Source organism: Erythranthe guttata, chromosome 10, assembly GCF_056151865.1.
Source record: "Erythranthe guttata isolate IM_541 chromosome 10, IM_541, whole genome shotgun sequence".
In the NCBI taxonomy this organism is placed as follows: domain Eukaryota; kingdom Viridiplantae; phylum Streptophyta; class Magnoliopsida; order Lamiales; family Phrymaceae; genus Erythranthe; species Erythranthe guttata.
The window spans coordinates 14,680,859-14,825,037 of NC_142542.1; the positions used below are offsets into that span (position 1 = coordinate 14,680,859).

General features: G+C 34.8%; 16 protein-coding genes and 1 pseudogene across 21 annotated transcripts; 13 read left to right on the top strand and 4 right to left on the bottom strand.

Annotated features, from left to right (window-relative positions):
• Positions 1 to 2,098: 2,098 nt before the first annotated feature.
• LOC148767649 (putative disease resistance protein At3g14460) lies at positions 2,099 to 4,355 on the top strand. The gene is made up of 2 exons (XM_088824731.1): positions 2,099 to 2,470; positions 2,552 to 4,355. Exons 1-2 carry the CDS (start codon positions 2,099 to 2,101, stop codon positions 4,268 to 4,270), a joined length of 2,091 nt encoding a protein of 696 aa, XP_088680857.1. The 3' UTR covers positions 4,271 to 4,355.
• A 5,182-nt stretch (positions 4,356 to 9,537) lies between these two features.
• LOC148767650 (putative disease resistance RPP13-like protein 1) lies at positions 9,538 to 13,018 on the top strand. The gene is made up of 2 exons (XM_088824732.1): positions 9,538 to 12,406; positions 12,951 to 13,018. Exons 1-2 carry the CDS (start codon positions 9,538 to 9,540, stop codon positions 13,016 to 13,018), a joined length of 2,937 nt encoding a protein of 978 aa, XP_088680858.1.
• An 11,443-nt stretch (positions 13,019 to 24,461) lies between these two features.
• Positions 24,462 to 26,718, top strand: LOC148767651 (putative disease resistance protein At3g14460). The gene is made up of 2 exons (XM_088824733.1): positions 24,462 to 24,833; positions 24,915 to 26,718. The coding sequence occupies exons 1-2, from the start codon at positions 24,462 to 24,464 to the stop codon at positions 26,631 to 26,633; spliced, it is 2,091 nt and encodes a 696-aa protein (XP_088680859.1). The 3' UTR covers positions 26,634 to 26,718.
• Positions 26,719 to 34,993: 8,275 nt separating this feature from the next.
• On the top strand, positions 34,994 to 38,535 carry LOC148767652 (uncharacterized). Its single transcript, XM_088824734.1, has 5 exons — positions 34,994 to 35,408; positions 35,561 to 36,107; positions 36,222 to 36,648; positions 36,712 to 36,778; positions 36,893 to 38,535. The coding sequence occupies exons 1-5, from the start codon at positions 34,994 to 34,996 to the stop codon at positions 38,533 to 38,535; spliced, it is 3,099 nt and encodes a 1,032-aa protein (XP_088680860.1).
• Positions 38,536 to 44,433: 5,898 nt separating this feature from the next.
• LOC148767653 (putative disease resistance RPP13-like protein 1) lies at positions 44,434 to 47,914 on the top strand. Its single transcript, XM_088824735.1, has 2 exons — positions 44,434 to 47,302; positions 47,847 to 47,914. The coding sequence occupies exons 1-2, from the start codon at positions 44,434 to 44,436 to the stop codon at positions 47,912 to 47,914; spliced, it is 2,937 nt and encodes a 978-aa protein (XP_088680861.1).
• Positions 47,915 to 48,895: 981 nt separating this feature from the next.
• On the bottom strand, positions 48,896 to 49,680 carry LOC148767654 (putative WRKY transcription factor 46). The gene is made up of 3 exons (XM_088824736.1): positions 49,454 to 49,680; positions 49,231 to 49,335; positions 48,896 to 49,046 (listed from the first exon to the last, which is right to left on the bottom strand). Exons 1-3 carry the CDS (start codon positions 49,678 to 49,680, stop codon positions 48,896 to 48,898), a joined length of 483 nt encoding a protein of 160 aa, XP_088680862.1.
• A 7,562-nt stretch (positions 49,681 to 57,242) lies between these two features.
• LOC148767655 (putative disease resistance RPP13-like protein 1) lies at positions 57,243 to 60,723 on the top strand. The gene is made up of 2 exons (XM_088824737.1): positions 57,243 to 60,111; positions 60,656 to 60,723. Exons 1-2 carry the CDS (start codon positions 57,243 to 57,245, stop codon positions 60,721 to 60,723), a joined length of 2,937 nt encoding a protein of 978 aa, XP_088680863.1.
• Positions 60,724 to 71,707: 10,984 nt separating this feature from the next.
• On the top strand, positions 71,708 to 72,470 carry LOC148767656 (putative disease resistance protein RGA1). Its single transcript, XM_088824738.1, has 2 exons — positions 71,708 to 72,301; positions 72,417 to 72,470. The coding sequence occupies exons 1-2, from the start codon at positions 71,708 to 71,710 to the stop codon at positions 72,468 to 72,470; spliced, it is 648 nt and encodes a 215-aa protein (XP_088680864.1).
• An 8,508-nt stretch (positions 72,471 to 80,978) lies between these two features.
• LOC148767657 (uncharacterized) lies at positions 80,979 to 84,520 on the top strand. The gene is made up of 4 exons (XM_088824739.1): positions 80,979 to 81,393; positions 81,546 to 82,633; positions 82,697 to 82,763; positions 82,878 to 84,520. Exons 1-4 carry the CDS (start codon positions 80,979 to 80,981, stop codon positions 84,518 to 84,520), a joined length of 3,213 nt encoding a protein of 1,070 aa, XP_088680865.1.
• A 5,651-nt stretch (positions 84,521 to 90,171) lies between these two features.
• Positions 90,172 to 93,652, top strand: LOC148767658 (putative disease resistance RPP13-like protein 1). Its single transcript, XM_088824740.1, has 2 exons — positions 90,172 to 93,040; positions 93,585 to 93,652. Exons 1-2 carry the CDS (start codon positions 90,172 to 90,174, stop codon positions 93,650 to 93,652), a joined length of 2,937 nt encoding a protein of 978 aa, XP_088680866.1.
• Positions 93,653 to 94,232: 580 nt separating this feature from the next.
• On the bottom strand, positions 94,233 to 95,521 carry LOC105971495 (putative WRKY transcription factor 46). The gene is made up of 3 exons (XM_012996348.2): positions 95,288 to 95,521; positions 95,065 to 95,169; positions 94,233 to 94,909 (listed from the first exon to the last, which is right to left on the bottom strand). The coding sequence occupies exons 1-3, from the start codon at positions 95,512 to 95,514 to the stop codon at positions 94,747 to 94,749; spliced, it is 495 nt and encodes a 164-aa protein (XP_012851802.2). The 5' UTR covers positions 95,515 to 95,521; the 3' UTR covers positions 94,233 to 94,746.
• A 5,166-nt stretch (positions 95,522 to 100,687) lies between these two features.
• Positions 100,688 to 103,522, bottom strand: LOC105975491 (uncharacterized). The gene has a single exon (XM_013000689.2). It carries the CDS (start codon positions 103,520 to 103,522, stop codon positions 100,688 to 100,690), a length of 2,835 nt encoding a protein of 944 aa, XP_012856143.2.
• Positions 103,523 to 104,499: 977 nt separating this feature from the next.
• On the top strand, positions 104,500 to 106,191 carry LOC148767659 (uncharacterized; annotated as a pseudogene).
• Positions 106,192 to 124,554: 18,363 nt separating this feature from the next.
• On the bottom strand, positions 124,555 to 128,483 carry LOC148767660 (uncharacterized). Of its 6 annotated transcripts, none has more exons than XM_088824098.1 (7): positions 128,139 to 128,483; positions 126,221 to 126,867; positions 125,923 to 126,053; positions 125,630 to 125,810; positions 125,465 to 125,517; positions 124,903 to 125,363; positions 124,555 to 124,793 (listed from the first exon to the last, which is right to left on the bottom strand). In XM_088824098.1, the coding sequence occupies exons 6-7, from the start codon at positions 125,323 to 125,325 to the stop codon at positions 124,716 to 124,718; spliced, it is 501 nt and encodes a 166-aa protein (XP_088680224.1). In that variant the 5' UTR covers positions 125,326 to 125,363; positions 125,465 to 125,517; positions 125,630 to 125,810; positions 125,923 to 126,053; positions 126,221 to 126,867; positions 128,139 to 128,483; the 3' UTR covers positions 124,555 to 124,715. The 6 variants fall into 6 exon arrangements, 5 of the variants coding, with proteins under 5 accessions (XP_088680224.1, XP_088680223.1, XP_088680225.1 ...); XM_088824097.1 differs by lacking the exon at positions 128,139 to 128,483 and adding an exon at positions 127,160 to 127,351; XM_088824099.1 differs by lacking the exon at positions 128,139 to 128,483 and adding an exon at positions 127,160 to 127,351 and having other exon boundaries at positions 125,603 to 125,810.
• Positions 127,439 to 128,145, top strand: LOC105958327 (CBL-interacting serine/threonine-protein kinase 11). The gene has a single exon (XM_012982336.2). It carries the CDS (start codon positions 127,439 to 127,441, stop codon positions 127,973 to 127,975), a length of 537 nt encoding a protein of 178 aa, XP_012837790.2. The 3' UTR covers positions 127,976 to 128,145.
• A 4,624-nt stretch (positions 128,484 to 133,107) lies between the features above and the next one.
• Positions 133,108 to 135,051, top strand: LOC148767661 (uncharacterized). Its single transcript, XM_088824741.1, has 2 exons — positions 133,108 to 133,527; positions 133,843 to 135,051. The coding sequence occupies exons 1-2, from the start codon at positions 133,108 to 133,110 to the stop codon at positions 135,049 to 135,051; spliced, it is 1,629 nt and encodes a 542-aa protein (XP_088680867.1).
• An 8,283-nt stretch (positions 135,052 to 143,334) lies between these two features.
• LOC148767662 (uncharacterized) lies at positions 143,335 to 143,901 on the top strand. Its single transcript, XM_088824742.1, has one exon. The coding sequence runs from the start codon at positions 143,335 to 143,337 to the stop codon at positions 143,899 to 143,901; it is 567 nt and encodes a 188-aa protein (XP_088680868.1).
• Positions 143,902 to 144,179: the final 278 nt, after the last annotated feature.

Genomic DNA, 144,179 nt, shown 5'->3' on the forward strand with positions numbered 1-144,179 from the left:
GGTAAGCGTTGAGTACCTAAATCTTGTATCTGATTTGGATCGGATCGGCGAGTATGCTTGGGGCACTGCATGTCTTTGCCGGTTGTACGATGAGCTTTCCTCAGCCTCACAAAAATCAACGAACTCGATGGCTGGCTGGCTGACGCTCTTTCAGTCATGGATTTACGAGCACTTTCCTTATTTGGCGGGTGGCACATTGAAGACGGAATTTGAGGGGCCATTAGCGAGCCGATGGGAGCCTCAGTCAAAGACTACTTCAACGCCTGAACGAGCGTCGTACCTGCGATCTCGATTAGATGATTTGATCCCCGATCAGGTAACATACCAGTTTAATAATTTGTTATTACTACTTAAGTAGGTTTTTAAATCTAATTTTTTATTTATTTTACTAGGTTTTATGGTCACCGTATACGGCTATTCGTGATCGTTTCCCGATGCCAGATTCTGCTTGGTTTAGTGGGATGATATGTTGCATGGACCACTTCGAGGCATATCATCCGGACAGAGTGTTGAGGCAGTTCAACCGGGTGCAAATCATTCCAGGTCGTGCATACATGTCAAAAGATATGTACAAAGCTCTAGTTAGCAAAGGTCGACCGGTCCAGAACTCAATTTTCGTTGCGTACGGCGAACGATTCTCTGATCGGTGGGAGGAGTATTGTCTGGACGAGGAGTCGGGGTCCGTTGAAATTGAACTCGGGGAGGCGGACACTTCGCCGGACTACATGAATTGGTTCCGACCCAGATGCATGTTACAACTGAGTAGGCATGGAGCCCATCCACCTCGACCCCAGGCGGATCGACCTCGACCCCATGAAGCTCGTCCAGAGGGTGGTACCGATAAGGAGGTCCAACTTTCACAAATTTTGGAGTTGGTGAAGGGTACACTTAGCGAGGTGCGGGGACTTGCGCCATCCGACGCTCATACGGTCATGTGGGGGACCCTAAATGATATTGTCAGATTGATCGAGCCGGATGCCCCACTTCCACCTCCTTCGAGCTCGTCGGATGCCCCACCACCACCTCCAGGTAGCTCGATAGGGCCAATTCCACCGCCATCGAGCTCGTCCGATGCCCCACAGGCGGGTGTGAAACGCGTGTTTAGTAGGAAGAAAAAAACACAGGATTAGTCTTGTATTTTTTTAGATGGATGTTGTTTGATGGATTTTATTTGATTTACTTGTTTTTTAATTTAGTTTTATATGGATTTTGGTTGTTTTAAATGAAAATATTTTTGATAATTTGAAATTTTTTTTTTGTCCAAAAACACTTAGAATATGTTTTTTATCTTTCATTGCAATATATTTGGGGTTAATTTCACAAAAAAAAAAAAATTGCAATTTTTTCAAAAAAAAAAAAAAATTTGATACAGATCAAATTCGACAGCTAGCTGTCGAATTTCTAATTGCCATAATATGTAAATTTTGAACTAAAACTCAAGAATGGTCGTAATACATAGACAAGAGTTCGATACCACACCTTCAGAAGATCAAGTTTTATTCCATTGTAACGCTATTTTCTAATCATTTTTCAGATCCATACTATTCAATGGGAGCACAAAATTCCTCCCATCATGAAACTAATAAGCACCACCTCCTTGCCAACAAATAAACCTCCCAATAGCCTTATTGTGTCATTTGACTGATTTATCACTGAAAGAAATGTCTAAAAAGATATTAGGAGTTTTTGATTAAAGGGATCATGAAAGATAAAAATGGTGGAAGGGTGATTAACAATTGGGAGAAGAGGATAGATAACAAGAAAATTATGAATTTGCCAATTTTCCATGTTTTCGAGCAAGTTGCAGGTAAGTTTTCTAAGCCAAAAGTGATTTGGGGTGCAAAGTGGCAAACAAGCTATGTTTAAATGGTGCATTATGCTAATTTTGTAATTTAAGGGTGCAAAGTGCTAAAATGGTGTAATCCAAGGGTGCAAAGTGCAAAAAACCCGGTAAAACAGGTACAAATTGGAGAATAATGTAGAATTATTGTTGTGATTACCTAAATATGACCCATTATTATAATGATTGTTGTTAAAAACAGAGTATTTTGTTTGTTGAAAAAAAGAGATGGGTAGAGTATAATATTGTCCAAGAATGATGGGAGCTAACCGATTGGCTAACATGTCATATCTGAAACACCAACTGACCGGAGAAGAAGGAACGGGCAATGAGATCTACGAAGTGGTCGATCGGGTGACGGGCGTGAAATACTTTTTGAAGGAATTCCGCCGCGGCGGCGGCGGAATTGAGATTCTGATGAAATTGGAACATCCGAACCTCTTGAAATGTGTCGAGGTTATCGAAATCAAGGGGAAGATCTATCTTCTGTTCGAGCTGTTGTATAGGTTTCTCTCTTCTTGTATGAAGACACACAAAGATGATGAATCAAAAAATAGATGGGCAGTCGAGAAACTTCTTTGCCATCCATTTTTGAATCAGCTTTCTGCCACCACTTCATTCAACCAAAAGGTCCCTACATAATTTTTTATTAATTTTTTTTTTTTTTTAAATCTGTTGTATATATGTATAGTTTTTGGTTAACCTTTGCAGATGAAGTTACCTGCTGCTATAAAACATGAAGCATCTCCCTCTGAAGAAACTACAGAACAAATTAATCTTAGAGCAAAACGACGAAAAGCTTATGAAGAACATGGCATAGAAGAAGAAGACATTGAAAATTCGCAAGTTCCCCTAATAGATTACTGGAACTGTATTCGGCATCTTGCCCTATTTCTTCCGGATTACGGATTTTCAAAAGATAAATTGGTACAAATGTGGATTGCCGAAGAATGCATCAAACTCGAAGTGACGAAACGAATGGAGGACGTGGGTAATTTGTGCTTCGACTTTTTGCTTAATCAAAATATCATCGTACCTGCAAAGCCAACTGCTGCTTATCTTTCCCATTACCAAGTCAACGGCAAATCCAAAATTGCTAGGTTCATTATCCAACGAGGCGATTACGTAAGAATCCGAGATGGTAATGAGTTGGATACGACCAACCAAGAAATCCTACACTTAACATGGGACTGTCGTAAACATGGCGACGCTTTAGTTGATGATGCTCTTACAAAATTCAAGAAACTTCGCACACTCTTAGTTGTCAATCTCTGTATTCCGAGGAATAAAATGTGCAATTTAAGGTTTCCCCACTTGAAGCTCTTAAAAACATTGGATCTGAGCTCGAGCAACATAACACACGTACCGTGTTCCATCAAGTATTTGGATTCTTTGAGATTCCTAGACATCTCCAACACTCCCATCGATCAATTGCCTCAGTCGATCGATCTTCTTCTTTCTCTTCAGACATTAAGATTGAGGGACTGCCCTGGAATCGACGAACTGCCACGGGGATTCGGGTCTTTGATTAATCTTCGCCACCTGGACCTCCAGATTTTTGGCCAGCTGAGGGTCATGCCTAGTGGGATGGGAAACTTAACCAAACTCCAAACATTAGATGCGTTCATCGTGGGGGAAACCGACGATGGGTGCGGAATAACGGAGCTGAAAAACATGAACGAGATCGCCGGGTCGTTCTCTATCCTAAATCTTCATAATGTATCTAACGCGGAAGAAGCAAAGGCAGCTGCATTGTGCGATAAGAAACGCATAGATAATCTGTACTTGTATTGGGGTAGTGTCGAAAACCCCGATGCAACCGACATCTTAGAATGTCTGCAGCCTCATTTTAACCTTAAAGTTTTAGACATTTCAGATTATTGTGGTTCGAAGCTTCCGAGCTGGATAACCAATCCATCTTTTGTCGATCTTTCCACAATATTCCTCATAAGATGCATAAATTGCGACACGTTGCCCTCGTTTGGCGAACTGCCGTCTCTTAAGAGCCTCGATCTTGTGGAGATGACAAGTGTGAGGGATATTAATTCCCTATTCTGCAGAAAGTCCGAAACTCGTGTTAAAGTTGCATTTCCGAAGCTAGAGAAATTGAGTATCGACGACATGCCGAACCTTGTGGAATGGTCTGGAATGGAGGATGGTGATTTCCCATGCCTCAAAGATGTTACGATTGGATCATGTCCGGAACTTACGGTTCTTCCGTCTCTGTTGCATCTCCGCTCACTCGAATCATTGGAAATAAACGACTGCGAAAAGATGATTTCTTTGCCTGAATTGCCGGCTTCGGTTCAAGATCTCAGGGTACGTTGCTGCCCTAAAATGAGTAAGCGGTTGTACTACAAGGATGGAAGACGAGAGATTGCACATGTAAACAACATTTGGATTGATCTTGAAAAATTATCTTTACATTAAAAAGTTTGTGTCTGAATTATATTTTTACATTGCTTTCTACTTCTCTGGTTCTGGTTAACTAGCAAGTTTCACGTGTCTTATTATTTTATTTATTTATTTATTTTTCCATGGATTACTTAGATTTTGCATTTGTTTAGTTATATTTTTTTTCAAATAATATATAATTTAAGGTAAATTTCAAACCCCCTGAATGTAGGCCAAATTACAATAAATACCCCCACCTATCCGTAATTACTAAAATACCCCCAATGTTTGTTTCCGTCTTGCACCAACCTCCTTACGGTGTCTGATTCCTCATAAAATATTTTTGAGTCTAGGCAATATTTTCCGAAAAATGTCAATTGTACTCCTGCAGACGTGGAATTTCTTTTTAAGGGTCAAAATTACTCTCTAGTAAAAAAGCTTTCGTGAAAAATCACATCATAAGGGGGTTGGTGTACTATATATTGGAACAAATGTCGAGGGAATTTTGGTAATTACGGATATTTGGGGTACTTTTTGTAATTTAGCCTAAGTCCAGGTGATTTTCATAATTTACCCTATAATTTATATGCCTGAGAGTCACGACTATATTTAGGGTAAATTACACCTACACCCTTAAGGTATACTAAAATAACTTTAAGGTCCCTCTAGTATTGATAATTACAGCCGCACCCCTAAATTAATTACCGGAGCCAAAATTTCATGTCCTGGGGACCGATATGCACTATATTTGTTTTCCGCGGGGGCATTAATGCTACCATGATGAAAAATTATAAATCTTTCTTATATAAAGTAATAAGGATTTAAGAAATGTTTGGGAAGTCATGTCACATCTTACCTTTCTATGTTGTCTCCACCACCGCCTGAAAATAATAGTCCGGTAGAACCTTAACGGAATAACTTATCCAATGTATTATTCCGTTAGTGTTTCGGACAATGTTTCAGGGGGGGTGATTGTAATTACCAATACCACAGAGACCTTAAAGTTATTTTAACATACTTCAAGGGTGTAGGTGTAATTTATCCTTATATTTATTTAATTTCTTTGGGTAAATTACACCAACAACCCCTGAGTTATGCTTAAATAACTTTAAGGTTCATGTGGTATCGATAATTACACTCACCCCCTGAAACATAGTTAGAAACTCTAATGGGATAATGCATTGGATACATTATTCCGATACAGTTCTAAGGGACTACGACTTTTAGCTAGTGGTGGAGACAACATAGAGTTAGGGGGTGACATGGCTCCCCAACATTTCTTCAATCACTTATAGCTCTTTGTTGTCTCCAAACTTCCTGAAACTAATATACCATTAGAATTCTATCGGAATAAAATATCAAATGCATTATCCAATTATTGCTTCTAACTATGTTTTAGGGGAGTGAGTGTAATTATCGTTACCACAAGGACCTTAAAGTTATTTAAGCATACCTCAGAGGTGTGGATGTAATTTACCCAATTTTTTTCTTAGCAACTTTTGTTTTCTTCTTAGCAACTGTTTCTTTTTGTTTCTTAATGCTGAGAACTGAGAACTTCTTTTGTGGTTACGGCAATATCTTAAGCAATTTATGTTACATGCTACTTGAAACTATGTTTATTTTATTGTACTGTCTCTTTGCATAAATTAATTGTATGATATTGTATATAATAGACCGTCAAAATATATAACAAATTTTGAAATTTCATATCTACGGGGCATTACGTATGCGCGGTGCGACTCCCCTAGTATATATATATATATATATATATATATATATATATATATATATATATATATATATATATATATACACACTATTCTTACTACTTTAGTTGATAATTTACACTATTTAAGACTTAATTGCTTAAAATATCACATTATTAATTGTTTTATAAATAAATAAAATTATATATGATTAATTTAATATAAAATAAGTTTCTAGTTATTGTGTAATATGAATGATCAAATAAAATATTTCAATCATATTGAATATAAAAATGTAAATGTTTGCTCACTAATACAATATTTGTATGGGTTCTTCTACACGTTAATGGTTAAAATGACCTTGTTTCTCTTAAACGCTTATATATGTTGATAATAGAATATTCCAAGATATGAATAAATTATTAAGTTTAAATTAAATTATTCGTAGTTAACTCAAAAAATATATTATTTTATACATTATGTATAAAATTCTACCAAAATGTACATTAATATACAATGTTAATATATATATTTCAAATTTCAAATAATAAATAAGTTTTATTATAAAATAAAAGAATGGACAAATGGATAATATTAAGTTTAACGAATTAATTGCATGATCCATGTTAATTGTTTTAATATTTAATGCACTAAAGATTCATCAGTTGATTAACTTGATTCGATGATAAGCTAGTATGGGCATTTTTAATACATTTAAAATTAACATCATTATACATCATTTCAATAATATATTTTAATAATTTTAAAATCATGAGACATACCAAAAAAAACATCATCATACATATATTTCATAAAATAAAATAAAATAAAAAGAAAAAGAAAAAATGCAATGTAGTTAGGGGTGTCGGAATGCAACTTTGGAATTCCACAGATTCCGATTAAAAAATATCCGAATTTAGAACCGTGCATTTTTGGCACGGAATTGGAATTTTATATAAAACTACCAAAAATTTCGATTCCCGACGACTTTAGTTACAATTATTTTGATTATTTTTCGAAATATATAATATAATTTTCTGATTTATTTTTGTAATTCCATAATATAATGTATGTTATATTTTATATGAAAATTTTGACTAAGGGTCAAATAAACTAAAAACCTTGAAAAAAAATAATTAGTTTCAGAACTATCTGTTGCATTTTTTCTTATATAAAAAACCATGTGTTGTATATTGTTTTTTTTAGGGTAAATTACCCCCATATCCCTGAGGTATGCTTAAATAACTTTATGGTCCCTGTGGTATCGATAATTACACTCACCCCCTTGAAACATAGTTATAAACTCTAATGCATTGGATACGTTATTACGATATAGTTCTAACGGACTATTGGTTTCAGGAAGTGGTGGAGACAACAAATAGTTATGAGTGACTTAATAAATGTTGTGGGAGCTATGTCACCCCATAATTCTATTGTTATCTCCACCACTAGCTAAAAGTAATAGTCCGTTATAACCCTATCGGAATAATGTATCCAATGCCTTATCCCATTAGAGTTTCTAACTACGTTTCAGGGGGTGAATGTAATTATCGATACTATAAGGACCTTAAAATTATTTAAGCATACCTGAGGGGTGTGGTTGTAATTTACCCTTTTTTTAGTGTTTTTATGCATAGTCCCTGACCAACCATTTTTATTATTCTAGGTTCAAGGGTTATATCTCTTTCGCCAATTTTATCCCTTAAATATGTACTATAAATAAATGCGAAATAATGTATATGGCTGTAAAATTAACACAATAATATTACTCTCAACCACATAAATATAATCTTTTGGATTTTTTGTTTTGTTTGAGTTGTTGACCGATTAACTTAATAATATTATTGTCTACTATTGTATTATAACTAAAAACACAATAATATTACTATGGTTGACGGTAATATGGATGACAATAATATTACTCTCAACCACATCAATATTAATTATTTTGGCTTTTTATTATGTTTACTTATGTTGAACGAACAACATATTAATATTACTCTATTACACAATATTAGTGATTTTTGTTGTGTAAATATTACTGTGCAACAGAGTAACAGTAATATAGTTAATATGACTATAAACGACAACAATATTACTATTTATTTAAACAAGCAAAAATATATTGAAGAAAAAAAATCAAATAAAAAAAAAAAAAAAAAAAAAAAAAAAGTCAACACCGCCGGAGACCGGCGTTAACCGCAGGCAGAAAGAAGAAAAATAACAATAAAACGAAAAAGAAAAACAATCGAAAGAGTCAACGCCGAAAACCGGCAAAAAAAGGAGGAGAAAAAAAAAATAGTCAACGGCGGCGACGAACGAAATTGTACTCAAAATTGAATAATTTGAGAAATTTGGGGTCAAATTGAGGTTAAATTAAATAAAAATGATGAAATTAGAGCATATTAAAATGTGGGGGGGTATTTTAGTCTTTTACAGACCTCTTGACAATATCATGATTTTTTGGCAAAATTTTTTTTTGTGTGGACCCCTTAGTGAATAAGTATTCCTTGATGGACTTATTTGTAATGAACTTTTATTTTTTCTACATATGGTTCTATTTATTGCAATTTTGGTAAATTAGTTTTTGGATTTTCATGCATTTCGCTATAGAATTCCGAAAAAGAGTGAAGACATTGTGTAAATTCTCTTTATGTCCAAATTTGTTTCAAGAGATTATAAAGTAATACAATTTTTGAAATTTCCGAAATTCCGCCAATTTCGAGGCATTTAAAAATTATAATGGATTTTTTCGGAAAAAGCCATTTCCAATCTATTCCGCCCGATTTCCACCCCTAAATATGGTCAACACTTCACATTTCAAGAATTTGGATAACAATTTAATCACTATATTGATGTTCCATGTAATTTAACTATATTGCTTTCCATATACGTTAATTATTTTGATTTTTTTTTTAAAATTAGTTTAAAGTAATTTAGAAACAATGTAAAAAAATAACTTCAAATTATATATGGGACTTGTTTTTCTGGAAGGTCCGTGACCAAGATAACTTCAAATTAACTAAAATGGAATTTTTATTTTTAATGTTTTTGGTATATATTATATTATATATCAACTGTTAAAAGTTTTTGTTAATTTTATTTTATTCAAAAAAGAATTAAAAAAAGAAAAGAAAAAGAAAATTGATCCCTTGCATCGCACTAGTGAATGGGGATACAAATGCTTTTGTAAATAAGAAACTAAAAATACACTAAACCACACACACATATACATATGACATATATATAAGAGAAAAAGAATTACCGGATGAGAAAAAGAAATTCAATTTATGTAATCCGACAGAAAAACACGACTTTCAGTAATGTTCCACGAGGGTGCAAGAGAAGCGCACCTGGGTGGTTGAATGAAGCTTTCTCTGTAGACAGGCACCTCGGTGCCGGGATTAGCGCATCTGAGAAACCTGAATCTCTGTACTGTGGCACCATTGTGGTGTTTGCTTAAAAAAAAAAAAAAAAGTTTGTACAAAACAGAGACAGAGCCGTTTCCTTCTTGTTTTATGTTTTCTTGTCTTTGCTTTCTTTTCACTAAAAATAAAGCAAAGCTAGTGTTTGTTCATATTCGCAACCAGCAGAAAAATGAATCCTCTTCTACAAACTCCACTCCGAATACTAGGGCAGAAATTCGCAAGTCAAGCTGCGAAGCAGTTCTCTGCAGTTTGGAATATTGATAAATCGACAATGGAGCTGCAAAGAAAGATTGAGAAGATAAGAGCTATGTTGGATAGCATGGAAGAAATTAGATGGACTTCCTCTAACGAAAAGGCATGGAAGGTTTTACTGGAATTTGCGGTTTCAGTCGTGTACTCTACCGACGATTTGCTCGATGGAATTTATTTGGATGTTCTAAAATACAGAGCCAAGCTCTCTGAAAATTCCTCCAATGAAGGAGAAACGGAGGTAAGAAACATGCTTCTTTCGACTTTCGATTCAAAGTTGGCCACTAAAGTAGCAAATCGAGTGAAGAAGTTGGAAAAAATTGAAAGAAATATTGAGTCGCTTTACAATAATGAGAGGTCCAAGAAGGTTTTAGAATCTAGGCCTTACAGTTCTGTGGTGGACAAGATGCGTGTGGTTGGACGAGACATAGAAATTAAACATATTGTTGATACATTGTTGGCCGACGAGGGAGATGATGTTTCTGTCATACCTATTGTGGGTATGGCCGGAATTGGAAAGACAACTGTAGCACAAATTGCTTACGGTGATGATGTTAGACTTGGTGATAAATTTGATTTGAAGATGTGGACCTCTGTGGGTATAAATTTTGATATCATCAGCATCACAAGGTCTATAATAGAGTCTGCCTTAGGAGAAAGATGTGAGTTATCGAACATTGATTCCATTCAAATGAAACTTCAGAAATTGATTCATGGGAACAAGTTTTTATTGGTTTTGGATGATTATTGGAGTGAAAACTATGAGGACTGGGCCCAATTGTTTTCTCCGTTCATGTTCGGGTTAAAAGGAAGCAAGGTCTTGGTTACCACTCCTAGTACGGCCGTGTCCCAAATTGTCGGCACCGCCCCTTCAATCGTTTTGAAGGACTTAACCGATGAATATTGCTCACTAATTATCAAGAACCGAGTGCATATAGACGACTTACACTTGGAGCCTATTCGGATGGAAATAGCAAAAAAGTGCAAAGGGCTTCCTCTCATAGCGACGACTATTGGTACAATGCTCCGCTACAAGCGTGGTCGTACCGAGTGGGAGTACGTTTTGAGCTGCGATTTATGGCACTTGGCAGAGATTAAAAATCAAATCTTCCCGGTGTTAGCACTTGGCTATTTTCAACTTCCATTAGAGCTAAAAGCATGCTTGGTTTATAGTTCATTTTTTCCGAGTTCTCACGAATTCACAATGAATGAATTGGTTTTACTCTGGATGGCAGAAGGTTTAGTAATTCCCACGGGAAAGATGCGCCCGGAAGATGTTGCTTGCGGTTACTTCAAGAAGTTGCTATCGGCCGCTTTCTTCCGTCTCTCCATAAACCAAAATTCGAAGGGGCAAGAATCTTACAAAATCCATGATGTGATTCACAGCATGATCCGGTTTATATCCGGTGATATCTGCCTTTCCCGGGAAGTTGAACAAACAAGCAAAGAAGAATTCGTCTTCGAAGTTGAACAAACAAGCAAAGAAGAATTCGTCTTCCCAAAAGGAACCCGTCATATGTTTGTGGACCGCAAGATTGTGCATAATGTGGTGCCAAAAAACTCACACAAGAAGAACTTGCGGACTCTGATAGTGTCATCCAAAAGTAGTGACACAACCAAGGTCTCGTTTGATTTTCTTTTAGATATGAAGCACGCAAGAGTGATAGATTTGAGCAATATGGGTATTGATAATGTGCCCCATTCGATTTTTGAAATGAAGCGTCTTCGCCTTCTCAATCTTTCTGGGAATCCTTTCTATGCGTTGCCCGATTTGTTTGGGCAGCTCACCGCTTTAGAGACACTAAAGCTTGAGAAATGTGATGGACTTAAGCAGTGGCCAAAGAACATGAAGAACGTCGTTACTCTACGGCATCTTATTTTTAGTGCACGTATGCTACAAAACATGCCATTGGAGTTTCGTAAATTGGTGAATCTTGAAACGTTGTCTGCGTTTATAGTGGGAAAGAGTAAAATTCATCATGGTATTCAACATCTTAAAGACATGGATATGCTAAGAGGATCCATTTGCATTGTAAATCTTGAGTATGTACTTAGTCATGATGATGCAAAGGAAGCTAGCCTACACACGAAGCCATTCCTTGACAAGATCGAATTTGTATGGAAGGCCGCAGTAAAAAATGGTGAAGAAGTTCTTGACGGTCTTTGTCCCCATAAAAATGTGAAGGAGTTGGTGATCGCAAATTATAATGGTGAAAAGTTTCCTAATTGGTTGAGCACTCTGCCCCAGCTTTCAGTTATTCACTTGATGCGTTGTACGAAGAACTCCGTCCTGAACGAATTGAGGATACTGGAAAATCTTAAATCGCTTGTCATTGAAGAGATGCCTATGTTGGACACTGTTAGTAGTCGGTTTTCCGGATTACTATGTCTGGAGTCTCTCAAGATAGTAAAGATGAAGAAAATGACTGCTTGGGGAATGTCTGTAGTTTCCGGTGAAAGTCGTTTCCCTAATCTTCGTATTCTTGAAATCAATGAGTGCCAAATGCTAAAGGAGTTGCCGGTGCTTACCGATACAAAACTTGAATGTCTAACAATCGTTAATTGTCCCAAACTTCTTTCATTGCCAATTGATGGTTTGCCCAAATCTCTTAAAGAATTGGTGATCTCAGGATGTGATAAGCTCAAACATACGTGCAGCGTAGGCGAAAGGGATTATAAAAAGATTGAATGGGTTGAGAAGATAACTATTGACGGTCAGACTCTGCATATTATCAAGTCTCCTAGCATGAAAAGCATTGTTAATCCAGATTCAGAGGACCGTACTAGAGGTATTTGTACGCGAAAGACATTTGTGCTCCATTTGAATTTTTATTTGCTTTGCAATTTATGATTAGTCCAACTGGATTTGTTTATTTGTGTTTCAGATAGCCGAGAATAGCGTGTACGTGAAGGGGGCATCAGTCTTAGGCTGTCATCTTTGGGACAGGTAGTTCCTAACTTAACTCATGCTATTTACATTGTTGTCCAGTAATGTGATTCGACGAATGAATATTTGAGAATCATAACCCCTAAGCTTTAGATTCAAATGTGTAAAGACCAAATTTGGAATGTAGGTAAGAGGTATATTCAGTAATAGACTTGCAATTTAAGTTCTATGATCGACCACTAGTTTTGGTTCCGAATTTGGTGTCGGCAATTAATGATATGATTTTGTTGCTGACAAAAAGCAAGGAGGTAATTATCATATCTTTCTATTGATTTATTTTTTAGTTTAAAATGTGAATATAGCTCATTTACCAGCATTCTTAGTTCAACCATATATGAAAAATGACACCTTTTGCTGATTAGTTTTCTTTGATAACTTGGACACAGGTTTTGAAAGCTCATTATCAGATGTTGTGGAAGTTGAGGATTTCTCTCCTACTGAACCCGGATTTTGATTTTTATGTTGTGGAAACATGAGATTTTTCATTTTTATTCACTCATATTCGGAATCTTAGCAGCTCTAGCTAGGCTCTCATATTTTTGTTGTTCTCCCGTGTTTATCGATGTGCTCGTGTGACTGTGTCAGATGTAGTTGTTAAATTACACACCCAGTTTTCAGGTGAGAAGAAAAAAAAAAAAGATGATCTACACCTCACTTTCTGTAATTTTCCACCGCGGTGCCAGATAAGAAAGATAACGAGCCCTTGAAAGCCCTCTCTCTCTCTGTAGACAGGCACCTCGGTGCCGTTTAAGCGCACCCGGATGCTTAGGTTGCAACCTAATTCTCTGTAGTGTGGCACCGCAGTGCCGTGTTATTGCACCTAGGTGCCTTAATAAATATCTTAAATTCTTTGGTTAATTATTTCTCATACTCTTATTTTGTGTAATGCGTTCCGAATAGTCTAAAAAAGCAAATAATGTTAGTTTGAAACATCATTTCAGATATTCATTTCCCGTAACTTGATTATTACATAGGGGTGGAGATCAGACGAATACGGTCGTAATTAGTACTTTTGGAAAAAAATCAATCCTTAACATTTGAACTGGAAAACCAAACCAATTCAAATTTCATCCTTGAAAAAAAAAAACAAAGAACACCGAAAATCAAAATTTTGCAAGAAGATTAACCACACAAGCATAATGCTCGATCTCTGGCCGATTTTTGTGGACCCCACTCAATTCATGCTTTCGAACAATGAAAGTCCATTCTGTTAAACAACTCGAGCGATTTCATCGCATTGCAAGCCCGGATATAATAGCGTTCCTAACTCTACTATCAAAAAACAACTCCCCGAGTACATTAGTCAAAACGCAAGCTCGATCGTTCTCTAAAACTTTGATCACCCAATGAATGGAGTAGATTTTTTCTTCAATCCTATGTTGTAATAAAAGCATAAACGAAGTACTTGTCCGGTGAGGGTCCATTTTTGAGAGTCAAATCCCGAGGACTTGTTCGAGTGGTACATGTGCCGACCTCAGGCATGTATGCTTCCCTCTGTATGTGATATCAACTGCATTCGGCTCATATGCTGACATACGCACTTCTTTCATAGCCATACAACCTTCCCTCACATGATCTATACATCTGTAATAGGTTCTGCACATTCAGAAAAAAATATTTAACGATCATTTCTTAACATGTGTGTGTAAAAACCTTAAAAGACACGTGTATTATTTTGAAAGGGAGAGACCGTAGTATATTGAGCACAAAGAAGTAGATTAGATCAAGTAGCATGCATACATATTCGTCACCTTGTGAGAAGGGGAGCAAATATATATTCTCGGCCGTACTTCCTCCAACTGTATCCATCGTCGAATTCTTCGGATGGTACCTTAGGTCTCACTGTCACCCGTGCGCTGCAAAGAGACCCGAACAAAATATATGCTAATCGATGAAAATTTCGAAGAGTGAAGAACAACCACCTTGGATTTTATACATTTATGATAAATTTTTTTTAGTAAAAATATTAATCACCTTTCGTCTGATGAGGATGACACAACGTTGTACTGACATTGTCCTTGTGGAGCAAATAGTTTAAGAAGGGATAGAGCCTCCTCGTACGAGACCAACTTACTCTCTAAAACACTATCTCCGATTTTGGAAGAAGATTCTTTTAGATGTTTCACTTTTTCTTTCCCTTTGGTAATCTCGTTTACGAGTTTCTTGTATTCCTCTGAAGAAGAAGAAGATACGCTCGCCATTCTTATACCTGTCACGACATTGAAAGATTCAAACATATTTTTATATGTTCAAAGAAATAGAGAAGACCACAAGTTTGTAACTGAATTAGCTATTTTTGACAATTTAGAAAGAGTTTTGTAGATCTGACACCACATATGTAAACTTTAAACCAATTCTTTATAAAAAATAGATTATTATTATTAGACTAAATTAGGGCCACCTCTTAAGTAAGGTCAAATTACGACACTCTCTTCTCATATTTGGATAATTACAACCAACCCCCTCGACTATAAATCTTCGTACACGTTCATCTTTTATGGTGTCAAATTAAGCAAAATCTTCTTGATTCCGAGAAATGTTCTCTAGTTTGTACCCATTTTGTGCAAAAATGTACTATTGAAACAAATGTCGACGAAATTTTGGTAATTACGGATATTTGGGGTATTTTTCGTAATTTAGCCCAAATCCAGGGGATTTTCGTAATTTACCCTATAATTTATATGCGTGATTATATTTAGGGTAAATTACACCTACACCCCTAAGGTATGTTAAAATAACTCTAAGGTCCCTCTAGTATTGATAATTACATCCACACCCCTCAAACAATTACTGGAGTCAAGATTTCATGTCCTGGGGACCGATGTGCACTATATTTTTTTTCCGCGGGGCGTTAATGCTACCATGATAAAAATTTATAAATCTTATATAAAGTAATAAGCATTTAAAAAATGTTCGGGGAGTCATATCACCTCTTACCTCTATATATATACTAGTGATGAAGCACCGCGCAAGGCTTGGTGCCCGGTTGATTCGTACGAACAAAACATAAAATAGAAAATAATGGCAGCAGGCAACAGTGGAGGAGAAAGAGATTTCTTTGATTTCACTTCTACCTGTGTGGCGGTTAGGGGTGGTAAACGAGCCGAGCCGACTCGACAAAGGCTCGAACTCGAGCTTGGGTTTTTTGACCTCGAGCTCGAGCTCATGAGTTCGAGCTTCGGACAAGCACAAGCTCGAGCCCAATTTTAGTTGTTCAACAACTCGCGAGCTGGGTTTTTTTTTTTTTTTTTTTTAATTTACATATATATATATTAATTATTAGTTAAATAGTAAATAGTTTTTAATAATAAGTATTTATAGTATTCAAACATAAACAAATCTATATTACTTAGATAATTCATAATAAGATAAAATATTATAATATATAAAAATTAAAAACAATATAACTACAGTTTATTATTTTTTTATAATTTTTTTCATTTTACTATAAATATTTTTTTTAATAAAAAAATAAATAATTAAAAAAAACCTAAATGAGCTCGAGCTCGAGCTTGAGCCAAAAAAAAAATAACTCGATGAGCTCGAGCTCGAGCTTGATCTGGCCAAAACAGGAAGATGGACTCGAGCTCGGCAAAATGGACTCGAGCTTGAGCCAAAAAAATAATAACTCGATGAGCTCGAGGTTTAGGGCTATATCTTTTTCGCCAATAAGCCCATCCCTTTAATATTTTTTATAAATAAATGAAAAATTAATGTATATAACAAAATTACCCCCAAGCCTTTACACCCAATTTTTAATTGTAACTCCAATTTAATCAATTTGGACCACAAAAATCCAATTTTGACCTTTTTTTTTTTAAAAAAAAATTCAGAAATTATTTTTTGCCGCTGGTTTCCGGCGTTGACTTTACGATTTTCTTTTCTTTTTATGGTCTGTTTTTCTGCTGCCGGTTTCCGGCATTGACTTTTTCGATATTTTTTTTCTCTGGTCTATTTTTTTCGCCGCTGGTTTCTGGCATTGACTTTTTTTAGTGGTTTTTTTTTTCCGCCGGCCGCTAAACGTTGACGGTAATTGTGCAGTCATTAACAGACTGTAATTATACTGTCACTGGCTGTAAATTAACGTAATTATATTGTCACTGACAGTACATTAACGTAATTGTACTGACGTTGACAATACATATATGTAATTGTACTGCCGTTGACAGTACAATTAGAGTCAAACACAATATTATTATTATTATTATTTTTTTAATTTTTTTTGATTTGTTGACAAGTCGACGTAATTATATTACTGTCGGACAGTAAAATAACTGTAAACACAATAATATTATTGTCAACCACATCAATATTATTATTTTTTTGGGTTTTTTATTTTGTTTGAGTTATTGATGGAGTAACATAATAATATTAATGTCTGTTATTGAAATATTACTGTAAGCACAATAATATTACTGTGATTTATGGCAATATTACTATTGTTACAGTAATATTACTGTCAACCCAGAAATCTAGATCTGACTCACCAGCCTAAAACTTAAAAAAATTCTCTCAGACACACTCAAAACTCTCCGTTTTACCCATCACTAAGACTGTATCGCTCACTCATAGAAGAGTGAAGACAAAAAATGAAGGAAAAACATGAACCATCTCTCTCCATCTCTACAACAAACATTTATACTCTGAGATACAACGGTCATCGGCGAATGAGCCGTCTTACTGTCAAAGTATGCCATTTGGTGGCGTTTGACTCTCAAATCGTCTGAAGAAGCCAAGAACAGAGAAAGTAGAACGACATATGGTACATGGAGAGGAAATAATATATGTTGATAATAGAATATTTCAAGATATGAATAAATTATTAAGTTTAAATTAAATTATCCGTAGTTAACTCAAAAAATATATTATTTTATACATTATGTATAAAATTCTACCAAAATGTACATTAATATACAATGTTAATATATATATTTCAAATTTCAAATAATAAATAAGTTTTATTATAAAATAAAAGAATGGACAAATGGATAATATTAAATTTAGCGAATTAATTGCATGATCCATATTAATTGTTTTAATATTTAATGCACTAAAGATTCAGCAGTTGATTAACTTGATTCGATGATAAGCTAGTATGGGGATTTTTAATACATTTAAAATTAACATCATTATACATCATTTCAATAATATATTTTAATAATTTTAAAATCACGAGACATACCAAAAAAAACATCATCATACATATATCTCATAAAATAAAATAAAAGAAAAAGAAAAAGAAAAAATGCAATGTAGTTAGGGGTGTCGGAATGCAATTTTGGAATTCCACAGATTCCGATTAAAAAATATCCAAATTTAAAACCGTACATTTTTGGCACGGATTCGGAATTTTATATAAAACTACCAAAAATTTCGATTCCCGACGACTTTAGTTACAATTATTTTTATTGTTTTTCGAAATATATAATATAATTTTCTGATTTATTTTTGTAATTCCATAATATAATGTATGTTATATTTTATATGAAAATTTTGAATAAGGGTCAAATAAACTAAAAACCTTGAAAAAAAAAAAAATTAGCTTCAGAACTATCTGTTGCATTTTTTCTTATATCAAAAACCATGTGTTGTATATTGTTTTTTTTAGGGTAAATTACCCCCATATCCCTGAGGTATGTTTAAATAACTTTATGGTCCTTGTGGTATCGATAATTACACTCCCCCCCTTGAAACATAGTTATAAACTCTAATGGGATAATGCATTGGATACGTTATTACGATATAGTTCTAACGGACTATTTGGTTTTAGGAAGTGGTGGAGACAACAAATAGTTATGAGTGACTTAATAAATGTTGGGGGAGCTATGTCACCCCATAACTCTATTGTTATCTCCACCACTAGCTAAAAGTAATAGTCCGTTATAACCCTATCGGAATAATGTATCCAATGCCTTATCCTATTAGAGTTTCTAACTACGTTTCAGGGGTGAATGTAATTATCGATACCATAAGGACCTTAAAATTATTTAAGCATACCTGAGGGGTGTGGTTGTAATTTACCCTTTTTTTTTTAGTGTTTTTATGCAAAGTCCCTGACCAACCATTTTTATTATTCTAGGTTCAAGGGTTATATCTCTTTCGCCAATTTTATCCCTTAAATATGTATTATAAATAAATGCGAAATAATGTATTAAAACCAATTACTAATTGTAACCCCAAATTAACTTCAACTTAATCAATTTTGACCACAAAAATCCAATTTCGACCTTTTCTTTTTTTGAACTTATTTTTTCTCAATTTTTTATTCTGGTGCCGGTTTCCGGCGTTAACTTTTTTAATATTTTTTTCCCTAAATTGTTTCCCTTTTTTTTACGCTTGCCGCTGAACATGGACCGTAGTTGTACTATCAATAACAGTAATTATACTGTCGGTGACAGTAGTTGTTCTGTCGTTGATAGTACAATTACTGTCAACCACAACAATATTATTATTTTATCGGGTTTTTTTGTTTGATTTTTCGACAAGTCAACGTAATTATATTACTGTCGTTGGCTGTAAAATTAACACAATAATATTACTGACAACCACATAAATATAATTTTTTTGGTTTTTTGTTTTGTTTGAGTTGTAGACAGATTAACTTAATAATATTATTGTCTACTATTGTAATATAACTGTAAACACAATAATATTACTATGGTTGACGGTAATATTACTGTTGTTACAGTAATATTACTGTGGATGACAATAATATTACTCTCAACCACATCAATATTAATTATTTTGGCTTTTTATTATGTTTACTTATGTTGAACGAACAACATATTAATATTACTCTATTACACAATATTAGTGATTTTTGTTGTGTAAATATTACTGTGCAACAGAGTAACAGTAATATAGTTAATATGACTATCAACGACAACAATATTACTATTTAAACAAGCAAAAATATATTGAAGAACTTACTCTCTAAAACACTATCTCCGATTTTGGAAGAAGATTCTTTTAGATGTTTCACTTTTTCTTTCCCTTTGGTAATCTCGTTTACGAGTTTCTTGTATTCCTCTGAAGAAGAAGAAGATACGCTCGCCATTCTTATACCTGTCACGACATTGAAAGATTCAAACATATTTTTATATGTTCAAAGAAATAGAGAAGATCACAATGTTTGTAACTGAATTAGCTATTTTCGACAATTTAGAAAGAGTCATGTAGATCCGACACCACATATGTAAACTTTAGACCAATTCTTCATTAAAAATAGATTATTACTATTAGGGTCAAATTACGAAACCCCCTCCTCATGTTTGGATAATTACAACCAACTCCCAACTATGAATCTTCTTACACGTTTATCATTTATGGTGTCATATTCAAATTCAACAGAATCTTTTAGATTCCGAGAAATGTTCTCTAGTTTGTACTCGTTTTGTGCAAAAATATAGTTTCTAATAATGCACCACAATCTGATATTTATAAGCCAAGAGACACATCTTATGATCATCTTGTTTCAAAATGTGGAGCTTGAATGGGGTAAAACAGGGTGGGTTTTTCGCACTTTGCACGCTTGAATTACACCCTTTTGGCACTTTGCACCCTTAAATTGCAAAATTGGCAGATTGCACCCTTTAAACATAAATTGTTTGGCACTTTGCACCCCAAATCACTTTTGGCTTAGAAAAATTACTTGCAACTTGCTGAAAATCTGGAAAATGGACAAATTTGTAATTCTCTAATTATCTATCTTCTTCCACCAATTCTTAATCATCGTTCTACCATTTTTATCTTTCGTCATTTTAATAAGAGAAAAAAAAAAAGCTAAATTCTTCTTAGCCATTTCTAATTGCCATAATATGTAAATTTTGAACTAAAACTCAAGAATGGTCGTAATACATAGACAAGAGTTCGATACCACACCTTCAGAAGATCAAGTTTTATTCCATGGTAACGCTATTTTCTAATCATTTTTCAGATCCAAACTATTCAATGGGAGCACAAAATTCCTCCCATCATGAAACTAATAGGCACCAGCTCCTTGCCAACAAATAAACCTCCCAATAGCCTTATTGTGTCATTTGACTGATTTATCACTGAAAGAAATGTCTAAAAAGATATTAGGAGTTTTTGATTAAAGGGATCATGAAAGATAAAAATGGTGGAAGGGTGATTAACAAGGGGGCAACTATTTTGAATACTAATTTTTGCTTAGTTGAATACTACCAAATTGAAAACCACAATTGAGTACATATTTATAAGTTTTTTCTTACTTTAATACCAAAATAAAAATAAAAGTACAAAAATACCCTTTCATACAAAATACTAATTACATCATTTTTTCTTTGAAATTACCTATTTGAAAACAAAATAAAAAAAAAAGAAAAAAAAATTCAAACACAAAAAAACCTCCCTCCGTCCACCCCTCCCTCCGTCCACCCCTCCCACGCCGCCCGACGCCGCCGCCGCCGCTCCAACCATCGCCGCCGCCGGACGCCGACGCCAAACACCGCCGAACGCCGCCCAACGTCGCCCAAAGCCGCCGCCGTCGTCGTCTTCGAATAGTAAGTTATAGTTGTTTCGATTTTTTTTCTTTAATATTTATTTAAGATTTGATTGTTTGATATGGGTAATTAGGATTTGGTTGTTTTAGGTTAGAATGATCGTTAATTAGTAATGGGTGCATCTGATTTCAGTCGATTTGAGCATTGATTTGAGATTCGTGGGTCGGTTCTTCGTTCACCATTTTCGACCTGTATATGTCGATTTTCGATGAATTTTCGACAGGTTGATGTCGAAAATTCATCCAAAATCGACATGTAGATGTCGAAAATGGTGAAATTGTTGAATTTGGAATTTTGGTAATTCGACAGCTACCTGTCGAAAATTGGTTGAATTTTCGACAGCGACTTGTCGAAAATTCAACCAATTTTCGACAGGTAGCTGTCGAATTTGAACTGTGAATTTTTTTTTTTTTTTCCTATTTTTATTTGCTTGTGTTTATATTATGTATATTAATTTTTATTTGTGTGTTATTTTGCAGTGGAAGAACCACGTGAACCTCGTATACCTCCGACTGTCTCGAACCGTAAGAAGAGGAAGGAATTATCCGATAGAGGCAAGGGCATACCAGTCACGACCAAGAAAAAGACCACGACCAAGAAGAAGTCTGGAGAGGGTTCTTCGTCAACGAATCCGGTGCCGGCTCTACCTTCGACTGTAGAAGTTGGTGATTCGAGCAACGAACCGGTCCGAGGTCCCGAGATACCGGAATTGTACACAAAATTTGATAAGCACATTGCTTATCATATTGTGAACGGAGGGCCAGATCGTTCGGAGCGCGGCTCAGAATTTCGAATACGAAATCACACAGGAACTTTGAAAGGTTGGGAGCCGGCGCCGTTTATTACAGAGGTAGTACAAAGATGTGGTTTAATGTCAGTTGTACAGGCATCGTACAATACTGTGGACGGCCATCTACTTAGAGCCTTCATAGAGAGATGGCAGCCAGCTACCAACACATTTCACTTACCTGTTGGAGAGATGACCATCACACTTGACGATGTGAGTACGTTGGTCGGTTTGCCAGTTGTTGGGCGTACCGTAGCTTGCGAGCGTTTGGTCCGTGATTCCAAAACGATCCCCAGTACTTTGATGTTCGAGTTGCTAGGTGAGTACCCGGACGATGTAAACAAGAAGAAAGCGGTCAAGTTGGAATGGTTGAAGGCTAAATTTAGCAAAGTGACCATGAGAGATAGTGCGGAGAAGAGGACATACGCCATTCGGGCGTATTTGTTATTTTTGCTCGGGTGTACTATACTGTGCGACAAGACAGGCAACATGGTAAGCGTTGAGTACCTAAATCTTGTATCTGATTTGGATCGGATCGGCGAGTATGCTTGGGGCACTGCATGTCTTTGCCGGTTGTACGATGAGCTTTCCTCAGCCTCACAAAAATCAACGAACTCGATGGCTGGCTGGCTGACGCTCTTTCAGTCATGGATTTACGAGCACTTTCCTTATTTGGCGGGTGGCACATTGAAGACGGAATTTGAGGGGCCATTAGCGAGCCGATGGGAGCCTCAGTCAAAGACTACTTCAACGCCTGAACGAGCGTCGTACCTGCGATCTCGATTAGATGATTTGATCCCCGATCAGGTAACATACCAGTTTAATAATTTGTTATTACTACTTAAGTAGGTTTTTAAATCTAATTTTTTATTTATTTTACTAGGTTTTATGGTCACCGTATACGGCTATTCGTGATCGTTTCCCGATGCCAGATTCTGCTTGGTTTAGTGGGATGATATGTTGCATGGACCACTTCGAGGCATATCATCCGGACAGAGTGTTGAGGCAGTTCAACCGGGTGCAAATCATTCCAGGTCGTGCATACATGTCAAAAGATATGTACAAAGCTCTAGTTAGCAAAGGTCGACCGGTCCAGAACTCAATTTTCGTTGCGTACGGCGAACGATTCTCTGATCGGTGGGAGGAGTATTGTCTGGACGAGGAGTCGGGGTCCGTTGAAATTGAACTCGGGGAGGCGGACACTTCGCCGGACTACATGAATTGGTTCCGACCCAGATGCATGTTACAACTGAGTAGGCATGGAGCCCATCCACCTCGACCCCAGGCGGATCGACCTCGACCCCATGAAGCTCGTCCAGAGGGTGGTACCGATAAGGAGGTCCAACTTTCACAAATTTTGGAGTTGGTGAAGGGTACACTTAGCGAGGTGCGGGGATTTGCGCCATCCGACGCTCATACGGTCATGTGGGGGACCCTAAATGATATTGTCAGATTGATCGAGCCGGATGCCCCACTTCCACCTCCTTCGAGCTCGTCGGATGCCCCACCACCACCTCCAGGTAGCTCGATAGGGCCAATTCCACCGCCATCGAGCTCGTCCGATGCCCCACAGGCGGGTGTGAAACGCGTGTTTAGTAGGAAGAAAAAAACACAGGATTAGTCTTGTATTTTTTTAGATGGATGTTGTTTGATGGATTTTATTTGATTTACTTGTTTTTTAATTTAGTTTTATATGGATTTTGGTTGTTTTAAATGAAAATATTTTTGATAATTTGAAATTTTTTTTTTGTCCAAAAACACTTAGAATATGTTTTTTATCTTTCATTGCAATATATTTGGGGTTAATTTCACAAAAAAAAAAAAATTGCAATTTTTTCAAAAAAAAAAAAAATTTGATACAGATCAAATTCGACAGCTAGCTGTCGAATTTCTAATTGCCATAATATGTAAATTTTGAACTAAAACTCAAGAATGGTCGTAATACATAGACAAGAGTTCGATACCACACCTTCAGAAGATCAAGTTTTATTCCATTGTAACGCTATTTTCTAATCATTTTTCAGATCCATACTATTCAATGGGAGCACAAAATTCCTCCCATCATGAAACTAATAAGCACCACCTCCTTGCCAACAAATAAACCTCCCAATAGCCTTATTGTGTCATTTGACTGATTTATCACTGAAAGAAATGTCTAAAAAGATATTAGGAGTTTTTGATTAAAGGGATCATGAAAGATAAAAATGGTGGAAGGGTGATTAACAATTGGGAGAAGAGGATAGATAACAAGAAAATTATGAATTTGCCAATTTTCCATGTTTTCGAGCAAGTTGCAGGTAAGTTTTCTAAGCCAAAAGTGATTTGGGGTGCAAAGTGGCAAACAAGCTATGTTTAAATGGTGCATTATGCTAATTTTGTAATTTAAGGGTGCAAAGTGCTAAAATGGTGTAATCCAAGGGTGCAAAGTGCAAAAAACCCGGTAAAACAGGTACAAATTGGAGAATAATGTAGAATTATTGTTGTGATTACCTAAATATGACCCATTATTATAATGATTGTTGTTAAAAACAGAGTATTTTGTTTGTTGAAAAAAAGAGATGGGTAGAGTATAATATTGTCCAAGAATGATGGGAGCTAACCGATTGGCTAACATGTCATATCTGAAACACCAACTGACCGGAGAAGAAGGAACGGGCAATGAGATCTACGAAGTGGTCGATCGGGTGACGGGCGTGAAATACTTTTTGAAGGAATTCCGCCGCGGCGGCGGCGGAATTGAGATTCTGATGAAATTGGAACATCCGAACCTCTTGAAATGTGTCGAGGTTATCGAAATCAAGGGGAAGATCTATCTTCTGTTCGAGCTGTTGTATAGGTTTCTCTCTTCTTGTATGAAGACACACAAAGATGATGAATCAAAAAATAGATGGGCAGTCGAGAAACTTCTTTGCCATCCATTTTTCAATCAGCTTTCTGCCACCACTTCATTCAACCAAAAGGTCCCTACATAATTTTTTATTAATTTTTTTTTTTTTTTAAATCTGTTGTATATATGTATAGTTTTTGGTTAACCTTTGCAGATGAAGTTACCTGCTGCTATAAAACATGAAGCATCTCCCTCTGAAGAAACTACAGAACAAATTAATCTTAGAGCAAAACGACGAAAAGCTTATGAAGAACATGGCATAGAAGAAGAAGACATTGAAAATTCGCAAGTTCCCCTAATAGATTACTGGAACTGTATTCGGCATCTTGCCCTATTTCTTCCGGATTACGGATTTTCAAAAGATAAATTGGTACAAATGTGGATTGCCGAAGAATGCATCAAACTCGAAGTGACGAAACGAATGGAGGACGTGGGTAATTTGTGCTTCGACTTTTTGCTTAATCAAAATATCATCGTACCTGCAAAGCCAACTGCTGCTTATCTTTCCCATTACCAAGTCAACGGCAAATCCAAAATTGCTAGGTTCATTATCCAACGAGGCGATTACGTAAGAATCCGAGATGGTAATGAGTTGGATACGACCAACCAAGAAATCCTACACTTAACATGGGACTGTCGTAAACATGGCGACGCTTTAGTTGATGATGCTCTTACAAAATTCAAGAAACTTCGCACACTCTTAGTTGTCAATCTCTGTATTCCGAGGAATAAAATGTGCAATTTAAGGTTTCCCCACTTGAAGCTCTTAAAAACATTGGATCTGAGCTCGAGCAACATAACACACGTACCGTGTTCCATCAAGTATTTGGATTCTTTGAGATTCCTAGACATCTCCAACACTCCCATCGATCAATTGCCTCAGTCGATCGATCTTCTTCTTTCTCTTCAGACATTAAGATTGAGGGACTGCCCTGGAATCGACGAACTGCCACGGGGATTCGGGTCTTTGATTAATCTTCGCCACCTGGACCTCCAGATTTTTGGCCAGCTGAGGGTCATGCCTAGTGGGATGGGAAACTTAACCAAACTCCAAACATTAGATGCGTTCATCGTGGGGGAAACCGACGATGGGTGCGGAATAACGGAGCTGAAAAACATGAACGAGATCGCCGGGTCGTTCTCTATCCTAAATCTTCATAATGTATCTAACGCGGAAGAAGCAAAGGCAGCTGCATTGTGCGATAAGAAACGCATAGATAATCTGTACTTGTATTGGGGTAGTGTCGAAAACCCCGATGCAACCGACATCTTAGAATGTCTGCAGCCTCATTTTAACCTTAAAGTTTTAGACATTTCAGATTATTGTGGTTCGAAGCTTCCGAGCTGGATAACCAATCCATCTTTTGTCGATCTTTCCACAATATTCCTCATAAGATGCATAAATTGCGACACGTTGCCCTCGTTTGGCGAACTGCCGTCTCTTAAGAGCCTCGATCTTGTGGAGATGACAAGTGTGAGGGATATTAATTCCCTATTCTGCAGAAAGTCCGAAACTCGTGTTAAAGTTGCATTTCCGAAGCTAGAGAAATTGAGTATCGACGACATGCCGAACCTTGTGGAATGGTCTGGAATGGAGGATGGTGATTTCCCATGCCTCAAAGATGTTACGATTGGATCATGTCCGGAACTTACGGTTCTTCCGTCTCTGTTGCATCTCCGCTCACTCGAATCATTGGAAATAAACGACTGCGAAAAGATGATTTCTTTGCCTGAATTGCCGGCTTCGGTTCAAGATCTCAGGGTACGTTGCTGCCCTAAAATGAGTAAGCGGTTGTACTACAAGGATGGAAGACGAGAGATTGCACATGTAAACAACATTTGGATTGATCTTGAAAAATTATCTTTACATTAAAAAGTTTGTGTCTGAATTATATTTTTACATTGCTTTCTACTTCTCTGGTTCTGGTTAACTAGCAAGTTTCACGTGTCTTATTATTTTATTTATTTATTTATTTTTCCATGGATTACTTAGATTTTGCATTTGTTTAGTTATATTTTTTTTCAAATAATATATAATTTAAGGTAAATTTCAAACCCCCTGAATGTAGGCCAAATTACAATAAATACCCCCACCTATCCGTAATTACTAAAATACCCCCAATGTTTGTTTCCGTCTTGCACCAACCTCCTTACGGTGTCTGATTCCTCATAAAATATTTTTGAGTCTAGGCAATATTTTCCGAAAAATGTCAATTGTACTCCTGCAGACGTGGAATTTCTTTTTAAGTGTCAAAACTACTCTCTAGTCATCATAAGGGGGTTGGTGTACTATATATTGGAACAAATGTCGAGGGAATTTTGGTAATTACGGATATCTGGGGTACTTTTCGTAATTTAGCCTAAGTACAGGTGATTTTCATAATTTACCCTATAATTTATATGCATGAGAGTCATGACTATATTTAGGGTAAATTACACCTACACCCTTAAGGTATACTAAAATAACTTTAAGGTCCCTCTAGTATTGATAATTACATCCGCACCCCTAAATTAATTACCGGAGCCAAAATTTCATGTCCTGGGGACCGATATGCACTCTATATTTGTTTTCCGCAGGGGCATTAATGCTACCATGATGAAAAATTATAAATCTTTCTTATATAAAGTAATAAGGATTTAAGAAACGTTCGGGAAGTCATGTCATATCTTAGCTCTCTATGTTGTCTCCACCACCGCCTGAAAATAATAGTCCGGTAGAACCTTAACGGAATAACTTATCCAATGTATTATTCCGTTAGTGTTTCGAACAATGTTTCAGGGGGGTGATTGTAATTACCAATACCACAGAGACCTTAAAGTTATTTTAACATACTTCAAGGGTGTAGGTGTAATTTATCCTTATATTTATTTAATTTCTTTGGGTAAATTACACCAACAACCCCTGAGTTATGCTTAAATAACTTTAAGGTCCATGTGGTATCGATAATTACACTCACCCCCTGAAACATAGTTAGAAACTCTAATGGGATAATGCATTGGATACGTTATTCCGATACAGTTCAAAGGGACTACGACTTTTAGCTAGTGGTGGAGACAACATAGAGTTAGGGGGTGACATGGCTCCCCAACATTTCTTAAATCACTTATAGCTCTTTGTTGTCTCCAAACTTCCTGAAACTAATAGACCATTAGAATTTTATCGGAATAAAATATCAAATGCATTATCCAATTATTGCTTCTAACTATGTTTTAGGGGGGTGAGTGTAATTATCGTTACCACAGGGACCTTAAAGTTATTTAAGCATGCCATAGAGGTGTGGATGTAATTTACCCAATTTTTTTCTTAGCAACTTTTGTTTTCTTCTTAGCAACTGTTTCTTTTTGTTTCTTAATGCTGAGAACTGAGAACTTCTTTTGTGCTTACGGCAATATCTTAAGCAATTTATGTTATATGCTACTTGAAACTATGTTTATTTTATTGTACTGTCCTTTGCATAAATTAATTGTATGATATTGTATATAATAGACCGTCAAAATATATAACAAATTTTGAAATTTCATATCTACGGGGCATTACGTATGCGCGGTGCAACTCCCCTAGTATATCTATATATATATATATATATATATATATATATATATATATATATATATATACACACTATTCTTACTACTTTAGTTGATAATTTACACTATTTAAGATTTAATTGCTTAAAATATCACATTATTAATTGTTTTATAAATAAATAAAATTATATATGATTAATTTTATATAAAATAAGTTTCTAATTATTGTGTAATATGAATGATCAAATAAAATATTTTAATCATATTGAATATAAAAATGTAAATGTTTGCTCACTAATACAATATTTGTATGGGTTCTTCTACACGTTAATGGTTAAAATGATCTTGTTTCTCTTAAATTCTTATATATGTTGATAATAGAATATTTCAAGATATGAATAAATTATTAAGTTTAAATTAAATTATCCGTAGTTAACTCAAAAAATATATTATTTTATACATTATGTATAAAATTCTACCAAAATGTACATTAATATACAATGTTAATATATATATTTCAAATTTCAAATAATAAATAAGTTTTATCTATATAATATATAAATTGAAACCCTCATAGCCTCGAATTTCGACATTTGTCATCCACGTAGGTGTCCATGTAGCCATCCCAGTCATTGCCCATGTGTCATTACATATACCATAAATAACTTCACTTTCAAAATCGGATTTGATTGCAAGAATCGGAATAAATCAAACATTATTTAGTAAATCTGAATCAATTCATATTATTTACGGTAGTGATATTAAATTGTGGATATTTATTCGAAATTATGGAAGTTAATTATGGAATTAATAGTTTTAAATTAATACAGATTTAATTATATCGTAATTAATTGTATATTATTATAAATTTAATACCTAAATTACGGCATACATTACGTTAAGAAATTAATTTCAATAAGTGTATACTAAGAAATTAAGGAATTCTTATTATAATATAGGACAATTATTAGTTATTACCACTCTATTAATAGAGATATATTCATAGTACGTCAATTGCGTAATAAAAATATTTTTATATTTAATAAAGAAATATTATTAATATTTTTTTTATTCCAATTAGAAAATCTTATTTTTTATTAAAAGAAAAATTATATAGGTTATTATGGTAATGATTAATTTTGTCATTTTTTATTAGAAAATGACATTTTTTATGACAATTATATATTTCCTTAATATTATATAGGTTATTATGGTAATGATTAATTTTGTCATCTAATATCAATTAAAATCCGTAATATATATGTAATTATATATTATAATTTGTAAACATCACACTATTTTAGTAACAATATTTTCCTCAATCCATAATATATTCAATTATTATTCTTATATTCTAAAATAAAATAATTTTAATTGTTCAAAATGCATATAACTGATTTCCTTAAATATGTGTACTATTTACCTTTTATTACATAAAACCTAAGTATAAATACCTCACCCCACATCCATTATTTCTCATTCATATAACAAAGCACACGGCAAGAAAAAATGTTGTATACCCTAATTACATTCTTTCATTATTTAGTTAATATTCGATTAGTTTATACCGTAGTTTTTGATTTTTTATACTATATATATATTTTGTATGGTTTTCCGTTTAATAATTACCAATTTCCTTTATCTTGCATACTTAATTGTTAATTTTATTTTTTATTAGATGTTCGAATTAGGTCATTTGCAGAAAGATTTATCTTCCGAAATTTATGGATGGAATGCAAGATGTGGTACTACAAGGAGGCATGAAAAAGTCTCATATCGAAAAACGCATCAAATTGCCTTCTTCGTTTTTGGGGAACAATGTGTATGTTTTACATTTTTTTTCATTTTTTTTGTATTTCAATTTATGGGAAAATAAAATAACACCGATATTAAATATATTTGTTTACTCGGTACTTTTATAGATCCACGGATAGCAAGGTATGTGTCATATGCGGCGACATCGGCTTCAAAGTAGGATTGCGTAGTTGTATACATTGGAAGGATATGATGCACATATATTGTATGGACTGGAAGGATATGATGCACATATATTGTATGGACGGAATGTGGAAAAAATTTAGTTCTAATAATCAATCTGAAGATTATACATGTGATGATTGTAACCACATTGGTGAAGTACAAGAGATTGATGTTAATGAATTTGAGCATGTCCCATTTAAGCAAGGTTTTGTTATATTTTTTAATTTTATATTTTTCGCGTTTATAACAACCTTGGTTTTAAACATTACTTATTGTTTCCTTTGACATACTTTTTTTTCGGTGGAACTTAGTTCGTGGTTTTATTCGCTAAGACCTTTTACTTTTTTGTTTTTTTGGTATTTTGCACTATTTATTTATTTGAATTAATATTTAATATTATAATCTATAATTCTATTTTTAAGATTTCTTTTATATAATTCGTATGTGTTTTTATCTCAAATCACTAATGTGTCTTTTACTTCATTTAATCCGTTAAAATACAAGTGCTATCTCTCCTCTCTAATTTTCCCCCTTTTTTTCGTAAAAGAATGTTTTTTTACCTACTGTTATATGTTGTTTATATAAAAAGTTATATTAAAATAATAAATACTATTATATTCTAAATAGTATAAAATAATATTTTTTTAATTGGATAATTATGTTAAACAATTAATCAAAAGAATTGCTCGAAACAAATAATTTAAGAGAAAACAACCAAACAAAATAGCCTACATTTAGTTAAATAATTTACTAAAAAAAACTAAAACAAATTTTTGTTTTAATTATTTAACCCAATTCAGTTTTATTTACTGCTACTAAAAATTTAATCGCAAATATATGTATTACCATTAATTTAATAACAAAATTAGATTAAATCAAAAATAATAAAAATAAATTAAAACGAAAATAATAAAAAAAAAATAGCAAAATTAAACCGGAAAAGGAGTCCGAATTGAAATTTAATAACAAAAATAAATTAATTATATCTTAATACTTAAATCCTACATTTATTACCGTAAATAAAAATCAGCAATAAAAAATAGTTAACATATTATAATGTACGATTAAGAATTCTAATGTGGTCTGACTACATTAGATTAATAATAGTAAATTAATCATGGTTTAGTATTAATGGAACAAACGTAAATAATGGATATAAAAACAATGTGAAATCTATTTTAAATTTACGATGAATACTCCTAATTTAGGAGTATTAAATCTTTTAAAAATAGGTTCCACCAAAAATCTAATTTAGGAATATATTTACTTCTAATATATTCTTATAAATAAGATATATTATTAACTAATTGATTTCTTGTCTTACATATCTTGCAAATTATATATTTAGTTATTATTACAATCCACTAATACGGGAACATACCAATTAATTAGATCTTAATAAATCATTTTATATTAATCGTAATATTTGAAGATTTTATGGTCTTAAATAGATTTAATAACAATATTGCAATTATATAAATACGCTACATCATTTTGTTGTATCACATTCTAATCTTATTTTTTACGAATATACAATCAAATTATGAAAGAAAACGTTCCCCCGCGAGATGTTTTTGACCAGAACAACAGTCATGACACAAAAGCTGCAAGGACAAATCGCTTAAATTATATTCGAAATAAGAGAACATTAACACCGGTGAAAGGTAACAAATATTTTGTTGTTTGCAAATAAATTCGTGAAAATTGTTTCTTTATGGTGTATATTCACAAGTATTCATTTTACTAAACATGGTATTAATATTTCACTCTAATATGGGTCTTACTTGATAGATAAATCAAATAATGAGACCATGAAGGAGTTTCAATCGATCCATGGTTGCGTAAATGGAAATAAAACTGTGGGATTGTGCTCATTTAATTTTATGAAAACACCAACCACAATAAACAGTTCAATTCTATCTGCTATGACAAATGGTTAGTATCATTTTTTTTATTTTCTATTTTTGTTAATTTGTATTTATATATTGTCACAATGTGTTTCCCTACGTTTGTTATACAATAATATATTTACCATTGGATGTAATAATACTTTTAATTTATTCATACAGATGATGGATACACGTATAACATGCAAACAAATAGAAATGACAAGGGAAAGAAGCCAATAGACCCCTCATGTCAATTAAATTATGCATTTATATGTTCGGTTAATACAAATATCTGCTTCAAATATCATTTAACAATGTCCAATCAATAAAAGTTAGTATTGGGCATCCTTATTATATATATATTCTGATAATATACATAAGAATTTTCGGAAAAAAATGCAGGTTCTTGCGGAATTTCAATCGATAAATCAAATTTTTATAACACAGAGGAGTTTCGATCTAGGCAGAGAGCTGGAATTCGATTCAAAGATCTTGAATTATATACACCAAATAAACCGACATCACCAACTACACCCACAAATTTAATTCTATCTGATATTACAAATGGTAATGATTAACTATTATATTTGTAGTTTACATACATTTCATGTTACTTAATCCCACTTTTCATTTTTTAATATGAATTTATCTGTATTAAATGAATTTAAATTATTACTGTGATGTGTTTCAGTAAGTAGAACTAAAAGAAACAATGGAAGAGCTGTGAAGGATGTCGCAACAACAGGTACAAACAACATTACCATTTGTAATGACGAAACTCAAACTATAGTTATATATATATATATATATATATATATATATATATATATATATATATATATATATATATATATATATAAATAAATCAATAGTATTTCACCTATAATGAAATAAGATTTATCTTTTGCTTACACATATGTGGCATAATTTAATATATAAATTATAATGGAGAATTACATTTTTATATTATGTAAACAGATTTGGAATACACTGTCAGCAAAAAGAGAGTTGCCCAGTATAAAGGAAAAACTCGAACTCTAAACATTAAAAGTATGTTAAGTACAGATACAAACGACAAAAAAAGCTATAAGAGAAATCGTGAGGTGACATATAACAATGTTGCAGCAAATTGTGAAGGTTTGCACTCTATTGATTAATTATCATCATTAGACGAATTATTCAACATTTTCTTACGGATGTCTTTAATAATTTTTCCAGCGGATACTAATTCGTACCAGATAGATGGGTTACATAACATTGGCAGTGTGCAAAATATTTCTGTTAATACATACTATGAAACCAACAAAAGGTACATTTCGTAATATGTATGAAACACAACATTAATACAATTATATAACACATTTGTATTTAATATGTTACCATATCCAACATTGTAAAAGTATAATATTTTTTTATTCATTGAATAATTTATAGTTATTCGGTTCGTACCGGAAAGATGATATCGAAGAATCAAAAAACCATACATTTTGTTGCACGTGGCTTAGATATGAATTCAAAACCTGTAACTATGGTCGATGAAGATTTACAGACTATACGGAAAATTACTTCGGATAGTGGAGGTATGTGTTATAATTTCGAACACATTTATCACGTAAAGTTCGTTTTGAATAAATTGTTCATAATAATCAATTGATATCATTATTTTTTTATTTAAATAGAATCAGAATATGTATCAAATGACGAAACATTCACCGATTCCGACGACGATGATGGTAAGTACTCCAATATTAATTAAGTAAACATGTTGTTTTCATCGTAATAACAGATGTCTTTTTCCTACGCAGAATACGATGATCTTGGTGATCAGTCATACGAATGCCAATCATGTGGCGCAATGATGTGGTACGGGGAAATGATCGATAAGCAAAAGGGTACATCAAATCCTAAGTTTTCAATGTGTTGTAATGGAGGAAAAGTCGAATTGCCCAATTTAATAGAAGCACCAGATCCCCTAAAGATTCTCCTATTTGGTACCGATCGAAGAAGCAAGCATTTCCAAGAACACATACGGTCGTATAATATGATGTTCTCATTCACATCTATTGGAGGAAAGATACAGACTACGATAAACAGAGGATCCGGTCCGTACACGTTCCTACTCCATGGACAAAACTACCATTTAATGGGTAGTTTGTTGCCAGATGAAGGATCGCGTCCCAAGTTTGCTCAACTTTATATATTTGACACGGAGAATGAAGTCAAGAATCGAATGGATGCAGTCAGGTATAAAGCACTTTCAGTTATATGTTCTTATTTTTTTTATATTACAAGAAATTTACTTTATGTTTCATTTTATCGTTGCAGATCCGGAGACAGTTCCAGCGAATTGGATCCTGAGATTGTTTCTACATTGAAGGATATGGTCGATAGCTCAAATATGCTTGCTCAGTCTTACAGAGCTGCCCGGGACAGGCTCGCACAAACAGGAATGGAAGATGTCAAATTGAGACTCATAAAGAAACGGAGTACGGATGGCCGTACTTACAATCTCCCGAACTCCAGTGAAATCGTGGGACTCATTGTTGGTGATTTTGATACCCAGAAGGGTGTTAGAGATATAGTGGTTGAGACACGGTCGAAAAAACTCCAGCGAATCAGTGAGTTGCGCCATTTATATCTTCCATTGCAGTATCCGCTAATATTTCCTTACAGCGAGGATGGTTAGAGTGATGATATACCACTGAGGGAAACATCAGTGAGCGGTACACGTATACGCAAGAAGTTAACAATGCGGCAGTACTTTGCGTATAGGATCCAGAAAAGATTTGGTGACAGCGCGGTTCTGTTGCACTCAAAAAAATTGTGCTAGCAGTTCATGGTCGACGCATTTTCAATGGTTGAATCGGAAAGACTGAAATTCATAAGATTTAACCAGGATAAGTTAAGAGTTGACATGTACAAGGGTATCGAGGAAAGTATTTTGAAGGGAGATACGGATGCTAGATCCATTGGCACGAGGGTTATTCTACCAGGCAGTTTTACCCAAGGTCCAAGATACATGTTTAACAACTTCGTCGATGCTCTTCAAATATGCAACTGGATTGGATTTCCATCGTTGTTCATCACTATAACCTGCAATCCACAGTGGCCGGAAATTCAAAGGGCGTTGAGAGGTACTAATTTGAGACCTGAAGACCGTCCCGATATTCTTGCTCGAGTTTTTAAGATGAAACTCGACAGTCTGATGTCAGATTTGAATAAGGGCAAAATATTTGGTCGCATTAGAGCATGTAAGTATCAATTTATAAGATAAAAGTATAACATAATATATATTTTAGACATTGTCTACTCTTATAATATTATAAATATTTTATTACGTCAAACATTGAATATTTTTGTATATTAATGCTAACCAAATACGTTTAAAATGTAAAATGTTCAGATGTTTGCACAATTGAGTTTCAGAAGCGCGGTCTCCCGCATGCACACATATTGATTTGGCTTCACAATGAAGACAAACCGAAGACATCAAAAGACATAGATAAAATCATATGTGCCGAAATCCCAGATAAGATAACAGACCGAAAGATGTACGATTTGGTTGAGAAGTATATGATTCACGGCCCGTGCGGTCTGGCCAATCAAAACTCTCCATGCATGAAGGACGGGATTTGCACGAAGCGATTTCCAAAGAGTTTTGTAAACCGTACTGAGGCCGATGCAAATGGTTATCCGGTGTACAGAAGAAGAGAAAATGGGAGGACCGTGGTTAAGAAGAAAACATATCTCGACAATGGTTTCGTCGTGCCTTATAACCGTACTCTACTGAAAAAGTACAGAGCACACATTAATGTTGAGTTGTGCAACCAGAATAAATCGATAAAGTATTTATTCAAGTATGTCAACAAAGGACACGATCGGGTCACGGCGGCATTTTATCAATCAAATAATCCAGGTGCAACTCCTGAATGTCGCGATGAGATAAAGATGTACTACGACTGCTGATATCTTTCGGCATGCGAGGCTGCTTGGAGGTTATTTAGCTTTGACATTCACTTTAGAGACCCACCGGTGATTAGGTTAAGCTTTCATCTTCTGGACAGTCAGTCTGTTGTGTTCACAGATAATGACTCATTAGTTGATGTGCTGAACAGACCGACTGCAAAGCAAACGATGTTCCTTGCTTGGTTCCAAGCCAATAAGCTGTACCCTGAAGCTAGAAATTTGAGGTATGGAGAGTTTCCACAGAAATTTGTCTATAAGGAAAAAGCTCGCTGTTGGATGCCGAGAAAGATAGGATTCTCGATCGGAAATGTTACCAATGTACCGCCGGGCAGGGGTGAGGACTATTACTTGAGACTGTTGTTGAACTTTCAAAGAGGTTGGACGTGTTACGATGATCTTAGGAAAGTCGAGGATCACGTCTACCCAACTTTCAAAGATGCGTGCTTTGCGCTTGGACTACTAGATGACGACAAGGAGTACATAGCTGGCATAAAGGATGCAAACGAGTGGGCCAGTGGTGACTATGTGAGACGATTATTCGTCGTACTTTTGGTCGCAAATAATATGAGCAGACTGGAACATGTGTAGGAGTGTTGCTGGAAAGAATTCACCGAGGATATTGCGTACATGCTGCAACAATGTCGTACTAATTCAGGTATGAGAATACATCTTATGTTTTTACACCGTTTACTACACACGTTTGAATTAAAACTATATATTTTTATAATCGCCACATTATGTTATTTTTTCATATTATATTATATTGAAGGTCCACCTGTGTCAGACAATACTCTGAGAAACTACGCTTTGATCGAAATAGAAAATATATTGCAAAGCAACAACAAAAGCCTGAGTAACTTTCCCCCAATGCCGATTCCAATTGGGTCGATGTCGGACGACACGGTAAATAGATTAGTTCTCGACGAGTTGGACTATGACGTTGATGCTACGCGTGAAGAACTTAAAAAATACCTTTCATCCATTACTGATGAGCAGAAAAAAGTGTTCGATGATATCATGGATGTTGTTACAAATGACATAGGTGGACTGTTTTTTCTTTATGGGCATGGAGGAACGGGAAAGACTTTCATATGGAAAACGTTATCGGCTGCTATCCGTTCAAAAGGAGAAATAGTTATAAATGTTGCTTCCAGTGGTATTGCTTCGCTTCTACTTCCAGGTGGCAGAACTGCTCATTCTAGATTTGGACTGCCAATAATTGTACATGAGAGCTCCACATGCAGCATCAAACAACAGAGCCCACAGGCAGAATTGTTGTCTATAGCAAAGCTAATCATATGGGACGAGGCACCGATGATGCACAGGTACTGTTTCGAAGCACTCGACAAAACAATGAAATCTATACTTGATTCAGATATGCCATTCGGAGGCAAGGTTGTAGTGCTTGGAGGGGACTTTCGGCAAATTCTGCCAGTTGAGTTGAAAGCATCGAGACAAGACATTGTGCATGCTACAATCAATTCATCACCGTTGTGGAGACAATGCAAGGTTATGAAGTTAAACAAGAACATGAGACTTGAGTCGTCCTCCTCTTCCGCCAATGCAGATGAAATAAGAGAATTTGCGGACTGGATATTGAGAATCGGCAATGGCGATGCTGGCGAAATAAATGACGGTGATGCCACAATTGAAATTCCCGATGACATGATGATTCGGAATTCTGCAGATCCCTTTTTGGATCTTATAGAGTTTGTCTATCCCGATCTGGTGACCAACCTTTTCACTCCCGAGTATTTCGAAGGCAGAGCAATCCTTGCACCCACTAATGAAAGTGTCGGTTTTGTGAACGATCATTTTTTGTCGATCATAACTGGAGAGGAGAAAGTCTATTTCAGCTCAGATAGTATGTGCAAGGAGGAGTTGTTATCGGATGTCAACGCAGAAATATACTCACCGGAGTTTCTCAACACCATATCATGTTCCGGAATTCCACCGCATAAGTTGACATTGAAAAGAGGTGTTCCCGTTATGCTCATAAAAAATATCGATCAGGTCAGAGGATTGTACAATGGAACAAGGCTTCAGATTATTAATATGGGAAAACACGTTCTCAACTGCAGAATCCTGTCCGGTAAACATGTTGGTGATATGGTGTTCATTCCTAGAATGACTTTGGTACCGTCCAACTCCACATTGCCTATTAAATTCCAGCAACGTCAGTTTCCGTTAATGGTATCATTCGCAATGACAATCAATAAAAGTCAAGGACAAACTCTTTCTCACGTGGGCCTGTACTTGCCGAGACCTGTTTTCAGTCACGGACAGCTCTATGTCGCACTCTCGAGGGTTAAGAGTCGAAGTGGCATAAAGATTTTGATTAACTCGGAATCTGGTGATACGACCAACGTTACAAATAATGTTGTATACAATGAAGTTTTTCAGCGTATATGAAGGTAAGTATTAAAAAATTACAATATTTATTGACGACATTTTTTATCTATTATTTTTATGTTTTGTTATTCCTCATTCGTAGGTTTATTTTAATTGTACTAGGAACTTGCTATGGACTCCGCTCGCTATATTTCATGAAGGTAATTTTTTTACAATAATTTTATGCAATTAAACAATTATATTGGTATTGTTTTGGTAACAATTTACATATTTCGTGTGACCATTTTACAACATATGCAGGTCAGTTGCATTGTATCGGATTTGTTGCATGGGCTTAGGGCGGTTGGTATCAAACAATTCAAGTTTTCAACGTTCATGTCATTATGGTTGTACAAGCTTGGGACCAACTATATATTCGCTCTTTTGTATATGGAAATCAAAACCTTCGTTATTTAGTTTTTTTCACTTATATCAACTTATTTTGAACTTACACCATACAAATTATTTTTATTTTTGAATATGTTTTACTTCTTTTTTTTACTTATTAACAATTAATATCACTATTTTGAGAAACTTTTTTATTATTCAATATTTTTTTTTACGATGAATACCCCGTGCATCGCACGGGTGTATTACTAGTTATAAAATAAAAGAATGGACAAATGGATAATATTAAGTTTAGCGAATTAATTGGATGATCCATGTTAATTGTTTTAATATTTGGGGAAATGTGCAATACCCCCCTCAAATGGAAAATATTATGAGTAAAACCCATTTGACTTTTAAGACTTTTGCCTAAACCCAAAATCCAATCTTAATTAGTGAAACCCCCTCAACAAAATATGATAAGTCGAAACTACCCTTATAAGTAGGTTTTTTAAATAATTGCAATATTTATTTTCCATAACCTCTCACGTGATTGTAGGATTACATTAATTCTCTCTTTATATCTCCATATCTCTCTGGTTCTCTCTCCTCTCGTTCTCTCAGAATTGGGGTATCATCATATATTATTACAGACACCTCTCGATTCTTTTCTCTGATCAACTAATGCAGATTTATATAATTATTGGTCGATATTTTTTTTTTACTTTTTGCGCTTACGAAACATTGATCTCTCAATGTCTGAGATTCAATTCAATCTCACACAACTTGGTGTTCCTGTCTTGGTGCAAAAAGAATTGCTACTATTTTTTGGTGTTTATATGTGAAAGAACTTTGAGGGTGAGTTTTTTTTTTCACGCTCTTTCCACAAAATATATATATATATATATATATATATATATATATATATATATATATATATATATATATATATATATATATATATATATATATATATATATATATATATATATTATATATATATATATAATGTCTATGTATTTATTTTTCACTCACTGTGTGTGTGTGTGTGAACTCACTCTGCATCAAATTGTCTGATGTGTGTGTGTTTATTTTTCACTCTCAGTGTGTGTGTGTGTGTGAGAACTCACTCTGCATCAAATTGTCTGATGTGTGTGTATTTATTTTTTAGTCACTGTGTGTGTGTGCGCGTGTGTGTGTGTGTGAAGACTGAAGAGGATAGATATCTAGGTCACCACTTGCTAACTGTAAATGTTTATGGAATAAAATTTGATAACAGTTTGGTTGTTCACAATATGAAATAGGTAGGTAGGTAGATAATCGAAATAAAATTGTCTGTTTGAGTGTGAAAGAAGCTTATTGGGCAAACTTTGTGCTCAAGGGATTGAATTTCTCGAGTGTTTGTGCTCTGGAACAATATATATATATATATATATATATATATATATATATATATATATATATATATATATATATATATATATATATATATATATATATATATATATATATATATAGACTAGGAGTGTAGTCACATCGGAGTCACATTGGAGTCACATTGAATGCACAGTTATTGAATAAATATAGACTTAATATGACTACAGTCAAGGTTAATTGATATATTTTTTTTCTCGAATTAATTGTCGAACAACAGACTAATTGGAGATAATCAACTATGTAGTCATATATAGTCATATGTAGCCATACATAGTCATATATAAAATTTGTAGGTTTTTATTCTAATTTACAATGATGTTGTTGGTTGTTTTTAGTTGAAAAATTGATACATGTGATTTTTTCGATGTATTTGTGTGGCTACAAGTTGACTTGTAATAACAAAATTCAAAATTATGATTTTTTTTGTGTGGATGTTGATTGAATTTTTTTGTAAATAATAGGCGATCTTCGTTTTTTTTAATGTAATTCGGTAAACATGACTGTACTACACCATATAATCAGGTATTTAACGTTGAAAATGCAAAAACAGGCAAAATAAAGAAAGAATATGACTACAGTTGATATAGTCACATACAGTCATATTAGGCAATAGTCATATTCAACTATAGTCATATTCAGCGTAGTAAATTTGTCGGGGAAATTTCAATTTTTCGTTTAAAAAGAATTTAAGAAAATATTAAAAAAATATTAAAACAAATAAATAATAAAAAAAATATAAAATAAAAAATAAAAAATAGGGAATCTTCGTTGTTTTATATGATTTGGTTATTTATATGATTTGGTAAACATGACTATGCCATATAATCGGAACTTTTAAGTTCAAAATGTAAAAAACAACAATACAAAGAAAGAATATGACTACAGTTTATAGTCACATATAGTCATATTCAACCATAGTCATATTCGGCGTTGCAAACCTGTCGAGAGAAAAATTTCAATTTTTTGTTTAAAAAAAGTTTAAAAAAAAATTAAAATAATATTTTTATTAAAAAATATTAAAATTAAAAATAAATTCAAAATGACTAAATAAATTCCAAAAATAATATAAAAATAAAAAATAAAAATAATAAAATCCGAGTATTTTTTTATTTTATTTTTTTGATTTCGTAGCAATTTTTTAGGAATTTGGAACAGATTTTTAGGAATTAAATTATTATGGAAAGAGAGAAAAAAGGAATAATTGAGATAAATTAGGGAAAATATATAATTAAGCCTAATTAGCAGGATTAGGTGCCTCATTAATAGGGATTTCGAAATTACTGGATAATTAAAAAAAAAACGTGATACACTACTAGAGGGGTAAGATTGGAAATAAATATTCTAGGGGGTTTTCATAAAGAAAGAATTATGGTATGGACATATCACTAGTTTTTATCTAAATGAGGGGTGTATTGCTAATGACCCCTTAATATTTAATGCACTAAAGATTCAGCAGTAGTTGATTCAATGATAAGCTAGTATGGGCATTTTTAATACATTTAAAATTAACATCATTATACATCATTTCAATAATATATTTTAATAATTTTAAAATCACGAGACATACCAAAAAAAACATCATCATACATATATCTCATAAAATAAAATAAAAGAAAAAGAAAAAGAAAAAATGTAATGTAGTTAGAGGTGTCGGAGTGCAATTTTGGAATTCCACAAATTCCGATCAAAAAATATCCGAATTTAAACCATACATTTTTTGCACGGAATTGGAATTTTAAATAAAACTACCAAAATTTCGATTCCGACGACTTTAGTTACAATTATTTTTATTGTTTTTCGAAATATATAATATAATTTTCTGATTTATTTTTGTAATTCCATAATATAATGTATGTTATATTTTATATGAAAATTTTGAATAAGGGTCAAATAAACTAAAAACCTTGAAAAAAAAAATTAGCTTCAGAACTATCTGTTGCATTTTTTCTTATATCAAAAACCATGTGTTGTATATTGTTTTTTTTAGGGTAAATTACCCCCATATCCCTGAGGTATGCTTAAATAACTTTATGGTCCTTGTGGTATCGATAATTACACTCCCCCCCTTGAAACATAGTTATAAACTCTAATGGGATAATGCATTGGATACGTTATTACGATATAGTTCTAACGGACTATTTGGTTTCAGGAAGTGGTGGAGACAACAAATAGTTATGAGTGACTTAATAAATGTTGGGGGAGCTATGTCACCCCATAACTCTATTGTTATCTCCACCACTAGCTAAAAGTAATAGTCCGTTATATCCCTATCGGAATAATGTATCCAATGCCTTATCCCATTAGAGTTTCTAACTACGTTTCAGGGGTGAATGTAATTATCGATACCATAAGGACCTTAAAATTATTTAAGCATACCTGAGGGGTGTGGTTGTAATTTACCCTTTTTTTTTAGTGTTTTTATGCAAAGTCCCTGACCAACCATTTTTATTATTCTAGGTTCAAGGGTTATATCTCTTTCGCCAATTTTATCCCTTAAATATGTATTATAAATAAATGCGAAATAATGTATTAAAACCAATTACTAATTGTAACCCCAAATTAACTTCAACTTAATCAATTTTGACCACAAAAATCCAATTTCGACCTTTTCTTTTTTTGAATATATTTTTTCTCAATTTTTGTTTCTGGTGCCGGTTTCCGGCGTTAACTTTTTTAATATTTTTTTCCCTAAATTGTTTCCCTTTTTTTTACGCTTGCCGCTGAACATGGACCGTAGTTGTACTATCAATAACAGTAATTATACTGTCGGTGACAGTAGTTGTTCTGTCGTTGATAGTACAATTACTGTCAACCACAACAATATTATTATTTTATTGGGTTTTTTTGTTTGATTTTTCGGCAAGTCAACGTAATTATATTACTGTCGTTGGCTGTAAAATTAACACAATAATATTACTGACAACCACATAAATATAATTTTTTTGGTTTTTTGTTTTGTTTGAGTTGTAGACAGATTAACTTAATAATATTATTGTCTACTATTGTAATATAACTGTAAACACAATAATATTACTATGGTTGACGGTAATATTACTGTTGTTACAGTAATATTACTGTGGATGACAATAATATTACTCTCAACCACATCAATATTAATTATTTTGGCTTTTTATTATGTTTACTTATGTTGAACGAACAACATATTAATATTACTCTATTACACAATATTAGTGATTTTTGTTGTGTAAATATTACTGTGCAACAGAGTAACAGTAATATAGTTAATATGACTATCAACGACAACAATATTACTATTTAAACAAGCAAAAATATATTGAAGAAAAAAATCAAATAAAAAAACAACAAAAAAAAAAAAGTCAACACCGCCGGAGACCGGCGTTAACCGCCGGAGACCGGCGTTAACCGCCGGCAGAAAGAAGAAAAATAACAATAAAACGAAAAAGAAAAAAAATCGAAAGAGTCAACGCCGAAAACCGGCGAAAAAAGGAGGAGAAAAAAAAAATAGTCAACGGCGGCGACGAACGAAATTGTACTCAAAATTGAATAATTTGAGAAATTTGGGGTCAAATTGAGGTTAAATTAAATAAAAATGATGAAATTAGAACATATTAAAATGTGAGGGGTATTTTAGTCTTTTACAGACCTCTGGACAATGTCTTGACTTTGGACCCCTTAGTAAATAAGTATTCATTGATGAACTTATTTGAAATGGACCTTTATTTTGTAGTATTTTGACATTGGTTACCCTTTATGCTAGTTTTACTATGGGCTCCAATGAAATTTTTGTTGATCAAGGTATTTTAATTTATATAATCCTAAAACAATAAAAAAAATAAAAAAAGAAGAAAAAAAAAAAAAGAAAAGAAAAAAGGATGACAGAAAAACACGACTTTCAGTAATGTTCCACGAGGGTGCAAGAGAAGCGCACCTGGGTGGTTGAATGAAGCTTTCTCTGTAGACAGGCACCTCGGTGCCGGGATTAGCGCATCTGAGAAACCTGAATCTCTGTACTGTGGCACCATTGTGGTGTTTGCTTAAAAAAAAAAAAAAAAAGTTTGTACAAAACAGAGACAGAGCCGTTTCCTTCTTGTTTTATGTTTTCTTGTCTTTGCTTTCTTTTCACTAAAAATAAAGCAAAGCTAGTGTTTGTTCATATTCGCAACCAGCAGAAAAATGAATCCTCTTCTACAAACTCCACTCCGAATACTAGGGCAGAAATTCGCAAGTCAAGCTGCGAAGCAGTTCTCTGCAGTTTGGAATATTGATAAATCGACAATGGAGCTGCAAAGAAAGATTGAGAAGATAAGAGCTATGTTGGATAGCATGGAAGAAATTAGATGGACTTCCTCTAACGAAAAGGCATGGAAGGTTTTACTGGAATTTGCGGTTTCAGTCGTGTACTCTACCGACGATTTGCTCGATGGAATTTATTTGGATGTTCTAAAATACAGAGCCAAGCTCTCTGAAAATTCCTCCAATGAAGGAGAAACGGAGGTAAGAAACATGCTTCTTTCGACTTTCGATTCAAAGTTGGCCACTAAAGTAGCAAATCGAGTGAAGAAGTTGGAAAAAATTGAAAGAAATATTGAGTCGCTTTACAATAATGAGAGGTCCAAGAAGGTTTTAGAATCTAGGCCTTACAGTTCTGTGGTGGACAAGATGCGTGTGGTTGGACGAGACATAGAAATTAAACATATTGTTGATACATTGTTGGCCGACGAGGGAGATGATGTTTCTGTCATACCTATTGTGGGTATGGCCGGAATTGGAAAGACAACTGTAGCACAAATTGCTTACGGTGATGATGTTAGACTTGGTGATAAATTTGATTTGAAGATGTGGACCTCTGTGGGTATAAATTTTGATATCATCAGCATCACAAGGTCTATAATAGAGTCTGCCTTAGGAGAAAGATGTGAGTTATCGAACATTGATTCCATTCAAATGAAACTTCAGAAATTGATTCATGGGAACAAGTTTTTATTGGTTTTGGATGATTATTGGAGTGAAAACTATGAGGACTGGGCCCAATTGTTTTCTCCGTTCATGTTCGGGTTAAAAGGAAGCAAGGTCTTGGTTACCACTCCTAGTACGGCCGTGTCCCAAATTGTCGGCACCGCCCCTTCAATCGTTTTGAAGGACTTAACCGATGAATATTGCTCACTAATTATCAAGAACCGAGTGCATATAGACGACTTACACTTGGAGCCTATTCGGATGGAAATAGCAAAAAAGTGCAAAGGGCTTCCTCTCATAGCGACGACTATTGGTACAATGCTCCGCTACAAGCGTGGTCGTACCGAGTGGGAGTACGTTTTGAGCTGCGATTTATGGCACTTGGCAGAGATTAAAAATCAAATCTTCCCGGTGTTAGCACTTGGCTATTTTCAACTTCCATTAGAGCTAAAAGCATGCTTGGTTTATAGTTCATTTTTTCCGAGTTCTCACGAATTCACAATGAATGAATTGGTTTTACTCTGGATGGCAGAAGGTTTAGTAATTCCCACGGGAAAGATGCGCCCGGAAGATGTTGCTTGCGGTTACTTCAAGAAGTTGCTATCGGCCGCTTTCTTCCGTCTCTCCATAAACCAAAATTCGAAGGGGCAAGAATCTTACAAAATCCATGATGTGATTCACAGCATGATCCGGTTTATATCCGGTGATATCTGCCTTTCCCGGGAAGTTGAACAAACAAGCAAAGAAGAATTCGTCTTCGAAGTTGAACAAACAAGCAAAGAAGAATTCGTCTTCCCAAAAGGAACCCGTCATATGTTTGTGGACCGCAAGATTGTGCATAATGTGGTGCCAAAAAACTCACACAAGAAGAACTTGCGGACTCTGATAGTGTCATCCAAAAGTAGTGACACAACCAAGGTCTCGTTTGATTTTCTTTTAGATATGAAGCACGCAAGAGTGATAGATTTGAGCAATATGGGTATTGATAATGTGCCCCATTCGATTTTTGAAATGAAGCGTCTTCGCCTTCTCAATCTTTCTGGGAATCCTTTCTATGCGTTGCCCGATTTGTTTGGGCAGCTCACCGCTTTAGAGACACTAAAGCTTGAGAAATGTGATGGACTTAAGCAGTGGCCAAAGAACATGAAGAACGTCGTTACTCTACGGCATCTTATTTTTAGTGCACGTATGCTACAAAACATGCCATTGGAGTTTCGTAAATTGGTGAATCTTGAAACGTTGTCTGCGTTTATAGTGGGAAAGAGTAAAATTCATCATGGTATTCAACATCTTAAAGACATGGATATGCTAAGAGGATCCATTTGCATTGTAAATCTTGAGTATGTACTTAGTCATGATGATGCAAAGGAAGCTAGCCTACACACGAAGCCATTCCTTGACAAGATCGAATTTGTATGGAAGGCCGCAGTAAAAAATGGTGAAGAAGTTCTTGACGGTCTTTGTCCCCATAAAAATGTGAAGGAGTTGGTGATCGCAAATTATAATGGTGAAAAGTTTCCTAATTGGTTGAGCACTCTGCCCCAGCTTTCAGTTATTCACTTGATGCGTTGTACGAAGAACTCCGTCCTGAACGAATTGAGGATACTGGAAAATCTTAAATCGCTTGTCATTGAAGAGATGCCTATGTTGGACACTGTTAGTAGTCGGTTTTCCGGATTACTATGTCTGGAGTCTCTCAAGATAGTAAAGATGAAGAAAATGACTGCTTGGGGAATGTCTGTAGTTTCCGGTGAAAGTCGTTTCCCTAATCTTCGTATTCTTGAAATCAATGAGTGCCAAATGCTAAAGGAGTTGCCGGTGCTTACCGATACAAAACTTGAATGTCTAACAATCGTTAATTGTCCCAAACTTCTTTCATTGCCAATTGATGGTTTGCCCAAATCTCTTAAAGAATTGGTGATCTCAGGATGTGATAAGCTCAAACATACGTGCAGCGTAGGCGAAAGGGATTATAAAAAGATTGAATGGGTTGAGAAGATAACTATTGACGGTCAGACTCTGCATATTATCAAGTCTCCTAGCATGAAAAGCATTGTTAATCCAGATTCAGAGGACCGTACTAGAGGTATTTGTACGCGAAAGACATTTGTGCTCCATTTGAATTTTTATTTGCTTTGCAATTTATGATTAGTCCAACTGGATTTGTTTATTTGTGTTTCAGATAGCCGAGAATAGCGTGTACGTGAAGGGGGCATCAGTCTTAGGCTGTCATCTTTGGGACAGGTAGTTCCTAACTTAACTCATGCTATTTACATTGTTGTCCAGTAATGTGATTCGACGAATGAATATTTGAGAATCATAACCCCTAAGCTTTAGATTCAAATGTGTAAAGACCAAATTTGGAATGTAGGTAAGAGGTATATTCAGTAATAGACTTGCAATTTAAGTTCTATGATCGACCACTAGTTTTGGTTCCGAATTTGGTGTCGGCAATTAATGATATGATTTTGTTGCTGACAAAAAGCAAGGAGGTAATTATCATATCTTTCTATTGATTTATTTTTTAGTTTAAAATGTGAATATAGCTCATTTACCAGCATTCTTAGTTCAACCATATATGAAAAATGACACCTTTTGCTGATTAGTTTTCTTTGATAACTTGGACACAGGTTTTGAAAGCTCATTATCAGATGTTGTGGAAGTTGAGGATTTCTCTCCTACTGAACCCGGATTTTGATTTTTATGTTGTGGAAACATGAGATTTTTCATTTTTATTCACTCATATTCGGAATCTTAGCAGCTCTAGCTAGGCTCTCATATTTTTGTTGTTCTCCCGTGTTTATCGATGTGCTCGTGTGACTGTGTCAGATGTAGTTGTTAAATTACATACCCAGTTTTCAGGTGAGAAGAAAAAAAAAAAAAAAAAAGATGATCTGCACCTCACTTTCTGTAATTTTCCACCGCGGTGCCAGTTAAGAAAGATAACGAGCCCTAGTAAGCCCTCTCTCTGTAGACAGGCACCTCGGTGCCGTTTAGGCGCACCCGGATGCTTAGGTTGCAACCTAAATCTCTGTAGTGTGGCACCGCAGTGCCGTGTTATTGCACCTAGGTGCCTTAATAAATATCTTAAATTCTTTGGTTAATTATTTCTCATACTCTTATTTTGTGTAATGCGTTCCGAATAGTCTAAAAAAGCAAATAATGTTAGTTTGAAACATCATTTCAGATATTCATTTCCCGTAACTTGATTATTACATAGGGGTGGAGATCAGACGAATACGGTCGTAATTAGTACTTTTGGAAAAAATTCAATCCTTAGCATTTGAACTGAAAAACCAAACCAATTCAAATTTCATCCTGATAAAAAAAAGAAAAAGAACACCGAAAATCAAAATTTTGCTAGAAGATTAACCACACAAGCATGATGCTCGATCTCTGGCCGATTTTTGTGGACCCCACTCAATTCATGCTTTCGAACAATGAAAGTCCATTATGTTAAACAACTCGAGCGATTTCATCGCATTGCAAGCCCGGATATAATAGCGTTCCTATCTCTACTATCAAAAAACAACTCCCCGAGTACATTAGTCAAAACGCAAGCTCGATCATTCTCTAAAACTTTAATCACCCAATGAATGGAGTAGATTTTTTCTTCAATCCTATGTTGTAATAAAAGCATAAACGAAGTACTTGTCCGGTGAGGGTCCATTTTTGAGAGTCAAATCCCGAGGACTTGTTCGAGTGGTACATGTGCCGACCTCAGGCATGTATGCTTCCCTCTGTATGTGATATCAACTGCATTCGGCTCATATGCTGACATACGCACTTCTTTCATAGCCATACAACCTTCCCTCACATGATCTATACATCTGTAATAGGTTATGCACATTCAGAAACATAGGTTTTTCAGAAAAAAATATTTAACGATCATTTCTTAACATGTGTGTGTAAAAACCTTAAAAGACACGTGTATTATTTTGAAAGGGAGAGACCGTAGTATATTGAGCACAAAGAAGTAGATTAGATCAAGTAGCATGCATACATATTCGTCACCTTGTGAGAAGGGGAGCAAATATATATTCTCGGCCGTACTTCCTCCAACTGTATCCATCGTCGAATTCTTCGGATGGTGCCTTAGGTCTCACTGTCACCCGTGCGCTGCAAAGAGACCCGAACAAAATATATGCTAATCGATGAAAATTTCGAAGAGTGAAGAACAACCACCTTGGATTTTATACATTTATGATAAATTTTTTTTAGTAAAAATATTAATCACCTTTCGTCTGATGAGGATGACACAACGTTGTACTGACATTGTCCTTGTGGAGCAAATAGTTTAAGAAGGGATAGAGCCTCCTCGTACGAGACCAACTTACTCTCTAAAACACTATCTCCGATTTTGGAAGAAGATTCTTTTAGATGTTTCACTTTTTCTTTCCCTTTGGTAATCTCGTTTACGAGTTTCTTGTATTCCTCTGAAGAAGAAGAAGATACGCTCGCCATTCTTATACCTGTCACGACATTGAAAGATTCAAACATATTTTTATATGTTCAAAGAAATAGAGAAGACCACAAGTTTGTAACTGAATTAGCTATTTTTGACAATTTAGAAAGAGTTTTGTAGATCTGACACCACATATGTAAACTTTAGACCAATTCTTCATTAAAAATAGATTATTACTATTAGGGTCAAATTACGAAACCCCCTCCTCATGTTTGGATAATTACAACCAACCCCCAACTATGAATCTTCTTACACGTTTATCATTTATGGTGTCATATTCAAATTCAACAGAATCTTTTAGATTCCGAGAAATGTTCTCTAGTTTGTACTCGTTTTGTGCAAAAATATAGTTTCTAATAATGCACCACAATCTGATATTTATAAGCCAAGAGACACATCTTATGATCATCTTGTTTCAAAATGTGGAGCTTGAATGGGGTAAAACAGGGTGGGTTTTTCGCACTTTGCACGCTTGAATTACACCCTTTTGGCACTTTGCACCCTTAAATTGCAAAATTGGCAGATTGCACCCTTTAAACATAAATTGTTTGGCACTTTGCACCCCAAATCACTTTTGGCTTAGAAAAATTACTTGCAACTTGCTGAAAATCTGGAAAATGGACAAATTTGTAATTCTCTAATTATCTATCTTCTTCCACCAATTCTTAATCATCGTTCTACCATTTTTATCCTTCGTCATTTTAATAAAAAAAAAAAAACCTAAATTCTTTTTAGCCATTTCTAATTGCCATAATATGTAAATTTTGAACTAAAACTCAAGAATGGTCGTAATACATAGACAAGAGTTCGATACCACACCTTCAGAAGATCAAGTTTTATTCCATTGTAACGCTATTTTCTAATCATTTTTCAGATCCAAACTATTCAATGGGAGCACAAAATTCCTCCCATCATGAAACTAATAAGCACCACCTCCTTGCCAACAAATAAACCTCCCAATAGCCTTATTGTGTCATTTGACTGATTTATCACTGAAAGAAATGTCTAAAAAGATATTAGGAGTTTTTGATTAAAGGGATCATGAAAGATAAAAATGGTGGAAGGGTGATTAACAATTGGGAGAAGAGGATAGATAACAAGAAAATTATGAATTTGCCAATTTTCCATGTTTTCGAGCAAGTTGCAGGTAAGTTTTCTAAGCCAAAAGTGATTTGGGGTGCAAAGTGGCAAACAAGCTATGTTTAAATGGTGCATTATGCTAATTTTGTAATTTAAGGGTGCAAAGTGCTAAAATGGTGTAATCCAAGGGTGCAAAGTGCAAAAAACCCGGTAAAACAGGTACAAATTGGAGAATAATGTAGAATTATTGTTGTGATTACCTAAATATGACCCATTATTATAATGATTGTTGTTAAAAACAGAGTATTTTGTTTGTTGAAAAAAAGAGATGGGTAGAGTATAATATTGTCCAAGAATGATGGGAGCTAACCGATTGGCTAACATGTCATATCTGAAACACCAACTGACCGGAGAAGAAGGAACGGGCAATGAGATCTACGAAGTGGTCGATCGGGTGACGGGCGTGAAATACTTTTTGAAGGAATTCCGCCGCGGCGGCGGCGGAATTGAGATTCTGATGAAATTGGAACATCCGAACCTCTTGAAATGTGTCGAGGTTATCGAAATCAAGGGGAAGATCTATCTTCTGTTCGAGCTGTTGTATAGGTTTCTCTCTTCTTGTATGAAGACACACAAAGATGATGAATCAAAAAATAGATGGGCAGTCGAGAAACTTCTTTGCCATCCATTTTTCAATCAGCTTTCTGCCACCACTTCATTCAACCAAAAGGTACCCTACATAATTTTTTATTAATTTTTTTTTTTTTTTAAATCTGTTGTATATATGTATAGTTTTTGGTTAACCTTTGCAGATGAAGTTACCTGCTGCTATAAAACATGAAGCATCTCCCTCTGAAGAAACTACAGAACAAATTAATCTTAGAGCAAAACGACGAAAAGCTTATGAAGAACATGGCATAGAAGAAGAAGACATTGAAAATTCGCAAGTTCCCCTAATAGATTACTGGAACTGTATTCGCCACCTGGACCTCCAGATTTTTGGCCAGCTGAGGGTCATGCCTAGTGGGATGGGAAACTTAACCAAACTCCAAACATTAGATGCGTTCATCGTGGGGGAAACCGACGATGGGTGCGGAATAACGGAGCTGAAAAACATGAACGAGATCGCCGGGTCGTTCTCTATCCTAAATCTTCATAATGTATCTAACGCGGAAGAAGCAAAGGCAGCTGCATTGTGCGATAAGAAACGCATAGATAATCTGTACTTGTATTGGGGTAGTGTCGAAAACCCCGATGCAACCGACATCTTAGAATGTCTGCAGCCTCATTTTAACCTTAAAGTTTTAGACATTTCAGATTATTGTGGTTCGAAGCTTCCGAGCTGGATAACCAATCCATCTTTTGTCGATCTTTCCACAATATTCCTCATAAGATGCATAAATTGCGACACGTTGCCCTCGTTTGGCGAACTGCCGTCTCTTAAGAGCCTCGATCTTGTGGAGATGACAAGTGTGAGGGATATTAATTCCCTATTCTGCAGAAAGTCCGAAACTCGTGTTAAAGTTGCATTTCCGAAGCTAGAGAAATTGAGTATCGACGACATGCCGAACCTTGTGGAATGGTCTGGAATGGAGGATGGTGATTTCCCATGCCTCAAAGATGTTACGATTGGATCATGTCCGGAACTTACGGTTCTTCCGTCTCTGTTGCATCTCCGCTCACTCGAATCATTGGAAATAAACGACTGCGAAAAGATGATTTCTTTGCCTGAATTGCCGGCTTCGGTTCAAGATCTCAGGGTACGTTGCTGCCCTAAAATGAGTAAGCGGTTGTACTACAAGGATGGAAGACGAGAGATTGCACATGTAAACAACATTTGGATTGATCTTGAAAAATTATCTTTACATTAAAAAGTTTGTGTCTGAATTATATTTTTACATTGCTTTCTACTTCTCTGGTTCTGGTTAACTAGCAAGTTTCACGTGTCTTATTATTTTATTTATTTATTTATTTTTCCATGGATTACTTAGATTTTGCATTTGTTTAGTTATATTTTTTTTCAAATAATATATAATTTAAGGTAAATTTCAAACCCCCTGAATGTAGGCCAAATTACAATAAATACCCCCACCTATCCGTAATTACTAAAATACCCCCAATGTTTGTTTCCGTCTTGCACCAACCTCCTTACGGTGTCTGATTCCTCATAAAATATTTTTGAGTCTAGGCAATATTTTCCGAAAAATGTCAATTGTACTCCTGCAGACGTGGAATTTCTTTTTAAGGGTCAAAATTACTCTCTAGTAAAAAAGCTTTCGTGAAAAATCACATCATAAGGGGGTTGGTGTACTATATATTGGAACAAATGTCGAGGGAATTTTGGTAATTACGGATATTTGGGGTACTTTTTGTAATTTAGCCTAAGTCCAGGTGATTTTCATAATTTACCCTATAATTTATATGCCTGAGAGTCATGACTATATTTAGGGTAAATTACACCTACACCCTTAAGGTATACTAAAATAACTTTAAGGTCCCTCTAGTATTGATAATTACAGCCGCGCCCCTAAATTAATTACCGGAGCCAAAATTTCATGTCCTGGGGACCGATATGCACTATATTTGTTTTCCGCGGGGGCATTAATGCTACCATGATGAAAAATTATAAATCTTTCTTATATAAAGTAATAAGGATTTAAGAAATGTTTGGGAAGTCATGTCACATCTTACCTTTCTATGTTGTCTCCACCACCGCCTGAAAATAATAGTCCGGTAGAACCTTAACGGAATAACTTATCCAATGTATTATTCCGTTAGTGTTTCGGACAATGTTTCAGGGGGGGTGATTGTAATTACCAATACCACAGAGACCTTAAAGTTATTTTAACATACTTCAAGGGTGTAGGTGTAATTTATCCTTATATTTATTTAATTTCTTTGGGTAAATTACACCAACAACCCCTGAGTTATGCTTAAATAACTTTAAGGTTCATGTGGTATCGATAATTACACTCACCCCCTGAAACATAGTTAGAAACTCTAATGGGATAATGCATTGGATACATTATTCCGATACAGTTCTAAGGGACTACGACTTTTAGCTAGTGGTGGAGACAACATAGAGTTAGGGGGTGACATGGCTCCCCAACATTTCTTCAATCACTTATAGCTCTTTGTTGTCTCCAAACTTCCTGAAACTAATAGACCATTAGAATTCTATCGGAATAAAATATCAAATGCATTATCCAATTATTGCTTCTAACTATGTTTTAGGGGAGTGAGTGTAATTATCGTTACCACAGGGACCTTAAAGTTATTTAAGCATACCTCAGAGGTGTGGATGTAATTTACCCAATTTTTTTCTTAGCAACTTTTGTTTTCTTCTTAGCAACTGTTTCTTTTTGTTTCTTAATGCTGAGAACTGAGAACTTCTTTTATTGTTACGGCAATATCTTAAGCAATTTATGTTACATGCTACTTGAAACTATGTTTATTTTATTGTACTGTCTCTTTGCATAAATTAATTGTATGATATTGTATATAATAGACCGTCAAAATATATAACAAATTTTGAAATTTCATATCTACGGGGCATTACGTATGCGCGGTGCGACTCCCCTAGTATATATATATACACTATTCTTACTACTTTAGTTGATAATTTACACTATTTAAGACTTAATTGCTTAAAATATCACATTATTAATTGTTTTATAAATAAATAAAATTATATATGATTAATTTAATATAAAATAAGTTTCTAGTTATTGTGTAATATGAATGATCAAATAAAATATTTCAATCATATTGAATATAAAAATGTAAATGTTTGCTCACTAATACAATATTTGTATGGGTTCTTCTACACGTTAATGGTTAAAATGACCTTGTTTCTCTTAAACGCTTATATATGTTGATAATAGAATATTCCAAGATATGAATAAATTATTAAGTTTAAATTAAATTATTCGTAGTTAACTCAAAAAATATATTATTTTATACATTATGTATAAAATTCTACCAAAATGTACATTAATATACAATGTTAATATATATATTTCAAATTTCAAATAATAAATAAGTTTTATTATAAAATAAAAGAATGGACAAATGGATAATATTAAGTTTAACGAATTAATTGCATGATCCATGTTAATTGTTTTAATATTTAATGCACTAAAGATTCATCAGTTGATTAACTTGATTCGATGATAAGCTAGTATGGGCATTTTTAATACATTTAAAATTAACATCATTATACATCATTTCAATAATATATTTTAATAATTTTAAAATCACGAGACATACCAAAAAAAACATCATCATACATATATCTCATAAAATAAAATAAAAGAAAAAGAAAAAGAAAAAATGCAATGTAGTTAGGGGTGTCGGAATGCAACTTTGGAATTCCACAGATTCCGATTAAAAAATATCCGAATTTAGAACCGTGCATTTTTGGCACGGAATTGGAATTTTATATAAAACTACCAAAAATTTCGATTCCCGACGACTTTAGTTACAATTATTTTGATTATTTTTCGAAATATATAATATAATTTTCTGATTTATTTTTGTAATTCCATAATATAATGTATGTTATATTTTATATGAAAATTTTGAATAAGGGTCAAATAAACTAAAAACCTTGAAAAAAAATAATTAGTTTCAGAACTATCTGTTGCATTTTTTCTTATATAAAAAACCATGTGTTGTATATTGTTTTTTTTAGGGTAAATTACCCCCATATCCCTGAGGTATGCTTAAATAACTTTATGGTCCCTGTGGTATCGATAATTACACTCACCCCCTTGAAACATAGTTATAAACTCTAATGCATTGGATACGTTATTACGATATAGTTCTAACGGACTATTGGTTTCAGGAAGTGGTGGAGACAACAAATAGTTATGAGTGACTTAATAAATGTTGTGGGAGCTATGTCACCCCATAATTCTATTGTTATCTCCACCACTAGCTAAAAGTAATAGTCCGTTATAACCCTATCGGAATAATGTATCCAATGCCTTATCCCATTAGAGTTTCTAACTACGTTTCAGGGGGTGAATGTAATTATCGATACCATAAGGACCTTAAAATTATTTAAGCATACCTGAGGGGTGTGGTTGTAATTTACCCTTTTTTTAGTGTTTTTATGCATAGTCCCTGACCAACCATTTTTATTATTCTAGGTTCAAGGGTTATATCTCTTTCGCCAATTTTATCCCTTAAATATGTACTATAAATAAATGCGAAATAATGTATATGGCTGTAAAATTAACACAATAATATTACTCTCAACCACATAAATATAATCTTTTGGTTTTTTGTTTTGTTTGAGTTGTTGACAGATTAACTTAATAATATTATTGTCTACTATTGTAATATAACTGTAAACACAATAATATTACTATGGTTGACGGTAATATTACTGTTGTTACATTAATATTACTGTGGATGACAATAATATTACTCTCAACCACATCAATATTAATTATTTTGGCTTTTTATTATGTTTACTTATGTTGAACGAACAACATATTAATATTACTCTATTACACAATATTAGTGATTTTTGTTGTGTAAATATTACTGTGCAACAGAGTAACAGTAATATAGTTAATATGACTGTAAACGACAACAATATTACTATTTATTTAAACAAGCAAAAATATATTGAAGAAAAAAAATCAAATAAAAAAAAAAAAAAAAAAAAAAAAAAGTCAACACCGCCGGAGACCGGCGTTAACCGCAGGCAGAAAGAAGAAAAATAACAATAAAACGAAAAAGAAAAACAATCGAAAGAGTCAACGCCGAAAACCGGCGAAAAAAGGAGGAGAAAAAAAAAATAGTCAACGGCGGCGACGAACGAAATTGTACTCAAAATTGAATAATTTGAGAAATTTGGGGTCAAATTGAGGTTAAATTAAATAAAAATGATGAAATTAGAACATATTAAAATGTGAGGGGTATTTTAGTCTTTTACAGACCTATGGACAATGTCTTGACTTTGGACCCCTTAGTAAATAAGTATTCATTGATGAACTTATTTGAAATGGACCTTTATTTTGTAGTATTTTGACATTGGTTACCCTTTATGCTAGTTTTACTATGGGCTCCAATGAAATTTTTGTTGATCAAGGTATTTTAATTTATATAATCCTAAAACAATAAAAAAAATAAAAAAAGAAGAAAAAAAAAAAAAGAAAAGAAAAAAGGATGACAGAAAAACACGACTTTCAGTAATGTTCCACGAGGGTGCAAGAGAAGCGCACCTGGGTGGTTGAATGAAGCTTTCTCTGTAGACAGGCACCTCGGTGCCGGGATTAGCGCATCTGAGAAACCTGAATCTCTGTACTGTGGCACCATTGTGGTGTTTGCTTAAAAAAAAAAAAAAAAAGTTTGTACAAAACAGAGACAGAGCCGTTTCCTTCTTGTTTTATGTTTTCTTGTCTTTGCTTTCTTTTCACTAAAAATAAAGCAAAGCTAGTGTTTGTTCATATTCGCAACCAGCAGAAAAATGAATCCTCTTCTACAAACTCCACTCCGAATACTAGGGCAGAAATTCGCAAGTCAAGCTGCGAAGCAGTTCTCTGCAGTTTGGAATATTGATAAATCGACAATGGAGCTGCAAAGAAAGATTGAGAAGATAAGAGCTATGTTGGATAGCATGGAAGAAATTAGATGGACTTCCTCTAACGAAAAGGCATGGAAGGTTTTACTGGAATTTGCGGTTTCAGTCGTGTACTCTACCGACGATTTGCTCGATGGAATTTATTTGGATGTTCTAAAATACAGAGCCAAGCTCTCTGAAAATTCCTCCAATGAAGGAGAAACGGAGGTAAGAAACATGCTTCTTTCGACTTTCGATTCAAAGTTGGCCACTAAAGTAGCAAATCGAGTGAAGAAGTTGGAAAAAATTGAAAGAAATATTGAGTCGCTTTACAATAATGAGAGGTCCAAGAAGGTTTTAGAATCTAGGCCTTACAGTTCTGTGGTGGACAAGATGCGTGTGGTTGGACGAGACATAGAAATTAAACATATTGTTGATACATTGTTGGCCGACGAGGGAGATGATGTTTCTGTCATACCTATTGTGGGTATGGCCGGAATTGGAAAGACAACTGTAGCACAAATTGCTTACGGTGATGATGTTAGACTTGGTGATAAATTTGATTTGAAGATGTGGACCTCTGTGGGTATAAATTTTGATATCATCAGCATCACAAGGTCTATAATAGAGTCTGCCTTAGGAGAAAGATGTGAGTTATCGAACATTGATTCCATTCAAATGAAACTTCAGAAATTGATTCATGGGAACAAGTTTTTATTGGTTTTGGATGATTATTGGAGTGAAAACTATGAGGACTGGGCCCAATTGTTTTCTCCGTTCATGTTCGGGTTAAAAGGAAGCAAGGTCTTGGTTACCACTCCTAGTACGGCCGTGTCCCAAATTGTCGGCACCGCCCCTTCAATCGTTTTGAAGGACTTAACCGATGAATATTGCTCACTAATTATCAAGAACCGAGTGCATATAGACGACTTACACTTGGAGCCTATTCGGATGGAAATAGCAAAAAAGTGCAAAGGGCTTCCTCTCATAGCGACGACTATTGGTACAATGCTCCGCTACAAGCGTGGTCGTACCGAGTGGGAGTACGTTTTGAGCTGCGATTTATGGCACTTGGCAGAGATTAAAAATCAAATCTTCCCGGTGTTAGCACTTGGCTATTTTCAACTTCCATTAGAGCTAAAAGCATGCTTGGTTTATAGTTCATTTTTTCCGAGTTCTCACGAATTCACAATGAATGAATTGGTTTTACTCTGGATGGCAGAAGGTTTAGTAATTCCCACGGGAAAGATGCGCCCGGAAGATGTTGCTTGCGGTTACTTCAAGAAGTTGCTATCGGCCGCTTTCTTCCGTCTCTCCATAAACCAAAATTCGAAGGGGCAAGAATCTTACAAAATCCATGATGTGATTCACAGCATGATCCGGTTTATATCCGGTGATATCTGCCTTTCCCGGGAAGTTGAACAAACAAGCAAAGAAGAATTCGTCTTCGAAGTTGAACAAACAAGCAAAGAAGAATTCGTCTTCCCAAAAGGAACCCGTCATATGTTTGTGGACCGCAAGATTGTGCATAATGTGGTGCCAAAAAACTCACACAAGAAGAACTTGCGGACTCTGATAGTGTCATCCAAAAGTAGTGACACAACCAAGGTCTCGTTTGATTTTCTTTTAGATATGAAGCACGCAAGAGTGATAGATTTGAGCAATATGGGTATTGATAATGTGCCCCATTCGATTTTTGAAATGAAGCGTCTTCGCCTTCTCAATCTTTCTGGGAATCCTTTCTATGCGTTGCCCGATTTGTTTGGGCAGCTCACCGCTTTAGAGACACTAAAGCTTGAGAAATGTGATGGACTTAAGCAGTGGCCAAAGAACATGAAGAACGTCGTTACTCTACGGCATCTTATTTTTAGTGCACGTATGCTACAAAACATGCCATTGGAGTTTCGTAAATTGGTGAATCTTGAAACGTTGTCTGCGTTTATAGTGGGAAAGAGTAAAATTCATCATGGTATTCAACATCTTAAAGACATGGATATGCTAAGAGGATCCATTTGCATTGTAAATCTTGAGTATGTACTTAGTCATGATGATGCAAAGGAAGCTAGCCTACACACGAAGCCATTCCTTGACAAGATCGAATTTGTATGGAAGGCCGCAGTAAAAAATGGTGAAGAAGTTCTTGACGGTCTTTGTCCCCATAAAAATGTGAAGGAGTTGGTGATCGCAAATTATAATGGTGAAAAGTTTCCTAATTGGTTGAGCACTCTGCCCCAGCTTTCAGTTATTCACTTGATGCGTTGTACGAAGAACACCGTCCTGAACGAATTGAGGATACTGGAAAATCTTAAATCGCTTGTCATTGAAGAGATGCCTATGTTGGACACTGTTAGTAGTCGGTTTTCCGGATTACTATGTCTGGAGTCTCTCAAGATAGTAAAGATGAAGAAAATGACTGCTTGGGGAATGTCTGTAGTTTCCGGTGAAAGTCGTTTCCCTAATCTTCGTATTCTTGAAATCAATGAGTGCCAAATGCTAAAGGAGTTGCCGGTGCTTACCGATACAAAACTTGAATGTCTAACAATCGTTAATTGTCCCAAACTTCTTTCATTGCCAATTGATGGTTTGCCCAAATCTCTTAAAGAATTGGTGATCTCAGGATGTGATAAGCTCAAACATACGTGCAGCGTAGGCGAAAGGGATTATAAAAAGATTGAATGGGTTGAGAAGATAACTATTGACGGTCAGACTCTGCATATTATCAAGTCTCCTAGCATGAAAAGCATTGTTAATCCAGATTCAGAGGACCGTACTAGAGGTATTTGTACGCGAAAGACATTTGTGCTCCATTTGAATTTTTATTTGCTTTGCAATTTATGATTAGTCCAACTGGATTTGTTTATTTGTGTTTCAGATAGCCGAGAATAGCGTGTACGTGAAGGGGGCATCAGTCTTAGGCTGTCATCTTTGGGACAGGTAGTTCCTAACTTAACTCATGCTATTTACATTGTTGTCCAGTAATGTGATTCGACGAATGAATATTTGAGAATCATAACCCCTAAGCTTTAGATTCAAATGTGTAAAGACCAAATTTGGAATGTAGGTAAGAGGTATATTCAGTAATAGACTTGCAATTTAAGTTCTATGATCGACCACTAGTTTTGGTTCCGAATTTGGTGTCGGCAATTAATGATATGATTTTGTTGCTGACAAAAAGCAAGGAGGTAATTATCATATCTTTCTATTGATTTATTTTTTAGTTTAAAATGTGAATATAGCTCATTTACCAGCATTCTTAGTTCAACCATATATGAAAAATGACACCTTTTGCTGATTAGTTTTCTTTGATAACTTGGACACAGGTTTTGAAAGCTCATTATCAGATGTTGTGGAAGTTGAGGATTTCTCTCCTACTGAACCCGGATTTTGATTTTTATGTTGTGGAAACATGAGATTTTTCATTTTTATTCACTCATATTCGGAATCTTAGCAGCTCTAGCTAGGCTCTCATATTTTTGTTGTTCTCCCGTGTTTATCGATGTGCTCGTGTGACTGTGTCAGATGTAGTTGTTAAATTACATACCCAGTTTTCAGGTGAGAAGAAAAAAAAAAAAAAAAGATGATCTGCACCTCACTTTCTGTAATTTTCCACCGCGGTGCCAGTTAAGAAAGATAACGAGCCCTAGTAAGCCCTCTCTCTGTAGACAGGCACCTCGGTGCCGTTTAGGCGCACCCGGATGCTTAGGTTGCAACCTAAATCTCTGTAGTGTGGCACCGCAGTGCCGTGTTATTGCACCTAGGTGCCTTAATAAATATCTTAAATTCTTTGGTTAATTATTTCTCATACTCTTATTTTGTGTAATGCGTTCCGAATAGTCTAAAAAAGCAAATAATGTTAGTTTGAAACATCATTTCAGATATTCATTTCCCGTAACTTGATTATTACATAGGGGTGGAGATCACACGAATACGGTCGTAATTAGTACTTTTGGAAAAAATTCAATCCTTAGCATTTGAACTGAAAAACCAAACCAATTCAAATTTCATCCTGATAAAAAAAAGAAAAAGAACACCGAAAATCAAAATTTTGCTAGAAGATTAACCACACAAGCATGATGCTCGATCTCTGGCCGATTTTTGTGGACCCCACTCAATTCATGCTTTCGAACAATGAAAGTCCATTATGTTAAACAACTCGAGCGATTTCATCGCATTGCAAGCCCGGATATAATAGCGTTCCTATCTCTACTATCAAAAAACAACTCCCCGAGTACATTAGTCAAAACGCAAGCTCGATCATTCTCTAAAACTTTAATCACCCAATGAATGGAGTAGATTTTTTCTTCAATCCTATGTTGTAATAAAAGCATAAACGAAGTACTTGTCCGGTGAGGGTCCATTTTTGAGAGTCAAATCCCGAGGACTTGTTCGAGTGGTACATGTGCCGACCTCAGGCATGTATGCTTCCCTCTGTATGTGATATCAACTGCATTCGGCTCATATGCTGACATACGCACTTCTTTCATAGCCATACAACCTTCCCTCACATGATCTATACATCTGTAATAGGTTATGCACATTCAGAAACATAGGTTTTTCAGAAAAAAATATTTAACGATCATTTCTTAACATGTGTGTGTAAAAACCTTAAAAGACACGTGTATTATTTTGAAAGGGAGAGACCGTAGTATATTGAGCACAAAGAAGTAGATTAGATCAAGTAGCATGCATACATATTCGTCACCTTGTGAGAAGGGGAGCAAATATATATTCTCGGCCGTACTTCCTCCAACTGTATCCATCGTCGAATTCTTCGGATGGTACCTTAGGTCTCACTGTCACCCGTGCGCTGCAAAGAGACCCGAACAAAATATATGCTAATCGATGAAAATTTCGAAGAGTGAAGAACAACCACCTTGGATTTTATACATTTATGATAAATTTTTTTTAGTAAAAATATTAATCACCTTTCGTCTGATGAGGATGACACAACGTTGTACTGACATTGTCCTTGTGGAGCAAATAGTTTAAGAAGGGATAGAGCCTCCTCGTACGAGACCAACTTACTCTCTAAAACACTATCTCCGATTTTGGAAGAAGATTCTTTTAGATGTTTCACTTTTTCTTTCCCTTTGGTAATCTCGTTTACGAGTTTCTTGTATTCCTCTGAAGAAGAAGAAGATACGCTCGCCATTCTTATACCTGTCACGACATTGAAAGATTCAAACATATTTTTATATGTTCAAAGAAATAGAGAAGACCACAAGTTTGTAACTGAATTAGCTATTTTTGACAATTTAGAAAGAGTTTTGTAGATCTGACACCACATATGTAAACTTTAAACCAATTCTTTATAAAAAATAGATTATTATTATTAGACTAAATTAGGGCCACCTCTTAAGTAAGGTCAAATTACGACACTCTCTTCTCATATTTGGATAATTACAACCAACCCCCTCGACTATAAATCTTCGTACACGTTCATCTTTTATGGTGTCAAATTAAGCAAAATCTTCTTGATTCCGAGAAATGTTCTCTAGTTTGTACCCATTTTGTGCAAAAATGTACTATTGAAACAAATGTCGACGAAATTTTGGTAATTACGGATATTTGGGGTATTTTTCGTAATTTAGCCCAAATCCAGGGGATTTTCGTAATTTACCCTATAATTTATATGCGTGATTATATTTAGGGTAAATTACACCTACACCCCTAAGGTATGTTAAAATAACTCTAAGGTCCCTCTAGTATTGATAATTACATCCACACCCCTCAAACAATTACTGGAGTCAAGATTTCATGTCCTGGGGACCGATGTGCACTATATTTTTTTTCCGCGGGGCGTTAATGCTACCATGATAAAAATTTATAAATCTTATATAAAGTAATAAGCATTTAAAAAATGTTCATAGAAAATAATGGCAGCAGGCAACAGTGGAGGAGAAAGAGATTTCTTTGATTTCACTTCTACCAGTCTGGCGGTTAGGGGTGGTAAACGAGCCGAGCCGACTCGACAAAGGCTCGAACTCGAGCTTGGGTTTTTTTACCTCGAGCTCGAGCTCATGAGTTCGAGCTTCGGACAAGCACGAGCTCGAGCCCAATTTTAGTTGTTCAACAACTCGCGAGCTGGTTTTTTTTTTTTTTTTTTTAATTTACATATATATATATATATTAATTATTAGTTAAATAGTAAATAGTTTTTAATAATAAGTATTTATAGTATTCAAACATAAACAAATCTATATTACTTAGATAATTCATAATAAGATAAAATATTATAATATATAAAAATTAAAAACAATATAACTACAGTTTATTATTTTTTTATAATTTTTTTCATTTTACTATAAATATTTTTTTTAATAAAAAAATAAATAATTAAAAAAACCTAAATGAGTTCGAGCTCGAGCTTGAGCCAAAAAAAAAAAAATAACTCGATGAGCTCGAGCTCGAGCTTGATCTGGCCAAAACAGGAAGATGGACTCGAGCTCGGCAAAATGGACTCGAGCTTGAGCCAAAAAAAAAATAACTCGATGAGCTCGAGGTTTAGGGCTATATCTTTTTCGCCAATAAGCCCATCCCTTTAATAATTTTTATAAATAAATGAAAAATTAATGTATATAACAAAATTACCCCCAAACCTTTACACCCAATTCTTAATTGTAACTCCAATTTAATCAATTTGGACCACAAAAATCCAATTTTGACCTTTTTTTTTTTAAAAAAAAATTCAGAAATTATTTTTTGCCGCTGGTTTCCGGCGTTGACTTTACGATTTTCTTTTCTTTTTATGGTCTGTTTTTCTGCTGCCGGTTTCCGGCATTGACTTTTTCGATATTTTTTTTCTCTGGTCTATTTTTTTCGCCGCTGGTTTCTGGCATTGACTTTTTTTAGTGGTTTTTTTTTTCCGCCGGCCGCTAAACGTTAACGGTAATTGTGCAGTCATTAACAGACTGTAATTATACTGTCACTGGCTGTAAATTAACGTAATTATATTGTCACTGACAGTACATTAACGTAATTGTACTGACGTTGACAATACATATATGTAATTGTACTGCCGTTGACAGTACAATTAGAGTCAAACACAATATTATTATTATTATTTTTGTTATTATTATTATTTTTTTAATTTTTTTTGATTTGTTGACAAGTCGACGTAATTATATTACTGTCGGACAGTAAAATAACTGTAAACACAATAATATTATTGTCAACCACATCAATATTATTATTTTTTTGGGTTTTTTATTTTGTTTGAGTTATTGATGGAGTAACATAATAATATTAATGTCTGTTATTGAAATATTACTGTAAGCACAATAATATTACTGTGATTTATGGCAATATTACTATTGTTACAGTAATATTACTGTCAACCCAGAAATCTAGATCTGACTCACCAGCCTAAAACTTAAAAAAATTCTCTCAGACACACTCAAAACTCTCCGTTTTACCCATCACTAAGACTGTATCGCTCACTCATAGAAGAGTGAAGACAAAAAATGAAGGAAAAACATGAACCATCTCTCTCCATCTCTACAACAAACATTTATACTCTGAGATACAACGGTCATCGGCGAATGAGCCGTCTTACTGTCAAAGTATGCCATTTGGTGGCGTTTGACTCTCAAATCGTCTGAAGAAGCCAAGAACAGAGAAAGTAGAACGACATATGGTACATGGAGAGGAAATAATATATGTTGATAATAGAATATTTCAAGATATGAATAAATTATTAAGTTTAAATTAAATTATCCGTAGTTAACTCAAAAAATATATTATTTTATACATTATGTATAAAATTCTACCAAAATGTACATTAATATACAATGTTAATATATATATTTCAAATTTCAAATAATAAATAAGTTTTATTATAAAATAAAAGAATGGACAAATGGATAATATTAAATTTAGCGAATTAATTGCATGATCCATATTAATTGTTTTAATATTTAATGCACTAAAGATTCAGCAGTTGATTAACTTGATTCGATGATAAGCTAGTATGGGGATTTTTAATACATTTAAAATTAACATCATTATACATCATTTCAATAATATATTTTAATAATTTTAAAATCACGAGACATACCAAAAAAAACATCATCATACATATATCTCATAAAATAAAATAAAAGAAAAAGAAAAAGAAAAAATGCAATGTAGTTAGGGGTGTCGGAATGCAATTTTGGAATTCCACATATTCCGATTAAAAAATATCCAAATTTAAAACCGTACATTTTTGGCACGGATTTGGAATTTTATATAAAACTACCAAAATTTTCGATTCCCGACGACTTTAGTTACAATTATTTTTATTGTTTTTCGAAATATATAATATAATTTTCTGATTTATTTTTGTAATTCCATAATATAATGTATGTTATATTTTATATGAAAATTTTGAATAAGGGTCAAATAAACTAAAAACCTTGAAAAAAAAAAAAAATTAGCTTCAGAACTATCTGTTGCATTTTTTCTTATATCAAAAACCATGTGTTGTATATTGTTTTTTTTAGGGTAAATTACCCCCATATCCCTGAGGTATGCTTAAATAACTTTATGGTCCTTGTGGTATCGATAATTACACTCCCCCCCTTGAAACATAGTTATAAACTCTAATGGGATAATGCATTGGATACGTTATTACGATATAGTTCTAACGGACTATTTGGTTTTAGGAAGTGGTGGAGACAACAAATAGTTATGAGTGACTTAATAAATGTTGGGGGAGCTATGTCACCCCATAACTCTATTGTTATCTCCACCACTAGCTAAAAGTAATAGTCCGTTATAACCCTATCGGAATAATGTATCCAATGCCTTATCCTATTAGAGTTTCTAACTACGTTTCAGGGGTGAATGTAATTATCGATACCATAAGGACCTTAAAATTATTTAAGCATACCTGAGGGGTGTGGTTGTAATTTACCCTTTTTTTTTTAGTGTTTTTATGCAAAGTCCCTGACCAACCATTTTTATTATTCTAGGTTCAAGGGTTATATCTCTTTCGCCAATTTTATCCCTTAAATATGTATTATAAATAAATGCGAAATAATGTATTAAAACCAATTACTAATTGTAACCCCAAATTAACTTCAACTTAATCAATTTTGACCACAAAAATCCAATTTCGACCTTTTCTTTTTTTGAACTTATTTTTTCTCAATTTTTTATTCTGGTGCCGGTTTCCGGCGTTAACTTTTTTAATATTTTTTTCCCTAAATTGTTTCCCTTTTTTTTACGCTTGCCGCTGAACATGGACCGTAGTTGTACTATCAATAACAGTAATTATACTGTCGGTGACAGTAGTTGTTCTGTCGTTGATAGTACAATTACTGTCAACCACAACAATATTATTATTTTATCGGGTTTTTTTGTTTGATTTTTCGACAAGTCAACGTAATTATATTACTGTCGTTGGCTGTAAAATTAACACAATAATATTACTGACAACCACATAAATATAATTTTTTTGGTTTTTTGTTTTGTTTGAGTTGTAGACAGATTAACTTAATAATATTATTGTCTACTATTGTAATATAACTGTAAACACAATAATATTACTATGGTTGACGGTAATATTACTGTTGTTACAGTAATATTACTGTGGATGACAATAATATTACTCTCAACCACATCAATATTAATTATTTTGGCTTTTTATTATGTTTACTTATGTTGAACGAACAACATATTAATATTACTCTATTACACAATATTAGTGATTTTTGTTGTGTAAATATTACTGTGCAACAGAGTAACAGTAATATAGTTAATATGACTATCAACGACAACAATATTACTATTTAAACAAACAAAAATATATTGAAGAACTTACTCTCTAAAACACTATCTCCGATTTTGGAAGAAGATTCTTTTAGATGTTTCACTTTTTCTTTCCCTTTGGTAATCTCGTTTACGAGTTTCTTGTATTCCTCTGAAGAAGAAGAAGATACGCTCGCCATTCTTATACCTGTCACGACATTGAAAGATTCAAACATATTTTTATATGTTCAAAGAAATAGAGAAGATCACAATGTTTGTAACTGAATTAGCTATTTTCGACAATTTAGAAAGAGTCATGTAGATCCGACACCACATATGTAAACTTTAGACCAATTCTTCATTAAAAATAGATTATTACTATTAGGGTCAAATTACGAAACCCCCTCCTCATGTTTGGATAATTACAACCAACTCCCAACTATGAATCTTCTTACACGTTTATCATTTATGGTGTCATATTCAAATTCAACAGAATCTTTTAGATTCCGAGAAATGTTCTCTAGTTTGTACTCGTTTTGTGCAAAAATATAGTTTCTAATAATGCACCACAATCTGATATTTATAAGCCAAGAGACACATCTTATGATCATCTTGTTTCAAAATGTGGAGCTTGAATGGGGTAAAACAGGGTGGGTTTTTCGCACTTTGCACGCTTGAATTACACCCTTTTGGCACTTTGCACCCTTAAATTGCAAAATTGGCAGATTGCACCCTTTAAACATAAATTGTTTGGCACTTTGCACCCCAAATCACTTTTGGCTTAGAAAAATTACTTGCAACTTGCTGAAAATCTGGAAAATGGACAAATTTGTAATTCTCTAATTATCTATCTTCTTCCACCAATTCTTAATCATCGTTCTACCATTTTTATCTTTCGTCATTTTAATAAGAGAAAAAAAAAAGCTAAATTCTTCTTAGCCATTTCTAATTGCCATAATATGTAAATTTTGAACTAAAACTCAAGAATGGTCGTAATACATAGACAAGAGTTCGATACCACACCTTCAGAAGATCAAGTTTTATTCCATGGTAACGCTATTTTCTAATCATTTTTCAGATCCAAACTATTCAATGGGAGCACAAAATTCCTCCCATCATGAAACTAATAGGCACCAGCTCCTTGCCAACAAATAAACCTCCCAATAGCCTTATTGTGTCATTTGACTGATTTATCACTGAAAGAAATGTCTAAAAAGATATTAGGAGTTTTTGATTAAAGGGATCATGAAAGATAAAAATGGTGGAAGGGTGATTAACAAGGGGGCAACTATTTTGAATACTAATTTTTGCTTAGTTGAATACTACCAAGTTGAAAACCACAATTGAGTACATATTTATAAGTTTTTTCTTACTTTAATACCAAAATAAAAATAAAAGTACAAAAATACCCTTTCATACAAAATACTAATTACATCATTTTTTCTTTGAAATTACCTATTTGAAAACAAAATAAAAAAAAAAAGAAAAAAAAAATTCAAACACAAAAAAACCTCCCTCCGTCCACCCCTCCCTCCGTCCACCCCTCCCACGCCGCCCGACGCCGCCGCCGCCGCTCCAACCATCGCCGCCGCCGGACGCCGACGCCAAACACCGCCGAACGCCGCCGAACGTCGCCCAAAGCCGCCGCCGTCGTCGTCTTCGAATAGTAAGTTATAGTTGTTTCGATTTTTTTTCTTTAATATTTATTTAAGATTTGATTGTTTGATATGGGTAATTAGGATTTGGTTGTTTTAGGTTAGAATGATCGTTAATTAGTAATGGGTGCATCTGATTTCAGTCGATTTGAGCATTGATTTGAGATTCGTGGGTCGGTTCTTCGTTCACCATTTTCGACCTGTATATGTCGATTTTCGATGAATTTTCGACAGGTTGATGTCGAAAATTCATCCAAAATCGACATGTAGATATCGAAAATGGTGAAATTGTTGAATTTGGAATTTTGGTAATTCGACAGCTACCTGTCGAAAATTGGTTGAATTTTCGACAGCGACTTGTCGAAAATTCAACCAATTTTCGACAGGTAGCTGTCGAATTTGAACTGTGAATTTTTTTTTTTTTCCTATTTTTATTTGCTTGTGTTTATATTATGTATATTAATTTTTATTTGTGTGTTATTTTGCAGTGGAAGAACCACGTGAACCTCGTATACCTCCGACTGTCTCGAACCGTAAGAAGAGGAAGGAATTATCCGATAGAGGCAAGGGCATACCAGTCACGACCAACAAAAAGACCACGACCAAGAAGAAGTCTGGAGAGGGTTCTTCGTCAACGAATCCGGTGCCGGCTCTACCTTCGACTGTAGAAGTTGGTGATTCGAGCAACGAACCGGTCCGAGGTCCCGAGATACCGGAATTGTACACAAAATTTGATAAGCACATTGCTTATCATATTGTGAACGGAGGGCCAGATCGTTCGGAGCGCGGCTCAGAATTTCGAATACGAAATCACACAGGAACTTTGAAAGGTTGGGAGCCGGCGCCGTTTATTACAGAGGTAGTACAAAGATGTGGTTTAATGTCAGTTGTACAGGCATCGTACAATACTGGGGACGGCCATCTACTTAGAGCCTTCATAGAGAGATGGCAGCCAGCTACCAACACATTTCACTTACCTGTTGGAGAGATGACCATCACACTTGACGATGTGAGTACGTTGGTCGGTTTGCCAGTTGTTGGGCGTACCGTAGCTTGCGAGCGTTTGGTCCGTGATTCCAAAACGATCCCCAGTACTTTGATGTTCGAGTTGCTAGGTGAGTACCCGGACGATGTAAACAAGAAGAAAGCGGTCAAGTTGGAATGGTTGAAGGCTAAATTTAGCAAAGTGACCATGAGAGATAGTGCGGAGAAGAGGACATACGCCATTCGGGCGTATTTGTTATTTTTGCTCGGGTGTACTATACTGTGCGACAAGACAGGCAACATGGTAAGCGTTGAGTACCTAAATCTTGTATCTGATTTGGATCGGATCGGCGAGTATGCTTGGGGCACTGCATGTCTTTGCCGGTTGTACGATGAGCTTTCCTCAGCCTCACAAAAATCAACGAACTCGATGGCTGGCTGGCTGACGCTCTTTCAGTCATGGATTTACGAGCACTTTCCTTATTTGGCGGGTGGCACATTGAAGACGGAATTCGAGGGGCCATTAGCGAGCCGATGGGAGCCTCAGTCAAAGACTACTTCAACGCCTGAACGAGCGTCGTACCTGCGATCTCGATTAGATGATTTGATCCCCGATCAGGTAACATACCAGTTTAATAATTTGTTATTACTACTTAAGTAGGTTTTTAAATCTAATTTTTTATTTATTTTACTAGGTTTTATGGTCACCGTATACGGCTATTCGTGATCGTTTCCCGATGCCAGATTCTGCTTGGTTTAGTGGGATGATATGTTGCATGGACCACTTCGAGGCATATCATCCGGACAGAGTGTTGAGGCAGTTCAACCGGGTGCAAATCATTCCAGGTCGTGCATACATGTCAAAAGATATGTACAAAGCTCTAGTTAGCAAAGGTCGACCGGTCCAGAACTCAATTTTCGTTGCGTACGGCGAACGATTCTCTGATCGGTGGGAGGAGTATTGTCTGGACGAGGAGTCGGGGTCCGTTGAAATTGAACTCGGGGAGGCGGACACTTCGCCGGACTACATGAATTGGTTCCGACCCAGATGCATGTTACAACTGAGTAGGCATGGAGCCCATCCACCTCGACCCCAGGCGGATCGACCTCGACCCCATGAAGCTCGTCCAGAGGGTGGTACCGATAAGGAGGTCCAACTTTCACAAATTTTGGAGTTGGTGAAGGGTACACTTAGCGAGGTGCGGGGACTTGCGCCATCCGACGCTCATTCGGTCATGTGGGGGACCCTAAATGATATTGTCAGATTGATCGAGCCGGATGCCCCACTTCCACCTCCTTCGAGCTCGTCGGATGCCCCACCACCACCTCCAGGTAGCTCGATAGGGCCAATTCCACCGCCATCGAGCTCGTCCGATGCCCCACAGGCGGGTGTGAAACGCGTGTTTAGTAGGAAGAAAAAAACACAGGATTAGTCTTGTATTTTTTTAGATGGATGTTGTTTGATGGATTTTATTTGATTTACTTGTTTTTTAATTTAGTTTTATATGGATTTTGGTTGTTTTAAATGAAAATATTTTTGATAATTTGAAATTTTTTTTTTGTCCAAAAACACTTAGAATATGTTTTTTATCTTTCATTGCAATATATTTGGGGTTAATTTCACAAAAAAAAAAAAATTGCAATTTTTTCAAAAAAAAAAAAAAATTTGATACAGATCAAATTTCCTAGACATCTCCAACACTCCCATCGATCAATTGCCTCAGTCGATCGATCTTCTTCTTTCTCTTCAGACATTAAGATTGAGGGACTGCCCTGGAATCGACGAACTGCCACGGGGATTCGGGTCTTTGATTAATCTTCGCCACCTGGACCTCCAGATTTTTGGCCAGCTGAGGGTCATGCCTAGTGGGATGGGAAACTTAACCAAACTCCAAACATTAGATGCGTTCATCGTGGGGGAAACCGACGATGGGTGCGGAATAACGGAGCTGAAAAACATGAACGAGATCGCCGGGTCGTTCTCTATCCTAAAGCTTCATAATGTATCCTAAAGCAAAGGCAGCTGCATTGTGCGATAAGAAACGCATAGATAATCTGTACTTGTATTGGGGTAGTGTCGAAAACCCCGATGCAACCGACATCTTAGAATGTCTGCAGCCTCATTTTAACCTTAAATTTTTACACATTTCACATTATTGTGGTTCGAAGCTTCCGAGCTGGATAACCAATCCATCTTTTGTCGATCTTTCCACAATATTCCTCATAGGATGCATAAATTGCGACACGTTGCCCTCGTTTGGCGAACTGCCGTCTCTTAAGAGCCTCGATTTTGTGGAGATGACAAGTGTGAGGGATATTAATTCCCTATTCTGCAGAAAGTCAGAAACTCGTGTTAAAGTTGCATTTCCGAAGCTAGAGAAATTGAGTATCGACGACATGCCGAACCTTGTGGAATGGTCTGGAATGGAGGATGGTGATTTCCCATGCCTCAAAGATGTTACGATTGGATCATGTCCGGAACTTACGGTTCTTCCGTCTCTGTTGCATCTCCGCTCACTCGAATCATTGGAAATAAACGACTGCGAAAAGATGATTTCTTTGCCTGAATTGCCGGCTTCGGTTCAAGATCTCAGGGTACGTTGCTGCCCTAAAATGAGTAAGCGGTTGTACTACAAGGATGGAAGACGAGAGATTGCACATGTAAACAACATTTGGATTGATCTTGAAAAATTATCTTTACATTAAAAAGTTTGTGTCTGAATTATATTTTTACATTGCTTTCTACTTCTCTGGTTCTGGTTAACTAGCAAGTTTCACGTGTCTTATTATTTTATTTATTTATTTATTTTTCCATGGATTACTTAGATTTTGCATTTGTTTAGTTATATTTTTTTTCAAATAATATATAATTTAAGGTAAATTTCAAACCCCCTGAATGTAGGCCAAATTACAATAAATACCCCCACCTATCCGTAATTACTAAAATACCCCCAATGTTTGTTTCCGTCTTGCACCAACCTCCTTACGGTGTCTGATTCCTCATAAAATATTTTTGAGTCTAGGCAATATTTTCCGAAAAATGTCAATTGTACTCCTGCAGACGTGGAATTTCTTTTTAAGGGTCAAAATTACTCTCTAGTAAAAAAGCTTTCGTGAAAAATCACATCATAAGGGGGTTGGTGACAGAAACTCAGAAAGAATAAGTAAAAAGAAATAAAAATTCAAAAATGATATTTAAATTAGTTTAGGTTAGTGCATATCTTTATTTTTTTTATTGACTCCTTTCAAAAGAGATAAGGTCCGGTAAATCGGAAACAATTAATATTTACTATATATTGGAACAAATGTCGAGGGAATTTTGGTAATTACGGATATTTGGGGTACCTTTCGTAATTTAGCCTAAGTACAGGTGATTTTCATAATTTACCCTATAATTTATATGCATGAGAGTCATGACTATATTTAGGGTAAATTACACCTACACCCTTAAGGTATACTAAAATAACTTTAAGGTCCCTCTAGTATTGATAATTACATCCGCACCCCTAAATTAATTACCGGAGCCAAAATTTCATGTCCTGGGGACCGATATGCACTCTATATTTGTTTTCCGCAGGGGCATTAATGCTACCATGATGAAAAATTATAAATCTTTCTTATATAAAGTAATAAGGATTTAAGAAACGTTCGGGAAGTCATGTCATATCTTAGCTCTCTATGTTGTCTCCACCACCGCCTGAAAATAATAGTCCGGTAGAACCTTAACGGAGTAACTTATCCAATGTATTATTCCGTTAGTGTTTCGAACAATGTTTCAGGGGGGTGATTGTAATTACCAATACCAGAGACCTTAAAGTTATTTTAACATACTTCAAGGGTGTAGGTGTAATTTATCCTTATATTTATTTAATTTCTTTGGGTAAATTACACCAACAACCCCTGAGTTATGCTTAAATAACTTTAAGGTCCATGTGGTATCGATAATTACACTCACCCCCTGAAACATAGTTAGAAACTCTAATGGGATAATGCATTGGATACGTTATTCCGATACAGTTCAAAGGGACTACGACTTTTAGCTAGTGGTGGAGACAACATAGAGTTAGGGGGTGACATGACTCCCCAACATTTCTTAAATCACTTATAGCTCTTTGTTGTCTCCAAACTTCCTGAAACTAATAGACCATTAGAATTTTATCGGAATAAAATATCAAATGCATTATCCAATTATTGCTTCTAACTATGTTTTAGGGGGGTGAGTGTAATTATCGTTACCACAGGGACCTTAAAGTTATTTAAGCATGCCATAGAGGTGTGGATGTAATTTACCCAATTTTTTTCTTAGCAACTTTTGTTTTCTTCTTAGCAACTGTTTCTTTTTGTTTCTTAATGCTGAGAACTGAGAACTTCTTTTGTGGTTACGGCAATATCTTAAGCAATTTATGTTATATGCTACTTGAAACTATGTACTGTCTCTTTGCATAAATTAATTGTATGATATTGTATATAATAGACCGTCAAAATATATAACAAATTTTGAAATTTCATATCTACGGGGCATTACGTATGCGCGGTGCAACTCCCCTAGTATATATATATATATATATATATATATATATATATATATATATATATATATATATATATATATATATATATATATATATATATATATATATATACACTATTCTTACTACTTTAGTTGATAATTTACACTATTTAAGATTTAATTGCTTAAAATATCACATTATTAATTGTTTTATAAATAAATAAAATTATATATGATTAATTTTATATAAAATAAGTTTCTAATTATTGTGTAATATGAATGATCAAATAAAATATTTTAATCATATTGAATATAAAAATGTAAATGTTTGCTCACTAATACAATATTTGTATGGGTTCTTCTACACGTTAATGGTTAAAATGATCTTGTTTCTCTTAAATTCTTATATATGTTGATAATAGAATATTTCAAGATATGAATAAATTATTAAGTTTAAATTAAATTATCCGTAGTTAACTCAAAAAATATATTATTTTATACATTATGTATAAAATTCTACCAAAATGTACATTAATATACAATGTTAATATATATATTTCAAATTTCAAATAATAAATAAGTTTTATCTATATAATATATAAATTGAAACCCTCATAGCCTCGAATTTCGACATTTGTCATCCACGTAGGTGTCCATGTAGCCATCCCAGTCATTGCCCATGTGTCATTACATATACCATAAATAACTTCACTTTCAAAATCGGATTTGATTGCAAGAATCGGAATAAATCAAACATTATTAAGTAAATCTGAATCAATGCATATTATTTACGGTAGTGATATTAAATTGTGGATATTTATTCGAAATTATGGAAGTTAATTATGGAATTAATAGTTTTAAATTAATACGGATTTAATTATATCGTAATTAATTGTATATTATTATAAATTTAATACCTAAATTACGGCATACATTACGTTAAGAAATTAATTTCAATAAGTGTATACTAAGAAATTAAGGAATTCTTATTATAATATAGGACAATTATTAGTTATTACCACTCTATTAATAGAGATATATTCATAGTACGTCAATTGCGTAATAAAAATATTTTTATATTTAATAAAGAAATATTATTAATATTTTTTTATTCCAATTAGAAAATCTTATTTTTTATTAAAAGAAAAATTATATAGGTTATTATGGTAATGATTAATTTTGTCATTTTTTATTAGAAAATGACATTTTTTATGACAATTATATATTTCCTTAATATTATATAGGTTATTATGGTAATGATTAATTTTGTCATCTAATATCAATTAAAATCCGTAATATATATGTAATTATATATTATAATTTGTAAACATCACACTATTTTAGTAACAATATTTTCCTCAATCCATAATATATTCAATTATTATTCTTATATTCTAAAATAAAATAATTTTAATTGTTCAAAATGCATATAACTGATTTCCTTAAATATGTGTACTATTTACCTTTTATTACATAAAACCTAAGTATAAATACCTCACCCCACATCCATTATTTCTCATTCATATAACAAAGCACACGGCAAGAAAAAATGTTGTATACCCTAATTACATTCTTTCATTATTTAGTTAATATTCGATTCGTTTATACCGTAATTTTTGATTTTTTATACTATATATATATTTTGTATGGTTTTCCGTTTAATAATTACCAATTTCCTTTATCTTGCATACTTAATTGTTAATTTTATTTTTTATTAGATGTTCGAATTAGGTCATTTGCAGAAAGATTTATCTTCCGAAATTTATGGAAGGAATGCAAGATGTGGTACTACAAGGAGGCATGAAAAAGTCTCATATCGAAAAACGCATCAAATTGCCTTCTTCGTTTTTGGGGAACAATGTGTATGTTTTACATTTTTTTTCATTTTTTTGTATTTCAATTTATGGGAAAATAAAATAACACCGATATTAAATATATTTGTTTACTCGGTACTTTTATAGATCCACGGATAGCAAGGTATGTGTCATATGCGGCGACATCGGCTTCAAAGTAGGATTGCGTAGTTGTATACATTGGAAGGATATGATGCACATATATTGTATGGACTGGAAGGATATGATGCACATATATTGTATGGACGGAATGTGGAAAAAATTTAGTTCTAATAATCAATCTGAAGATTATACATGTGATGATTGTAACCACATTGGTGAAGTACAAGAGATTGATGTTAATGAATTTGAGCATGTCCCATTTAAGCAAGGTTTTGTTATATTTTTTAATTTTATATTTTTCGCGTTTATAACAACCTTGGTTTTAAACATTACTTATTGTTTCCTTTGACACACTTTTTTTTCGGTGGAACTTAGTTCGTGGTTTTATTCGCTAAGACCTTTTACTTTTTTGTTTTTTTTGGTATTTTGCACTATTTATTTATTTGAATTAATATTTAATATTATAATCTATAATTCTATTTTTAAGATTTCTTTTATATAATTCGTATAATGTTTTTATCTCAAATCACTAATGTGTCTTTTACTCCATTTAATCCGTTAAAATACAAGTGCTATCTCTCCTCTCTAATTTCCCCCTTTTTTTTTCGTAAAAGAATGTTTTTTTACCTACTGTTATATGTTGTTTATATAAAAAGTTATATTAAAATAATAAATACTATTATATTCTAAATAGTATAAAATAATATTTTTTTAATTGGATAATTATGTTAAACAATTAATCAAAAGAATTACTCGAAACAAATAATTTAAGAGAAAACAACCAAACAAAATAGCCTACATTTAGTTAAATAATTTACTAAAAAAAACTAAAACAAATTTTTGTTTTAATTATTTAACCCAATTCAGTTTTATTTACTGCTACTAAAAATTTAATCGCAAATATATGTATTACCATTAATTTAATAACAAAATTAGATTAAATCAAAAATAATAAAAATAAATTAAAACGAAAATAATAAAAAAAAATTGCAAAATTAAACCGGAAAAGGAGTCCGAATTGAAATTTAATAACAAAAATAAATTAATTATATCTTAATACTTAAATCCTACATTTATTACCGTAAATAAAAATCAGCAATAAAAAATAGTTAACATATTATAATGTACGATTAAGAATTCTAATGTGGTCTGACTACATTAGATTAATAATAGTAAATTAATCATGGTTTAGTATTAATGGAACAAACGTAAATAATGGATATAAAAACAATGTGAAATCTATTTTAAATTTACGATGAATACTCCTAATTTAGGAGTATTAAATCTTTTAAAAATAGGTTCCACCAAAAATCTAATTTAGGAATATATTTACTTCTAATATATTCTTATAAATAAGATATATTATTAACTAATTGATTTCTTGCCTTACATATCTTGCAAATTATATATTTAGTTATTATTACAATCCACTAATACGGGAACATACCAATTAATTAGATCTTAATAAATCATTTTATATTAATCGTAATATTTGAAGATTTTATGGTCTTAAATAGATTTAATAACAATATTGCAATTATATAAATACGCTACATCATTTTGTTGTATCACATTCTAATCTTATTTTTTACGAATATACAATCAAATTATGAAAGAAAACGTTCCCCCGCGAGATGTTTTTGACCAGAACAACAGTCATGACACAAAAGCTGCAAGGACAAATCGCTTAAATTATATTCGAAATAAGAGAACATTAACACCGGTGAAAGGTAACAAATATTTTGTTGTTTGCAAATAAATTCGTGAAAATTGTTTCTTTATGGTGTATATTCACAAGTATTCATTTTACTAAACATGGTATTAATATTTCACTCTAATATGGGTCTTACTTGATAGATAAATCAAATAATGAGACCATGAAGGAGTTTCAATCGATCCATGGCTGCGTAAATGGAAATAAAACTGTGGGATTGTGCTCATCTAATTTTATGAAAACACCAACCACAATAAACAGTTCAATTCTATCTGCTATGACAAATGGTTAGTATCATTTTTTTTTATTTTCTATTTTTGTTAATTTGTATTTATATATTGTCACGATGTGTTTCCCTACGTTTGTTATACAATAATATATTTACCATTGGATGTAATAATACTTTTAATTTATTCATACAGATGATGGATACACACATAACATGCAAACAAATAGAAATGACAAGGGAAAGAAGCCAATAGACCCCTCATGTCAATTAAATTATGCATTTATATGTTCGGTTAATACAAATATCTGCTTCAAATATCATTTAACAATGTCCAATCAATAAAAGTTAGTATTGGGCATCCTTATTATATATATATATTCCGATAATATACATAAGAATTTTCGGAAAAAAATGCAGGTTCTTGCGGAATTTCAATCGATAAATCAAATTTTTATAACACAGAGGAGTTTCGATCTAGGCAGAGAGCTGGAATTCGATTCAAAGATCTTGAATTATATACACCAAATAAACCGACATCACCAACTACACCCACAAATTTAATTCTATCTGATATTACAAATGGTAATGATTAACTATTATATTTGTAGTTTACATACATTTCATGTTACTTAATCCCACTTTTCATTTTTTAATATGAATTTATCTGTATTAAATGAATTTAAATTATTACTGTGATGTGTTTCAGTAAGTAGAACTAAAAGAAACAATGGAAGAGTTGTGAAGGATGTCGCAACAACAGGTACAAACAACATTACCATTTGTAATGACGAAACTCAAACTATAGTTATATATATATATATATATATATATATATATATATATATATATATATATATATATATATATATTATATATATATATATATAAATAAATCAATAGTATTTCACCTATAATGAAATAAGATTTATCTTTTGCTTACACATATGTGGCATAATTTAATATATAAATTATAATGGAGAATTACATTTTTATATTATGTAAACAGATTTGGAATACACTTTCAGCAAAAAGAGAGTTGCCCAGTATAAAGGAAAAGCTCGAACTCTAAACATTAAAAGTATGTTAAGTACAGATACAAATGACAAAAAAAGCTATAAGAGAAATCGTGAGGTGACATATAACAATGTTGCAGCAAATTGTGAAGGTTTGCACTCTATTGATTAATTATCATCATTAGACGAATTATTCAACATTTTCTTACGGATGTCTTTAATAATTTTTCCAGCGGATACTAATTCGTACCAGATAGATGGGTTACATAACATTGGCAGTGTGCAAAATATTTCTGTTAATACATACTATGAAACCAACAAAAGGTACATTTCGTAATATGTATGAAACACAACATTAATACAATTATATAACACATTTGTATTTAATATGTTACCATATCCAACATTGTAAAAGTATAATATTTTTTTATTCATTGAATAATTTATAGTTATTCGGTTCGTACCGGAAAGATGATATCGAAGAATCAAAAAACCATACATTTTGTTGCACGTGGCTTAGATATGAATTCAAAACCTGTAACTATGGTCGATGAAGATTTACAGACTATACGGAAAATTACTTCGGATAGTGGAGGTATGTGTTATAATTTCGAACACATTTATCACGTAAAGTTCGTTTTGAATAAATTGTTCATAATAATCAATTGATATCATTATTTTTTTATTTAAATAGAATCAGAATATGTATCAAATGACGAAACATTCACCGATTCCGACGACGATGATGGTAAGTACTCCAATATTAATTAAGTAAACATGTTGTTTTCATCGTAATAACAGATGTCTTTTTCCTACGCAGAATACGATGATCTTGGTGATCAGTCATACGAATGTCAATCATGTGGCGCAATGATGTGGTACGGGGAAATGATCGATAAGCAAAAGGGTACATCAAATCCTAAGTTTTCAATGTGTTGTAATGGAGGAAAAGTCGAATTGCCCAATTTAATAGAAGCACCAGATCCCCTAAAGATTCTCCTATTTGGTACCGATCGAATAAGCAAGCATTTCCAAGAACACATACGGTCGTATAATATGATGTTCTCATTCACATCTATTGGAGGAAAGATACAGACTACGATAAACAGAGGATCCGGTCCGTACACGTTCCTACTCCATGGACAAAACTACCATTTAATGGGTAGTTTGTTGCCAGATGAAGGATCGCGTCCCAAGTTTGCTCAACTTTATATATTTGACACGGAGAATGAAGTCAAGAATCGAATGGATGCAGTCAGGTATAAAGCACTTTCAGTTATATGTTCTTATTTTTTTTATATTACAAGAAATTTACTTTATGTTTCATTTTATCGTTGCAGATCCGGAGACAGTTCCAGCGAATTGGATCCTGAGATTGTTTCTACATTGAAGGATATGGTCGATAGCTCAAATATGCTTGCTCAGTCTTACAGAGCTGCCCGGGACAGGCTCGCACAAACAGGAATGGAAGATGTCAAATTGAGACTCATAAAGAAACGGAGTACGGATGGCCGTACTTACAATCTCCCGAACTCCAGTGAAATCGTGGGACTCATTGTTGGTGATTTTGATACCCAGGAGGGTGTTAGAGATATAGTGGTTGAGACACGGTCGAAAAAACTCCAGAGAATCAGTGAGTTGCGCCATTTATATCTTCCATTGCAGTATCCGCTAATATTTCCTTACAGCGAGGATGGTTAGAGTGATGATATACCACTGAGGGAAACATCAGTGAGCGGTACACGTATACGCAAGAAGTTAACAATGCGGCAGTACTTTGCGTATAGGATCCAGAAAAGATTTGGTGACAGCGCGGTTCTGTTGCACTCAAAAAAATTGTGCTAGCAGTTCATGGTCGACGCATTTTCAATGGTTGAATCGGAAAGACTGAAATTCATAAGATTTAACCAGGATAAGTTAAGAGTTGACATGTACAAGGGTATCGAGGAAAGTATTTTGAAGGGAGATACGGATACTAGATCCATTGGCACGAGGGTTATTCTACCAGGCAGTTTTACCCAAGGTCCAAGATACATGTTTAACAACTTCGTCGATGCTCTTCAAATATGCAACTGGATTGGATTTCCATCGTTGTTCATCACTATAACCTGCAATCCACAGTGGCCGGAAATTCAAAGGGCGTTGAGAGGTACTAATTTGAGACCTGAAGACCGTCCCGATATTCTTGCTCGAGTTTTTAAGATGAAGCTCGACAGTCTGATGTCAGATTTGAAGAAGGGCAAAATATTTGGTCGCATTAGAGCATGTAAGTATCAATTTATAAGATAAAAGTATAACATAATATATATTTTAGACATTGTCTACTCTTATAATATTATAAATATTTTATTACGTCAAACATTGAATATTTTTGTATATTAATGCTAACCAAATACGTTTAAAATGTAAAATGTTCAGATGTTTGCACAATTGAGTTTCAGAAGCGCGGTCTCCCGCATGCACACATATTGATTTGGCTTCACAATGAAGACAAACCGAAGACATCAAAAGACATAGATAAAATCATATGTGCCGAAATCCCAGATAAGATAACAGACCGAAAGATGTACGATTTGGTTGAGAAGTATATGATTCACGGCCCGTGCGGTCTGGCCAATCAAAACTCTCCATGCATGAAGGACGGGATTTGCACGAAGCGATTTCCAAAGAGTTTTGTAAACCGTACTGAGGCCGATGCAGATGGTTATCCGGTGTACAGAAGAAGAGAAAATGGGAGGACCGTGGTTAAGAAGAAAACATATCTCGACAATGGTTTCGTCGTGCCTTATAACCGTACTCTACTGAAAAAGTACAGAGCACACATTAATGTTGAGTTGTGCAACCAGAATAAATCGATAAAGTATTTATTCAAGTATGTCAACAAAGGACACGATCGGGTCACGGCGGCATTTTATCAATCAAATAATCCAGGTGCAACTCCTGAATGTCGCGATGAGATAAAGATGTACTACGACTGCCGATATCTTTCGGCATGCGAGGCTGCTTGGAGGTTATTTAGCTTTGACATTCACTTTAGAGACCCACCGGTGATTAGGTTAAGCTTTCATCTTCTGGACAGTCAGTCTGTTGTGTTCACAGATAATGACTCATTAGTTGATGTGCTGAACAGACCGACTGCAAAGCAAACGATGTTCCTTGCTTGGTTCCAAACCAATAAGCTTTACCCTGAAGCTAGAAATTTGAGGTATGGAGAGTTTCCACAGAAATTTGTCTATAAGGAAAAAGCTCGCTGTTGGATGCCGAGAAAGATAGAATTCTCGATCGGAAATGTTACCTATGTACCGCCGGGCAGGGGTGAGGACTATTACTTGAGACTGTTGTTGAACTTTCAAAGAGGTTGGACGTGTTACGATGATCTTAGGAAAGTCGAGGATCACGTCTACCCAACTTTCAAAGATGCGTGCTTTGCGCTTGGACTACTAGATGACGACAAGGAGTACATAGCTGGCATAAAGGAGGCAAACGAGTGGGCCAGTGGTGACTATGTGAGACGATTATTCGTCGTACTTTTGGTCGCAAATAATATGAGCAGACTGGAACATGTGTAGGAGTGTTGCTGGAAAGAATTCACCGAGGATATTGCGTACATGCTGCAACAATGTCGTACTAATTCAGGTATGAGAATACATCTTACTTTTTTACACCGTTTACTACACACGTTTGAATTAAAACTATATATTTTTATAATCGCCACATTATGTTATTTTTTCATATTATATTATATTGAAGGTCCACCTGTGTCAGACGATACTCTGAGAAACTACGCTTTGATCGAAATAGAAAATATATTGCAAAGCAACAACAAAAGCCTGAGTAACTTTCCCCCAATGCCGATTCCAATTGGGTCGATGTCGGACGACACGGTAAATAGATTAGTTCTCGACGAGTTGGACTATGACGTTGATGCTACGCGTGAAGAACTTAAAAAATACCTTTCATCCATTACTGATGAGCAGAAAAAAGTGTTCGATGATATCATGGATGCTGTTACAAATGACATAGGTGGACTGTTCTTTCTTTATGGGCATGGAGGAACGGGAAAGACTTTCATATGGAAAACGTTATCGGCTGCTATCCGTTCAAAAGGAGAAATAGTTATAAATGTTGCTTCCAGTGGTATTGCTTCGCTTCTACTTCCAGGTGGCAGAACTGCTCATTCTAGATTTGGACTGCCAATAATTGTACATGAGAGCTCCACATGCAGCATCAAACAACAGAGCCCACAGGCAGAATTGTTGTCTAGAGCAAAGCTAATCATATGGGACGAGGCACCGATGATGCACAGGTACTGTTTCGAAGCACTCGACAAAACAATGAAATCTATACTTGATTCAGATATGTCATTCGGAGGCAAGGTTGTAGTGCTTGGAGGGGACTTTCGGCAAATTCTGCCGGTTGAGTTGAAAGCATCGAGACAAGACATTGTGCATGCTACAATCAATTCATCACCGTTGTGGAGACAATGCAAGGTTATGAAGTTAAACAAGAACATGAGACTTGAGTCGTCCTCCTCTTCCGCCAATGCAGATGAAATAAGAGAATTTGCGGACTGGATATTGAGAATCGGCAATGGCGATGCTGGCGAAATAAATGACGGTGATGCCACAATTGAAATTCCCGATGACATGATGATTCGGAATTCTGCAGATCCCTTTTTGGATCTTATAGAGTTTGTCTATCCCGATCTGGTGACCAACCTTTTCACTCCCGAGTATTTCGAAGGCAGAGCAATCCTTGCACCCACTAATGAAAGTGTCGGTTTTGTGAACGATCATTTTTTGTCGATCATAACTGGAGAGGAGAAAGTCTATTTCAGCTCAGATAGTATGTGCAAGGAGGAGTTGTTATCGGATGTCAACGCAGAAATATACTCACCGGAGTTTCTCAACACCATATCATGTTCCGGAATTCCACCGAATAAGTTGACATTGAAAAGAGGTGTTCCCGTTATGCTCATCAGAAATATCGATCAGGTCAGAGGATTGTACAATGGAACAAGGCTTCAGATTATTAATATGGGAAAACACGTTCTCAACTGCAGAATCCTGTCCGGTAAACATGTTGGTGATATGGTGTTCATTCCTAGAATGACTTTGGTACCGTCCAACTCTACATTGCCTATTAAATTCCAGCGACGTCAGTTTCCGTTAATGGTATCATTCGCAATGACAATCAATAAAAGTCAAGGACAAACTCTTTCTCACGTGGGCCTGTACTTGCCGAGACCTGTTTTCAGTCACGGACAGCTCTATGCCGCACTCTCGAGGGTTAAGAGTCGAAGTGGCATAAAGATTTTGATTAACTCGGAATCTGGTGATACGACCAACGTTACAAATAATGTTGTATACAATGAAGTTTTTCAGCGTATATGAAGGTAAGTATTAAAAAATTACAATATTTATTGACGATATTTTTTATCTATTATTTTTATGTTTTGTTATTCCTCATTCGTAGGTTTATTTTAATTGTACTAGGAACTTGCTATGGACTCCGCTCGCTATATTTCATGAAGGTAATTTTTTTACAATAATTTTATGCAATTAAACAGTTATATTGGTATTGTTTTGGTAACAATTTACATATTTTGTGTGACCATTTTACAACATATGCAGGTCAGTTGCATTGTATCGGATTTGTTGCATGGGCTTAGGGCGGTTGGTATCAAACAATTCAAGTTTTCAACGTTCATGTCATTATGGTTGTACAAGTTTGGGACCAACTATATATTCGCTCTTTTGTATATGGAAATCAAAACCTTCGATATTTAGTTTTTTTCACTTATATCAACTTATTTTGAACTTACACCATACAAATTATTTTTATTTTTGAATATGTTTTACTTCTTTTTTTTACTTATTAACAATTAATATCACTATTTTGAGAAACTTTTTTATTATTCAATATTTTTTTTTACGATGAATACCCCGTGCATCGCACGGGTGTATTACTAGTTATAAAATAAAAGAATGGACAAATGGATAATATTAAGTTTAGCGAATTAATTGGATGATCCATGTTAATTGTTTTAATATTTGGGGAAATGTGCAATACCCCCCTCAAATGGAAAATATTATGAGTAAAACCCATTTGACTTTTAAGACTTTTGCCTAAACCGAAAATCCAATCTTAATTAGTGAAACCCCCTCAACAAAATATGATAAGTCGAAACTACCCTTATAAGTAGGTTTTTTAAATAATTGCAATATTTATTTTCCATAACCTCTCACGTGATTGTAGGATTACATTAATTCTCTCTTTATATCTCCATATCTCTCTGGTTCTCTCTCCTCTCGTTCTCTCAGAATTGGGGTATCATCATATATTATTACAGACACCTCTCGATTCTTTTCTCTGATCAACTAATGCAGATTTATATAATTATTGGTCGATATTTTTTTTTTACTTTTTGCGCTTACGAAACATTGATCTCTCAATGTCTGAGATTCAATTCAATCTCACACAACTTGGTGTTCCTGTCTTGGTGCAAAAAGAATTGCTACTATTTTTTGGTGTTTATATGTTGAAGAACTTTGAGGGTGAGTTTTTTTTTTCACGCTCTTTCCACAAAATATATATATATATATATATATATATATATATATATATATATATATATATATATATATATATATAATGTCTGTGTATTTATTTTTCACTCACTGTGTGTGTGTGTGAACTCACTCTGCATCAAATTGTCTGATGTGTGTGTGTTTATTTTTCACTCTCAGTGTGTGTGTGTGTGAGAACTCACTCTGCATCAAATTGTCTGATGTGTGTGTATTTATTTTTTAGTCACTGTGTGTGTGTGCGTGTGTGTGTGTGTGAAGACTGAAGAGGATAGATATCTAGGTCACCACTTGCTAACTGTAAATGTTTATGGAATAGAATTTGATAACAGTTTGGTTGTTCACAATATGAAATAGGTAGGTAGGTAGATAATCGAAATAAAATTGTCTGTTTGAGTGTGAAAGAAGCTTATTGGGCAAACTTTGTGCTCAATGGATTGAATTTCTCGAGTGTTTGTGCTCTGGAACAATATATATATATATATATATATATATATATATATATATATATATATATATATATATATATATATATATATATATATATATATATATATATATATATATATATATATATATATATATATATAGACTAGGAGTGTAGTCACATCGGAGTCACATTGGAGTCACATTGGATGCACTGTTATTGAATAAATATAGACTTAATATGACTACAGTCAATGTTAATTGATATATTTTTTTTCTCGAATTAATTGTCGAACAACAGACTAATTGGAGATAACCAACTATGTAGTCATATATAGTCATATGTAGCCATACATAGTCATATATAAAATCTGTAGGTTTTTATTCTAATTTACAATGATGTTGTTGGTTGTTTTTAGTTGAAAAATTGATACATGTGATTTTTTCGATGTATTTGTGTGGCTACAAGTTGACTTGTAATAACAAAATTCAAAATTATGATTTTTTTTGTGTGGATGTTGATTGAATTTTTTTGTAAATAATAGGCGATCTTCGTTTTTTTTAATGTAATTCGGTAAACATGACTGTACTACACCATATAATCAGGTATTTAACGTTGAAAATGCAAAAACATGCAAAATAAAGAAAGAATATGACTACAGTTGATATAGTCACATACAGTCATATTAGGCAATAGTCATATTCAACTATAGTCATATTCAGCGTAGTAAATTTGTCGGGGAAATTTCAATTTTTCGTTTAAAAAGAATTTAAGAAAATATTAAAAAAATATTAAAACAAATAAATAATAAAAAAAATATAAAATAAAAAATATAAAATAGGGAATCTTCGTTGTTTTATATGATTTGGTTATTTATATGATTTGGTAAACATGACTATGCCATATAATCGGAACTTTTAAGTTCAAAATGTAAAAAACAACAATACAAAGAAAGAATATGACTACAGTTTATAGTCACATATAGTCATATTCAACCATAGTCATATTCGGCGTTGCAAACCTGTCGAGAGAAAAATTTCAATTTTTTGTTTAAAAAAAGTTTTAAAAAAAAATTAAAATAATATTTTTATTAAAAAATATTAAAATTCAAAATAAATTCAAAATGACTAAATAAAGTCCAAAAATAATATAAAAAAAAAATAATAATAAAATCCGAGTATTTTTTTATTTTATTTTTTTGATTTCGTAGCAATTTTTTAGGAATTTGGAACATATTTTTAGGAATTAAATTATTATGGAAAGAGAGAAAAAAGGAATAATTGAGATAAATTAGGGAAAATATATAATTAAGCCTAATTAGCAGGATTAGGTGCCTCATTAATAGGGATTTCGAAATTACTGGATAATTAAAAAAAAAAAACGTGATACACTACTAGAGGGATAAGATTGGAAATAAATATTCTAGGGGTTTTTTCACAAAGAAAGAATTATGGTATGGACATATCACTAGTTTTTATCTAAATGAGGGGTGTATTGCTAATGACCCCTTAATATTTAATGCACTAAAGATTCAGCATTAGTTGATTCAATGATAAGCTAGTATGGGCATTTTTAATACATTTAAAATTAACATCATTATACATCATTTCAATAATATATTTTAATAATTTTAAAATCACGAGACATACCAAAAAAAACATCATCATACATATATCTCATAAAATAAAATAAAAGAAAAAGAAAAAGAAAAAATGTAATGTAGTTAGAGGTGTCGGAGTGCAATTTTGGAATTCCACAAATTCCGATCAAAAAATATCCGAATTTAAACCATACATTTTTTGCACGGAATTGGAATTTTAAATAAAACTACCAAAATTTCGATTCCGACGACTTTAGTTACAATTATTTTTATTGTTTTTCGAAATATATAATATAATTTTCTGATTTATTTTTGTAATTCCATAATATAATGTATGTTATATTTTATATGAAAATTTTGAATAAGGGTCAAATAAACTAAAAACCTTGAAAAAAAAAATTAGCTTCAGAACTATCTGTTGCATTTTTTCTTATATCAAAAACCATGTGTTGTATATTGTTTTTTTTAGGGTAAATTACCCCCATATCCCTGAGGTATGCTTAAATAACTTTATGGTCCTTGTGGTATCGATAATTACACTCCCCCCCTTGAAACATAGTTATAAACTCTAATGGGATAATGCATTGGATACGTTATTACGATATAGTTCTAACGGACTATTTGGTTTCAGGAAGTGGTGGAGACAACAAATAGTTATGAGTGACTTAATAAATGTTGGGGGAGCTATGTCACCCCATAACTCTATTGTTATCTCCACCACTAGCTAAAAGTAATAGTCCGTTATATCCCTATCGTAATAATGTATCCAATGCCTTATCCCATTAGAGTTTCTAACTACGTTTCAGGGGTGAATGTAATTATCGATACCATAAGGACCTTAAAATTATTTAAGCAACCTGAGGGGTGTGGTTGTAATTTACCCTTTTTTTTTAGTGTTTTTATGCAAAGTCCCTGACCAACCATTTTTATTATTCTAGGTTCAAGGGTTATATCTCTTTCGCCAATTTTATCCCTTAAATATGTATTATAAATAAATGCGAAATAATGTATTAAAACCAATTACTAATTGTAACCCCAAATTAACTTCAACTTAATCAATTTTGACCACAAAAATCCAATTTCGACCTTTTCTTTTTTTGAACTTATTTTTTCTCAATTTTTTATTCTGGTGCCGGTTTCCAGCGTTAACTTTTTTAATATTTTTTTCCCTAAATTGTTTCCCTTTTTTTTACGCTTGCCGCTGAACATGGACCGTAGTTGTACTATCAATAACAGTAATTATACTGTCGGTGACAGTAGTTGTTCTGTCGTTGATAGTACAATTACTGTCAACCACAACAATATTATTATTTTATCGGGTTTTTTTGTTTGATTTTTCGACAAGTCAACGTAATTATATTACTGTCGTTGGCTGTAAAATTAACACAATAATATTACTGACAACCACATAAATATAATTTTTTTGGTTTTTTGTTTTGTTTGAGTTGTAGACAGATTAACTTAATAATATTATTGTCTACTATTGTAATATAACTGTAAACACAATAATATTACTATGGTTGACGGTAATATTACTGTTGTTACAGTAATATTACTGTGGATGACAATAATATTACTCTCAACCACATCAATATTAATTATTTTGGCTTTTTATTATGTTTACTTATGTTGAACGAACAACATATTAATATTACTCTATTACACAATATTAGTGATTTTTGTTGTGTAAATATTATTGTGCAACAGAGTAACAGTAATATAGTTAATATGACTATCAACGACAACAATATTACTATTTAAACAAGCAAAAATATATTGAAGAAAAAAATCAAATAAAAAAACAACAAAAAAAAAAAAAAGTCAACACCGTCGGAGACCGGCGTTAACCGCCGGCAGAAAGAAGAAAAATAACAATAAAACGAAAAAGAAAAAAAATCGAAAGAGTCAACGCCGAAAACCGGCGAAAAAAGGAGGAGAAAAAAAAAATAGTCAACGGCGGCGACGAACGAAATTGTACTCAAAATTGATCCCTTGCATCGCACTAGTGAATGGGGATACAAATGCTTTTGTAAATAAGAAACTAAAAATACACTAAACCACACACACATATGACATATATATAAGAGAAAAAGAATTACCGGATGAGAAAAAGAAATTCAATTTATGTAATCCGACAGAAAAACACGACTTTCAGTAATGTTCCACGAGGGTGCAAGAGAAGCGCACCTGGGTGGTTGAATGAAGCTTTCTCTGTAGACAGGCACCTCGGTGCCGGGATTAGCGCATCTGAGAAACCTGAATCTCTGTACTGTGGCACCATTGTGGTGTTTGCTTAAAAAAAAAAAAAAAGTTTGTACAAAACAGAGACAGAGCCGTTTCCTTCTTGTTTTATGTTTTCTTGTCTTTGCTTTCTTTTCACTAAAAATAAAGCAAAGCTAGTGTTTGTTCATATTCGCAACCAGCAGAAAAATGAATCCTCTTCTACAAACTCCACTCCGAATACTAGGACAGAAATTCGCAAGTCAAGCTGCGAAGCAGTTCTCTGCAGTTTGGAATATTGATAAATCGACAATGGAGCTGCAAAGAAAGATTGAGAAGATAAGAGCTATGTTGGATAGCATGGAAGAAATTAGATGGACTTCCTCTAACGAAAAGGCATGGAAGGTTTTACTGGAATTTGCGGTTTCAGTCGTGTACTCTACCGACGATTTGCTCGATGGAATTTATTTGGATGTTCTAAAATACAGAGCCAAGCTCTCTGAAAATTCCTCCAATGAAGGAGAAACGGAGGTAAGAAACATGCTTCTTTCGACTTTCGATTCAAAGTTGGCCACTAAAGTAGCAAATCGAGTGAAGAAGTTGGAAAAAATTGAAAGAAATATTGAGTCGCTTTACAATAATGAGAGGTCCAAGAAGGTTTTAGAATCTAGGCCTTACAGTTCTGTGGTGGACAAGATGCGTGTGGTTGGACGAGACATAGAAATTAAACATATTGTTGATACATTGTTGGCCGACGAGGGAGATGATGTTTCTGTCATACCTATTGTGGGTATGGCCGGAATTGGAAAGACAACTGTAGCACAAATTGCTTACGGTGATGATGTTAGACTTGGTGATAAATTTGATTTGAAGATGTGGACCTCTGTGGGTATAAATTTTGATATCATCAGCATCACAAGGTCTATAATAGAGTCTGCCTTAGGAGAAAGATGTGAGTTATCGAACATTGATTCCATTCAAATGAAACTTCAGAAATTGATTCATGGGAACAAGTTTTTATTGGTTTTGGATGATTATTGGAGTGAAAACTATGAGGACTGGGCCCAATTGTTTTCTCCGTTCATGTTCGGGTTAAAAGGAAGCAAGGTCTTGGTTACCACTCCTAGTACGGCCGTGTCCCAAATTGTCGGCACCGCCCCTTCAATCGTTTTGAAGGACTTAACCGATGAATATTGCTCACTAATTATCAAGAACCGAGTGCATATAGACGACTTACACTTGGAGCCTATTCGGATGGAAATAGCAAAAAAGTGCAAAGGGCTTCCTCTCATAGCGACGACTATTGGTACAATGCTCCGCTACAAGCGTGGTCGTACCGAGTGGGAGTACGTTTTGAGCTGCGATTTATGGCACTTGGCAGAGATTAAAAATCAAATCTTCCCGGTGTTAGCACTTGGCTATTTTCAACTTCCATTAGAGCTAAAAGCATGCTTGGTTTATAGTTCATTTTTTCCGAGTTCTCACGAATTCACAATGAATGAATTGGTTTTACTCTGGATGGCAGAAGGTTTAGTAATTCCCACGGGAAAGATGCGCCCGGAAGATGTTGCTTGCGGTTACTTCAAGAAGTTGCTATCGGCCGCTTTCTTCCGTCTCTCCATAAACCAAAATTCGAAGGGGCAAGAATCTTACAAAATCCATGATGTGATTCACAGCATGATCCGGTTTATATCCGGTGATATCTGCCTTTCCCGGGAAGTTGAACAAACAAGCAAAGAAGAATTCGTCTTCGAAGTTGAACAAACAAGCAAAGAAGAATTCGTCTTCCCAAAAGGAACCCGTCATATGTTTGTGGACCGCAAGATTGTGCATAATGTGGTGCCAAAAAACTCACACAAGAAGAACTTGCGGACTCTGATAGTGTCATCCAAAAGTAGTGACACAACCAAGGTCTCGTTTGATTTTCTTTTAGATATGAAGCACGCAAGAGTGATAGATTTGAGCAATATGGGTATTGATAATGTGCCCCATTCGATTTTTGAAATGAAGCGTCTTCGCCTTCTCAATCTTTCTGGGAATCCTTTCTATGCGTTGCCCGATTTGTTTGGGCAGCTCACCGCTTTAGAGACACTAAAGCTTGAGAAATGTGATGGACTTAAGCAGTGGCCAAAGAACATGAAGAACGTCGTTACTCTACGGCATCTTATTTTTAGTGCACGTATGCTACAAAACATGCCATTGGAGTTTCGTAAATTGGTGAATCTTGAAACGTTGTCTGCGTTTATAGTGGGAAAGAGTAAAATTCATCATGGTATTCAACATCTTAAAGACATGGATATGCTAAGAGGATCCATTTGCATTGTAAATCTTGAGTATGTACTTAGTCATGATGATGCAAAGGAAGCTAGCCTACACACGAAGCCATTCCTTGACAAGATCGAATTTGTATGGAAGGCCGCAGTAAAAAATGGTGAAGAAGTTCTTGACGGTCTTTGTCCCCATAAAAATGTGAAGGAGTTGGTGATCGCAAATTATAATGGTGAAAAGTTTCCTAATTGGTTGAGCACTCTGCCCCAGCTTTCAGTTATTCACTTGATGCGTTGTACGAAGAACTCCGTCCTGAACGAATTGAGGATACTGGAAAATCTTAAATCGCTTGTCATTGAAGAGATGCCTATGTTGGACACTGTTAGTAGTCGGTTTTCCGGATTACTATGTCTGGAGTCTCTCAAGATAGTAAAGATGAAGAAAATGACTGCTTGGGGAATGTCTGTAGTTTCCGGTGAAAGTCGTTTCCCTAATCTTCGTATTCTTGAAATCAATGAGTGCCAAATGCTAAAGGAGTTGCCGGTGCTTACCGATACAAAACTTGAATGTCTAACAATCGTTAATTGTCCCAAACTTCTTTCATTGCCAATTGATGGTTTGCCCAAATCTCTTAAAGAATTGGTGATCTCAGGATGTGATAAGCTCAAACATACGTGCAGCGTAGGCGAAAGGGATTATAAAAAGATTGAATGGGTTGAGAAGATAACTATTGACGGTCAGACTCTGCATATTATCAAGTCTCCTAGCATGAAAAGCATTGTTAATCCAGATTCAGAGGACCGTACTAGAGGTATTTGTACGCGAAAGACATTTGTGCTCCATTTGAATTTTTATTTGCTTTGCAATTTATGATTAGTCCAACTGGATTTGTTTATTTGTGTTTCAGATAGCCGAGAATAGCGTGTACGTGAAGGGGGCATCAGTCTTAGGCTGTCATCTTTGGGACAGGTAGTTCCTAACTTAACTCATGCTATTTACATTGTTGTCCAGTAATGTGATTCGACGAATGAATATTTGAGAATCATAACCCCTAAGCTTTAGATTCAAATGTGTAAAGACCAAATTTGGAATGTAGGTAAGAGGTATATTCAGTAATAGACTTGCAATTTAAGTTCTATGATCGACCACTAGTTTTGGTTCCGAATTTGGTGTCGGCAATTAATGATATGATTTTGTTGCTGACAAAAAGCAAGGAGGTAATTATCATATCTTTCTATTGATTTATTTTTTAGTTTAAAATGTGAATATAGCTCATTTACCAGCATTCTTAGTTCAACCATATATGAAAAATGACACCTTTTGCTGATTAGTTTTCTTTGATAACTTGGACACAGGTTTTGAAAGCTCATTATCAGATGTTGTGGAAGTTGAGGATTTCTCTCCTACTGAACCCGGATTTTGATTTTTATGTTGTGGAAACATGAGATTTTTCATTTTTATTCACTCATATTCGGTTAGAAATTGTCCTTAATTCTGTGATTTATTATTCTTTTGTTGAGCTTTTCGAGTATGCAGATGAAATATCAAGATGAATACTCTTTATTCCAATGTTAATTGCTTTTTGGAATCTTAGCAGCTCTAGCTAGGCTCTCATATTTTTGTTGTTCTCCCGTGTTTATCGATGTGCTCGTGTGACTGTGTCAGATGTAGTTGTTAAATTACACACCCAGTTTTCAGGTGAGAAGAAAAAAAAAAAAGATGATCTACACCTCACTTTCTGTAATTTTCCACCGCGGTGCCAGATAAGAAAGATAACGAGCCCTTGAAAGCCCTCTCTCTCTCTCTCTGTAGACAGGCACCTCGGTGCCGTTTAAGCGCACCCGGATGCTTAGGTTGCAACCTAATTCTCTGTAGTGTGGCACCGCAGTGCCGTGTTATTGCACCTAGGTGCCTTAATAAATATCTTAAATTCTTTGGTTAATTATTTCTCATACTCTTATTTTGTGTAATGCGTTCCGAATAGTCTAAAAAAGCAAATAATGTTAGTTTGAAACATCATTTCAGATATTCATTTCCCGTAACTTGATTATTACATAGGGGTGGAGATCAGACGAATACGGTCGTAATTAGTACTTTTGGAAAAAATTCAATCCTTAACATTTGAACTGAAAAACCAAACCAATTCAAATTTCATCCTTGAAAAAAAAAAACAAAGAACACCGAAAATCAAAATTTTGCAAGAAGATTAACCACACAAGCATAATGCTCGATCTCTGGCCGATTTTTGTGGACCCCACTCAATTCATGCTTTCGAACAATGAAAGTCCATTCTGTTAAACAACTCGAGCGATTTCATCGCATTGCAAGCCCGGATATAATAGCGTTCCTAACTCTACTATCAAAAAACAACTCCCCGAGTACATTAGTCAAAACGCAAGCTCGATCGTTCTCTAAAACTTTGATCACCCAATGAATGGAGTAGATTTTTTCTTCAATCCTATGTTGTAATAAAAGCATAAACGAAGTACTTGTCCGGTGAGGGTCCATTTTTGAGAGTCAAATCCCGAGGACTTGTTCGAGTGGTACATGTGCCGACCTCAGGCATGTATGCTTCCCTCTGTATGTGATATCAACTGCATTCGGCTCATATGCTGACATACGCACTTCTTTCATAGCCATACAACCTTCCCTCACATGATTTATACATCTGTAATAGGTTCTGCACATTCAGAAAAAAATATTTAACGATCATTTCTTAACATGTGTGTGTAAAAACCTTAAAAGACACGTGTATTATTTTGAAAGGGAGAGACCGTAGTATATTGAGCACAAAGAAGTAGATTAGATCAAGTAGCATGCATACATATTCGTCACCTTGTGAGAAGGGGAGCAAATATATATTCTCGGCCGTACTTCCTCCAACTGTATCCATCGTCGAATTCTTCGGATGGTACCTTAGGTCTCACTGTCACCCGTGCGCTGCAAAGAGACCCGAACAAAATATATGCTAATCGATGAAAATTTCGAAGAGTGAAGAACAACCACCTTGGATTTTATACATTTATGATAAATTTTTTTTAGTAAAAATATTAATCACCTTTCGTCTGATGAGGATGACACAACGTTGTACTGACATTGTCCTTGTGGAGCAAATAGTTTAAGAAGGGATAGAGCCTCCTCGTACGAGACCAACTTACTCTCTAAAACACTATCTCCGATTTTGGAAGAAGATTCTTTTAGATGTTTCACTTTTTCTTTCCCTTTGGTAATCTCGTTTACGAGTTTCTTGTATTCCTCTGAAGAAGAAGAAGATACGCTCGCCATTCTTATACCTGTCACGACATTGAAAGATTCAAACATATTTTTATATGTTCAAAGAAATAGAGAAGACCACAAGTTTGTAACTGAATTAGCTATTTTTGACAATTTAGAAAGAGTTTTGTAGATCTGACACCACATATGTAAACTTTAGACCAATTCTTCATTAAAAATAGATTATTACTATTAGGGTCAAATTACGAAACCCCCTCCTCATGTTTGGATAATTACAACCAACCCCCAACTATGAATCTTCTTACACGTTTATCATTTATGGTGTCATATTCAAATTCAACAGAATCTTTTAGATTCCGAGAAATGTTCTCTAGTTTGTACTCGTTTTGTGCAAAAATATAGTTTCTAATAATGCACCACAATCTGATATTTATAAGCCAAGAGACACATCTTATGATCATCTTGTTTCAAAATGTGGAGCTTGAATGGGGTAAAACAGGGTGGGTTTTTCGCACTTTGCACGCTTGAATTACACCCTTTTGGCACTTTGCACCCTTAAATTGCAAAATTGGCAGATTGCACCCTTTAAACATAAATTGTTTGGCACTTTGCACCCCAAATCACTTTTGGCTTAGAAAAATTACTTGCAACTTGCTGAAAATCTGGAAAATGGACAAATTTGTAATTCTCTAATTATCTATCTTCTTCCACCAATTCTTAATCATCGTTCTACCATTTTTATCCTTCGTCATTTTAATAAAAAAAAAAAAAAAAACCTAAATTCTTCTTAGCCATTTCTAATTGCCATAATATGTAAATTTTGAACTAAAACTCAAGAATGGTCGTAATACATAGACAAGAGTTCGATACCACACCTTCAGAAGATCAAGTTTTATTCCATTGTAACGCTATTTTCTAATCATTTTTCAGATCCATACTATTCAATGGGAGCACAAAATTCCTCCCATCATGAAACTAATAAGCACCACCTCCTTGCCAACAAATAAACCTCCCAATAGCCTTATTGTGTCATTTGACTGATTTATCACTGAAAGAAATGTCTAAAAAGATATTAGGAGTTTTTGATTAAAGGGATCATGAAAGATAAAAATGGTGGAAGGGTGATTAACAATTGGGAGAAGAGGATAGATAACAAGAAAATTATGAATTTGCCAATCTTCCATGTTTTCGAGCAAGTTGCAGGTAAGTTTTCTAAGCCAAAAGTGATTTGGGGTGCAAAGTGGCAAACAAGCTATGTTTAAATGGTGCATTATGCTAATTTTGTAATTTAAGGGTGCAAAGTGCTAAAATGGTGTAATCCAAGGGTGCAAAGTGCTAAAAACCCGGTAAAACAGGTACAAATTGGAGAATAATGTAGAATTATTGTTGTGATTACCTAAATATGACCCATTATTATAATGATTGTTGTTAAAAACAGAGTATTTTGTTTGTTGAAAAAAAGAGATGGGTAGAGTATAATATTGTCCAAGAATGATGGGAGCTAACCGATTGGCTAACATGTCATATCTGAAACACCAACTGACCGGAGAAGAAGGAACGGGCAATGAGATCTACGAAGTGGTCGATCGGGTGACGGGCGTGAAATACTTTTTGAAGGAATTCCGCCGCGGCGGCGGCGGAATTGAGATTCTGATGAAATTGGAACATCCGAACCTCTTGAAATGTGTCGAGGTTATCGAAATCAAGGGGAAGATCTATCTTCTGTTCGAGCTGTTGTATAGGTTTCTCTCTTCTTGTATGAAGACACACAAAGATGATGAATCAAAAAATAGATGGGCAGTCGAGAAACTTCTTTGCCATCCATTTTTCAATCAGCTTTCTGCCACCACTTCATTCAACCAAAAGGTCCCTACATAATTTTTTATTAATTTTTTTTTTTTTTTAAATCTGTTGTATATATGTATAGTTTTTGGTTAACCTTTGCAGATGAAGTTACCTGCTGCTATAAAACATGAAGCATCTCCCTCTGAAGAAACTACAGAACAAATTAATCTTAGAGCAAAACGACGAAAAGCTTATGAAGAACATGGTGTTAGAATTATTTCGTGCAAATTAATTATAAATTTGTGTCCGATAAATCCCAGATTCAGTTTTAGCTACTGTTCTACTGTTTTACGAAGAGTTGCAACAGTTAATGGAACAGTAATAAAAAGACACAAATTTTAAAGTGGTTCGGATACAATTGTACCCTACATCCACGGGGACCTGCAAATGAAATTCACTAATTTTTAGTTTTACGAATACAGTAATAGGACTTAATCGAAAATGCAAAGACTCCCTCTTTGTCGAAGCCGTTCTTGTATCCTACGCTGAATTGTCAATCTTCACTTTGCAGCACGTCCCTTTCCGCACGGTTGAAATTTCTTCAACGCTGAGTCCCTCAGACAGCGGATCGACCTCCTCCCGAGATCTTCTGAGTTCTTCTCCCGAAGAACCGATCTTCTTTTCGCGTGAAAGAAGCAAATCGTTTGCTGTGTTTTTCTTCTCGAATAAGATCACAACTCAGGTGCAGCAACGCAAGAGCAGAAAAAGTTTTTCTCTCAAATAAAAGGGACGACATAAAACAACGTTGATGCTGCCCTTCTTATACTTCCTTAGGTGGATTAGTAGAGCCCTACACAAAAGTGGAGCCCATTAGGTTATTTTATCTCACGTAAGAAAAAAAGAGTTGTGTAAAACAAGGAAAGTCTTAGTCAATTAAATTCCTTGTTAATAAAACACTTAGGCAATTAAATAAATTAATGACAAAATAAGAGTTTAAAGAACTAAGGAAACTTCCCTAGTTTTTATACACGTTTTTCGCACACGTGTTGAAAAACCGAAATAGAATCCTCTCGGATTCTAACAATCTCCCCCTTTGTCATCTATTTATTATAATCAAGTCCTCCCCCTTGATCAAATACCTGACAAAACATTAGACTGCATAATAGAGTAACTGTTAGAACAGTTAAAGGAAAAAGCAGTTAACGAAACAAGAAAAAGTTAAGCCTAGCAGACTATTAGATGCCGTTGTTCAGAAAATCAATTCGACAACCACAAAAAAACTACTCCAGAATATATTCAGCATCAACGAACAACTCCTCGTCATCATTCGTATCAACTTCAGCTGTTGTACCATCAACTGTTGGAACAGTTGGAGCAACAACAGTTCAGTAGTAGTTCCAGCAGCTGCATCAGCTCCCCCTGTATGCGGTTCCTCCTGGGTTGTTGATGCTTCGTTGTCAACTCCCCCTCAAGAATAATCTCCCCCTTTCTGAGCAAGGGCAGTAAAATAGTCGAGTTTCTTCTTCGTAAAAACGACCTCGAAAATCAGAGACCCCACTAGGTAGGTGGGCATAAAAAATCATGAACCACTTGACAGACGCCACCGGGTTTGATGCGCTCGGAGAAAGAACCGAGAATTAAAAGCATCGACAGCAGAGATAGGCACCACGGGATCCGGTGCATAGTGACCTGCGGTGGTGCGAGTAGCGGAAGGCGAGGCAGAGTGAGTGACGCGTCGACGAGAGCGGCGAGGTGGCGGGGTGCAGGTGAGGCCGGTTTGGGTGGTTGCGATGGCGGTGCACACGGTGGTGGTGACGATTGGGCAGCCGGCGAGTGTGGCAGTAGAGGAGATAGTGGAGAATAGGTGAACGGTGACGGCGGCGAGACTGGCGGCGACGGCGGTGGAGAAACCCTAGGAGCCACAACAACTGGCAGATTGCCAAAATTTTCAGCGGAGGCAGCCGTGAGAAGGAGCGGGGGCTCCCAAAAAGCAAGGGGCACGGCATCACATGGCTCCCCAACGGCAGATCGACGACCGGAGCGGCGAAGCGGCGGTGGGTCCGCCTGAGACGTGGTCGTTGGTCGAGAAGATCTCCTTTTCGATGATGAGGATGAACCACCGATGTTCTTTCGTTTTCCCATGATGATTTTCTTAATTCCCTTTTGGTTTGATTGAATTTTTTGGAAGTTGCTGCAAGTGAAGAAGAAGAAGCAGCAAGGCAGTAGGGAAGAAGAAGTACAGAAAATTGGGGAGAAAACAAAACGTGAAGGAGGAATTATGCAATGATGACTGTTGGTCTACTCATGGGTATTTTAGCAATTTAGGAAGATTATAGTGAAGAAATTGCAAATATTATTCTGCCAACAATGAGAGCAATTTTATGAAAATTAAATTCAGGTACAGCAACTCTCAACCTTCACATATGAAGCCCAACACAGTTCAAGAAAACTTCGAGAAGAGAAAAATTCCTAGAAAAGTGGGTTACTCCAAAAAAAATGATTGCCGCCAAAACATATACGAACCCACCCCGTTTTTTTTTTTTTTTTTTTTTTTTTTTTTTTTTTTTTTTTTATGCCTAATATGCAGAATTAAATAACTAGGACGAAAAAAATAGACGTGAAAGAACGAAAGAGAATATGAGTGAGTAAACACGAGTGAATAGGATACTATTAGGACTATCAAACCCATGGGGTTTATCTTCAATTTTAACAGAAAGCAAGCTCCAAAATACAAACTAACGAGACTAACAAAAAATTTAATACCCTCAAATCAAGCACAAAAACGCTCTTATTAGGTAGCATACACACCCTACTAATGGTAGCTTTTTCATGAAGAGCAGAGCAATTTAATTAGCGAGATAGTTGTAGTCGTGCAATGTGTAGTCCCCTGGGCTTTCTAATTGAGTCGTGTGGTGAGTGTTCGATCATGAGGTTTACCGGCTCAACTCAAAAAGGCTTCGAACTATTCACTGACCATATAAAAGTTTACAATGGTCGTGCAATGTGTAGTCCCCTGGGCTTTCTATTTGAGCCTTGTAGGAGCTTTCGGCCACGTGATTTACTGACTCAACTCAAAAAGGCTTCGAACTATTCACAGACCAATTTATTATATATAGTATTTTTAAAAAAATTCAAGAATAGCTTTCACTCATTTGGAGAGGCAGTTTTTCCTTATGAAAGTGTTAAACCATGACGAGATTGTGAAGAGTATTAAATAAACTAAAGTCTCTATAGCTATCATTCGGGGATTGATGAAGTTTTACCTCACAAAGTTCGAAAGTACAGATAGTATCCAATACACAAGAGTTTTCATCACATGCAGCATGACTAATGCATAACTTAGATGAACAAAATGCAGTATGTGTGATGTGCCCAAAAAAAAACTAAAAGTTGCAAGTCTGGACACAGACAGTTGCAACAGTTTATGCAACTGCACAGATCAGACAATACAGATTCCAAGCGAATTTCGCAAGGAATCGAACCTATGTGCATCAAGGGGTTTAGTAAAGATGTCAGCAAGTTGTTTTTCTGTTGTGACATACTCTAATGAGACAGTTCCTTCCTCTACAAGATTTCTAATGAAATGGTAGCGAATTTCAATATGCTTAGTTCGAGAGTGCTGTACTGGATTCTTGGAAATATTAATTGCACTCATATTGTCACAATAAATATGCAATAAATCTTGACTAATACCATAATCACATACCATTTGTTTCATCCATAAGAGTTGTCTCATCCATAAGAGTTTTTTGCTGTACCAGGACACGAGATTGTTCCCAAGATAGAAGCATCCTCCAGTTGTGCTTTTTCGATCGTCTGCATCACCTGCCCAACCAGCATCGCTAAAGCCTCGGGTTTGAATTCCTTTTTCTACCGAACCAATGACTTGATCCACTGGATGATTCTTCTTGACTCTTCTTGAGGGTTCCTTGTGAGTTTGATCATCCAATTCGAGAGACCTGACTTCAGCTTCGTCTCCTGTTTCAGAATTGACGTCTCTTTCTTCTGAAATGGTAGAGGCTGCATCAACTGTTGGAACTGTTGGTGCGACACTGGAGCTGTTTTCCAATTCCTTTGTTGGTTCCTCTTCCAGTGGTCCAGCAGAGACAAGAATATAGCAGTTGTCAGATGATCGAGTTCCTTGAATAACACAATTCTCGTCTTTGTCTAATACTCGACATGCGAATTTGTTGAATCTGACTTCAAGATCTTGATCACATAGCTGGCTGATGCTTATTAGATTTGACGTGAGTCCTTCTACAAGTAGTACATTCTTCAGCTTTGGGAGATTCTCATGATTTAGCGATCCTTTCCCTAGCACTTCACCATTTTTTCTGTTTCCAAAGGTAACAGCTCCACCGGTGATTTGTTGATAGTTTTTCAGAAACTCTTTAACACCGGTCATATGTCGTGAACACCCACTGTCAAAATACCAATCATTAGTAGTACTTGCTTTTAAAGAGGTAATCGCAGATAAGCATTTAAACGTGGACTTTTCAACCCAAATTTTTTGCTGAGGTCTATTGGAAATATCAATTTTATTTTTGGGTTTTTGAGAGGGTGAAGGAAAATAATCAGCCCTAGCAGAGTAAAGAGAACGAGCCACAAGCTTTTTCACAAGTTTTAAATATTTGAAGCATCTAGGACGTATGTGACCTGGATTTTGACAGAAAAAACAAGTGGGAATAAACCTTTTCTTTGAATTGTGTTTCGTTGCTTCAACAGTTGCAACTGTTTGTGAGACAGAAGCTTGTTTAACAAAGTTGATTTTTCTGTTTTGATCTTCCTTTCGCTTTAGATCAACTTTGGGTAGCTGACTCCCTCCTATGCCTAGACGATTATAGTTTGGCTTGTTGTTGCTTAAGATTTCATCTAGATTACCTCTACCCAAGTTCAATTTTGCAATTGCTTCTTGAGTTTGAGTAAGTTTAGCCTGCAAACTATTTTTCTCTTGATCACTAGATATGATCCTTTCCTCAAGAGTAGAGATTCTTACCTTTAGTGTCTTGTTTTTCTCTACAAGCACAAACTTCTCCTTTTCCAGGAAGTTATTTACCTTAACGACGTCGAGCCATTTTTGGTACATTTTTTCATATACCTCCTTTACTTCATCCAAGGTTGGTTCTTCCTCATCACTGCTGCTGTTCGGATCCTCTGCAAAAGAAGAATTTTCGTTTAGATTTTTGTCATAATCAGAACACATATTTTCATACATGGATTCTGTTTCACAGTCTGTTGCAACAGTTGAAGCAACAGTTGATTCTGAGTTGTCCAGAGGAACTTTGCTGCTGAATGCTACAAAGTTAGTGACTTGATCGTTGTTTCCTTGGTCATCATCAGATTCTTCTTCATCGCTCCAAACAGTAGTAAGTGACATTTTCTTCTTTTTCTTCAGGGTGTTTGCGCATTCTGATTGAATGTGACCAAAGCCTTCGCATTCTCGACATTGTATTCTTCTTGGTTTTGACTCCTCTGAGTTATCTTGATTTGAATTTCTCCTCGAATTTTGAAAGTTCACGGTTTTCCCTGTGCTTGGAAGATTTCCCCTTTTACCGATCTTTTTGAGAAATTTCCCAAAATTTTTCGATAGTATTGCCAAGGATTCCTCTACCGTCTCCTCATCTTCTTGAGTTGACGAATTTTGGGGTATTGCATATGAAGTTTCTGCTTGAAAGGCTATCTTCTTTTCTCTAGGCTTTTCACGATGATTTTCACCATGATTGAGTTCTTGTGCCAGAAGTTTCCCCATGAGTTCGTCTAGTTTGAGCGTGTCAACATCTCTGACTTCTTCAATGGCAGCAATTCGGTAAGCAAATCTTTCAGGTAATGAGCGCATCGCCTTTCTCACCAATTTGCTTTCAGAGTAAGGTTCACCGAGTGCATATGATTCATTGGAGATATCACATAATTTAGCATGGAAGTCAGTGATCGTCTCATTCTCTTCCATCTTCAAATTTTCGAACTTGGTGGCCAGCATTTGTAACTTCGACGTCCTCACAGTTGACGTTCCTTCGTATGTGACTTGAAGGATTTCCCAAGCTCTTTTAGCAGATTCACATGACGCTATTAGTTTAAATTGATTATCATCAACACCACTAAATATTGCGTTTAGGGCCCTTGAGTTGTAGTTTGCGAGTAGTATCTCTACGTCACTCCAATCTGCTTCTGGTTTGAAAACTTCCATTTTGTCTTCTCCTTTGACCATGGGAGGTGTCCAACCAGTTATGATGGCGCGCCATGCTCTCTCATCTATGGATTTGATAAACATCTTCATTTTTGATTTCCAATATGAGTAGTTTGATCCGATTAGGAGAGGTGGGCGAGTAGTTGACGATCCTTCTCGTTGAGTATTCATATCTGCACAAAATAAGAATAGTTAGTTCCCAAAATCTCACTAGATGTATTTAGTGACAGGCTCTTGATGCCAATTGTTAGAATTATTTCGTGCAAATTAATTATAAATTTGTGTCCGATAAATCCCAGATTCAGTTTTAGCTACTGTTCTACTGTTTTACGAAGAGTTGCAACAGTTAATGGAACAGTAATAAAAAGACACAAATTTTAAAGTGGTTCGGATACAATTGTACCCTACATCCACGGGGACCTGCAAATGAAATTCACTAATTTTTAGTTTTACGAATACAGTAATAGGACTTAATCGAAAATGCAAAGACTCCCTCTTTGTCGACGCCGTTCTTGTATCCTACGCTGAATTGTCAATCTTCACTTTGCAGCACGTCCCTTTCCGCACGGTTGAAATTTCTTCAACGCTGAGTTCCTCAGACGGCGGATCGACCTCCTCCCGAGATCTTCTGAGTTCTTCTCCCGAAGAACCGATCTTCTTTTCGCGTGAAAGAAGCAAATCGTTTGCTGTGTTTTTCTTCTCGAATAAGATCACAACTCAGGTGCAGCAACGCAAGAGCAGAAAAAGTTTTTCTCTCAAATAAAAGGGACGACATAAAACAACGTTGATGCTGCCCTTCTTATACTTCCTTAGGTGGATTAGTAGAGCCCTACACAAAAGTGGAGCCCATTAGGTTATTTTATCTCACGTAAGAAAAAAAGAGTTGTGTAAAACAAGGAAAGTCTTAGTCAATTAAATTCCTTGTTAATAAAACACTTAGGCAATTAAATAAATTAATGACAAAATAAGAGTTTAAAGAACTAAGGAAACTTCCCTAGTTTTTATACACGTTTTTCGCACACGTGTTGAAAAACCGAAATAGAATCCTCTCGGATTCTAACACATGGCATAGAAGAAGAAGACATTGAAAATTCGCAAGTTCCCCTAATAGATTACTGGAACTGTATTCGGCATCTTGCCCTATTTCTTCCGGATTACGGATTTTCAAAAGATAAATTGGTACAAATGTGGATTGCCGAAGAATGCATCAAACTCGAAGTGACGAAACGAATGGAGGACGTGGGTAATTTGTGCTTCGACTTTTTGCTTAATCAAAATATCATCGTACCTGCAAAGCCAACTGCTGCTTATCTTTCCCATTACCAAGTCAACGGCAAATCCAAAATTGCTAGGTTCATTATCCAACGAGGCGATTACGTAAGAATCCGAGATGGTAATGAGTTGGATACGACCAACCAAGAAATCCTACACTTAACATGGGACTGTCGTAAACATGGCGACGCTTTAGTTGATGATGCTCTTACAAAATTCAAGAAACTTCGCACACTCTTAGTTGTCAATCTCTGTATTCCGAGGAATAAAATGTGCAATTTAAGGTTTCCCCACTTGAAGCTCTTAAAAACATTGGATCTGAGCTCGAGCAACATAACACACGTACCGTGTTCCATCAAGTATTTGGATTCTTTGAGATTCCTAGACATCTCCAACACTCCCATCGATCAATTGCCTCAGTCGATCGATCTTCTTCTTTCTCTTCAGACATTAAGATTGAGGGACTGCCCTGGAATTCACGAACTGCCACGGGGATTCGGGTCTTTGATTAATCTTCGCCACCTGGACCTCCAGATTTTTGGCCAGCTGAGGGTCATGCCTAGTGGGATGGGAAACTTAACCAAACTCCAAACATTAGATGCGTTCATCGTGGGGGAAACCGATGATGGGTGCGGAATAACGGAGCTGAAAAACATGAACGAGATCGCCGGGTCGTTCTCTATCCTAAAGCTTCATAATGTATCCTAAAGCAAAGGCAGCTGCATTGTGCGATAAGAAACGCATAGATAATCTGTACTTGTATTGGGGTAGTGTCGAAAACCCCGATGCAACCGACATCTTAGAATGTCTGCAGCCTCATTTTAACCTTAAATTTTTACACATTTCACATTATTGTGGTTCGAAGCTTCCGAGCTGGATAACCAATCCATCTTTTGTCGATCTTTCCACAATATTCCTCATAGGATGCATAAATTGCGACACGTTGCCCTCGTTTGGCGAACTGCCGTCTCTTAAGAGCCTCGATTTTGTGGAGATGACAAGTGTGAGGGATATTAATTCCCTATTCTGCAGAAAGTCAGAAACTCGTGTTAAAGTTGCATTTCCGAAGCTAGAGAAATTGAGTATCGACGACATGCCGAACCTTGTGGAATGGTCTGGAATGGAGGATGGTGATTTCCCATGCCTCAAAGATGTTACGATTGGATCATGTCCGGAACTTACGGTTCTTCCGTCTCTGTTGCATCTCCGCTCACTCGAATCTTTGGAAATAAACGACTGCGAAAAGATGATTTCTTTGCCTGAATTGCCGGCTTCGGTTCAAGATCTCAGGGTACGTTGCTGCCCTAAAATGAGTAAGCGGTTGTACTACAAGGATGGAAGACGAGAGATTGCACATGTAAACAACATTTGGATTGATCTTGAAAAATTATCTTTACATTAAAAAGTTTGTGTCTGAATTATATTTTTACATTGCTTTCTACTTCTCTGGTTCTGGTTAACTAGCAAGTTTCACGTGTCTTATTATTTTATTTATTTATTTATTTTTCCATGGATTACTTAGATTTTGCATTTGTTTAGTTATATTTTTTTTCAAATAATATATAATTTAAGGTAAATTTCAAACCCCCTGAATGTAGGCCAAATTACAATAAATACCCCTACCTATCCATAATTACTAAAATACCCCCAATGTTTGTTTCTGTAATGTTTAAGGCGGAAAATTACATTTTTCGTTCTCAAACTTTACTCACTTTTTCGATATTGTCCCTAAATATTTTCGAGTTACAATAGTAGTCCTTAATGATGCCATTTCTTAACAAAAATGGTCCACCGAATAATTTTCCAGTTAAGTTGGATGGAAGTTGCACGTGCCACCCACGTGACTTCTAATGTCACACACTCACACAACAGGAAAACAAAGTGTTTTAACAACATGCACTGCATCTTGTTAAACCGAAAAAACAAGGTAAATCTGATAATTAGTTGATTGAGACACAAAAATTGTATGTGATTTTGAAATGAACAGGAAGGAAATAAAACAAAACATATTATAAAAGACAACAAAATCTACAAAAATATATTTAAAAAAGAGAAAACAACACCGTACCATAATCAGCCCTTCCAAATACAACTTTTTATTCTTTCTTTTCTATTCTTTTCTTTTCACTCATCAGACACAAGTAAGAACCACAACCACTTGTTCTTTATGAGAATTACATAATTGAGAACCAAATAAAAAGGCGAGCAGCGACCCTCACAAAAAATCAGTAAACCTCTTGAATTCCTTGACTTATGAACACGTTAACATATTCAAAATGTAACCACACATGATGTCTTAAACATTAAATTAAACAAACTAATGGTGCATAAATATATATTCGTTGTTTACCTTCGTATGACTTTAGTTTCATGGGTGCACGAACATGTATTAATTTTTTGTGTGAGTTCCACCGAACAAGGAGTTCTACCAAGAAACGGAGAATGGCAAAAACCCATTACTTGAGCACTTTCCTTTCGAAGTTTCATTTTTATGAGCAGGATATAAAAAGTTAGAAACATGGAGAGAGTTGCGAGGCCTAGCTACCAAACTAACTGTATGAACAAATTCTTGATTTCTTGGTACTCTCCTGGATTCTATTTCCAAAAGAAAATGTTAATAAATTTTTAATCTAAAAATTTAGTAATTCCCAAACAGAGATATAAACAAAAGAATAGTTTAACCCAATCGTAACTCCGACCAATCGAGCATGACCAAGTAGATTGACGCATAAGCCTAGCTTTAGGGCATACATGGGGCATTTATTAGGCGGGTCGGAGCCGCCGTTTGCCGAAGTTAGGAATGGAGATGAAGGTCTGCTGCAATTGTCACAGACGGCGATGGTGGTTATGATGTAGCACATATTGTTTAGGGAGAGAAAGATATTGGCTTTTCTTGTTGATAAGTCATTTTTATCTTGTATTTCTTTTTTAACTACACGCGTTGCAACTTGTTAAAAGCCCTTTCTTTTCTTTGTTGTGTGAAAAATAGAAGTCACGTGAGTCACATGTGCAGTTTCCGTTAATTTAACTGAAAAAACTAAACGGTTGATCATTTTTGTTAAAAATGGCATCATTACGGACCACTATTGTAACTCGAAAATGTTTAAGGACAATATCGAAAAAGTCAATAAAGTTTGAGGACGAAAAATGTAATTTTTCCTAATTTAAGGTAAGTTACGAACCCCTGAATTTAGGCCAAATTACAAAAAAAATGCCCCCACCTATCCGTAATTACTAAACTACCCCCAATGTTTGTTTCCGTCTTGCACCAACCTCGTTACGGTGTCTGATTCCTCATAAAATATTTTTGAGTCTAGGGAATATTTCCTAAAAAATGTCAATTGTACCCCTGCAGACGTGAAATTTCTTTTATGCTATTTTTTTTAAGGGTAAAAATTACTCTCAAAGGTAGTATAAAGAAATGTCACGTCTGAAATGGTAGAATCGACATTTTTTCGGGTAATATTCTCTGTAGTAAAAAATCTTTCGTGAAAAATCACATCATAAGAGGGTTGGTGTAATATTCGAACACATATCGAAGGAATTTTTGTAATTACGTATATTTGGGGTATTTTTCGTAATTTAACCTAAGTTCAGGGGATTTTCATAATTAATCCCATAATTAATATGCATGATTATATTTATGGTAAATTACACCTACACCCCTAAGGTATGTTAAAATTACAACCACACCCCTGAAACAATTACCGGAGCCAAGATTTCATGTCTATATTTGTTTTTCGCGGGGGCGTTAATGCTACCATGTGAAAATTTATAAATCTTATATAAAGTAATAAGGATTTACGAAATGTTCGGAGAGTCATGTCACCTCTTACCTCTCTATGATGTCTCCACCACTGCCTGAAAATAATAGTCCGGTAGAACCTTAACCGAATAACTTATCTAATGAATTATTCCGTTAGTGTTTCTAACAATGTTTCAGGGGTGATTGTAATTACCAATACTACAGAGACCGTAAAATCACATCATAAGGGAGTTGGTGTACTATATATTGGAACAACTGTCGAGGGAATTTTGATAATTACGGATATTTGGGGTACTTTTTGTAATTTAGCCTAAGTCTAGGTGATTTTCATAATTTACCCTATAATTTATAAGCATGACTATATTTATGGTAAATTACACCTACACCCTAAAGGTATACTAAAATAACTTTAAGGTCCCTCTAGTATTGATAATTACAGCCGCACCCCCGAATCAATTACCGGAGCCAAGATTTCATGTCCTGGGGACCGATATGCACTATATTTGTTTTCTGCGGGGGCGTTAATGCTACCATGATGAAAAAATTATAAATCTTATATAAAGTAATAAGGATTTAAGAAATGTTCGGGGAGTCATGTCACATCTTAGCACTCTATGTTGTCTCCACCACCGCCTGAAAATAATGGTCCGGTAGAACCTTAATGGAATAACTTATCCAATGCATTATTCCGTTAGTGTTTCGAACAATGTTTCAGGGGGTGATTGTAATTACCAATACCAGAGAAACCTTAAAGTTATTTTAACATACTTCAAGGGTGTAGGTGTAATTTATCCTTATATTTATTTAATTTTTTTTGGGTAAATTACACCCACAACCCATGAGGTATGCTTAAATAACTTTAAGGTCCATGTGGTATCGATAATTACACTCCCCCTGAAATATAGTTAGAAACTCTAGTGGGATAATGCATTGGATACGTTATTCCGATACAGTTCTAAGGGACTACTACTTTTAGGTAGTGGTGGAGACAACATAGAGTTAGGGGGTGACATGGCTCCCCCAACATTTCTTAAATTACCCATAGCTCTTTGTCGTCTCCACCACTTCCTGAAACTGATAGACCATTAGAATTCTATCGGAATAACATATCCAATGCATTATCCAATTAGAGCTTCTAACTATGTTTTAGGGGGGGTGAGTGTAATTATCGATACCACAGGGACCTTAAAGTTATTTAAGCATACATCAGGGGTGTGGATGTAATTTACCCAATTTTTTCTTAGCAACTTTTGTTTTCTTCTTAGCAACTGTTTCTTTTTGTTTCTTAATTTCTTTGAGTCATATTCAATTTTAAGTGGCTCATATCTGCTCGAATACAACAAGCAGGAAGGCGTGCAAGATGATTGTGGAATATCAACCAACAAAGATCTATAACTTGAGTGTTGGTTACATTCGTAGAACAAGTTAATATTAGGCTGCATTTTTGTACGTATTGCCATGTTATTTTTGTATTATTCCTCTATTAATTATATCCACTTTTTTAATTGAATATCTCCGTACAAAACTAGAACCGAGAACTTCTTGGTTATGGCAATATCTTAAGCAATTTATGTTATATGCTACCTGAAACTGTGTTTATTATATTGTACTGTCTCTTTGCATTAAATTAATTATATGATATTGTATATAATAGACCGTCAAAATATATAACAAATTTTGAAATTTCATATCTACGGGGCATTACGTACGGCGCATAGCGCGGTGCGACTCCCCTGGTATGTATATATATATATATACTAGTGTAGAGCACCGCGCAATGCGCGGTGCCGGGTGCCTCGGGTGAATACAAAAACTTATCGTATTATGTATTTTCGATATACTTTTATAAATCGATTTTTAGGCTGCCTTTTTTTTTATCTTTTTTTTACGATTAGGTAAAATTTGGGTGGAGCGGCTGGGAAGATGGAGTAAGTATAGGGGTGATTCTGCAATTTTCAAAACTGTGTCGGACGGGAGGTGGATTTGTTGCCTTAAATATCAACAAATCGATCAAATTTTACGATTTACGATTTATGAAAACTTTAAAGGTATTATATTATTTAGGGCAAATTACCAAAACCCCCTGAGGTAAGCCTAAATAACGAAAATCCCCCCCACGTTCTCGTAATTACGAAAACCCCCTGAGGTATGCAGACATCTTACAAATAGCTCTAACGGTGTTAAACTCGATAGAATCTTTTTGATTCTCCCGAATATTCCTCCGATAATACCAATTTTGCCCTTGTACATGAAATTACCCTTAGGGGGTAATTGTAAGCATTTTATTTTATTTAAGGGTTAACTGCACATATTCATCTTCTTCGTCTTCTTCGTCCACCACCACGTATCAGACACACCACCAAACACAAACCAGGCAATCATAACCTCTCACAAATCAAACACCAACCACCACAACCTCTGATCCGCCGCACCACCCCCACCACCACCGAACCAATTTCAATCCATCCCCCCATATCTGCTAGTTCGATTTCGAAAAATCTGCTATTTAATCCGCCCCTTCACCATCACAAGGCAAAGAAATTGGGTTTTTTTCGCCGGTGCTCCGGTCTCAAAATTTGACTGCCGGCTGGTGGTTATTTCTTTGCCGCAATCAATCAACGGGTGACGGCGGCGGCGAATTGCAGTGGTGGAAGCAACCCATTTGGTGGAAATATGACACTGTAGCAAGGGATATACCTTCCGCCGTTGAAACCTTCGGCGGCGGTCCATCAATTTCAGCCCCAAACCAAATTTTTTTCTTTGAATCAGAGTTTGAATCCGCCCGAGGAATTTGAGTTTTTGGAATCAAAGCTTAATCAACAATACAGTCCTCAATTTGTTGTTTTTTTTTTCGGGAGAGAGAAAGATTGATTAATTTGGTGTTTCGGTGTGATGTGCTTTCGGGTTATAGTCCTTAATTTTCGATGGACGATGAAGCAGAGGCGGCAGGCGGCGGAGGGCGACGAAGCAGAGTTGGGCAAGCGGAGGGCGGCGAAACAGAGGCGGCGGAGGGAGGTAAAGCAGAGGCGGCAGGCGGCGGTTTGAGGGCTGAAATGGATGAAGAGTAATTTGGTTGGGCCGGTGGTGACGGGATAAGTTTGGTTGGGGAAGATGCCCTTTTTCAAATAAAAAAATAAAAAAATTATAATATCAAATTATCCATACAAATTACAAAGTAATAAATAAATTTATAAAAGCAATAAATCATCAAGTGAAAGGGATGTCATGGGGATTTTCGTTATTTAGGCTTACCTCAGGGGGGTTTTGGTAATTTGCCCTTTATTTTTTACATATTTAACAGAAGGATATAATAGACATTTCACGTTTTCGGTTAAAAAAATTCGGTCAACCGTTAGTCAAGGGGGGTTTTCGTAATTACGAGAACGTGAGGGGGATTTTCGTTATTTAGGCTTACCTCAGGGGGGTTTTGGTAATTTGCCCTATTATTTATGATAAACTTGTGATAATAAATGTGGTGAATATTTTGGATATTGAAAGAGAGATCCACTTTGGGGTCAAATTTGTAATTAGGGTGGAGCGGCTAGGAATATGGAGTAAGCATAGGGGTGATTCTTCAATCTTCCCAACTGTTTCAGCCAGGGATGTGGATTTTCGGAAATTACAACTTGATTTCCACTTGGGGGGCATTTCCGGTTTAAAGACTTTAAAATGGTATATAATATAGGGACCAAAATAGTAATTATAACATGTTTATTATAAATAATATAATAAATTATTGTTTTCTTAAATCGTAAATCGTAAAATTTGATCGTTTTGTCGATATTTAAGATTTATTTTAACATATGAATCGACTTAGGTATGAATAATTGAATCGTAAGATTTGAATTGTAAATCAAAAGATTTTAAACTCGGTATTGCGAATTTTCGTAAATGAGTCACACGCGATTATAGTCGAGGAGTCGAAGCATACTGTGTTGGTGGCAGATATTTCGGATATTGCAAGAGAGATCCACTTTGGTGTTAAATTTGCAATTTGGGTGGAACGGCTTGGAAGATGGAGTAAGTATAGAGGTGATTCTGCAATTTCTAAAATTGTTTCAGTCAGTGAAGTGGATTTCCAGAAATTACTAATTGACCCCCACCTGTGGTGCATTTCTTGTTTAAAGACCAAAAAAAAATGTATGTAATATAGTGGCTAAAAATCAGAAAATTTAATCGATTAGTTTATATTTAAGATTTATTTTAACATTTGAAGCGACATAGATATGAATGAATTGAATCGTACGACTTGAATCGTAAACCATAAGATTTTATGCTCGGTATTGCGAATTTTCGTAAACGAGTCACGCACGAGTATAGCTAGGAGGATTATAAGCAAACTGCGTTGGTGGCGGCGATTTCGGATATTGCAAGAGAGATCCACTTTGGGGTTAAATTTGCAATTTGGGCGGAGCGGCTGGGAATATGGAGTAAGTATATGGGTGATTCTGCAATTTTCAAAACTGTTTCGGCCAGGGAGGTGGATTTACAGAAATTACAAATTGACCCCAACTTGGGGTGGATTTCTTGTTTAAGGACCAAATTAAAAAAAAATGTATGTAATATATAGGGACCAAAAATCGTAAAATTTGATCGATTAGTTGATATTTAAGATTTATTTTAACATTTGAATAGGCATAGATAAGCATGAATTGAATCATAAATCATAAGATTGTATGCTCGTTATTGCGAATTTTCGTAAATGTGGCGGATATTTTGGATATTGAAAGAGAGATCCACTCTTTGGGGTCAAATTTGCAATTTGGGTGGAGCAGCTAGGGAGATGGAGTAAGTATAGGGTTGATTGTGCAATCTTCACAACTGTTTCATCAAGGGAGGTGGATTTTCGGAAATTACAAATTGACCTCCACTTAGGGGCATTTCCGGTTGAAAGACCGATATTAAAAATGGTATATAATATATGGACCAAATCTGTAATTATAACATGTTTATTATATATAATATAATAAATTAAAGTTTTCTTCAATTGTAAATTGTACAATTTGATCGTTTTGTCGATATTTAAGATTTATTTTAATATTTGAATCGACTTAGGTATGAATAAATTGAATCGTAAGATTTGAATCGTAAATCATAAGATTCTAAACTCGGGAATGCGAATTTTCGTAAATGAGTCACACACGATTATAGCTGAGGAGGACTTGAAACATATTGCGTTGGTGGCGGATATTTAAGATATTGCAAGAGAGATCCACGTTGGGGTTAAATATGCAATTTGGGTGGAGAGGCTGGGAGGATGGAGTAAGTATAGCGGTGATTCTGTAATTTTAAAAAATGTTTCGGCCAGGGAGGTGGATTTTCAAAAATTACAAATTGACCCCCACTTGGGGTGCATTTCTGGTTTGAGGACCAAATTTAAAAATAGGTATAATAATATAGGGACCAAAAATCGTAAAATTTGATCGATTTGTTGATATTAAAGATGTATTTTAACATTTGAATCAACATAGATATGAATGAATTGAATCGTAAGATTTGAATCGTAAATCATACGATTTTATGCTCGGTATTGCGAATTTTCATAAATGTGGCGGATAGTTTGGATATTGAAAGAGAGATCCACTTTGGGGTCAAATTTCCAATTTGGTTGGAGCGGTTAGGAAGATTGAGTAAATATAGGGGTGATTATGCGATTTTCATAACTGCTTCAGCTAGGGAGGTGGATTTTCGGAAATTACCAATTAACCTCCACTTGGGGGCATTTTCGGTTTTAGGAACAAAACTAAAAATGGGATATAATATAGGGACCAAAGTAGTAATTATAACACGTTAATTATAAATAATATAATAAATTATTGTTTTCTTAAATCGGAAATCGTAAAATTTGATCGTTTTGTCGATATTTAAGATTTATTTTAACATTTGAATCGACTTAAGTATGAATAATTGAATCGTAAGATTTGAATCGTAAATCATAAGATTTTAAACTCGGTATTGCGAATTTTCGTAAATGAGTCACCCGCGATTATAGTTGAGGAGTCGAAGCATATTGCGTTGGTGGCAGATATTTCGGATATTGCAAGAGAGATCCACTTTGGTGTTAAATTTGCTATTTGGGTGAAACGACTGGGAAAATGGAATAAGTATATCGGTGATTCTGCAATTTCCAAAACTGTTTCAGTCAAGGAAGTAGATTTCCAGAAATTACAAATTGACCCCCACTTGGGGTGCATTTCTTGTTTAAGGACACAAATTTAAAAAAAAAATTGCATGTAATATATGGACCAAAAATAGTAAAATTTGATCAATTTGTTGATTGTTAAGATTTATTTGAACATTTGAATCGACATAGATATGAATGAATTGAATCTTAAGATTTGAATCGTAAATCATAAGATTGTATGCTCGTTATTGCGAATTTTAGTAGATGTGACGGATATTTTGGATAGTGAAAGAGAGATCCACTCTTTGGAGTCAAATATGCAATTTGGGTGTAGGGGTTAGGAAGATGGAGTAAGTATAGGGTTGATTCTGCAATCTTCACAACTATTTCAGCCAGGGAGGTGGATTTTCGGAAATTACAAATTAACCTCCACTTGGGGCATTTCCGGTTTAAGGACCAAAATTATAAATGGAATATAATATAGGGATCAAATATGTAATTATCGCAAGTTTATTATAAATGATATAATATATTAAAATTTCTTAAATTGTAATTCGTAAAATCTGATCATTTTGTTGATATTTAAAATTTATTTTAACTTTTGAATCGACTTAAGTATGAACAGACTGAATCGTAAGATTTGAATCGTAAATCATAAGATTTTAAACTCGGTATTGCGGATTTTTGTAAATGAGTCACACACGCTTATAACTGAGGAGGAGTCGAAGCATACTGCGTTGATGGCGGATATTGCAAGAGAGATCCAATTTGGGGTCAAATTTGCAATTTGGGTAGTGCGGCTGGGAAGATGGAGTAAGTATATAAGTGATTCCGCAATTTTCAAAATTGTTTCAGCGAGGGAGGTGGACTTCCAAAAATTACAAATTGACCCCCACTTGGGGTTCATTTTTGGTTTAAGGATCAAAATTAAAAAAAAAAAAAAGGTTTAATAATATAGGGACCAAAAATCGTAAAATTTGATCAATTTGTTGATAGTTAAGATTTATTTGAACATTTGAATCGACATAGATATGAATGAATTGAATCGTAAATCATAAGATTGTATGCTCGTTATTGCGAATTTTAGTAAACTAGTACTTCACCCGTGCGTTGCACGGGAAATTCATTATAAAAATAAATATTTAATTTTAAAAAGTTCTCGGAATAGTAAGATCAATGTGCAATACAAAATTTAAATTTTTTTATTTCATGTAAATAACAAATTCAGCCAAAATAAGTGAGAAAAAGCTAAATATCGAAGGTTTAATTTCCGTATACAAATGGCGAGTACATTACCGTTACCATTACTATTACCATTACCATTACCAATACCAACACCAATACCAACACCGTTACCATTACCATTACCATTACCATTATCATTGCTATTATCATTATGATACCAATATTGATATAGATACCGATACAAATACCGATACTCATACCAATACCAATCATTACCATTACAACTACAGTCACCATTATCATTATCATTACCTACCATTGCTAATACTAATACTAATATAGTAATACTAATACTATTCTGATAATAATACTATTACTATTAGTAATCCTAATGCTAATCTTAATCATAACGTTAACGCTAATCCTAACCATAATCCTAATCCTAGTACTACACCCAATCATTATTCTAATCAAAATTATAATCATAATCCTAATACTAATATTAATGTTAATCTTAATTCTAATACTAATTCTAATTCTAATTATAATCCTAATCCTAATAATAATACGAATCATAATTCTAATCCCTAAAGAAATGCAAATATGCTATTGCTAACACAAATTTTAATATTATTCTTAATATACTAATGCTAATGGTAATATTAATCCTAATTCTAATCATAATTCTAATATAATGCTAGTAATATTAATAATCAAAATGCTAATATATCGCAATACTAATATCCATACTAATATGCTAATAATAATGCTAATGCTCATCATAATACTAAACTAATACTTATATGCTAATGTTAATGCTAATCATAATATACTAATGCTAATGATAATCGTAATTCTAGTTCTACTGCCTATTTCTAGTACTAATATTAGTCCTAAACTAATGCTACTAATCCTAGTCCTAATGCTAGTGCTAATATTTATCATAATCCTAATCTTACGTATAATCATAATGTTAATTCAAATGCTAATGCTAATGTTAATTCTAATTATAATTCTAATGTCAGTGCTAATTCTAATAATAATAATAATCACATTCCTAATCATAATCATAATAGTAATCATAATCGTAATCCAATCCAAATCCTAGTAGAAATAATCATAATACTTACTAATACAAATACTAATACTAATGTTAATAGTTATTAAAACAAATACTACTACTAATGTTAATACTCATGGCCGTTCCTGAGAATTCAAGGGCCCAATGCGAGATTTAAAAAACAACTTAAAACCGAGGGCCCTATTTGACAAATCAATTTTATTAAAGGGTGTTCAAAATGAAATATACTAAAAACATATAAATAATATTTTCTAAAAATGATGAAATAAAGATTATGGGGTTTCAAGTAGACATGGCCACGGGCCGGGTCGGGTCCGGGTCCGGGTCGGACCCGCCGGGTCCGGGTCCTACTTTTTTGGGACCCGAAACCGACCCGCGTGGAGGCGGGTCCGGGTCCGGGTCGGGTCCACTCGGGTCCTCCGGGTCCGGGCCGGGTCCGGGTCGGGTCCGGGTCCAAAATCGGTTCTTGAATTTTTATTTTTTGTTTAATTTAATTTTATTATTTTCGGGTCGGGTCCGGTTCGGGTCCGGGTGGACCCGAGTTTCTAGCCGTTGAAATAAAAAAAAAAATAAAAAAATTGAATTTTCGGGTTAGGTCCGGGTCGGGTCCGGGTGGACCCGAGTTTCTAGCCATTATAATTTAAAAAAAAAAACATTTTTTGAATGCTCGGGCCGGGTCCGGGTCGGGTCCGGTTCGGGTCCGGTTTCTAGCCATTGCATTTTCGAATTTTGAAAAAAAAACTATTTTTTTATTCGGGTGGACCCGACGGGTCCTCGGGTCGGGTCCTCGGGTCCGGGTCCTCGGGTCCACCCGCCGGGTGGACCCGTCGGGTCTCGGGTCCAAAATATCGGGACCCGAAACCGACCCATACATTTCCGGGTCCGGGTCCGGGTCCATGGTCAACGGGGCGGGGCCGGGGCGGGGCGGGGCGGTCGCCGGGTCGGGTCCAGGGCGGGTCCGGGTCAGACCCGACCCGTGGCCATGTCTAGTTTCAAGGGCAGTGCCCTCGAAATATTTTTTGAAATGTATGAACATAAAATAACTTCAAATATGGAAAAAAAATCAAAATTAACAGGATGATTTGCTGGTTCACTTCCTCCCGTGACGTATAATCTTTATAGAAAATAAACTTCATAAATATTTATAAAACTTAAATAGACTAATGAATAATGATTCTTATTTTAGGTATAATAATAAATAATTAAGACATTATAAATTTAATATTTAGGGGCCCCAAGGTTAAGAAAATTGAAAAAATATCTATTGATCATTTATATTAAATTTATTTTAGAATTGATGTTCCAAAATATTATATATAATAAAGTTTAAAAAAAATAAGTATTCATATATAATGTGTATGTAACATAATTTGGGGGCCCTAAATTTTCTTAAAAATCCGGGGGCCCTAGGCGACCGCCAACTTCGCCTCCCCCAAAACCGGCCTTATTAATACTAATACTAATATTAATACTAATACTAATACTAATATTTATACTATAGTCATATTAAAACTAATACTAATATACTAATCCTAATATGTTAATGCTAATCCTAATATATTAATGCGAATTCTAATGTTATTATTAATATTAATGCTACTCCTAATTATAATACTAATGTTAATACCAATCTTAATGCTAATGCTAATACTAATACGAAACTAATTTTAATCCTAAGACTAAACATAATCTTAATATTAATACTAATTCTAATCTTTATCATAATCATAATCCTAATACTAATTCTAAAATGGTAATGCTAATACTAATGGTAATGCTAATGTCGATGATAATATTGATGTTGATGCTAATGCTAATGCTAATGTTAATACTAATGGTAATGCTAATGATAATCTTAATACTCATGTGAATACTAATATTAATATTAATCGTAACATTAAATACAATAAGACATATTTTTTCCATAATTAATTAATATTTCCTTTTAATAGTGCACAAAAAATAATTAGGAGTACAAAAAACCTGTTTACTCCAATTAAAACATATCTCTATGAAGTAATATATGGAAAAAGAATTGATGACATGTTTACTTTATAATTTATTTTCATTATAAATTGCCGTTTATCCATTTTTTTTAAATCTATTAGTTAGTAATATTAACAAAATAGATATTTTATAAATAATTTATCAATATTTAAATGGGTTTAGGTTAGTTAAAATAACTAAAATCGTTGAACACATCTAATCCACTAAACAATTACTTATTGTAAATTTTCGTTTATCCATTTTTTAAATTATTTGTCCAGTGATAATAACAAAATAGATATTTTAAATGTAATTTATATATTTGTGGTTTTATGTTATTCAGAAATATTAATATCGTTCAATGCACATAATTCACCGAACAATAACTTAAAATTTTAAAATAATTATTTCACTATGAAATAAGTAAACAATTATTACTTTTCCAGTATGAAATGTCATTTAATCATTTTTAAAAATATTTTATCTAGTTGTGGTAACAACATGGGTATTTCAAAAATTATTTACCAAGGTTTGAATGGGTTTATTTTAGTTGAGGCAACTAAAATAGTTAAAAACACAAAATTCATCGAACTATAACTTACAATAAAAAATATATTTTCCCATTATAAAATATTGTTTACCATTTTCTTAAATGTTGTTTCTAGTAATGCGAACAGTATAAATATTTTAAAAATTATTTATCCCTATTTAAATAAGTTTTAGATTTTGTCAAGACAGTGAAAATAGTACAATACACATATATAATTCACCAAACAATAATTAAAAATATAACCCAGTTTTTACTTTTCTATCTAGTTGCAATAAAAAAAAATATTCTAAAACTACTTATCCCAATTTAAGTGAAATTAGGTTTATCAAAACAATTAAAATAGTACTACACAATTAAAAAGTAAAATTATTTGTTCACCCAATTTTTAAATATTGTATTATTGTTTATGGTTTAGCGAAAAAAAAAAGAAAAAATAATGTCGCAACTTGTATATTAGGATAATTCATTAGATAATCGAAATTATATTGCAAGAATACCAATTAGGATGTCAAAGAAAAATATATGAGATAAAGGTATTTGAGGATAAATTGTATGTGTATAGATAAAAAAGGAACAAATCAGTTAAAATTGAAAATGCGTAATTAATGGGATTGTCATTGAATGAATGAAACATAGAGTGTAGAATCTATATTTTTATAAACAAACTTATATGTTAAATATTGACCACATTTGATTGGTGGTTTTCTAGTAAGTAAATCCAAAGTATATAAATATGATTCAAAGTCGTTAAACATTTGAACAAACTTTTGAATGGAATTATTAAAAAATAGAAATAAAAATGAATAGTGAATCGAATTTTATATTAAAAACAATGGGAAACAATAGTAAATTGCTACAAAATTATTGAAATAAAATTATATGAAAAAATAGCATTAACATTGGGAGTTGTTTAAAATATGAAAATAAAACCAAAACTAACAGAACATAATATACAAAAAGAATAATTCAAACTTATTAAAAAAATGTATAAAGATTTGAATGAATATATTAAAAAAAAAGTGAAATAAAATAGAATGGTAATTTAAAACATCTTTTGAAAGCAATAGAAATAAATAAGTAAATAAAAATGATAAAGCATCATTGAAATAAAATTGTATAAAAATTATAATAATAAAAACGGAAAAAACAACACTAACAAAATATCATCAGCCAACTTTTTCTTCTTTCATTTCTTGCTTCTGGCGTCGGAGTGAGGTGAAGATGAAGATAAAATCGGGTGGACAATTTTGCTTTGGTGTTGGATGAGAAATGTGGTTTTATACTTGTATTGAGTATCATAATTAAGTTAAATATGTATAAATAAGGAAATAACCATTTATTATATAATTAACATAAATGCTGATATTCAAATTTGTAAGAAAAAATAAAAGATATGATTGGCCAAATCAAAGGAAATTCGAAATTTCCTTATTAAATATCAATATAATATTTATTTTATAATTAACATAAATGTAATAAAGAAATCATTTTTTAAAATAAGTTAAATAATAAATAAGACAAAATGTAATAAAGAGTAATTAAGGAAAGAAGTCCACAAATAAAAAAAATGAAAAGATTTGGGATCAAAATTGAAGATGTCAAAACTTCAATTGTGTATTCTCCCTTTATATATTATATAGATGTGGCGGATATTTTGGATAGTGAAAGAGAGATCCACTCTTTGGAGTCAAATATGCAATTTGGGTGTAGCGGTTAGGAAGATGGAGTAAGTATAGGGTTGATTCTGCAATCTTCACAACTATTTCAGCAAGGGAGGTGGATTTTCGGAAATTACAAGTTAACCTCCACTTGGGGAGCATTTCCGGTTTAAGGACCAAAATTATAAATAGTATATAATATAGGGATCAAAACTGTAATCATCACAAGTTTATTAAAATTAATATAATAAATTAAAGTTTTCTTATATCTTAAATCGTAATTTGATCGTTTTGTTGATATTTAAGATTTATTTTAACTTTTGAATCGACTTGGGTATGAAGGGATTGAATCGTAAGATTTGAATCGTAAATCATAAGATTTTAAACTCAGTATTGCGAAATTTCGTAAATGAGTCACAAGCGATTATAGCTGAGGAGGAGTAGAAACATACTGCCTTGGTGGCGGATATTTCGGATATTGCAAGAGAGTTCTACTTAGGGGTTAAATTTGCAATTTAGGTGGAGCGGCTGCGAAGATGGAGTAAGTATATGGGTGATTCTGCAATTTTCAAAATTGTTTCAGCCAGGAAGGTGGATTTCCAAAAATTACAAATTGACCCCCACTTGGGGTGCATTTCTTTTTTACGGACCAAATTTAAAAAAAAAATGTTTAATAATATAGGGACCAAAAATCGTAAAATTTGATCGATTTGTTGATATTTAAGATTTATTTAAACATTTTAATCGACATAGATATGATTGAATTGAATCGTAAGATTTGAATCGTAAATCATAGGATTTTATGCTCGTTGTTGCAAATTTTCGTAAATGTGGCGCATATTTTGGATAGTGAAAGAAAGATCCACTTTGGGTCCAAATTTGTAATTTAGGTGGAGCGGAAGATGGAGTAAGTATAGGGTGATTCTGCAGTCTTCACAACTATTTAAGCCAGGGAGGTGGATTTTCGGAAATTACAAATTAACCTCCACTTGGGGGGCATTTCTGGTTTAAGGACAAAAATTAAAAAAATGTATATAATATAGGGACCAAAACTGTAATTATCATAAAAATAATATAATAAATTAAAGTTTTCTTAAATCGTAAATCGTAAACTTTGATCGTTTTGTTGATATTTAAAATTTATTTTAACATTTGAATCGACTTAGGTATGGACAAATTGAATCATAAGATTTGGATTGTAAATCATAAGATTTTAAACTGCGAATTTGCATAAATGAGTCACACGCGATTATAGCGGAGGAGTAGAAGCATACTGCGTTGGTGGCAGATATTTCGGATATTGCAAGAGAGATCAGCTTTGGGGATAAATTTTGCAATCGGGCTGGAGCGGCTGGTAAGATGAAGTAAATATAGAGGTGTTACAATCTGGGAGGTGGAATTCCAAAAATTACAAATTGACCCCCACTTGGGGTGCATTTATAGTTTAAGGACCAGAATTAAAAAAAAATATAATAATATGGGGACCAAAAATTGTAGAATTTAATCGATTTGTTGATATTTAAGATTTATTTTAACATTTGAATCAACATAGATATGAATGAATTGAATCGTAAGATTTGAATCGTAAACCATACGATTTTATGCTCGATGTTGCGAATTTCATAAATGTGGCGGATATTTTGGATATTGAAAGAGAGATCTACTTTGAGGTCAAATTTGCAATTTGGGTGGAGCGGTCAGGAAGATTGAGTAACTATAGGGGTGATTATGCATTTTTCAGAACTGCTTCAGCTAGGGAGGTGGATTTTCGGAAATTACAAATTGATCTCCACTTGGGGGCATTTCCGGTTTTAGGACTAAAACTAAAAATGGTATATAATATAGGGACCATTAGTAGTAATTATAACACATTAATTATAAATAATATAATAAATTATTGTTTTCTTAAATCGTAAATCGTAAAATTTGATCGTTTTGTCGATATTTAAGATTTATTTTAACATTTGAATTGACTTAGGTATGAATAATTGAATCGTATGTAGGGATGGCAATGGGTACGGGTTTGGCGGGTCTTGGACCCGGAACCGACCCGTTTGGGGCGGGTCTGGGTCAGCTAAATGGTTCTGGGTCGGGTAATGGGTTTAAGTTTCTAGAACCGGATGGTTCTGGGTCGGGTTATGGGTCTTATTAGAACCGACCCGGAACCGACCCGTATATATATATATATATATATATATATATATATATATATATATATATATATATATATATATATATATATATATATATATATATATATATATATATATATATATATATATATATATATATATATATATATATATATAATTTCGAGTTTCATTTATCAAACTATCAATTTTCATCTTGTCTATTCTCATTTACCTATTTTCACTATTTTATTTTTCAAATCTCATTTCTCGTGAGTAATATTTATCACTTGTCGATCACCGCTAATTGTCTTGCATTTTGAATTTTACTTATATCGAAGTTAAATATAATTAATTGAAATTTTATTGTTCATGTTATGACACTTGTAGAGATTTTTTAAAATATTGTATTTTAGTATTGAAATTATTTCGTAAAAATATCCAAGCAAAATGTTATGAAAATTAAAAAATATTAAACTTTTTGTATGTTAATGGGTCTAGCGGGTCTGGTGGGTCGGAACCGTTTCATTAGGGTTTGGGTTGGGGCGGGTCTGGGTCTCAGCTAAACGGGTTGGGGCGGGTCTTGGGTTTATATATTTTTCGTGGGTCGGGTCTTGGGTTTAGGCAAACCCGGCCCAGAACCGACCCGTTGCCATCCCTAATCGTAAGATTTGAATCGTAAATCATAAGATTTTAAACTCGGTGTTGCGAATTTTCGTAAATGAGTCATGCGCAATTATAGTTGAGTCGAAGCATATGCGTTGGTGGTTGATATTTCGAATATTACAAGAGAGATCTACTTTGGTGTTAAATTTGCTATTTGGGTGGAATGGATGGGAAGATGGAGTAAGTATTGCGCCAATTCTGCAATTTTCAAAACTGTTTCAGTGGATTACCAGAAATTACAAATTGACCCCCATTTGGTGTGCATTTCTTGTTTAAGGATCAAATCTGTAATTTTTCAAACTGTTACTCGGAAACAGTACAAACCTAAAAACAATGTTACTCGGAAACAGTACAAACCTAAAAACAGAACTTAAACGTACGCCACGAACATGATAGACGATTCAAAAAATTATGCGACATACAATCAAATTTTTGGTTTCAATTTTACCAAGAGGTATGAAAATACGAGAAAGATCGGATTACAAGTGTCGACATACATAAAGCTGTGAATACCTTCAAGGTTTAATTTGTATATTTTCCTTAGAGCAACACTAACGAGCAATCATGCAAAATGAGTCATCAAATATCTATATTAATATTTGCATTGATAAAGGGTGTTCCTAATTGCATGTAAAAAAATTATATGCAACACCAGTAAAACATTTACAGAGCACACAAATCAATCTTGCAGACTGTTTTCTCAAAGAGGTGTACAGTTTTCTTGCTACCTCAGCTTATGACAGAGTGGGCAAACTTCAAGAACCCAAAATCAGAAATCAGAATGGGACAATAGTAAATGCAATTAATTATCAAGAACACTATAGTATTTTTTTTTTTTACAAACGAAACACAAACCATAAATTCAGCTACAGAGGTTTGCTGCACATTTGCTTGTTTGGCACACGCCTCAATTTTCTAAGTTGTAGTTGCCTCATCGCTTTCACCTGCCTCAACAATGCATGATCTTAAAATAAGGAAAAAATCACCAAAACAGAGGTAAACAAAAACAGAGGAGTCGAGGTAAACGAAATATGAGATAAAATAGATTTTTACCTGGTAAATAGGTCTGCACATGCCACCTGTTGTTGGAGGAAGATCGGTGACCATCTTGCCATTATCCAGAAAACCTCTCGAAGTGGTGAATATAGGTAAATCTGGCCTAGAAGATTCCAAGGCATCCCTCATCGACAAATGCTCTTCTCTTGAAGCATCTATCGGTCTAATTGATGGTACATGAGGCAGTTGACCAATAGAATTCATGGGGTTGTCAGAAAATCCACCAGAATATTTCTGAAGTCTTTCGGGGGATCTCGTTTTCGCTGCATTTGAATTCCAAGAAGCATAAGAATTTTTAATCGTTGAACCTATCGGTTGTGTTTCAGCAGCCCTTCTAGAAGGTGGTGTAGCTCTTGATGCGTTGTCGTGTAGTTCCATCTTTTTACGCCTCTCGTTTTCGAGCTCTATATGCTTTGACATTCTCTTGCGTATTAGTTTCAGGCGAAGATCTCTTCAATCTACAGCAATAAAGTTTAAATACACCATGAAATTTATTGATTAAAAAGAGACGAAAAAAGCTAACATGAGAGAGCATCTATTTTACGAAATTAACTATTACCGTCTAAACGGCTGTTGTACCCGTAGCTCCGTTCACTCACACCCACTGTCATTCTGAATCAACAAATCATAAAAAAAAAATTTGCTAATTTCCACTTATACAAATGCACAAGCTAGAAAGTAAATTGAAATCAAATACCAGTAGAAAGGTGAAAGCAACAATCACCTTTTGGCATTGCAAAATCGACGATCATCACTGCTCCGAAAAGACTCCGACGACGGTCTTTTGCCTCCGGATAGCACCAAAGCATTCCGGCGAACTCCATTAGAATCTCTCGACGAATCCTTCACCACCTTCTGCGCAGCACGAAAAATGCAAACACCCGCAGAACACACCCACTCTCATTCTGAATTAACAAATCATACAAACAAAAATTGCTAATTTCCACTTATACAAATGCATAAGCTAGAAAGTAAAATGAAATCAAATACCAGTAGAAAGGTGAAAGCAACAATCACCTTTTGGCATTGCTAAATCGACGATCATCACTGCTCCGAAAAGACTCCGACGACGGTCTTTTGCTTCCGGATAGCAACAAAGCATTCCGGCGAACTCCATTAGAATCTCTCGACGAATCCTTCACCACCTTCTGCGCATCACGAAAAATGCAAACACCCGCAGAATTAGCTTAATCATCAAAACGACGACGAGCGGAAATCTCGTTTGAGATGAAAAGTAATTAATACAGGATTGCAAAATTAAGCAGTCCACAGTCATGGATAACGAAAACAAAAAGGGGCAGATTTACATGAGTACCTCACCGGAGCGGCCGAGAGTGATAGTTACTTGAGGCTTCGCCATTTCATAAATTTCTCAATCAATTGCTTCTACGGCTGAGTTGACTCATTAATACAGAGGTTTCTGTACTCGCAACCGTTGACGAGCATGCGAATCAACCTAGGGTTGCAAAAATTAGTTAACTGGAATTTTCCGATTGTAGGCGGAGAAATGGCTGGGGGAAAACAGATGGAGAACATATGACGAAGAGCATGAGGAAGAATTGGCATTGCTAAATCGACGATCATCACTGCTCCGAAAAGACTCCGACGACGGTCTTTTGCTTCCGGATAGCACCAAAGCATTCCGGCGAACTCCATTAGAATCTCTCGACGAATCCTTCACCACCTTCTGCGCATCACGAAAAATGCAAACACAGGCTATAAACAGCCTTAAAGAAAGAACAACCCAAAATTCTGCATTGATGATCTACCATCTGCCACTACGGAGAGCGAATAAACAACCGTCAGTATGATTACTTTAATTTTACATTCGAAAAGACGAAAATAGATGAAAACTTGCCAAGCAGTCCTCCCTCACACCAAATTTGGTTTGAATAAAGTTGGAGTGTAGCCGTGTAGGTAAGCAATTGCCAGTAACAGCCGGTCGAGCAAATTCAATAATTTCTGCATCGATTAACAATAAGAGGTAACTAAGCAAGCATATTTACCAATTAAATATCTGGACGAGGAGAGCTAAAGACAAAAAAATATGCTGAAATGTCCTACGAAAAGAAATTCAATTTATATATGCTGATCAACATACGCCTTTATACATTTGAACAATTCAATAAGAGTCAAAACCGTTAACAATAAAGAAAATTTACTTCTTTGTTCAATGAAGGCAAGATATGAATGAAAAACAACGAACAAAAATATTGTTATTGATAAAAGTAGGCAGAAGTTTGAAACTTGTTACCCGATATTTTCTCAAGCAAGACTAAATAGTGGTCCGATATCCATTCATACTCTTTCTCCCCCACTTACTGCAATGTCGCACACAATTCATCCCCCGCCCAACTATTATTAGCTGTAGAATAGAACCTTACAACCAATCCCTTTTCTAAAACCTAATCTTCACCACAAAAAAAAATCGAAATTTGTTTTTTCCGGTCTCTGAATTATTGCGCACTGATGCCGGGAAACGACGAGTTTTTCGGTTTCCGGTCCCTCGTCGCCGCCGTCTTCCGCCGCAAACATGGCTTTATCGGCGGAGAATGCGTTGTTCAGAAAGTACGAGATCGGGAAGCTTCTAGGCTGCGGCGCGTTCGCGAAAGCGTACCACGCTAGGGATATTTCCAACGGCCGGAGCGTCGACGTGAAAGTGGTGAGCAAGAGCAAGCTCAACAACAATGTTAATCTAATGGTGCACATCAAACGCGAGATTTCGACCATGAGCCGGCTGCGCCACCCTTACATCGTCAAATTGTTCGAGGTTCTCGCAACCAGGACGAAGATTTATTTTGTTCTGGAATTCGTCAAGGGCGGCGAGCTGTTCGCGAAGGTGGTCAAGGGCCGGTTCAGCGTGGATCTCAGTCGGAAGTACTTCCAGCAGCTGATCTCCAAGTACTTCCAGCAGCTGATCTCCGCCGTCAGCTACTGCCACCTCCGCGGCATCTCCCACCGCGATTTGAAGCCGGAGAATCTTCTCCTGGATGAGAACGGAAATCTGAAGGTCTTCGATTTCAGTCTGAGCGCGTTTACCAACCACGTCCAACAAAGCTCCACATATTAAAATTCTGAAATTCTAACAAACAGACATATAGTCTATAGATGCAGATTCATGATCAACCACAAATTTCTGTAAACAAATCAAATATAACATATATAAGTAAACAAACTTAAATAACATTCATGTTTATCATCAATCATATGTTTATAAATTCATGGATTGGTACCTCAACAAAGGGGGAAAGGGTGAGTGATCTCCGAAGAGAGATGGGGCAGGGGAAAAGAAAGTTGCAGCCTCATATGTATGGTTGGAAGAGGGCCGTCGAAATCAATGAAAGCGGCGGTCAGCAGCGGTGGCGGTGCGGCGGCAGAAGGAGGAGAAGAGAAAGGGGAAAAAGAACGAGATTCAAATAGAGAGGAATTGCGGTGAGAAATGGAGAGAAAGAGGGATTTGGTAAAGAGGTAAAATTTGTGCAAGCCATATCCACATGTGGTGCTGTCATCTCAAAAGCAGCAATTCAGGAGATAAGAAGTACACGCAGCAGACGATGGGGAACCTCGGAACTTGTTGGAGGATAGAAGCAAAGGATAAAGGAATAATGTGATGATTGTAGCCAGGGGCGTACCCACCCTTGTGGCTGGGGTGGCCCCCGCCCCCCCAAGATTTTATTTTTAAGCTGTTTTTTTTTTTTTTTTTTTTTTTTTTTTGGTATTTATGTATTAGTTAATGCAGTTTCGCCCCCCCAAACTTTTCATTTTGTACACTTTAGTCCTCAAAACAAAAAAAAAAATTATTTCTAAACTACCCCTATATTTCAGCCCCCCCAACAAAACCCCCCTGGGTCCGCCCCTGATTGTAGCCATGGAGATTCCCTCGCCGTCAATAATTGTAGGCGGCCCAAAGATAAAGGAAAACGAAAGCATAAAATAAAAGAAAAGAAAACAAGGATTGGGACCCACCAAGGCGGCGACGGCGGCGGCGGTTACGGCGGAGGCAACGGCGGTGGTCAACAATGGTTGGCCAGATTTGAGGTCATGCTGAGAAATAAAGGAAAAAGAAAACAATTGTAACACGTGATTGGACCGACAGATTGAAACGACGCAGTTTTATCATTAAATGGGCAAAAAAAAGTGGAAAAGAAAAGGCAGTAAAGAAAAAGGGCTTATCCCTATATATATATACTTAATATATATATATATATATATATATATATATATATATATATATATATATATATATATATATATATATATATACTATTCTTACTACTTTAGTTGATAATTTACACTATTTAAGATTTAATTGCTTTATAAATAAACAAAATTATATATGATTAATTTTATATAAAATAAGTTTCTAGTTATTGTGTAATATGAATGATCAAATAAAATATTTCAATCATATTCAATAAAAAAATGTAAATGTTTGCTCACTAATATAATCTTTGTACGGGTTCGATCTTGTTTCTCTTAAACTCTTATGTATGTTGATAATAGAATATTTCAAGATATGAATAAATTATTAAGTTTAAATTAAATTATCCATAGTTAACTCTAAAAATATATTATTTTATACATTATGTATAAAATTCTACCAAAATGTACATTAAAATACAATGTTAAATATATATTTCAAATTTCAAATAATAAATAAGTTTTATTATAAAATAAAAGAATGGACAAATGGATAATATTAAGTTTAGCGAATTAATTGGATGATCCATGTTAATTATTTTAATATTTAATGCACTAAAGATTCAGCAGTTAATTAACTTGATTCGATGATAAGCTAGTATGGGCATTTTTAATACATTTAAAATTAACATCATTATACATCATTTCAATAATATATTTTAATAATTTTAAAATCACGAGACATACCAAAAAAACATAATCATACATATATCTCATAAAATAAAATAAAATAAAATAAAATAAAAAGAAAAAGAAAAAAATGCAATGTAGTTAGGGGTGTCGGAATGCAATTTTGGGATTCCACAGATTCCGATTAAAAAATATCCAAATTTAGAACCGTACATTTTTGGCACGGAATTGGAATTTTATATAAAACTACCAAAAATTTCGATTTCCGACGACTTTAGTTACAAATATTTTGATTGTTTTTCGAAATATATAATATAATTTTATGATTTATTTTTGTAATTCCATAATATAATGTATGTTATATTTTATATGAAAATTTTGAATAAGGGCCAAATAAACTAAAAACCTTAAAAAGAAAATTAGTTTCAGAACTATCTGTTGCATTTTTTCTTATATCAAAAACCATGTGTTGTATATTGTTTTTTTAGGGTAAATTACCCCCACACCCCTGAGGTAAGCTTAAATAAGTTTATGGTCCTTGTGGTATCGATAATTAGACTCACCCCCTTGAAACATAATTATAAACTCTAATGGGATAATGCATTGGATACGTTATTACGATCGAGTTCTAATGGACTATTGGTTTCAGGAAGTGGTGGAGACAACAAATAGTTATGAGTGATTTAATAAATGTTGGGGGAGCTATGTCAGCCCATAACTCTATGTTATCTCCACCACTAGCTAAAAGTAATAGTCCGTTACAACCATATCGGAATTATGTATCCAATGTCTTATCCCATTAGAGTTTCTAACTACGTTTTAGGGGGTGAATGTAATTATCGATTCCATAAGAACCTTAAAATTATTTAAGCATACCTGAGGGGTGTGGTTGTAATTTACCCTTTTTTTAGTGTTTTTATGCAAAGTCCCTGACCAACCATTTTTATTATTCTAGGTTCAAGGGTTATGTCTCTTTCGCCAATCTTATCCCTTAAATATGTATTATAAATAAATGCGAAATAATGTATATGACAAAATTACCCCCAATCCTTTAAAACCAATTCCTAATTGTAACCCCAAATTAACTTCAATTTAATCAAAATATGAGGGGCTATTTTTGTCTTTTACAAACCTCTGGACCATGTGTGGACTTTTTTATAAAAGAGTTTTTTGTCTGGACCCCGTTATGAATAACTACCCATTGATGGACTTATTTATAAAGTGTCCATAACTAAATGACTTCTAATTTCGATTCCAAAAGTTTCGAAATCTAAAAACTCATTCCTATTCTGAAAACTTTGGATTATAATAATTAATAATGTTTCAAATACTTTGAAAGTAACAGTATTTAATTAAGGGTATCTTGGGTAGGTGTTGAGTGTATAGTTTACACTCAATGTATACTTTCTTATGAGGATTTTTGTATACTTCTATTGATTTAATGATGCTTAACGAGTGGTTTATTGTATTTTAGGTACAACTTGACGATTTGGGAGTTCCAAGGACGAAACGAGCCAAAAAAGGTCAAAAAAGGGCAAAAACGGAAGAAAACAAAAATACGCTGAATATTGGACGGCGCGGCCGTGCCAAATTTAGCCTATTTTTGGCGCGGCCGCGCCAACTGCAGAATGAGGGCAGAAGGTTTCGGCGATTCTCGTGCGGCCATGTGAGAATTACACTGATCTTCGCGCGACCGCGCCAAAACACGCTGGAGACAATTTTGGACTTTTAATCACACAAGGAAACCTAAATTCTTCTACCAAGTTGGGGCATCTATTTAAGGGCAAACCAAGCATGAATTAGAGAACTTTAGAACATAATCGTAGAGGAAGAGGAGCGAGAGAACGGAGACTTGACAAATCTTCATCACAATTCTTCTTTCATCTATCTTTTCTTAATCTATGTCTTTTTATATTTTTATTATGTTTTTCGTTATGAGTAGCTAAGTTTTTAATCTAGGATTTTTGTTGGAACCCTATGTGGGGATGGTGAACCCGTTTTCTTCAGATTATGCAATTATGATTTTATGATTATTTCTTCTACTTGTTATGATTGTTAGTGCATGAACTTGATCAATTTATGTGCTTTATCTGTGATTATTGGGATTGACTCGACAGAGCTATATTGATAATTAGACGGTAAATAAAAGAACCTTCGAGTAGTTTTCACCGGATGAGTGTGTCAATTGCATGTGGTGTCGTAGACATACATATATCACCTTATGTAGCCATTTACGAGACTTGTTAGTTAATGCTTTATTTATATTGGCTTGCATAGACATATAGTGAACCGTTTATGAATAATAGACTCATAATACACGCGACAGCAGGTTATGAGTAAATTAGTGTCTCGGGTTAATAATCATGAATCATATATTTCATAATTGAGGGGTTTTTGGTGAGAAGTTCTTGCATAGGGGGAAGATAAAATCCTAGGTTCGTTTTTTATTGATATTTTCTCGTGTTTATTTGCTTTCATAATTAGTTTAATTAATTAGTTGATTAAATTTGACAACCTTGCGTAGGCTGGATAAAAATCATAGTTGTTAGAATTTGGTACTTAGGATTAGATAATTTAAGTATTCCCTGTGGGATCGACATCCGACTCTTGCGAGTCCACTTTTACTACTTGTTTGCGATACGTGCACTTGCATGTTAGGTATTTAGCCCCAACAAGTTTTTGGCGCCGTTGCCGGGGAATACAGCTAAATTGTCTATTTATTCTAATATTAAATTTGAAGAATTTTTCTTACTTCAGCCATTTTATTTATTTTAGTTAATTATTTTATTTTTATTATTTTTGTTTTAGGAACTTTTTATGCGAAAAGGACACGACACGAACTTGCTACCTCTTGATCCCGAAATTGAGCGAACGTTCAGGCACGCCAGGAGAAATCAACGGTTAGCTCAAAACCTTCCCGCAACAATGGAAGAAGAGATTAATCGTAGGGGAGATGACCAAGGGCGCCTACCGAATGCGGCAGGAAATATCGTCAACGAGCAAGAGCAACGTCAGCTAATTAATCCACCACCTCGTCAACGAGCATTGCATGAGTACACCGTTCCAACACTCAATGGGTTTCAATCAAGCATCCAACAGCCCCCCATTGAAGCTAACAATTTCGAAATTCGAGCGGGACTCCTTACTATGCTCCAAAACAATGGGTTGCTCAGTGGATTAGCTCATGAAGATCCGCATCTCCACTTGGTTAACTTTCTTGAAACTTGTGATTCGCATAAGATGAACGGAGTATCACCGGAAGCACTGCAACTCCGCCTGTTCAAGCACTCTTTACAAGGAGCAGCCCGAGAATGGTTACAAACTCGTGCACCGCAATCCATCTCGTCGTGGCCCCAACTAGCACAACTCTTCATGAACACATATAACTCCGCAACAAAAACTGAAAGAATCCGGAGAGAAATACAGAATTTCATACAAGAAGCCGCTGAAGCATTATTCGAGACTTGGGAGCGGTTCAAACAACTTATTCGGAGATGCCCGAATCACGGTCTTCAAGAGTGGCGGCAACTTCAAATATTTTATGATGGATTGCAAGATAATTCGAGAACGGTGCTCGATTCAGCAGCTGGCGGTATGTACATGAGCTTGAGATATGACGAAGCTTACGAACTTTTGGAGCGGATCGCAAGGAACAAATACATGCGAGCATCGGACCGGTCAAATAGTGGAGCCAATAAGACGAGAGGAATTTTAGAGTTAGACGGGGTCACCGCAATCACCGCCCAGTTAGAAAAGCTATCAAAACAAGTAGCAGCTTTGCAGACTCAGCAAGTCCATGCAGTCCAAGCTCCCGACCAGTGCTTAGAAGAAACGTAGTCTCTAAATTACGTGAATGACACCAATCGACAACAGAGGAACCCGTACTCCAACACTTATAATCCGGGATGGAAAGATCACCCCAACTTTGGATGGGGAGGAAATCAGCAAGGACAAAGGCAAGCACCACCTCAAGGTCAACCGCCTAGTTATTCACGGCCAGCTCCCGGTTTCCAAAATCCTCCTCAAGCCCCACCTCAAGGTGGAGATCTCGCAAATATCTTAGCACAATTCATGACATCAACTCAAGCTTCCATTCGAAATTTGGAGACAGAGATGGGGCAACTTACAACCCAACTAAACGCGAGGCCGTCGGGAGCACTGCTGTCGAATACGGAAGATCCTCGAAAGAGCAACATCGAGCAGTGCAATGCCGTAAGTTTGCGAAATGGGAGGCAATTAGAGGAAGGTCCTAAAAAGTCCGTTGCACCACCGACTATTGTAGAGGAGCCCAAAGAAAAGACCGAGGTCGGGCCAAGCAACACAAAGATCACAGTAAGTGAACCTACCCCCAAGGTACCCTTCCCTCAACGTTTTCAAAACTCTAAGCTTGATATGCAATTTCAGTTATTTTTGGATTATCTTAAAAAGTTGCATGTCAATATTCCTTTTGTTGAGGCACTTAAGCATATGCCAAATTGGGTTAAGTTTATAAAGGAACTTGTATCGAAGAAGATGAGGCTTCCGGAGTGTGCTGCAATAGTAGACCTCAATGAGCAAAGTAGTGCTATCCTTTCAAATAAAATTCCACCTAAGCTTAGAGATCCGGGGAGTTGTACCATTCCATGCACAATAGGTACTAGGTATTTTGGGCGGGCATTGTGTGATCAAGGGGCGAGCGTAAATTTAATGCCTTTATCAATTTATGAGAAATTGAATTTAGGAGAAATTAAGCCCACTTCCGTGACCTTGCAGCTTGCTGATAGATCTTTTACTCACCCTTTAGGTATAGTGGAGGATGTATTGGTTAAGGTAGATAAGTTCATACTCCCGGCCGATTTTCTAGTACTAGACATAGAGGAAGATGAAAATATTCCCCTTATCTTAGGACGCCCCTTCTTAGCAACCGGTAGATCAATTATTGATGTAGGAAAGAGAGAGCTAAGAATGAGTGTGGGGGAAGAAACAGTGATCTTCAAGGTGTACCGGGTGGATGAAAAGCCTACTACGGCTAATGGATGTTATCTACTTGACGAGGTAAGTGATTCTAAATTTGTCTCTGTTAAATTACATGATATAAAAAATATTGTGGAGACTAATGTGCATGTAGGAGAACAAAAGGAAAAGGTTGAGTTGGTTACAACACCTACTCAAAATACCGTGATAAAAGACGATGTTGCCAAGCCTCATGACATTAAGAAGAATAAATTCAAGGGCATTCCTAAGCGAACCAGTCGAAAGAAGAATCGGATCAACCCATTTATTCAACAATTTCTCCAAAAGGAAGTAAGGGGATGGGTCCAAAAGCTAAGGAATTGAAGAGCATGAACAAAGTCTGGCTGAAGACTACAAACTTAGCGCTTCTCGGGAGGCAACCCGAGATTTTCGTTTTTTTTTTTTTTTTTTTCTTTCTCTTGTTTTATTTTATTTATTTATTTTATTAGCATGCAAGCTAAAAAATTAAACATGATTTTAATTTTTAGGACAAAAAATTGCAGCTCTGGAGCTCATACGGCCGTCCCAAAACAAGGCAAAGTATCATACGGCCGTCCGGAAAATCTGGGAAGCTACTGCCCAATTTTGGCTTGGGGCGCGGCCGCGCGAAAAACACACTATAATATGACGCGGCCGAGCGAGAAACAGACTGCTACTGCCCAATTTTGGCAATTCGCACGGCCGTGCGGAAAACAGTTCAAAATCTCATACGGTCGTGCGAGACGCAGCAGAAGCATAATAAAAGCGAGGGAGAAGAGCAGCCCGGACATGGCCAAGACGACTAATTCAGGTGTATTCTATCCTTAAACTTCGTGCTAAGTACATTGAGGGCAATGTAAATTTTAAGTTTGGGGGTGGAAAATTGCTTATTTTTATGTGCTTTAATTTTTTAGTTTGCATGCCTTAGGTTTTTTTTATGTTTAGTTGTTTTGGTTTATTTATTGCTTTCGAAAAAAAAAATTGATATAAATGCTTCGATGAATCATGATGATGAAAGATGGTTGATGTTTAATGATGAAATTGCTTGCTTTATCTTAATTGTGATTGAATTTTGGTGAGCTTTTGATTCAAAGTGTCGTAGGAAGGAGTCATTGTTAGGAATCATGAATTATGTCTTGCTTTGGTTGAAAGTTTTGTGTTTTAAAACATGGAATTAATTTATGCTATATCATATGCTATTCGGTTTTAGAACTTGCCTTAGGAATTTACAAAGTGAAATATTAAATTCATGAGCAATTTGGGAAGTGATTTGGGCCATCTTTGAACCGTTTGAGCCTTTCAAGCCTACCTTTAATTTTTTATCATTCGAACCTTGATTGAGCCTTGGAGAAACGGTGTTCTTTCTTTTAGCCGAAATAAGGTGGGTAGATTAGATGGTGGTTTCTTGATAATTTTGCCCTTGGAGCTTGGTTGAAAAAATAAAAAATTGTTACGTTTTTCTTCTTCATAAAAAAAATGAAAAATAAATGAAAAATAAATGAAAAAAAAGAAAAAAAAAAAAAAAAAAAAAAAAAAAAAAAAAAGAAAAAAAGAAGAAGAAGAAGAAAGATAGAAGGGGAAGAAAGGACTTGAAAAGGATTTATAAGCAAAAACTCAAACCATCACGTTAAGAGCAAAAGTGGAGACTTTTGAACTCTTAACAAATCGAGTTAAGAAATAAGTCTTTGAGGTGAAGAAATAAGTCCAAAAGCTAAATAGAAAAAACACATCTAGTCAAGAACGAGAGTTAAAAATTCCGTCAAGTGCAACTCTTAGTGACTAATTGTGAGATGAAAGGAGAAGAGTAGCCACTTTTACCCATATTTTCTTCCTTGTACCAAAAGCCCAACATTTGAAAGCCAAAAGGTCCCAATGATCCCAATAGCTCAATTATTTGATACTAGCCGAGTAAAGAAATGTGGTGAGTCTTTGGAGTTGAATATTATTATGAAAGTATAAATTTTCTCCATTTTTAATTTACAAAAATGGGATACTTGAAGCGATAGCATGGTTTGTGGTTTTTGACAAGGGTGAGTGAATACGTATACGAGCTTGTAAATTTTTAAGAATTGTCATGATAATTGCAAGTTCTGAAAACGTGAAGTTGACCATTAATCTATGTGATGAGAGGCATTTGTTGAAAGTGTTGCTTTGATAGTTGCTAGTTTATGCTTGAGGACAAACAAAAGTTCAAGTTTGGGGGTGTGTTGAGTGTATAGTTTACACTCAATGTATACTTTCTTACGAGGATTTTTGTATACTTTTATTGATTTAATGATGCTTAACGAGTGGTTTATTGTATTTTAGGTACAACTTGACGATTTGGGAGTTCCAAGGACGAAACGAGCCAAAAAAGGTCAAAAATGGGCAAAAACGGAAGAAAACAAAAATATGCTGAAAATTGGACGGCGCGGCCGTGCCAAATTTAGCCTATTTTTGGCGCGGCCGCGCCAACTGCAGAATGAGGGCAGAACGTTTCGGCGATTCTCGTGCGGCCGTGTGAGAATTACACTAATTTTCGCGCGGCCGCGCCAAAACACGCTGGAGACAATTTTGGACTTTTAATCACACAAGGAAACCTAAATTCTTCTACCAAGTTGGGGCATCTATTTAAGGGCAAACCAAGCACGAATTAGAGAACTTTAGAACAGAATCGTAGAGGAAGAGGAGCGAGAGAACGAAGAACGAAGACGGAGAATTGACAAATCTTCATCACAATTCTTCTTTCATCTATCTTTTCTTAATCTATGTCTTTTTATATTTTTATTATGTTTTTCGTTATGAGTAGCTAAGTTTTTAATCTAGGATTTTGTTGGAACCCTATGTGGGGATGGTGAACACGTTTTCTTCAGATTATGCAATTATGATTTTATGATTATTTCTTCTACTTGTTATGATTGTTAGTGCATGAACTTGATCAATTTATGTGCTTTATCTGTGATTATTGGGATTGACTCGACAGAGCTATTTTGATAATTAGACGGTAAGTAAAAGAACCTTCGAGTAGTTTTCACCAGATAAGTGTGTCAATTGCATGTGGTGTCGTAGACATACAGATATCACCTTATGTAGCCATTTACGAGACTTGTTAGTTAATGCTTTGTTTATAATTGGTTTGCATAGACATATAGTGAACCGTTTATGAATAATAAACTCATAATACACGCGACAACGGGTTATGAGTAAATTAGTGTCTCGGGTTAATAATCATGAATCATATATTTCATAATTGAGGGGTTTTGGGTGAGCAGTTCTTGCATAGGGGGAAGATAAAATCCTAGGTTCGTTTTTATTGATATTTTCTCGTGTTTATTTGCTTTCATAATTAGTTTAATTAATTAGTTGATTAAATTTGACAACCTTGCGTAGGCTGGATAAAAATCATAGTTGTTAGAATTTGGTACTTAGGATTAGATAATTTAAGTATTCCCTGTGGGATCGACATCCGACTCTTGCGAGTCCACTTTTACTACTTGTTTGCGATACGTGCAGTTGCGTGTTAGGTATTTAGCCCATACAGTAGGTAAAACTAAATAACCTACAAACCTCTATGGTATTAATAATTACAAATACCCCATCAGCTATTTCTCCGTTTTACAATTACATCCTTACGGACTTATGAGTAACGAAATCTTGAAAATTCCATGGATTATTCGTTTTACATTTCCAAATCCACCCATAGGAGTAAATGTAATATATTCTCAGAGGATAAATGTAATGTTTTATCTTACCTAGGAGGTAACCGTAATTTACCCATATTTTGTTCAATAAAAAGATAATTTAGATAATTAATTCATTCCATTAGGGTTTGTAATTGACTGTTAGTTTTAGGGGATATTTGTAATTACTAATACTACAGAAATTTGTAAGTAATTTAGTCTTACCTCAGGGAAGTATCCGTAATTTACCCTTTCATTAATCATTATTCCTTATTATCATATGATATGTATAACATATACACCCTTTCATTAATCATTATTCCTTATTATCATATGATATGTATAACATATATCATATAAAGCGAGAGACAAATTTGTATTTACAACAACAATTTTGTAAAACAAAAATGAAGAAACAAACATGTTCATTATTAATGTAGAGAGTAGCACGAACAATTCATAATTCGTCTCCGACACCCATTGACGCTCAAATAGTACTACTACCAACATAAAAGATAAACAAACCGAAAAGAAACAAATTAAGAAGAACATTCGAGAAGGAAGCAAAGACTTCTGAATCCCACCCAATTAAAAGGCTAACTTATAGGCACCAGGATGTGATAAAATGTTTAATTCCAAATTTGGATTTTACTGACTTTGTGAAGATTTGAATAAATATTATTTTTTGGTAGAGAAAGTAATAAGACTAGTATTTTGTGGATAGAAAAATTACTTCTCTTTTTTTTCTTTTTTTTTTTTGTCTTACATACAATCATCTCTAACACTCCATATTTATAATGAGGAGTACATTAATCTTCTAATAAATTAGAAGATAACTCTTAGACTAACAACTCTTCTAATTATAATTTAATACATAGGAAAATCAAAAGACAATTGTCTAGATACATCTAGACAATGGTGCTTCAAATTCACATTTATTCTAACATTCAATCATCCACTTATTCCAACATGAATGCCCACTTCTTCCAATATTGAATTGCCACTAAGATACATCAAGTTTCCAATCAAACTTCGAAATATGGTTGTGTTCACCAATTTTCCTTCACCTTCTTTGCTTAATTTTAAGCCCGTAATGCAAGGAGTTGACACCGGATTTGAGTTCTCCATTTTGAACTTTTTCAAAATTTCTTTGGCATATTTTTCTTGAGAAAATAAAAATTCCTCATTTTAATTGTTTCACATTAATGCCAATAAAATGATGCAATTCACCTAGATCGGTCATTTCAAACTCCTTCATCATAGAAACTTGTATTCCGCCAACATCTCAAAATCACCACCCGTGAAGATTAAATCATCAACATAAAGACTCACCACCATAAAACCGCCGTTAGAATTCCTTTTGATGTAAAGAATATGCTCAAAAGGACAACGATCAAACCCAAATTTAATAAAATGATCATTAATTCGATCATACTATGCACGGGGTGATTGTTTCAAGCCATAGACAGCTTTCTTGAGTTTGTACACTTTTTCCTCGCATTTTTTAATGAATTCGGGAGGTTGCTCAAGATAAATTTCTTCTTGAAGAAATCCATTCAAGAATGTTGATTTGACATCCATTTGATACAACTTCCAATCATTTTGAGCCGCGAGAGAGATAATTAAGCTAATTGTATCAAGTCTTGAAACGGGAGCAAATACCTCATTGAAGTCTTCTCCTTCTTTTTGCTTGTATCCTTTTGCAACAAGCCTCGCCTTGTATTTGTTGATGGAACCATCAAGATTAGTTTTTGTTTTGAACACCCATTTCACACCAATAGGAGATTTGTGTGAATGCAAAGGTGTGAGCTTCTAAGTTTAATTTTTTTCAATCGCCTTGATCTCTTCTTTCATTGCTTGATTCCATTTTTCTTCTTTTGAGGCTTCTTGAAATGAGATTGGATCCTCTCCGGCAAAGAATGCAAATAAAATAGGATTTGTTGCATTCACCTCCTCCGTTTCATTATTTGATTTTGCTTGTCCACGGTAATTGTTGTAAGAGTTTCTTCCTCCTCTTATTTGGCCACGACCTCGGCCACGTCCACGGAACGAGCCACGGCCTCCCGTGAATATAATTTGGGATTTTAATGCTTCATCCGGAGAAGAGATTTGAGGACTTCTTTGATGAATCCTTGCTTTGTGCGCCTCCAATCGTCCTTGTAGACTCTCTAACGCCATTGATGAAAGATTTTGTGACTCTTCGATAGCCACAACAACATGATCAAATTTCAGCGGCAAACTTCGCATAATTTTTTCAACAACCCTTTGGGTTTCCATGACTTTGCCATTTGATTTACAAGAGAGGTGATTCTTGTAAAATATTCAACATTTTTTTCATTTTCTTTCATCTCCAATTTTTCAAATTCAGCCCTCAAAGATTGCAAAAGAACCTTCTTTACTTCATTTTTCCCGACATAGGTTGTTTGTAGAAGTTCTCATGCCTCCATGGAAATAGTCGCCTTGGTTAGTCTTTCATAGACGAGAACTTCGATGGCTTGATATATTTGGCAAAGAGTTTTTCGATCTTTTTGTCTCTCGGTTCTCAAAGTTTGCCTTTGTGCATTTGTCAGTTGATCCTTATTTTTGGGAGTATGAATACCATCTTCAACAACGGTCCAAATATCTCGAGATTCAAGACAAAGCTTCATTAGATTACAATAATCGAATCTTCTCCATTGAAACGAGGTATAAGAGAAGCAAGGTTGGTGGACATTTTTTAAGATGGCTCTGGTGCCAATTTGTAGGCACCAGGATGTGATAAAATTATTAATCTCGAATTTGGATTTTACTGATTTTGTGAAGACTTGAATAATATTTTTTTTTTGTAGAGAAAGTAATAAGACTAGTGTTTTGTGGATGGAAAAATTATCTTTTTTTTTGTTTTTTTTTTGTCTTACTTACAATCATCTCTAGCACTCCATATTTATAGCATCTTTCGCACTCCATATTTATAGTGAGCAGTACATTAATCTTCTAATAAATTACAAGACGACTCTTAGACTAACAGACTAACAACTCTTCTAATTCTAATTTAATACATATGAAAATCAAAAGACAATTGTCTAGATACATCTAGACAATTGTGCTTCAAATTCACATTTATTGTACATTCAATCCTCCACTTATTCCAACGTGAATGCCCACTTCTTCCAATATTGAATTCTCACTAATTCCAATATTGAATTCACATTAAGTCCATTTATTCCAACAACTTAGTGTGGTGATCTCATTTTGATGAAAGCCCCTGTGGCACAGATAGCGCATATTAGCGGGAATGAACTCTTGGCATCTGTTCACCAAATTCGGGATCATTAAGTCGTGATTCTTGTGACACTGTATAGACTACCTCCTTGTATTCGACCACCTTCCAATGGTAATTCCTATGGCAGCCACAGACATCGCAATCCAATGCCCAAACATCATTGTTCTCCCGGAACTCCAGGCAACCATCAGTTTCCCGCCGAGATCCGAATGGGTTTGGTGGCATTCTGCGTAATATATGGTTGTCGTCTTCTGATGTTGTATATATGAAAGCAGGGAAAACAGCATAAAACCCCCCTGTATTAAGGAAAACTTGCGCTAAATCCCCCTGTATTTTTTTTTTCTTGCGTAAACCCCCTTGTGTTTCATTTTACTTTGCATAAAATCCCATTTTTCATTCAAAGTTAACATCGTTAACTATAGAGGGGATTTTATGCAAGTTTTTTTTATAATATATGGGGATTTGGTGCATGGTTTTGCAACACAAGAAGGGTCCACGCAAAATTAATTTATTCATTTAAAATTCAAATTATTTTCTTAAATTAAGTCGAATACATCTATTAATTTAAGGGCACTTTACAAATAATTCCATCACTGAGTACTTATTCATAAAGAGATTCAGACAATAAACTCTTTTACAAAGAAGTCCACATGGTCCAGAGGTTTGTAAAAGACTAAAATAGCCCCTCATTCTTTAATATGCTCCAATTTCATCCTTTAATTTAATCTAACCTCAATTTGGCCCCAAATTTCATAAATTATTCAATTTTGACCCAAAACACATTTTTATGGACAATTTCGTCGTCACGCCGTTGACTTTTTTTTTTCTTCCTGATTTTTCCGCCACCGGTTTCCGGCGTTGACTTTTTTGATTTCTTTTTTTTTTCTTCAACATCTTTTTTTCCCGTTTAAATGTCAATATTGTTGTGATTGACAGTAATATTAACTATACCCATTTAAATCGGATAGCGTGGAGAGTGCTCATTCTTCTGCGAAGGGTTGGTTAAATGCTTCGACCGGAGGTCTAGATAACGTGCAAGGCAAACTTCAGGACCAAGTTTATATCCAAATTAGTCAGCTGAAGTGCGATTTTTCATTATCATCCAAGATAAGGAAGCATACTGCAGCGTGGCCGTGTTTTCAGGGTTTGATTTGTTATGTTACGCATCTGGCATTGGAGAAATTGGATCAAGAGATGGAGTCTCCGGCGATGCAAGATCCGAGTATTTGCACACACTATCTTTGGAATACTCACGAGCTCCCTTGCACATGAAAAATTGTGCAGAAAATGGAAGATAATGACACGTTCGTCATTTCAAACTTGCATCCATTCTGGAGTACCATGACAGTTGAACCTTCGGAGCTACCTGAGTATCAAGTAAACCACGAGGCGATTGTGGATAGACAGATTGATGACCTGAATTGCAATTTGAAGAAGATGAATTACACGACTAAGATAAATACCGTGGCCTCATTGCGTGGCATTGTTTATCCGTATACGTCGCATCTGTCCGAGCCATCATTTGTTAAGACCAAAGAACGGCCAAAGAATAACTCGACAAAGAGAAACCCTTCCGGATGCCAGTATCATATTAATGATGAGACAATTAAGTCGTCTTGTGGTTCCATGGGTCGTCAATCCTCATCTGGTGCAAAGATTCCTAAAGCAAAGGTTGAGAGAAACACTGATGGAACGCCTCAATAGAAAATGAAAGGTCATGGTTCTCTTATTCCCACACAAGAATCTGCTGCCCCTACAATACCTGCACATGAAGGAATCGGCTTTTATCCTTTTGTGCCCAGATTTATGGTCCGTCTTATTCAAGATTATGTTAACGTGATGGCGGATGGCAACTGTGGGTACCGATGTGTTGCTCAAACAATGTACGGGGATCAAGAAAGATGGCCGCAAGTGAGAGGGGAGTTGCTTATTGAGTTATACGAGCATGCTAATGTGTACACGGCGATGTTTGGCAGTACTGGATACGTTGAGGTCATACGCAAGTGTGATTGGACCTCAGGGCCTTGTCTAAAAGCTTATTGGATGGAAATGAATGAAATGGGATTGGGGATTCCTACCAAATACAGTGCATTAGTTGTACTTTTGACCCAAGTAAGGAGCATGACTTACCTTCCTATGTTTGGCAGTGGTCACTTGTCATGTATAATTGTTGTGACATTGCACAACAATCATTTCATGTTTGTTAATTTGGTCGCGAATAGTCCTCTACCACCTATCCATCGGCATGGGTACATCATAGAGCCTAAAACCTGATGCACTTACTCAAAATGTTCAAACCCCGACTACTCTTGTACGAACAATTAAAGTTTGGTCGGTAGTTCAATTTGTATTTGTATTTGAATTTTAGGTCAATTTGTAGTTGTATCTGAATTTTAGTTCAATGTGTATTTGAATTTTAGGTCAATTTGTATGTGTATTTGAATTTTTAGGTCAATTTTTTTTTTTACTTGCGTTTAAAAATATTTATGTTAATTTATTTGAGTGTCTGAAATAAGTTGGTTAAATTAAAAAACAAATCAATTAGTGATTTT

Bases quoted from the DNA above. Each gene is read 5' to 3' on its own strand.
- LOC148767649 (XM_088824731.1), top strand. From the start codon at position 2,099: ATGGGAGCTAACCGATTGGCTAACATGTCATATCTGAAACACCAACTG. The intron at 2,471-2,551 runs GTCCCTACATAA...TAACCTTTGCAG, and splicing joins CCACTTCATTCAACCAAAAG to ATGAAGTTACCTGCTGCTAT.
- LOC148767650 (XM_088824732.1), top strand. From the start codon at position 9,538: ATGAATCCTCTTCTACAAACTCCACTCCGAATACTAGGGCAGAAATTC. The intron at 12,407-12,950 runs GTATTTGTACGC...ACTTGGACACAG, and splicing joins TTCAGAGGACCGTACTAGAG to GTTTTGAAAGCTCATTATCA.
- LOC148767651 (XM_088824733.1), top strand. From the start codon at position 24,462: ATGGGAGCTAACCGATTGGCTAACATGTCATATCTGAAACACCAACTG. The intron at 24,834-24,914 runs GTCCCTACATAA...TAACCTTTGCAG, and splicing joins CCACTTCATTCAACCAAAAG to ATGAAGTTACCTGCTGCTAT.
- LOC148767652 (XM_088824734.1), top strand. From the start codon at position 34,994: ATGGTCGACGCATTTTCAATGGTTGAATCGGAAAGACTGAAATTCATA. The intron at 35,409-35,560 runs GTAAGTATCAAT...TAAAATGTTCAG, and splicing joins ATTTGGTCGCATTAGAGCAT to ATGTTTGCACAATTGAGTTT. The intron at 36,108-36,221 runs GTACTACGACTG...TCTTCTGGACAG, and splicing joins TGTCGCGATGAGATAAAGAT to TCAGTCTGTTGTGTTCACAG.
- LOC148767653 (XM_088824735.1), top strand. From the start codon at position 44,434: ATGAATCCTCTTCTACAAACTCCACTCCGAATACTAGGGCAGAAATTC. The intron at 47,303-47,846 runs GTATTTGTACGC...ACTTGGACACAG, and splicing joins TTCAGAGGACCGTACTAGAG to GTTTTGAAAGCTCATTATCA.
- LOC148767654 (XM_088824736.1), bottom strand. From the start codon at position 49,680: ATGGCGAGCGTATCTTCTTCTTCTTCAGAGGAATACAAGAAACTCGTA. The intron at 49,336-49,453 runs GTGATTAATATT...GTCTCTTTGCAG, and splicing joins TCATCCTCATCAGACGAAAG to CGCACGGGTGACAGTGAGAC. The intron at 49,047-49,230 runs GTGACGAATATG...AACCTATTACAG, and splicing joins TTTGCTCCCCTTCTCACAAG to ATGTATAGATCATGTGAGGG.
- LOC148767655 (XM_088824737.1), top strand. From the start codon at position 57,243: ATGAATCCTCTTCTACAAACTCCACTCCGAATACTAGGGCAGAAATTC. The intron at 60,112-60,655 runs GTATTTGTACGC...ACTTGGACACAG, and splicing joins TTCAGAGGACCGTACTAGAG to GTTTTGAAAGCTCATTATCA.
- LOC148767656 (XM_088824738.1), top strand. From the start codon at position 71,708: ATGTATCCTAAAGCAAAGGCAGCTGCATTGTGCGATAAGAAACGCATA. The intron at 72,302-72,416 runs GTACGTTGCTGC...TACATTAAAAAG, and splicing joins CTTCGGTTCAAGATCTCAGG to TTTGTGTCTGAATTATATTT.
- LOC148767657 (XM_088824739.1), top strand. From the start codon at position 80,979: ATGGTCGACGCATTTTCAATGGTTGAATCGGAAAGACTGAAATTCATA. The intron at 81,394-81,545 runs GTAAGTATCAAT...TAAAATGTTCAG, and splicing joins ATTTGGTCGCATTAGAGCAT to ATGTTTGCACAATTGAGTTT. The intron at 82,634-82,696 runs GTGAGACGATTA...GAACATGTGTAG, and splicing joins AGTGGGCCAGTGGTGACTAT to GAGTGTTGCTGGAAAGAATT.
- LOC148767658 (XM_088824740.1), top strand. From the start codon at position 90,172: ATGAATCCTCTTCTACAAACTCCACTCCGAATACTAGGACAGAAATTC. The intron at 93,041-93,584 runs GTATTTGTACGC...ACTTGGACACAG, and splicing joins TTCAGAGGACCGTACTAGAG to GTTTTGAAAGCTCATTATCA.
- LOC105971495 (XM_012996348.2), bottom strand. From the start codon at position 95,514: ATGGCGAGCGTATCTTCTTCTTCTTCAGAGGAATACAAGAAACTCGTA. The intron at 95,170-95,287 runs GTGATTAATATT...GTCTCTTTGCAG, and splicing joins TCATCCTCATCAGACGAAAG to CGCACGGGTGACAGTGAGAC. The intron at 94,910-95,064 runs GTGACGAATATG...CTGAATGTGCAG, and splicing joins TTTGCTCCCCTTCTCACAAG to AACCTATTACAGATGTATAA.
- LOC105975491 (XM_013000689.2), bottom strand. From the start codon at position 103,522: ATGAAGATGTTTATCAAATCCATAGATGAGAGAGCATGGCGCGCCATC.
- LOC148767660 (XM_088824098.1), bottom strand. From the start codon at position 125,325: ATGTCAAAGCATATAGAGCTCGAAAACGAGAGGCGTAAAAAGATGGAA. The intron at 124,794-124,902 runs GTAAAAATCTAT...TTGTTGAGGCAG, and splicing joins TGTGCAGACCTATTTACCAG to GTGAAAGCGATGAGGCAACT.
- LOC105958327 (XM_012982336.2), top strand. From the start codon at position 127,439: ATGGCTTTATCGGCGGAGAATGCGTTGTTCAGAAAGTACGAGATCGGG.
- LOC148767661 (XM_088824741.1), top strand. From the start codon at position 133,108: ATGAACACATATAACTCCGCAACAAAAACTGAAAGAATCCGGAGAGAA. The intron at 133,528-133,842 runs GTCCATGCAGTC...CGAAATTTGGAG, and splicing joins CAGCTTTGCAGACTCAGCAA to ACAGAGATGGGGCAACTTAC.
- LOC148767662 (XM_088824742.1), top strand. From the start codon at position 143,335: ATGAAAGGTCATGGTTCTCTTATTCCCACACAAGAATCTGCTGCCCCT.